We start from the raw sequence: 144179 nt of genomic DNA, 5'->3' as shown, positions 1-144179 counted from the left end.
TACCACTTATATCTGAGAAGATGTCCCACAAGTTGAAGCTGAAATCTACCGGCAGATATACAAACATTTCTGTTGCGGACGGTAGAGAATCATCCTGCCGCAATGTGGTGTTCTATCTGAAGGACAGGGATGGTAACTTGAGAGAATTTGAGGCAGCTGTTATGCCTAACCTCGGAGGTGGCAACGAGATGCGCTCGGTCCATCCGGAAACCGCCGCCGAAATATTTAAGATGCCGCCAGAAAGATTTACATATATTAGTGGAGGCTTAGATATCATCATTGGAAATACACATCCTGACGTGTTTCCATCAACCTACCAGAAAGTGGGCCAGTCTATGTTGTGGCGAACCATTTTTGGTAGTGGTTTTATCTGTACAAGTGCTGACTATGGAGCTGGTCAGCAGAAATCTGCGTTTAAAGCTGCCGTAGCTGTTGATAATGAACCGGTTGGTACTACCATAGCTGTTGATAATGAGCTGGTTGGTACTGCCGTAGCTGTTGATAATGAACCGGTTGGATCTGCCGTAGCTGCTATTATTGAACCTGTTGGTTCTGCTTGTAACGCTGCTGATGAACTTTTTGGTTCTGCTAGTGCCGCAACCGTTGACAACATGGCTATGGCGGGTGTTGCCGTGGCTAATATTGATAATGATGTTAGTTGTGCTGCAGTTATTCCTGATGATATTGGTAACGATACTGTAGCCGTTGAGAATATTGTTACGGCGGGTATTGAGCCGCTGAATGATTCGGTTCCAGCCGGACAAGAGCCGACGGGAGTTTCGGTTCCGGCTGGACAAGAGCCGATCAGAGTTTTGGTTCCAGCTGGACAAGAGCCGACGGGAGTTTCGGTTCCAGCTGGGCAAGAGCCAATAAGAAATTCGGTTCTGGCCGGACAAGAGCCGACGGGAGTTTCGGTTCCGGCCGGACAAAAGCCGGTAGATGATTCTAAATTTTATGACAGTCACACTTTTATTACTTGCCCTGGTGCTGTCATGAATCAAGAATCGACTGGGCTGCTGCCAACCTTGCCGCCCGACACAGGGTAAGAGGCCTGCAAATGGCGGGTGGAAATATGGCGGGTGTTGCCGCCAGAAAGTCATTGAAAAATTTCAAACCACACATATCTAATCTACAACATAAACTATTTATGTGAAAATGATCTTTAAAGAAAAAATATTACAAGTTATATATTAAGCTTGTGAAGGGAACCTAAAAAGGTTCTGCAAAGAATAAGTATTCATTATTCAACTAATTTTATTGTTCATATTTAAGCACAAAAATTCTACAAAATTGTTTAGACTTTTAAAGCAGATTTTAAAAGATTTTGTTTCTTTAAGTATGATTTTGAAAAGCAAAAGTCTGTGTGTATTAACTACAAAGTGATTTTTGCAGATTTTTTTAGATTGAGAAAAATAGATTTTTTAAAAGTATTTTTCGAGGTATTTTTTTCATGGTTCACGGTTGCTTAAATATGTTATTCTCAGAGTCTCATATGAGATAATGCATTAAAGTAAAGAACACAACATGTAAAATTATTATGATAATGTTTAAAAATAATTTCTTATTATTATTTTTAAAAGATTATCGCAAAAAATCAAGATATTTGTTTTAAATTGTAAGCAAATAAAGGTTTTTCTTTCACTCCGGAGGCAAGGATTCCTAATAATCCACGCGTAAAGATTTTTCTTCATTCCGAGAGCAGAGATTCGTAGTAGATATGTACCTAGCGACTTCGGACAATTTTAAACCTTGAGAAGTATTTATAGCAATTATTTTCCTAGGTACATATATTTTCGTTCATGTTTAAATATAAACTCTATTTTCTATGAGATAAGCATTTATAATAATGAACACGATGTATGATATTATTAAATTATTGATTATTATTTATATGAATATCACAGAATTAATTTAAGATAAACTATGCATATTTTAAATTAACCTTTCCTTCATTTTTATCGCAGATATTAAGATAAAAGCGGTTATTAAAAATTATGATTAATAATTGATTCTTATTTTATGGAAATTGAGATTTTTTTTAGTAAAATAGCCACATTTTTCATATGCCTATTTTTATGCCTAAAATAAGAATCAAATGAAATGCGACTAATTTTTATTCTATTTCATATGCTCAAATTTAATTTTATTGAGTTTAATTTCTTTTCAAAAGTACAATTCATTATAAAACTTACCTGAAAAGTTTAACAAAAAGGAATAAATGTGTCGAGGTTGCGTGATTCGATATTTATTCCAAGAAAAAATCAAGTATTTTTTTAGCAGATTTTTTTAAAATATATATGAATTTCAATCAAGTAAAACATTTTTTATTCAGATCAAGGAATGATTGAAAATTCATATTTAAAGTCTCATATTTTTTACAAAGAAAAATTGGTTTTTTTTTATAATTCCGATGAAAATTCTAACGAAGATATTATTATTTTGCTATTCTTTAAGTATTAAAAAGTTTTATTGTTGATTAAGATATTACAGTTCTTATTCATTAGGTTTGAAAAACTTTCTGCCCAAGGATTTTGAAAAATTTTTTCTTACTACTCTTTTGATGCTTAACAAATTTAGTTTTAAGTACCTATAAATCTTAATTTTCTTGTCTAAGATTTATTTCGTTTTATTTTACCATTATTGTTTACATTTCAACCTGATTTCGTAGGTACTTATTGATTTATAATGATTTATTACCTATTGATTATGAAATGATTATTATTTAGTATAGTTGTTATATTTACAACATCATGATTAATAGGATTATCTATTTTAGGATTTGTGTATGTGATCTTGTGATTGTCATGTGCATGGAATGTTGTATGGTACAAACCAATCCCCATCCTTCTATCCTAAAATGTGAGGTATTATGAGTCCTAGTGAGGAGTATAATATTGTGTATGCATTTCACGGGGTTTCATTTAGTTAGGAGCAAAATTGTCACGTTTTCGGGATGTGGCCATTCTCATGTGATTATGGTGAGTTGAGTTTAGTGAGAAATGTTGCTAGTGCTCAGCGCAAAAAAACCTTGAATCTCGTTAAGGAAGTTAATTTGACTTTCAAACGGGGGGTGTGTCTTAACCTCTTTTCGAGGAAGCTTTGTGTTTATCAAGTACGAAATTAATTCCTTATCATTAATCCTAAAACTAAGCGCAAATGTCGTCTTTTTTGACTTTCCCTTCATAAAGTGACGCAGCATGGATTGTTTATATGCGCCCACGTTTTCACTTTTGAATGAGATATGAGAGTGTGAAGATTTCGGAGAACAAAATTGGGCCTATCATTGGTCTCATTGTGTGTGAACGACCCTAGTATATCAGGGATTTGAAACCATAAGAGCTTCAGGTAGAATTTGTTATTTTTATTAAGAAGTATGGTGTATAGGACGATTATATGTAGTTTTAAAAAGGCTTTAGCCAGCTAAGCATGAAACTTAATTATGATTAATATATGTTTTAGTAATTTTTATGTGCCTTATTGTTGCATTTATCAATGATTTATTAAACCAAATAATTTTCCTTTAAAGCCAAAGTTTCCAAAGATTTTTTACCGTAGAGAAAAATGATTTTTAAAAAGCAAATAAGATTACGTGGTTATAAATAACTGGAATTATGAACTAATTGATATTGTAATTTCAGGTCTTTGAAATAATTTCATCAATAAATCTATATTCAAACCTGCTGTTGAAACTTGATGGTTCCTGGTATTGGGGGTTTGTATGTTCGCCAACTGATCTCGTGAACTATAAAAATAGCTTAAACCTTTCCCTAGACAGGATAGAGCTTTTTTCCAAATAAAAAACGAACATTATAACATCATACTACTTCTAATTTTATGTAGGAAAGAGACGCCACTCCTGTTTGGATATACAATAAGAAGTCAGTTTATCCATTCTTACTTTCACTCAGGTATTTATTAGATAAATGTCTTGTATAGGGGCGATTTCTTTTAAGAGGGTTGTGGTACCCTCCCCCAAGAAAGATGTCAACCTTCTTTCTCTTTCGACCTATGGAAAGCTACATTGTAAAGGAGAACCATGTCAGTTCAGTTCAGCAGTCCGTAAGATCTTTCAGTACAGACAGTCAGACATCCTGTTACTTTTTTTTAAGGAATTAGACGCGAACCTACTCTATATGTCCTGATAGGCAGTCCTATCGTTTGTTTGTCTTTAAATCTGACCAAATTCCTTGATGCATCGCTTAAGTTAAGTGTCCAAACGTTTCAACCAATTATCATAATCTACAAAAGGATGAATTTTGTACAGCATCATTGGGGATGTACATCAATTTATCGGTTATTTTCTTATCCATATAGTTCCCTCGACTAAAATTGAAGAAAAAAAAGTTTATAAAAGAAATATTGATCAATAAAAATGCGTCTTAATTTTAAAGTTGTTACAATTATTTAGTAATGTACTTAAAATAATTTAAGAAGAAAATATTTCTTTACTTGACAAGGACAATTATGTTCAAAATAATAAATCTATAAATATATACATTTATGTATAACCAGACAAATTGCTGGATCCCCCTGTTGGGGACCTTTTTCGTCTGCTAGCAAATTGATTTTTTCTCTTATGTAGCGACATAGCTGTGTTAATAATCCCGACGTTATTGGATGACTTTCAAGGACCCAATTGAAAGTCGGCACAGGGTCCTCGGAAAGAAGACATACAGTTATTTAACCCTTACCCCCTCTATTGTTTTACTTTAATGGTAGAACTAATGGAAGAAAAATCTTATTTTATCCTGTCTATTTTATCTTGTCAAAACCTGAAAATATTATAAGGACACAATATATTATTTCCGATCATTTGACATGACAGTCAATAAAGTTGCCTTTTCGTAATTTTGTATTATGATTAACTAGCGACTGTGCCCCTTGCATAAAAAATAGCTTGAAACCAGATGTAAAATTAACTTTCTAAATAAGATATCCTAAAACCACCCCTGGACATATGTGAAGGTTCCCTTAAATGAAGAACTCAATCGGTTGGGTAGTTAATGAATTCTTAATCTACAGACAAAAAAGCTTATTTGAAGAAAATTAGTTAAGTTTACGTATGAACGAACATATTATAATTACAGAGAAGCTGCACGTACTAATAAAAACATAATATAATCATTATTTTGATAAATAATTTTACGTAAATAAGAGTTTCTTTTTTCTTTTTTAAACTATATTATTAAAATTAAATTCAAAATTATATTTTTAACAAAACGTTTCATTGGAAATTTTTTAAAAAAGGATTACAATGAATTAAAACAAATTAAACTATTATTATGACATATGTCTTTAAAAACACAGGGATCTAAAGGGATAAGACAATGACCGATATATATTGATGTGAATTCCTAATGATGATGCACAAAATTTCCCCTTCGGTAGATTAAAATTAGTGGTTGAAACGTTTTGACACTCAACTTAATGAACTAACAAATCAATTTCAGCCCAAAGTCCCCAAAGTTATTTTTTAAAAAAAACTTTGGTGACTAGTACGTGTCATGAAGAGCCAATTGTCCCTTCCATCCTGTAAAAAAAAGATCATATCGAAGGGGACAATAGGCTGTTTACTACACTAGTCCCCAAATTTTTATAATAACGTTTTCTTATTCGTTGGCTTAACATTTTTGGCGACTGTTAATGAATTTTGATTGGTTGGTTCGTTAAGTTGAGTGTTCAAACGTTCCAACCGCTAATTTTAATCTACAGAAGGGGTAGTTTTGTGTTTCATCATTGGGAATGTACATCAATTTAACGACCATAGTCTTATCCCTTTAGATTTATGGGGATTGTCTCATTTACAGGGAACTATGGAATGTAATGTTTCTTGTTTTAGGACCAAAGATGGAGAACCACTTTTCTTAGAGGTAAACTAGAATCTTATAATACACAATGAAAGATGTATAGACATACAGACATACGGACAGTTATACCCTAGTTGTAGAGTAGCTGCACTACAAATAATCTATTTTATTTAGGAAAATCTAGACAAACTGACATGCGGACAGTTATGCCTGAGCTGTAGAGTAGCTGCGCTACAAATAATCTGTCTGATTTAGAAAGCTCTGGACAAACTGACAGACAGAAAGATGTAGCTAAACAGTTCAAGACAGACAGCCATACAAACAGATATGCCCTAGTTGTAGAGTAGCTGCGCTACAAATAATCTACTTTATTTAGGAAGATCTAGACAAACTGACATGCGGACAGTTATGCCCTAGTTGTAGAGTAGCTGCACTACAAATAATCTGTCTGATTTAGAAAGATCTAGACAGACGGACATACGGACAGACATGCCTGAGTTGTAGAGTAGCTGCACTACAAATAATTTGTCTTATTTAGAAAGATCTAGACAAGCTGACAGACGGACATACGGACAGACATCCCTTAGCTGTAGAGTAGCTGCACTACAAATAATCTGTCTGATTTAGAAAGATCTAGACAAACTGACAGATGGACATACGGAAGGACATGCCCTAGTTGTACAGTAGCTGCACTACAAATAATCTGTCTTATTTAGCAAGATCTAGACAGACTGACATACGGAGAGCTAGCCCTAGTTGTAGAGAAGCTGCACTACAAATAATCTGTCTGATTTAGGAAGATCTAGACGGACATACGGACAGTTATGCCCTAGTTGTAGAGTAGCTGCGCTACAAATAATTTGTCTTATTTAGGAAGATCTAGACAGACTGACATGCGGACAGTTATGCCCTAGTTGTAGAGTAGCTGCACTACAAATAATCTGTCTGATTTAGAAAGATCTAGACAAGCTGACAGACGGACATACGGACAGACATCCCTTAGCTGTAGAGTAGCTGCACTACAAATAATCTGTCTGATTTAGAAAGATCTAGATAAACTGACAGACGGACATACGGACAGACATGCCTGAGCTGTAGAGTAGCTGCACTACAAATAATTTGTCTGATTTAGGAAGATCTAGACAAGCTGACAGACGGACAGTTATGCCCTAGTTGTAGAGTAGTTGCACTACAAATAATCTGTCTTATTTAGGAAGATCTAGACAAACTGACGGGGGCACTAGATACAAACAGTTTTAAAATACAGGTAAAACAATACATTACAGCAATACAGGATTAGCTCCAATGGATGGGTTTATATGTATATATATATTAGGGTGGGTCGATTTTGGACATTTTTTTTCTGAGGCCAAAGCGGGGATCTGCAAATGATTTGTATGAGTATAATACACCTCTGGATGATTTAAAATTTATCCTAAGTCTTAAAACCGCTGACGACCAGACATTCAATTGTATAGCTATTTGCGAATGGGAGTCAAATTTTTTTGGAATCAGAACTATGGCTTCATGGTGCTCTCAGGAAAGGCATTAAGGAGTAGAATCAGGAACTTTTGACCGTTTCAAAAAATCTCGTTCCTAGCCTGAGAAATTACAAAAAAAAACACATTTTTTTAAGGTTTATTGAGAATTGTCTAATTTGTAGAGGTTTTTTAGATTTTCTCAGGCTAGGAACGAGATTTTTTGAAACGGTCAAAAGTTCCTGATTCTACTCCTCAATGCCTTTCCTGGGAGCACCATGAAGCCATAGTTCTGAATCAAAAAAAATTTGACTCCCATTTACAAATAGCTATACAATTGAATGTCTGGTCGTCAGCGGTTTTAAGACTTAGGATAAATTTTAAATCATCCAGAGGTGTATTATACTCATACAAATCATTTGCAGATCCCCGCTTTGGCCTTAGAAAAAAAAGGTCCAAAATCGACCCACCCTAGTAAACATTGTTGTAACTTCTTATTATTAGTAGGCGAATCTATTATTAATAACTTTACATATCCGCGTAAAATGGATATATTATTAATTAAATATTACATCAGATTTTCATGTTCTGTAATGAAGTAAAACTCGCAGCGGGCTAAAATAACGATACCGCACATTCACCCCCTTTACCCAATACCCTCCCCTCCTACAGACCAATAGATAGCATTGTTAACAACCTAAATTGACGACAATTTTCCCCCATCATAATATCCACGTATATTCTACATCCATGTGACATTTAAAAAGAGGCCAAAATGATATTTCATTGATAAAATTGTATTGTAAAGCCACGGGAAAAGAATTTCCACTATGGCTTCGAAACCGATTAATAGCTTCCAGATTAAAACCAATTTTAAGCCATACTAAAAAATCATGTATCGATCGTATTATATCCAGTTTACTACGAAAATAGAAATGTACAATTATAAGATTAAAACCAGTTTTGTTACCCCGTGCCTTCAACATCTCAGGGCTATCAAAACTGGATTTTTACATTTTTATATCCGCTGAAAGCTTTTTATAATACAATGCGATAATAGTTATTTCTCGTACATTTTTTTATTCGTAGAAAACTGAATATAATACAATGCTGTACATATTTTTTCAGTATAGCTGAGAACCCGTTCTAATCCACTGGATATTAATCGGTTTCTAAGCGATACTAGAAATAATATAGCTTATATTTTTCTCTAAATCCCTTGTTAAAAGCTAAGCTTTTCTATAATTAGGATCGGTCCGTCCGTACGTTCGTCCGGAACGGATAGTTCTTTTCGTTAATTTAGGCATGTTAGAATTCTCCTATCGATTTCAAACTTTGCATGATAATTCCTATTCCTAGGAGTTAGGTACGAGTCAGAAAACGAAGCAACTCTATAATCGTTACAAGAAAGTCCGTACGTCCATTTTAAACTCGTTGCTTTTTAACTTTTTTAATAAAAAATTTTTATGTGATAAAATTATCAGATTTGTATGATTTTTGGAATACTGATTTCTAGGACAACAAAGTACATTGTTATAAGCGAAACAACTCTATAATCAAGTCCTATATATGTAAGTATGTCCTTATATAATATCCTGTACTAATAAGCAGTTTTTCAACATATTTACTAACAATTTTGTTTCGTTAGACTTTTATACGTTTTTATTCTGCAAGTGTTAATGTTCGTTTGTACTCCGTTTCAGGGCTTCGCTTTTATGGATGTTGTCATCCTTGTTTTCATCATTAATCATGTAGAAAGTGTTATATTTCTTGTTAATTTACTTAATATATACATGATATTTATAGCTAGAATCAGAAAAGGTTAAACATTATAGAAGAATATTTTTTTACGTAATGTAGAAATTAAAATTGATCTCCTTGCTTGGTAAAATAACTAAAATTTAAAGAAATCGTAATGGAGACAAGGATGACAACATCCATAAAAGCGAAGCACTGAAACGGTAGGACAAACAGACATTAACACTTGTATAGTGTCAGAACTGAATAATCGTAATATAAATGTATAAAAGTCAAAGCAAAATTGTAAGTAAATTTGTTGAAAAACAGCTTGATTCAGGATAATGTTTATAGACATACTTACATTTTTAGGGCTTGATTTTAGAGTAGCTTCGCTTATTACATTATACTTTGTTGTTTCAGGAATCAATATACCAAAAATCAGATCAATCGGATGATTAGGTCACATAAAAATTTGTTGTTAAAAAAGTAAAAAAATCAACATGTTTAAAATGGACGTACGGACATTTTGGTGATGATTATAGAGTTGCTACGCTTTCTAAATCGTACCTAACTATTAAAGGAATCACCATGCAAAATTTGAAATCGATAGGACAATTCTAACATGCCTAAATTAACGAAAAAAGCTATCCGTTACGGACGTACGGACGGACCGACCCTAATTATAAAAAAGCTTCTCTTTTAAAAAACGATGGCCGATAATTTATATATTTCCCCAGTGCAGATGATATTCAAAATAACACCTTCTGTAGATTTAAAATAGTGGTTGAAACGTTTGGACACTCATTTTTATGAACCAACCAATTAAACATCGATAAAGTCCCCAAAGTTGTTATGTTAATCAATAAGAAAACAATACTGTATAACTTTAGGGACTAGTGTAATAAACAGCCCATTAACAGTTCTTACGTAACGATGAATTGACAGATTGACGTACAGACCTATATTAAGAAAAATCTTTAAAAATACACTATTCCTTCTAGGTAGTATATGTCCAATAATTTTCTGTAAAATGGAACCAAAAAACATATAAATTGCAATATATCTTCATAAAACACCCCCGGCGGCCCCCCCCCCCCCCCCCCTCCTAAAGGCTTACATGGGGCTGAGGGCTTTGTTATTTCTTTGAAGCCATAAAAGAGGACGGGGTTAAGTAAAGCTTGATTGGAAATTGCCCATAAATTTAGCTGAAAGTAATTTGTTAAAGAGAAAAAGGGCAAGTCATTATCCTATTAAATAACTTTTATCTGTAACCAACTGTCAGGGGCGCGGCGTGACCACAAGTTTTGAGGGGGTTTAAATTACCCCCTCACCCCCACGCTTTTTTTCTTTGACAGGGAATGGGGAGGGATGGTAGATTAAAGAGCGGCATAGAATATGGTTTTGACCAGTCTTAAACAAATTCAATCCTTTTTAAGAAAGTCAAATATAAAGCATGAGAACAAATATATTTAATACCTCTTTTTCCCAAACATTACCCTGCGGGATTTAACCTTACCTACGCCTATATGGCTAACCTAACCTGACCCTTTGTTTAATAACTAATTTTTCCATTCCTTAACCCTGCGGGGATTAACCTAACCTATTTGTGTGTAGGGCTAACCTAGCCTTACCCTCTCTTTAATATCAAATTATTACCTTCCATAACCCTGCGGGGATTAACCTAACCTATGTGTGTGTAGGGCTAACCTAGCCATACCCTCTCTTTAATATTAAATTATTACCTTCCATAACCCTGCGGGGATTAACCTAACCTATGTGTGTGTAGGGACAGCCTAACCTGACCCTTTGTTTAGGAAGAAAATATAGAAATCACTGCTTATGTTCATTACAGTTTCTTTTTTTAATAAATCATTTTTTCCTGCCATAACCCTGCCGGGAATACCCTAACTAAACCCTGCGAGGTAATTCTAGCCTAACCTTATGTTCAGGAAGACATGATAGAAAGCAGAGCAGTGTTCATGACGGCATCAATGTTTAACAACTCGTGTGTACCAAACTGTCAAAGGTAAGCAACTGTCGGTCTGTCTGTCTGTAATGCTGTGTGACAGGTTGTAATTCTATATAATTTAAGGAGGAGAAATTGCCTTTCCTCTACTCCCCAACTCCAAAAAATTTAAGTTTGGAATTTTCTTTGGAGGGTGGAGGCGGGGGTTAAACGTTTTTGAGATTCCCCCAGCTAACCTCCCCCCCCCCCCCCAAAAAAAAAGTAGATTGGCTCTAAAATTTATATTGCCTGGTTTTAGTCAATTTTATCTATCCATTCTCTTAATAAAAGTATTATGTAACTTATTTGAAAGAAGATTAAAATTCTGAAGTTTTTACATTCTCTTTAAATTACATTTTTCATGTATTCAAGTTTTTAGGATACATAAATTATGAAATTGAAGTAAACGTGTTTTTAAAAGAAATCTAACAGGATTTTATTTCTTAACAAAGACGGTTGCATGCAAAGCTTCAGATAAGCACTAAAATTACTCCGAAAATTTAATAAAATTTAAGGGGCGTGAGGGAAACCATCGTAAATCAAATTAATATTCAACTGGAAAAGGACAAAGAAAATAAGCTTGCTATTGTATCAAATGCTTTAGATATATTATAATTAATTTCTATATACGTGTTCATGAATCGTTTCTTGTTTTATTCCTTATGATCCATGAAAAGGATCACATGATCTTTCCCCTTCCCCCCCCCCCCCCCACAGAAAAAAATAATTTAAAAAAGTAAAATTAAGGGGGGTGAAAAGAAGAACGAAAAGTTCTGAAGAGTCTGAAGTTGGTAATGTAAAAGGCAGGATAAGCCTAGCCCATGCGGGGAGTCACAATCTTGCGGGGCTCTATCCATGCTATGCCATAGCCCTTCATGCCTACCCTGTACCTAACTTAGCCCATCCTAACATAGGCTAAACTCAGCTTATACCAACAACGAAATTAATTCGGAATAAATCACGAAACCTATACTTATTTTCAGCTGTCGTTGGGGGCACACTTACTTAAATTGACGACCTTTCATCTGCCCCCAAAATATTATTTTAGATTTATTTCGCTTGTTGGTTTATACCTTACTAGCGGCTACGCCCCTAGAGGCCTCTAGGGGCACTTGAGGAGGAGAGAGTCGAATTTGATAATTCAATTTCTTATTTTAAATTTTAAAAGAAAAAGTTAAACAATTTTTACGTTTGACGTTTATTTTCGTTGAACTCTCTTTCTAAAATTGGGAAATTTTTTAAAAATTTAATTTCTCTAGGGAGGGTGGTGGTACCCTCCCCCAAAATAGTTATAAACCTTCCCGGGACATATGAGAATCTACTTTTTTATAAGGATACATGGGCTAAACTACTAAAATGATTATTTTCACTTTGAACAAGTCGATTGTTTTGGAGGTTTGTGTGCCTTTTCACTGACCTATTACAATTAAATGATATACAGTAATATGCAATTAAAGAGTAGCCACGCTAAGAAAAATCTGAGAATCCTTCTTTCTAACTAGTGATTAAATTATTATACAATAGTATTCTCTTTGTAATTTTTAAATATAATTTTTATAAGCGAAGCTTTTCTATTATTAGCGTAGGTCCGTCCGTTTAAACGTAACGATATGCTCTTTTTGTTAATTTTGAATCTTCTCGATTTCAAACATGGCACTTGATGCTTCTTGTAACGATTAGTAATAATTTTTAAGTGTAGCAACTCTACAATCAATACCAGAAAGCATTTAAAAAAATATTGCCTATTAAGAATGGTATGTTATATGATAAATTAACTAATTAACTTAATTTTTAGAATGTAAGTATGAAAATATAAAGCATCTTGTACTGTATGAATTTATAGCTTTGTTTTTATGGATGATGCCATCCTTGTATAAAAAGAAATCATAATTTCAAAAATGAACAAAAATATAATATAATTAAAATTAATTTCCCCGAAAATTCTAAGGAAACGTGCTTTTTAACAAAACAGGATTTTAGTAAATTAAGAATTATTCTATCTTTATAACTAAAGATTCTATCCAAGTAATTAACGGTATAGCCTGAAAATTTATATAGCCATACAAATTTTAAAACCATCCCGGAAAGCTAACCTAAAGTGAAGGTTTCTGAAAATCTTGAACTTTATTCAGTTCAGTAATAGACTAAATCTTTGGCTTTAGACAAAAAATAATATATGATTAAAAATATATGAAATATTAAATCCCTAGTGGCATAAAAAATAACCTCCCCTTAGTCCATACTACTTGATAGATACAATTCGCCAAGAACGAAGTACAGTTAAGGGGTTCTAAATAGATAGACTAGATCACCCCAAGCCTCTGGGGGAGGGCGAGGGAGGACAGAAAAATAGCCTAGTATCACCCAAAGATATTTATAAAGCTTCTCTAAAAAAAACAATAAATTCGGAACTGTAGATTCTGAGGTATTTCGCTTTAGATTAAAAATACTTTTTACTTTATATTGGTAGGATAGGTTAAATTTTTGTTCGATATTCATTTTTTGGAAAATTTAGAAGCAGTGACAGAAAATATACCATTATGTAATAGTATCTTGTTATCTTTAGAATTAAAAATTATGTATCTTTAAACGTGAAGATTTTCTATAATTTGAGTAGGTATATCCATTATGAGCAGATACTATCAGATTCGGTTTTGGACATTATTATTATAGTCTGATCATTATGAAACTTAGCCTAGTTGTTTTGGATCTATGTTTTTTAATAAATTAAATGTTTTTAGTTCTGTCGCTTATATATTTCATCACATTTTTAAAATACTACAACTTAATGATGAATTATGCTATGTCCTATTTGACTATTATAGATATTAAGATATATAAGTTTGAAAGAATTTTAATGTTAGAGGGAGATTTGAAATCTGCTCCTTTTAAGGATTTTTTATAAAATTCGTTTTTTGTATAATTATTTATCTAAAAGCGCAAATACAATTTATGTTAATTAATTTTGACATCCGTGATAGGTGGATTGAAAACTACCTGCGCTCTAATTGGTTGAATGATGTACGACACTTAAACTTCTCCAATCAGAGCACAGATAGTTTTCAATCGACTAATCACAAATGTCAAAATTAATTAACTTAAATTTTATTTCCGCTTTTAGATAAAGAATTATACAAAAAACGAATTTCATAAAAAATCTTTATAATTTGATGCAGATTTCAAATCTCCCTCTAGGCTCTAACATTAAAATCCTTTCCAACTTGTATATCTTAATAGATATATATAATCACCTGGTTTAAGCGTTCAAAAATTTGTGCAAAGGGATAGTTGCATGGAGTGCATTTCAGAAAAATGATATCAAAAATAAGTTACAAGTATACAATCAAAAATATATAATTTTGTATTACAATAAATAACAAACAATTAGACATCACTAAATAAGTCATCATACTGTTTTTGTGAAAATAGCTAGCTATAAAAATTGCATAAATCACAAAATGACAATGTTCAAGTTTTGATATTTTTAAAACTACATGGTAGAAAATTGAAATTCTTTCACATATACAGATACAGCATTTTACGCCAAAAAAGGGAATCATATACAACTTTAGTATGATAAAGATGATGCAAAAATTTTTGTTGTGTTTAAAATATAAAGCTATTTGGACTTATAAATGAGCTAAAAAATTATTGCCCAATGTTTGAGCTCGCCTTTAAGAATGTTGTCATTCTTGTTTTAAAAACCTTCTGTTATTAGTATTACATCACTGATCTGAAACTTCATTAAAATAATTAATTCTTTTAAAGATATAATGTTAGCTACTTTTCTTAATTAAACTAATTAATATAAAATATAGAGGATATACATTAAAATTCCTTTTCAATGATTTTTACTTTTTTTCAATACTATAATAGAATACATATTTCCTATTGTCTAAATAAAAATGTATTTTAAACAATTTATATTATATAATAATAAATTTACATATTATAATATGTAACACGAAAAAGTTTCTTACGTAAAAAAAAAATATAAAGGTGATAGCATCCATAAATGCAAAGATGAATAAAAAGACAATTACAAAAGAAATAAATTGTTAAAATATCTACCTATTTTTTAAAAAGTCATAACCTCTTTTAGAAGCAGTTAAGCTTAATGCCTCGTAGGCAAATAGATATTAAGCCAGAAGGGTATTTAGTTTCTAGCGAACACAGGACCGCCCCCTCGCCTTCACCCGCCTCCTTCTTATTTTAAAATAAATTGTAAATAGAGAGGGGGGCAGCGTGCCGTGGTAATTTTTTTGTGTTTACGTTGTTAAGTTATGTTACAGTGTAGCCCCTCAGGTGTAAGGTCCGCATAATTAAATTTATGCGCCGTACAAACGGTCGGACAAACACAAATGTAGAACAGTCTCATAATATTGGCACTTGTGATGTTTTAAGTACTTGAGGAAAATTTATGAAGAGGGTATTAAGAGTTAAATCTTGTCTTTTAAGAACTTTTGAGTATAACCAGGGAGGAAGGGGACATTGCATTGAAAACTATACCTGAGCTGGATCTTTAAATCATTTTAGTGGTGAGCCAGATCGGGGTGAGCCGAATTTCAGCCAATCACAGCGCGGCATTTCATAAAATGCTGTGCTCTCATTGGTGGAAAGTTGGCTCACCCCGATTTGACTCACCATTAAAATGATTTAAAGATCCAGCTCTGTATCTAAAGTTTGATCAAACGTTGGGTACCTTTCATAAATTGATTGGAACAACTTTTAATGAACCGAATAATTTTGGATGTACATTAGGATATATAAGTTGGAAGGAATTTTAATGTCAGGAGGAGATTTGAAATCTGCATCAAATTTTAAGGATTTTTTATAAAATTAGTTTTTTGTATAATTCTTTATCTAAAAGCAGAACTACAATTTAAGTTAATTAATTTTGACCAATAGGATAGGTGGATTAGAAACTGCCTGCGCTCTAATTGGCTGAATGATGTACGACACTTAAGCTTCTCCAATCATAGCGCAGATAGTTTTCATTCCACCAATCACAGATGTCAAAATTAATTAACCTAAATTGTATTTCCGCTTTTAGATAAAGAATTATACCAAAAACAAATTTTTAAAAAAATTTTTAAAATTTGACGCAGTTTTCAAATCTCCCCCTAACATTAAAAATTCCTTCCAACTTATATATCCTAATGTACATCCAATATTATTCGGTTAATTAATGTACATATCTATTTATTTCCTTTGTCTTATCACAGAAATCCCTCTGAGTATAACGTTGAAAGTTTATACTATATGCATGTAATATCGGCTATGCCCCTAGAGGCCTCTAGGGGTACTTAAAGAGGGGAGAGTCGAATTTGATAACCCAATCTATTATTTTAGATTTTTTTTTGGGGGAAAGGGGGGGTGCTCCCATGTTCTTAATTTTAGTTTTAAAATTTTTTTTGGGGGGGGTAATTTTTTTCTAGGGGCGATTTCTCTTGGGAGTGTGGTGGTACCCTCCCTAAAAATAGTTATAAACCTTTCCGGGACATATGAGAAGCTACCCTGTTAAGGAGAACCCGATCGGTTCAGCGGTTAGCGAGATCCTTCGGTACAGACAGACACACAGTTACTTTATTATAAGGATATTGTTAAAAACAAAAACTAAAATGTTCATTAGTAGCGCAACGATAACAAGTTACAAGCTACCAATGAAAAGAATGAAAAGACAGACCAACAATCATCAACTATAAATGAAATTTGCACCAAAAAATGCATTTCTTGTGTATTTTTTCAAGCAGTCCAAATGTTGCAGTTTGCTAAAAAAGCTAAACCCTTTTTAGAATTTCCCGTTAGTGCAAATATCAGGGACCTAAAGGGATAAGATAATGGTTAATAAATTCGACCTATATTAGTACAGAAAATCACCTATAGTAATGTAAATCTAAATTATTGATGGAAAAGTTTGAACACAGAAGGTTTGTGCAAACCAATCAACATTAAGTCCCCAAAGTTCTATTTTTAACAGATCTAAATTCTAAAACTGGGGACCAATTTTATTTTCAGTCCAATGTTCCCCTCCCTCCCTGAATAAGATATATGATTGTTAATTGTGTTTGTTCCCAACTTCTGCAGTTAAATAAAGTATTCCATCTCAGGGAGTAAGGGAGGGAACAATGGGCAATTAATTCAATTTAAAAGTTTTCGCTGAAAGGCGATGAAAACCAGATTTATCCAGAAAATTTGAAGAAAAAAATTGAAAATTGTTTAAGTTATCTAATCTAGAAAACTGCAATATTATAAAAAGTTCAAAGAAAAAACAGCATTTACTTAGGTAAATTAGGTTACTGGTAAATCACAATGAAGTAAATATTCAGTAATTAATCACTAGAAAAATCGCCTTTAGAACTTGCTTGCCCCTTGTTATTATAGTATAACTTCTACCAAAATTCAAGTAACAATAAGTTTAAGTATTAGGGCTTTTAAATTGTTTATTTCACAAGTATCAAAGTAGAGTTTCTTAGTATGAAATGATATTTTCTTGAGAATAAAAAATAAGAGAGAACCAGCCGAAATAAATCTATTCAATACAAATTTTTGTCTGCTAGAAATTGTGTTCATTAATTTTATTGATTTATGTCTGCTAGGAGCATAACAAATTCAGCGGCAAATGCGCGCAAGTCCCCAAAGTCTTGCTAAGTCCTTCACGAACACTTTATTTAGGTCCCCAAGGTTTAAGACCCCAAAATATTGAATATTCGATCCATTGTCAACTCCGTTACTCCCTGAGTCTCTCTCCAGCTAAAAAAATAAGTTAACATCAGTGGTGTGCTCAGAGTTTTGCCAAAATTTTCCCCATTGACCAAAATTGAGGTGGATGTAGGAGAGTGTGAGCTTTATGGGGGTGCAATACAGACAACAAGCCAGTGTAATTTTATTATCATGGGGTTGGACAACACCCCCCCCCCCTTAGGTGTCCAAAAGTCAAACAAGAGTCCTGTTATTGGTAAATTTGTGCGCAAATTTAAACCCTTAAAATTTAAGTAGTGGGTTACTTTTTTTTGACTTGATAACCCCCTTGGCTGTCTTATGGGGGCTTATCAGGGTGGTGTATATCTGTACCAAGGTGGGTGTAGAGGGGTGTAACAGGTAGACACTAAAAGGTGTGTGTACACACCCATTAATTTTACCAGGGGGTGGATACAACCCCATACACCCCTCCCTCCCCCACCTTATGCACACCTCTGCTTAACATTCTTCAATTTTTGTTTGTACTGTCACTTTTGTTGTGTTTGCTTTTATGGTTGTTGTTATTCTTGTTTCTATAGAAAAAGACTCAATGATCAGGAAGAAAGGAGACAATGGGCTGTTCTCAAATTTTCTTCGTTGGCTTAATAACTTTGGGAATTTTGATTCACTTATTTGAGTGTCCAAACGTTTCAACCGATAATTGTAATCTACAGAATAGGAAATTTTGTGTATCATCACATCAATTAATCTGCCATTGTCTTATCCCTTGTGATCCATGAAGAAAATCCTCAATAATACTTTCAATTTCCCTTGTTATATTCGTGATACCATCATTTCCCCAAGATTTATATCATGATTGTTATGCCATCAATTCAGTTGGGTGTCTGGAATAGTCCCTTTCGTGGCAACACCCCTTAAGGGGCGATTCGTCGTATTTTTAAAATGTCTTTTGATAGGTTATTTATGCTATACTGGGTTAGGTGATTGTCCCACAGGGTTAGGTAATTGGCCCCGCAGGGTTAGTGCCACCCGCAGGGGCTATAAATAGGAAAAAAGCTACTGTGAAAGAAAAAAAACGAAGAATCGCCCCTTAAGGAGTGTTGCCACGAAAGGAACAATACCCAAATTATCTTATTGAGTCAAAGTATTCTTAGTTATAACAAAATGTATATATATGTGAAATGGTCCATAGTTTAAAACATTTTGACTTAATACAAGCTTTTGACTACAATCAAACAACCAACTATACGGAATTAAGCGAAAAAATTACCCTTTATCTCTCTCTTACCAGAAAACATACCTTCAATTAATGTACTAGTTTGTCTTTTTGTTCAAATATAAAACGATTTTCTCTATCAGTAACAACTTGTGGCTGCGCCCCTAGAGGCCTGTAGTTGCACTAGAAAGGGGGGGGGAGGGAATGTCAACCCTCCATCCTTTTTTCTATCTTAATTTACAAAAGAAAAAGTAATACTATTTGTCTTTAAGGGGGGGGGGTCACTTTTCTCTAGGGGCGTTTTCTCTTGGGAGGGTTGTAGTACCCTCCCCCAAAAGATAAGCTACGTTGAAAAGGAGAATCTAATCGGCTCAGCGGTTAGCAAGATTCGGTAAAAACAGACAGATAGACTATCAGACACCCTGTTACTTTTATGTAAGGATATGTGGAAGTGTCTCAAAAGATCCGCCGTGTTACGTCATAAAAATGAGGGATGAGAGGAGAAGTGGGAAAGGAAACCCCTTAAAAATATATGGATTTTTATGACGTCACGCGGCTGATCTTTTGAGACATTTTTTACAGTGTTCGGAAGTGTTAGCACACTCTTATTTTCACCACAGTCGCACATAACAATGTAGGAGCTGCACTGTAAAAATTAAGAAAGAAAAAGATAACTTTTCAAGATTATAATCGAAAATAGAAAAGTCTTTTTTTTACATAATTGCCAAAAACTGAAATAATGCAAAATCAAATAATTTAATATTGGATGTTTCATTAAAATTAAATATAAAGTAATAAGTCTGTAGCAAAGGTTCTCGCTAACTGCTGAACCGTTAAGGTTCTACTTTACAATGTAGTTTTTTATGGGTCCTGGGAAGGTTTATAATTATTTTTTTGGGGAGGGTACAACTGTCTTCCCAGTAGAAATCACCCCTAAAAAAGAATAAACCCCCAAATTTTTTTTAAATTTTTACACAAAAAAAATTAAATTGGGGGTGGGGATGGGTATACAAATTTTTAAAATTGTAAAAATGTTTCTAAGAGGATATTACCCAATCTTTTTCTGTTCTGATAGAGTATAACCAGGTTTTCAGAATAATAAGTAAGTATATATCTTTTTCAGTGTACACAATCTTTTTTTAAAAACAAGTTATTTATACAAATCTTTGCTACAGCTAAGAAAATATTTGTCATCCTTTTAGAGAAATAGGAAACATACTTTTACATTTAATTTTGCATTTTCTGCATTCTTTCACGCAGATGAGGTGCTACTCTTTAATTACGGCACTTTCGTCTGTCCGTCTGATGATTCCTGTAGCAGTAAGGTATAATTTATAAAGCGTAGACACTATAGAATCATTCGCAAAAAGTCTGTATGTCTTTTTGAATATTGTTGATCTAAAAAAATTAACAAAAATTTTTTATATGTTATTGTTTTTTAATCATCTTTTTAAAATGTTGTTTCTTGGGACAACAAGGTACAATGTTTAAGCGAAACAACTCTATAATTAAGTTCTAAAAAGTAAGTATGTCTTGTATTTATGCAATTTTGAAACACATTACAATCGTCAATGTTCTTTTCTTCTACCTTCTGATTTTGAAGCTTTGCTTTAATGTTTGTTTTTATCCTAGTTTTGCTTATTAAAGATAATATTTTTACATAACATACTATTCTTCTGAAAATTAATTATAAATACGCGTAACGCGAAATTTTCCTCCATTCCAAATTGCTAATTATTAGTTTGTTATTGGATTCTAACCTCCAGTTAAGTCCAGTTTGATCTTATAAACGACACACCGTAATTTTCAGACAACCTGTAGTATTATTGGAATCAGGATTAGTTTTTCTTTTTTTGTAGTCAAACGCTATTAACTAGTCAAGAATACACAAGTTTAGTCATCAATACTATAATAACGGGATTATACGGAAAGCTTTCTATAGTACTGGGCAGTGATTATACGGAAAGCTTTCTATAGTACTGGGCAGTTTACCTTTTTTTTGGAAGGGGGGGGGGGTGCCTAGTCGAGCCATTCCCTCTCCTTTTAAAAGCGAAGCTTTTATATAATTAGGGTCGGTCCTTCCATTATTGCTAGCTTTTTATGATAATTTAGATTAGGACATTTTAGTATCAATTTCAAACTTTGCATGATGCTTCCTATAACAGTTATGTACGATTTGGGAAGCGTAGCAACTCTATTATCGTTACAAGAAAGTTTGTATTTCTCTGGTCGTTAGTTACTTTGTGAAAAAGCACCAAATATTTATTTTTTAATTTTAGGGAAGTGACAAGAAAAGGGATCACGATAATAACTACAAGAGCCGTGAAAAAGGTAAAAATATATAGATTCCTCTTGATATTTATATTTTTAAAATATAACTAGTGAAAAAATAATGTATATTTATTTAAAAAGTATTTAAATTAAGGAACATCTTTTTAAATTTAGGGAGAAGAATTAACAATTTGCTATACAGGTCTTTTAACTCCAAACCATATCAGGTAAATTAAATAAATATAGTAAATATAGATAACTAATCACTATATTATATCAATAAGAACACATCGAATGAACAATCTGGCTATATTATTGTGTTTACACATTTTGTCACGAAATGGCAGTTATTTTTACATTTAATCCTTAATAAGTCCGCTACAAATAGTTGGATTTATTAGAATAAAACTTAAGCCTTTGGGAAATTATATCGTCATGTGAGTCGTGACTATATATAAACACTATTTGACGCTATTTTAAAATACTTGACAAGCCATATACAGGTTTATACTATTTGATACAATTTGACAATATTTGACGCTATTTAAACTTTTTGACAAGGTTGACAATATTTGGAACTATTTAATACTATTTAACATATTGTTTTTTTAGAAGTGCCATCTATAAGCAGACCAAATATTTTACCTGTTGCTGTGTCCGCTGTCAGGATCCTACGGAACTGCAGACCTATCCAGATTCTGTGGCCTGTCCGGACTGTTCTGGACCTGTCCTTAATTCCAGGTATGCATGTCAGGCAGTAAGGCCTTTTGAGTACTGAAAATTCACCTATTACTTTATAAAAATAAGGCAGGGGTATATTTTTATATGCCTTACCACTGCACTGCAATTGGCCCTAAAAATGCAGGGATGCCCTAAAAAATTAGTCAAAGAAAACAAAAAACGAAAAACTACCCCGTCCCATTTTCTTCTTTTTAATTTAATTATGTGGGGAGGGGGAGGGGGGGGTCTGTGCTCGACTAGGCACTTTAAGGTATATCGCCATATTAATATATCTTTTAATTTTCCAGAAGCTAAAAATTCTGATTTACAAATTTTTTGTATAAAAATAAAATTTTACCGTAATTTATTTATGTTCTAATCCCAAGGGAACTATTATACATAAAATGACAATGTTGCAAGCATAAATCTTCATAAACTTTGTTGTCTGGTATTTTATTTAATTTTATTGTTTAGACGAGGACAATTATGTTAGCTGTTCTTTTAGGAACAGCGTAAAGTGGCACCAAAGAAATGACGTCATATGATAAAATAACCAATGAGAGGCCAGTATAAATTTTACCATTGGTCAATTACAGTGTGTACTGGCCTCTCATTGGTCAACTTTATTGTATGAGGTAATTTTTTTTGTGCCTCTTTACTCCTTTTTTTATAATTAACATGTAGTTTTCGTAGATTTTACATGTATTTAGGTTTAGGTAATAAATATTTTTCATATTTTCCTTCACCCTTTTATTTAACAACCTTTGTTTTTAGGTCCTTTTTTACTTAAAAATTTCAAACGGCTGTAATTTTCTTATTTTGAAGCTAGAAGAAATTTTTTTGGAAGAAAATGTTTATCTTTATGTCAATTTTATATTAGAAATATCAAAATATAAATTACAGCGGCCGCAGCTGTACTTGGCTGCTGCAAGCCGCCGCAATCGGTGATCGGCGGATCCTTATGAAATTTTAATACGTTAGGTAGACATGTAAGAAAATCTTAAGTTTAAAATTTGAAGTCTCTAAGTCAAAAATTGCGGCCACAGGAGCCTTTTAAAGATTTCTGGAGACTTGGAGGATCAGGACCTGCAGGATCATACCTGGAACCTGAAATTGACTTGAACACCTGTATTTAATATAAGGATATACTACTAGAGGATATTTATTATTTTGGTAAGATAAAATGCTTTGTTTAAATCAAAAAAATATTTTTGCTCTTTACCTGGATGACCCTGCCAGGTTTGCTGGCATCCTGTGTCCGCCAGGATGGAGATATTCAAAAAAAATCCAACTCTCAGTTATGTGTCATACCCATACTTAAAAAGTCACACAGTTTGAGCTCTTTATCTTTCACACACAGAAAATGAGATAGATAAAAACGGAGGAAGGGGGGGGGGGTGCTTTCAACGCCCCTCCCTCCGACCGTTAAGGGTAAATATCTATGAAAAATGATTGTTTTGCTGTTAAAATTAACAAATGATTTGAATAATTTAGTTGTGTTGATTGTGGGGAAAAGATTGACTCAATGCGAGAAAACCAGGTAAACTATTTACTAATAGACCCGACAAAAAAATGACGTCATACAATACAAATGTTCCCCTTTTACAAAATCTCTGAAGCAGCTTGTAGTGCCTCTACAAAAATGACGTCATACAATACAAATGACCAATGATAGGCCAGCATACCATTATATACCAGTATATTTTACCATTGGTCAATTAAAATTATACTGGCCTAGCATTGGTCATTTGTATTGTATGACGTCATTTTTGTAAACGCACTATAAGCTGCTTCAGATATTTTGTTAAAGGGGAACACTCCCCCCCCCCCTGTATGAAGCCTATGGTGGGTTGAACCTAGTAAAAGTGTCTGATTCTGATTATGACGTAAAAAAAATAGCCAATTAGAGGCCAGTACACACTGTAATTGACCAATGGTAAAATCTATAGTGGCCTCTCATTGGCTATTTTTTTACGTCATAATCAGGTTCCAACTTGTCTATAATACAAAGTAGAACGATATATGTTAAAATGTTCATCCGTCCGTTCATTCTGGGAGGTAGAACAATCCCCTCCCAAAAAAATAACCTCTCCCCACCCCCTATAAAAATTGGCAGTAAAGTAAAGGAAATGTAGATAATTTTTTTAAAATAAACAATTTGGACAAAGGAAGCTTTTTATAGTGACTATAAAAATTATATCATACTGGCCTACCATTGGTCAATTTTAAAGAATACTGGCCTGCCATTGGTAATAAAGTCTGAGTATTTGTTTATCATTCGTTATTCGCTTATCGTATGACGTAATTTTTATAGGCACTATAACAGCTTCATTAATAAAACATAAAATACGAAAAACATTTCCCAACAATTTTTCTCTCTAACACACCTACACTCTGAAATGTACATTTTCACATTTTAATATTTTAAACAAATAAACTTTAAATTTTACTTTGGAAAGTTTTCATTCATAAAGTGACACCCACCTGCAAGTTTCTTAAGGGACCTTATATAAAAGTAGCATGATTTCTGTCTGTAACGAAGGATCTCGCTAATTCTCTTACTGATATGGATCCCCTTTACAATGTAGCTTCAAACAAGTTCAGAAAAGTTGTATGACTGTTTTGGGGGAGGGTACCACCTCCTCAAAAGAGAAATTGTCCCTAGAAAATTTTTACTTTTCTTTTTTTAAACTAAAACAGAAATTGGGGGAGGGTCGAATTACAATTTTAAACAAATAAACTTTAGACTTTACTCTGGAAAGAACACAGTAATAGTGTCTAACAAAAAAAATTAGCCAATGAGAGGACGTTATTGACCAATGGTAAAATTTATAGTGGCCTCTCATTGGCTAATTTTTTTGTTACGTCATAATCAGTCAGACACTATTACTGTGTTCCTCTGGAAAGTTTTCATTTATAAAGTAACACCCACCTACATGTTTTATAAGTTTCTTTGCATAATCTCAGTGATCTTAAGGGATAAGACAATTACCAATAAATTGTTATTTAACCTAATAATGATGAACAAAATAACTGTTAGTTGTCAGGGAGTAAGGGAGGGTACATTGAATTGAATATTCAATTTTTAGGAGTCTTAGACTTTGGGTACTGGCTTTAAGGGAATGTGCAAGAATTTAGCAGTTTCTGATTGACTTTGGGTACTAGCGTAGAGAATGCTGCTAACTCGTTTGTTAATTTTGAATATTGCAGACAAGTATCAATAAACTAAATTTGTTATGATGTGGCTGGTTTTAACAATTTTTTTCTCTCCAGAAAATATCATTTAATAGATAAAAACTTTATTGTGATATTTGTTTAATAAACAATCTCAGAATCCAATTAAATTTTGGGTTATGGGGCTATGGGTTGAATGGGTTCCAGGGAGATTTTTCTAGTTATTAACTATTAACTCTCCTTTTAAAATTACTTCCATATTTTCTGGATTAATCTGGATTTCAAGGTCTTTCAGCAAATACTCTTAAATTGAATTAATTGCTCATTGTCCCCTCCCTTACTCCCTATCGGGGTTATAAAACTTTGGGTACCATTGTAATGTGTCCCTTCTCCCCTTGCATAATCTTTAAGAAATATCCAAATTTCTGATTAATTTTTAATTTTTAAATCAAAGCTTTTGTTCATTTTGTGACGTACCGTTTGCAGATCAGCTCGAAAACGGTTAGCCCTGGCTTTTAATTCATGCTGTAATCGCTTTTTTTATTTCAAACTTTTCATGGTGATTCTAGTTGCATTTAGGTACACTTAAGAAAAGTCGGTACATCCGTTTCATTACGATAGCTACTTTGAAACCAACTTTTCACATGATATAGTTTCCATAATTTTGATTCCCATGACAATATTGAGAAAGACTAAACTACATAACTTTTGTGTCACTTTTGAGGAAGACGATTCCCTTTTCTCCCATCTCTTTTAAAGAGATTTTCTTCCCCACTTTTCCTTTATATGACGTCATATAGGAATCGTCTTCCTCAAAAGTGACACAAAAGTTATGTAGTTTAGTTTTTCTCGACAATATTGTAAGCGAACCATTTATATTGTCAAGTTTTAAAAATCAAATAATAAACAATTTGGCAACAGAACTACATCAAACTGTTATTCAAACTTCCCAATAAAATTTAAAAGGTGTTAATGTTCGTTTTCCCGGCTGTCCGATTTATCGAGGTTTGTCATATTTTGATAGCTGCTATCAGGGATCTAAAGGGATCAGACAATGGCTGATAAATTGATGTACAGCCCAATTTATGATTTTCCCTTCTGTAGATTACAATTAGTGGTTTAAATGTAACATAACTTAATGCAACAACCAATAAAAATAAAAAAAAATAAAAAAGTCCCCATAGATGTTAAACCAACGAATAGGAAAACGTTATAATAAAACCATGGGGACTAGTGTAATAAACAGCTTAATGTCTCCTCCCTCCCTGACTGCTATTGAGTGTTTGTATTGCAGGTTCGCACCCTGTGTGACACACTTGTAAACAGGCTCATGAAAGAACAGGACTGTGACATGCTAAAGAATGGTAAGCATAAAGAATTTTCTAGTTTTAGTATCAGCTACTTTAGGGTTTAGGGTTGTCACTAGGCTGGCTTGTAGATTAATATCCGGTGGATAAGAAATGGTTCTCAGCCATATTGAAAAATTATGCATAGCATTATTAGCAAGTTTTCTACGAATATAAGAATGTATTTATTTATTCAGTTTTTATATCCGCGGAAAACTGTTTATAATACGATGTGATAACTATTGTCGAATCGAATTTTAGACAGGTTGACTAAAGCTGGACGTATTGGTCATCCAGTGTGATAAATCTATTTATTTTAGGTTTTATGAAATTAGAACGAATGGTATGGAAATTTAACTACCTTCTAGTCAAGCTCAAAATACATGTTCTACAACATAAAGGTAATAGTTATTTCTCGCATCGTATTATAAACAGCTTTCCGTGGATATAGAATGTACAATTATAAGATTAAAACCAGTTTTTTTTAACCCCAATCTTATAATTGTACATTTTATATTCGTAGAAAGCTGGATATCATACGATGCTAGACATAGTTTTTTCGTATGGATGAGAACCGGTTTCTCTCCACCGGATTAGAATGCATACGAGAATAGTTTCTCGCATCGTATTATAAAAGGCTTTCCGCGGATATAGAATGTTCGGCACCTCGGGGCTAAAAAAAACTGGTTTTAATCTTGTAATTGTACATTTTTATATTCGTAGAAAGCTGGATATCATACGATGCTAGACATAGTTTTTTCGTATGGATGAGAACCGGTTTCTCTCCACCGGATTCGAATGAATACGAGAATAATTTCTTGCATCGTATTACAAAAGGCTTTCCGCGGATATAGAATGTTTGGCACCTCGGGGCTAAAAAAATGGTTTTAATCTTGTAATTGTACATTTTAATATTCGTAGAAAGCTGGATATCATACGATGCTAGACATAGTTTTTTCGTATGGATGAGAACCGGTTTCTCTCCACCGGATTTGAATGAATACGAGAATAGTTATTTCTCGCATCGTATTATAAACGGCTTTCCGCGGATATAGAATGTACAATTATGAGATTAAGACTAGTTTTTTTAGCCCCGAGGTGACGAAGTCACCGGCTAAAAAAACTAGTTTTAATCTTATGATTGTACATTTCTATATTCGTAGAAAGCTGGATATAATACGATGCTAGACATAGTTTTTTCGTATGGATGAGAACCGGTTCCTATCCACCGGATTCGAATGAATACGAGAAAGAATATTATTTAACCAAAAGCTTTTTGTGTCTACCCGTACGTTTGTTTTTCCTAAATCTAGGAGAGTGGTCAGAATTACACTTCAAAGAAGTTGTATCAACTTTTTCACTTTTTATTTAAGATAGCTAGCCGGCTCTTTTAGTAAGTAGTAGATGTAAAATTTTTCATAGAATTCAGATTTGCAATCGGTTTTTTTGTAGACCTCTTATTTTTTAAGTAATTTAAGTTTTTTTAAAAAATAATTAAGTCGGTTTTAAGGTACTAAACACAACAAAATAAAAGAAGAAAATGGCCAGCATGAACAAAAATAGTAAGATCTTTAATTTGACACCTTACTTTTAAAATTCTGTTAAGTAATTATTGAAAAAATCTATTTTGTTAACCTCGGATTAATCAAAACTTTGAAATTAAAAATATCCTCTCACAGGCATAAAAAGTATGTGTTCATATATACTTTTAGAATGAGAAAAATAATACAAATCCAGTCTCAGCAAAATTGAAAAACTTTTATAAAACTAAAATAAAAAATATAAGTTTATTTAAAGAATCATAATTTTTGGCTTTAAAGGGTTAGCTTGAATAAAACCTGAACAAAACCTAAACAAAAGACAATGCAATGTAGCAGATATTTTTTAAACACAAGAAACAATAATGTATTTTTAACTGCATTGTTTTGAAGTTTATAAACAGACTGATGCATATTTGTTCATAATTTTTCATTCTTTACATGTTCTGTAATATCACTATATTTATTGTAGTATCTATTGTATATATTGTATGAACGTTCTCCTTTTTTTTGGCAATTCTATTGGTTAACTTTATAGGTTAAGCTTCGCGATTCGTCAATTTTCGCGATTTGTGATTGGCTAGTTTAGTAGTTACAATTCTTAAAATAAACTTTTTATTTTTTTTATTTTTTATTACAATTTTTTAAAACTTTTTCAATTTCGCTTAGAATGGATTCGTAATATTTTTCTGATTCTAAAGGTATATATGAACCCATATTTTTTATGTCTGTTTAATAAAATATTTATGTTTAGAGTTTTTATTAAACCGAGATTAAAAAAATTGATTTTTTCAATAATTACTCAACAGAATTTTAAAAGTAAGGTGCCAAATTAAAGATCTTACTATTTTTGTTCATACTGGCCATTTACTTCTTTTATTTTGTTGCGTTTTAGTACCTTAAAACCGACTTAATTATTTTTTTTTTAAACTTAAATTACTTTAAAAATAAGAGGTCTACAAAAAAATCGATTGCATATCTGAATTCTATGAAAAATTTTACATCTACTACTTACTAAAAGAGCCGGCTAGCTATCTTAAATAAAAAGTGAAAAAGTTGATACACCTTCTTTCAGTTAATTGGGTAAAGATTATTTTGGAGGGTAATTTCCTTGTTTTTATATACAGAAAAGAATTGAATACAAAATTCTGTACTTATTTGACTTAGAAAATGCACAATTTTCTTTATGTTTTTGTATTTTGTAACTTTTGTATTTATGAATATTTCTTATAACAAAATATTTTATTTTATATTTTTCTTTCATAAGACTCTTTTTAGCTAAGATGTTGCTTTCCTTCATTCCAATAAATGCACCAACAAACCCCTCTCTCCTTAAAAATCTTTAGAAAGAAAAAAAAACTTCTTTCTTTTTGAAAGAAACCACTGCAAACCTTTGAAGATGTCTGAAAATTATGAAAAATTATTTTTCCCCGAAGCTGTCTCTTAATCAAACTCATATAATAAATTGAGATTGCATATGGAAAAGAAATCCATAAATAGTTTTTTTTTGTTTAAGAGCTTTGCTACTTATGAATGTTGTCATCCTATTTATTTGAATATTTGTAAAAAAAACAAGGATGACAACATCCATAAAGCGAAGCACTGAAACGGTAGGACAAACGGACATTAACACTTATATAGTGTCAGAATTGAATAATCAGAATATAAATATAAAGAGTCGAAGCAAAATTGTAAGTAAATTTGTTGAAAAACTGCTTTATACAGGATAATGTTTATGGACATACTTACATTTATAGGACTTGATTATAGAGTTGCTTCGCTTACAACATTATACTTTGTTATCCCAGGAATCAATATACCAAAAATCAGATCAATCGGATGATTAGATCATATAAAAATTTGTTGATAAAAAAGTAAAAAAATCAACATGTTTAAAATGGCCATACGGACATTTTGGTAATGATTATAGAGTTGCTACGCTTTCTAAATCGTACCTAACTACTAAAGGAATCACCATGCAAAATTTGAAATCAATAGGAAAATTCTAAAATGCCTAAATTAACGAAAAAAGCTATCCGTTACGGACGGACGGACGGACGAACCGACCCTAATTATAGAAAAGCTTCGCTTTTAATACTATTTCTATTTCTATACAATTGGGTAACAATATTAAAAGTAGCGCAGCTACTCTTCAACTACAGTTTGTCTGTACGCCAAGTAAGTTGAGAACAGTTATTTCTCGCATCGTATTATAAACAGCTTTCCGCGGATATAGAATATACAATTATGAGATTAAAACTATGTTTTTTAGCCCCGAGGTGCCAAAGGCGCGGGCTAAAAAAAACTGGTTTTAATTTTATGATTGTACATTTTTATATTCGTAGAAGGCTGGATATAATACGATGCTAGACATAGTTTGTTCGTATGGATGAGAACCGGTTCCTATCCACCAGATTCGAATGAGTACGAGAATAGTTATTTCTCGTATCGTATTATAAACGGCTTTCCGCGGATATGGAATGTACAGTTATAAGATTAAAACTAGTTTTTTTTAGCCCCGAGGTGCCGTAGCCGCTAGTTTTATATAAAGTCATAACCAACATTTTTATATTCTTATAGTTTCATGTAAATTTGTTGTTGCTGCACTACTTATGACCAATATTATCCTTGTTTATATTGTCCATCAACATTTTCTACTTTGAAGTTATTGCACCAAATATTATTCTTATATAAAAGTGCTGGGATGTATGTCTGTCTGTTTTACAATGAAGTATTTTTTAGGTGCTGCAATTATTTGGGGGAGGTAATCTTATTCCATCTCCCAGATGAGGTTGAAAAGCTCATTCATATGGAAAAAAAAGTTCCCCCCCTCACTTTTTAAAAGCGAAGCTTTTCTATTATTAGGGTCGGTCCGTCCGTACGTCCGTCCATAACGGATAGCTTTTTTCGTTAATTTAGACATGTTAGAATTGTCCTATCGATTTTAAATGGTGATTCCTTTAGTAGTTAGTAGCTATAGATAAAGGATATATAAAAAAAAGGATATAATTACACTTGTAGAGTGTCAGAACTGAATAAGCAGAATATTAAGTCTAAACAAAATTGTAAGTAAATTTATTGCATAACTTTCTAATTACAGAATTTTGTTTAAGGACATACTTACATTTTTAGTACTTGATTATAGAGATGCTTCGTATATAACACTGTACCTTGTGGTAACTGGAATCAGTATTCCCAAAATCAGATGAATAGACTTGCACTTTGTTCAGATTCTTGTGAAAGTTGTCAGCAGTCTCACGAATTCTCCGGTATCGAGAAAAATATTCAAGATCTGAGAAACTGCTTAGGCATCACAACATATCAGTTACACAATGAACAAGTCAGGTATGTACGTCACCATGTGTAGTGCAGCTGCTACTCTATAATTAGTTAGGTATGTACGTCACCATGTGTAGTGCAGCTGCTACTCTATAATTAGTCAGGTATGTACGTCACCATGTGTAGCGCAGCTGCTACTCTATAATTAGTCAGGTATGTACGTCACCATGTGTAGTGCAGCTGCTACTCTATAATTAGTCAGGTATGTACGTCACCATGTGTAGTGCAGCTGCTACTCTATAATTAGTCAGGTATATACATCACCATGTGTAGTGCAGCTGCTACTCTATAAATAGTCGTTTATGTATGTCCTCATGTTTAGCGCAGCTGCTACTCTATAATTAGTCAGGTACGTACGTCATCATGTGTGCAGCTGCTACTCTATAATTAGTCAGGTATAGATGTCATCATGTGTAGTGCAGCTGCTGCTCTATAATTAGGCAGGTATGTTTGTCATCATGTGTAGCGCAGAAGCTACTTTATAATTAGTCAGGTATGTATGTCATCGTGTGTAGCGCAAAAGCTACTCTATAATTAGTCAGGTATGTACGTCATCATGTGTAGCGCAGCTGCTACTCTATGATTAGTCAGGTATGTTTGTCATCATGTGTAGCGCAGAAGCTACTTTATAATTAGTCAGGTATGTATGTCATCATGTGTAGCGCAAAAGCTACTCTATAATTAGTCAGGTATGTACGTCATCATGTGTAGCGCAGCTGCTACTCTTTGATTAGTCAGGTATGTACGTCATCATGTGTAGTGCAGTAGAAAATCTATAATTAGGGTATATGAGTACAGGTATGTACCGTATATGTCATCATGCGTAGAGCAGCAGCTAATCTATAGGTAATTAGGCTATCCTTAGGCTAGACGAAGAGAAGCTCTTAATTGTGCCTTTAACAAATGACGCCGTACAATGAACCTAGTAATATTGTCTAACTTTTTATCTTTGTGACGTTACAAAAATCGAAGGATAAGAGGGGAGGTGGGAAAGAAAACCCCTAAAAAAGAAAGGGATTTTTGTTACGTCACAAAGATAAAAAGTTAGACACTATTACTAGGTTCCGTACAATTCAAATGACCAATGACAGGTCAATACACAGACTAAATTACCAATGGCAAGCCAGTATACACTTTAATTGACCAATAGAAGGCCAATATGATTTCTTTTTTATATGCACTATAAAAATATATTGATGAAGATATATTTTAAAATCTTAAACTAAGCTACCAACGAGAATATCGAAATCTTTACAGTATGGATTAGAACCGGTTATCAGCCATACTTAGAAATTATATATGGTATCATTTTACAGCTTTTCCACGAATATTAATATAAATAACCATAAAATTAATACCAGTTTTGTCAGCCCGGGCATTGGCCCCTTGGGGCTAACAAAACTGGTTTTAATTTTATAATTGTACATTTTATATCCGCGGAAAGCTATTTATAATACGATGCGAGAAATAACTATTATTTCCCGGCAATATATACCAGCTTTCGGCGGATGAATTTAAGGGAAGATTAGATCCACCAAATTGACTCAGAATTATTATATTAACTTGATTTTTAAATCGTAGATTCTTAAGACAATTAGACAAAATGCTATAGGCGTGTTATCTCCTTAATCAACATACAAACTTGTCCATTTAATATGGCACTAAAAAATCGGAATGTTCGTATGTTTCTTAGTCACCTACGTTTAGGGTCAGACTTTTTATTGTCTGCTGAATTTATTTTGGGCTTTTTATGCTAACTTCCATCCTGTTTATGATTTACGTGGACTGTCTGTCAGCCACAAAAATATTAATATCAAAACAAAAGTAAAAGATTTCGTAGATTTTTATTTTTTAATAGTTATTTCTCGCATCGTATTATAAACAGCTTTCCGCGGATATAGAATGTACAATTACAAGATTAAAACCAGTTATTTTATTCCCGAGGTGCCGAAGGCACGGGCTAAAAAACTGGTTTTAATCTTATGATTGTACATTTTTATATTTGTTGAAAGCTGGATATAATACGATGCTAGACATAGTTTTTTCGTATGGATGAGAAACGGTTCCTCTCACCGGATTCGAATGAATAGGAGAAAATATTTTCTCAATTTTTACTCACAAAACATCTGTTCTTTAAATCACTTTGTCCGTTTGTCCATCCAGGATTTTTGTGTACTTCGCTATTTATCAGAGAGAAAGGTTACAATGGGCTGTTTATTACACTAGTCTCTAAAGTTTTATAATAACTTTTTCTTATTTGTTGACTTAACAACTTTGGGGACCTTCGGTAAATTTTCATTGGTTCGTTCATTAAGTTGAGTGTTTAAACGTTTCAAGTTTATCCACTAATTTTAATCTAAAGAAGGGGTAATTTTGTGTATCATTATTGGGGATGTATATCAATTTATCAGCCATTATCTTATCCCTTTAGATCCCTGGATATTAATAAATAGAATAGAATAATTAGTACCTTTATTATAAATAGTATTTGTCATCCTTGTTTTTATTTAGAGAGCACCAAGAAGCTGCCTCCAAGATGAGCAAAATGATGATTTAAACAAACAAAACCAAAAAATATTACTTTCCCACTAATTACCTATAGAGCAATGGGGTATTCCTAAACAAAAAACTGGATAGGAATATCATTCTCATTTAAACAAAACTTATTTTTATGCTAAAATGTGGTTTAATTTTGGTTTTTAATTTTCATTTTTTTCTCCGAAGTAGTCATTTTTTCCCCGAAGATAATTATGCTTTCTTTTAGTAATTAATAAAAATTCTAAAATCTTCAAAAAAAAACTCAAAAATCTTCTAAAAATATTTTCTCAGATTTTCATTTTAATATGACTGTATAGACATGGGAACTTCAGTCGTGCGAGGCTTGTGGTGCAGAACTGAGATTCTGTTCACCGGTTGCCATGGTCGGGGGAAAAAAATTACTACCTCATCCTCGGGGATAAAAATGTTACCTCAGGGAAAAAAAAAGACACCTCAGGGAAAAAAATAACTACCGCGGGGAAATAAATGACTACCTCGAGGAAAAAAATGACTACCTCAGAGAGAAAAAAAGAATAACCTAACCTGACCTTTATTTTTAATTTATTTTTTAAAAAATAAGTGAGGGTTTATTTCAGTGATTGACATGGAACATTGAGAGAAAGCGCCAAAAAAATATAATAAAGATTCTTTTTGATATTTATTTTATTTTTATTTTAACAATAAACATATTAAAATATTAACATCACAATTTTGTTTATTTTTAATAAAAATATAAAACTTATATTTCAGGTTTATTTGTATTTGTAAACAAGGATGACAACATCCATAAAAGCGAAGCACTGAAACGGTAGGACAAACGGACATTAACATTTGTATAGTGTCAGAACTGAATAATCAGAATATAAATGTATAAGAGTCGAACCAAAATTGTAAGTAAATTTGTTGAAATACTGCTGGATACAGGATAATGTTTATGGACATACTTACATTTTTAGGACTTGATGATAGAGTTACTTCGCTTATAACATTATACTTTGTTGTCCCAGGAATCAATATACCAAAAATTTGATCAATCGGATGATTATATCACATGAAAATTTGTTGATAAAAAAGTAAAATTTTTAAAAAAGGACAATTATATCAATAATAAATAAACATTATTTTAGGTTAGGTTAAGTTTAGGTTGACACTATAAAGGCTGTATGGGGTGAGGGGGTGTTTTTTGTTCATAAGCGAAAGCACAAATTAAATTTTCCTTTAATGGGAGATGTTATTAATATATAAGAAAAAACTGACTGCTGCATTTGCTTTATTAAGGTAGACTTTGTTTGAGTGGCGGCATAAATAGTTTTTCATACTTTTTTTAAATATGTATTTTTGTACATAGTACAGACTTAAAAAGTAATAGATTTTTTATGAAAATAGAAATTTATAATATAGTCCCTTTCATGCCAACGACCCTTAAGGGGCGATTCTTTGTATTTTCATAGTAGCTTTTCTCCTATTATTTCTAGCCTCTGCGGGGGGTTCTAACCCTGTGGGGCCAATTGCCTAACCCTGCGGGGCAATCACCTAACCCAATATAACCTAACCTAACCTAAAATAACCTATAAAAAGCCATTTTAAAAATAAGATGAATGGTCCCTAAGGGGCGTTGCCACGAAAGGGACTGTACCCAAAAATAGTACTGAACTATTTAGACGCACGTAGAACTAAATTTCATATTTAAAATATATATATATATATATTTATTCAAATCGTTATTATTAAAATGTAAACAACATATCAAGGACAATACTATCCATAAGTAGCGGAGCAACAATTATAAGGAATCTCTTTATAGTGTCTATAAACAAATGACGTCATACTATACAAATGACCAATGATAGGCCGATACACGGACTAAATTACCAATGGCAGGCCAGTATACTTTTTAATTGGCCAATGGTTGGCCAGTATGACGCTATTTTTATAGGCACTATAAAAAGCTTCATTATATGACAAAATTGCAGTAAAAAAACATGGGAAACATGATAACAAAAAGTTATATCATATGGAAAATAAAAAAGGAACAGCTGCTGTAAGCGTGTAAGGTTATACAGCTGTGACGTACGTACGGACACACCAAAGTTATTGAGAAGCTTCGCGACTAACGGAATTATAAGGTAACTATGTTTTATTCTATATATTTAACTATTATTCAGGGAGTAAGGGAGGGGACAATGGATCGAATATTCAATTTTTAGGAGTCTCAGACTTTGGGGACTGGCTTAAAGGGAATGTGCAAGAATTTAGCAGTTTCTGGCTGAGTTTGGGGACTTGCGCATGAAATGCCGCTACTCGTTATGTATGTTTTGAATATTGCAGACGGGGAGAAGGGAAATAAACACTCGTTGTGTTAGTTTGGAATGTAGCAGACGGGGAGAAGGGAGAAGGGAGGTGGGGGTAAGGGGCAAGGGAAATAAACAGAATAAAAAGGGGCAGTCATATTCTTGCTAGCAGCTGGCCGGGTCCAATAATCTTTTAATATAAAAATCTCACCAAAAAACCTCAATATATTTCATCAAAAACAAGTTGTGATTTCACTTTACATGACGCTATGGAAATCTATTATTCAATTAACAATCCCTTTATAATTTCCTACAAATTTATTGGATTAAACTGGATTTCATGCCCTTTCTTTGTTAACTCTTATATTGAATTAATTGCCCATTGTCCCCTCCCTTACTCCCTGACTATTATTACTTTTTAAGTTAAAAAACAATAACAAATATCTTTTTTTAAGATTTTTTTATAAATAACACGCACTTGGGGATACTTAACATAAAAACATTTCAAGTACATAATGTATGTATCTTTTTATTCACACGTTTTATATAGTCATATCACTTTTCTTATACAAAGTTTCAAGGTTTTTGGTATTGCTGTTTGAAAGAGATGGGACAATTCCATTGTCTAAACTTGTGAGGTGTTGGAGCTTCTCTTCATGCGACACAAAAATCTAAAATAAATAAATTTTTAATTTTTCGTTACATTTAATCAAGGACTGTTATGTCCAAAGTTGTCAAACCTTTGCTATAAACAAGGATGATTTTGTTTAAGCCAAACAGTTTGAAGTTGAAAGCAAAATGAAGCAGCTTGTATAACAATAGTGCCTATAAAAAAACCCGTCATTTAATACAAATGACCAATTTTAGGCCAGTATATATTTTACATTGGTTAATTTAAATGTATACTGGCCTATCTTTAGTCATTTACATTGTATGATATTATTTTTTATAGGCATTATAAGCTGCTTTAAACATTTGTATTATTACTGTATACTTCTAAAAGCCAAACTGTTTGAAGTTGTAAGCAAGTTCAAATAGGTAGGTGAAATAATGACTGATAAATAAGCTATAAAAAATGGAAAGAATTTTAATGAATATAATAGATTTGAAATCTGCATAAAATTTTAAGGATTTTTTATAAAATTAGTTTTTTATATAATTCATTATTTAAAAGCGCAAATCCAATTTAAGTTAATAAATTTTGACCAATAGGATAGGTGGATTGGAAACTACCTGCGCTATAATTGGTTGAATGATGTACGTCACTTAAGCTTCTCCAATCAGGGCGAAGATAGTTTTCAATCCACCAATCACAGATATCAAAATTATTTAACTTAATTTGTATTTGCGCTTATAGATAAAGAATTATACAAAAAACGAATTTTATAAAAAAAAATCCTTAAAATTTTATGCAGATTTCAAATCTATTATATTCATTAAAATTCTTTCCAATTTTTATAGCTTACTGATAAAGAAGCTTCGCTGATAAGAAATCATTTACATAACACTCGATTCCCCATATCAACCATTTAAATATTTAATATCTTTTTCAATGAAAAGATTTACAAAAAAAAATTCTTGAATAAATCTTTTTTTACCAATTTGAATGGTTTGTACTGACAAAATTGTATCAAAGTAATTAAAACTTTTTAATAGGATTTAAAACATTGAAAATTTAAACCAAATTAAATGTGCTTATAACAAGGATAATCATGTCTAGAAGCAAACAAAGCTCAATAAATTGGAGGAATAAATGAACAGTAAAAAGCAAGAGAAATTAGCAGTATTCGTTGAAATATATAAATGAACAGCTGAAACGTGATTGTACATACATTCCTAATTATAGAGATGCTTCGCTTATTATTTGGTACAAGGACGTTCAACCAGGGAAAAGGGAATGTGATTCTGACGAACAATTATAAAGGAAAGTTTTCCCACAACCCCCTTCCCCTTTTTCTCCCCCTTTTTACCCACCCTTCTTCAGTTACATGGAGAAAAAAAACAAGTTATACTCCAACTTTACTCCAACATGATATTAAATTTCGCGGCAATTTTAATTGTAATTAATTGGCTGAATAGCAGCCCCTGTGTTCAAGTGTGGAGTGGTTAAAGGTGTGGTAATGTGAGTTTATCCAACCCCACACACAAAAAAAATTGGGGTTAGGCAACCTCCATAATTTTTGAAAATACATTAGATTAACCTCCCCCCCCCCAAAAAAAAAAAAAAAAAAAAAAAAAAACTTGGACGTCGTTGTTTGGTACCAAATATACATTATTTAAACTGTTTTTATTATGCAGCAATTTATATATTCTAAAAAACAATTTATAAAATAACTTACCCCATAATCTTTTTGAAACTTTTTCTGTAGCTTTTGGAGAAAAATCCGTAGATAAAAGGGTTTATACAACTAAAAAAAATAATGAATATATTTTTAGGATGTTATATAACAATTTAATTAAAAATATTGGGCAGTTTTCTCTTTCTAATTTTAATTTCATTGTACTTTTGATTTTTATCTATTTCTATAAATTTAATAAAAATAAGAAATATTTTTTTTTTCATGAAGAAAATAAGCAAAAAATATTAGAATAGTAGTAAATTATTAGAAAATAAAGACTTTTTTGGACATAAGTAGAGGTGTTTCAAATCCCTATAATGATAAACAACATTAACCTTTAGTAAACTTATATTATTGGTTTTAAAAAAGTTAGGTTTAGTCCCATTCGTGGCAACGCCTCTTAAGGGACGTTTCGTCGTATTTTAACAATAGCTTTTATAGGTTATTTTAGGTTAGGAATAATAAAAGCTGCTGTTAAAATACAACAAAACACCCCTTAAAAGGCGTTGTCACGAAAGGGACTATACCCAAAATATTTTAAGCCAACCAATAGGTGAACATCTTTATAAAACTTTGGGTACCAGTACCTGTTCCCATAGGCCAGGATGTACATGAAAACCTTGACATGTTTCTTAATTCCAACAGCTTGGACACTGTACACGTCAAAGGCTCCTAAAATAAACAGGGATATAAAGGGATAAGACAATGGATGATAAACTCATTTACATCTCCAATGATAATACATAAAATATGCCCTTATTTAGATTACAATTAGTGGTTGAAACGTTTGGACACTCAACTTATTAAACCAACCAATCAAAATTTAATCAAATTTGGTAAGCCAATGAATAAGAAAACATTATTATAAAACGTTGGGGACTAGTGTAATAAACAGCCCAATGTCCCCTCACACCCTGAGAAATAAAACATAACATTTGTAATTTAAGCAGGTTTGACGTTAATAAACATTTGATAACATGCGTTGATATATCTAGTAAGAGATATAAGTTTTCCGGAATTTTAATGTAGGGAGTAGATTTGAAATCTGCATCAAATTTTAAGAATTTTTTATAAAATTCGTTTTCTGTAAATTTCTTTATCTAAAAGCGAAAATACATTTTAAGTTAATTAATTTTGACCAATAGGATAGGTGGATTTTAAACTACCTGCGCTCTAATTGGTTGAATGATGTACGACATCCAATCAGAGCGCAGATTTTTTAAATCCCCCAATCACAGATGCCAAAATTAATTAACTTAATTTGTATTTCCGCTTTTAGATAAAGAATTATACAAAAAACGAATTTTATAAAAAAAAATCCTTAAAATTTGATGCAGATTTCAAATCTACTCCCTAAATTACAATTCCGGAAAACTTATATCTCATAATATCTAGTTATAATTTGTATCTTTTTTTTGCAAATTCATGTTGTTCGTCATTACAGAGCTGGATTTTTAAATCATTTTAGTGGTGAGCCAGATCGGGGTGAGCCAACTTTCCACCAATGAGAGCACAGCATTTTATGAAATGCCGCGCTGTGATTGGCTGAAATTCGGCTCACCCAGATCTGGGTTACCACTAAAATGATTTAAAGATCCAGCTCAGTTTTAAATTTTTTTTTTAAATTAAAGAAATAAAAACAAAGTTTAAATTCATTCATTTTACTTTTAGTTATTTCAAGAAATTTAAAATATAAATTAGTTTTAACTTTTTATATGTATGAAATACAGAATATAAATAAGATTATGGATAAATTGTAAGAATTATTTGAAGTTTAAAGTTTATGAAAATCGCCACTAGAAAAAAATACGCCCCACCCATCTAAAAAAAATGTTTTTTTTATAACTAAAATAAAAAAAGGAGGAGCTGGATCTTTAAATCATTTTAGTGGTGAGCCAGATCGGGGTGAGCCAACTTTCCACCAATGAGAGCACAGCATTTTATGAAATGCCGCGCTGTGATTGGCTGAAATTCGGCTCACCCCGATCTGGCTCACCACTAAAACGATTTAAAGATCCAGCTAGGGGGAGATTTCAGTGCTCGCAAGGAAATTTGAGGGAAAGCACCGTAATGATTGTTACCTAGAACATTGAATACAAGAAGAGGTGTCCAGCAGATGATGAACAAGGATACAACAAATAGCAGCATGTTCTCAATCTAAAATATGTAAAAAAATTATGAGATGTAGCTGTGTGTGTTTAGTGGGGATAATAGAAATGGGGCCCTAGCCAAAATGGGGATAGATGTGACAGCTTTCGGCCTACCTATTCTATTGGCGTCATAGTAGAGAGGAAGAGAAAGGGAAGGAGGAAAGAAACTACCTAGAAAAGAGATGGAATATGGGGTATTTCCTGACGTCAATAGAATAGGTAGGCCAAAAGTAGTGACATGTATCCCCATTTTGCAACGGCACTATAGAATTCGACAGCTACTTATGAGATGCATATTCTTATGCAGGAATAAGGTATAGCCAACAAGCGAAACAAATCTTAAATAATATTTGGGGTGAAGATAAAAAGGTCGTCAATTCTACTATGAGTTGCCTCTCAACGACATTTGAAAATCACGTATAGGTTTCGTGATTTTTTTCGAATTACTTTCGTTGTTGGTATAAGCTGATTCTAATGCCAATTTTTTTAAATCTTGATATTATTCCAGAGCATTTTATAAGGTACTTTAGCAGAGATAGGGGCATGAGTTTAGGGCATGTTTTGAGCTATTTTAATTTTCATCTTTTTATCAAAAGTTATAAACCAACCTTATCATTCTTCTTTCCACTTCTTATGATTGAAGCCTAAAAAAATTTTCATTAAAATTTTAATAAATACATAATTTTTTAAGGGATTCTAATGTTTGGAAAAGGCGGTATTTTTGCCCAAACGTTTGTGGATGCCTACGGCACAGTGTACATAATTGGAAATACCAATAATACGATGAAAGAAATAACTATTCTTTTCTAGTAGGTTTCTCTCCTTCTTCCCTTTCTTTTTCCTACTACTATGACGTCAATAGAATTGGTAGGCCCAAAAGCTGTGACATCTATCCCCATTTTCCTAGGGCACTAAACACAGCTAGAGAGGAAGACAAAGAAAGTCCCTCAATGACGTCATAAAAATGAGGGATGAGGAGAGGAGGAGTGGGAAAAGAAAACTCCTAAAAAAGAGATGGATAATCTCTCGTTTTTATGAAGTAACATGCTGATTTTTTTTTGAGGGACTTTTTTCGTCTTCCTAGAGAGCTTCGTATGTATTATACCTGACGTCTGGGGAGTATGTCTGAGCAGCTGCTAGTTGTCTGCAGCCGAGATCTAGATGTTGCTCCATTTGTAGGGGTATCACAGCCATTCTAGATAGATAGATAGATAGATAGATAGATAGATAGATAGATAGATAGATAGATAGATAGATAGATAGATAGATAGATAGATAGATAGATAGATAGATAGATAGATAAATAGATAGATAAATAGAGAGATAACTTTGTCTCTTTTTCTCTTTCTCTCTCTGTCTCTCTCTTTCTCTCCCTCTCCCTCCCTCCCTCTCTCTCTCTCTCTCTCTCTCTCTCTCTCTCTCTCTCTCTCTCTCTCTCTATCAAGGCCTTCATTTTCTAAAATATATCTTACCAAATTAGTTGGACGAGTCATCCTATTGAATTGAAACTTTGAGTTGAATAGCGCCACCTGGGTGCTGGCAATCTCTATTGAGTCAGTGCCGCAACTGGTGGTGATGATGATGGAGCTACGACGTACTGTTGTCTCACACATCTCACTAGAAAATAGATTTTATGTCAGTTATGGCCACTTTTTTCAAGTTCTTCTAAAAATTTGCGAAAAATTTGGTGAGCCTTTCCTTTTCCTTTAATCTATTGGACTGTAAATTACACTGGTACCCAAAGTGTTGTTACCTCACTATTTTATCCAATAATGCTAATCTACTGGAGCTGGGTAATTTTGTTTATCTTCAATGAATATAAATTTATCGTCAATTGTCTTATCCCTGAAAATCCCTGAATTACGAATGAAAAATAGTTTTGTCGTATCCATTCGAATCCGGTGGATAGGAACCGGTTCTCATCCATACGAAAAAAAAACTATGTCTAGCATCGTATTATATCCAGCTTTCTACGAATATAAAATGTACTATTATAAGATTAAATTAGCCCCGAGGTGCCGACGGCACGTTGGGGCTAAAAAAAACTAGTTTTAATCTCATAATTGTACATTCTATATCCGCGGAAAGCCGTTTATAATACGATGCGAGAAATATCAATTATTTTGCGCGCCAAATCCATATGCTACTGTATATAGCTACGTCAACAGTAATAAATGTGTCTGAAAATTTTCACAAATTTAGATTTCAGTAAATACATAATTTTTAGCAGAGAGGTGAGGGACAATGAGCTGTTTATTACACTAGTCCTCAAAGTTTTATAATAACGTTTCCTTGTTCGTTAGCTTAACTACTTTGGGGGCTTTAGTGAGTTTTGATTGTTTAGTTCATTAGGTTGGGTGTTCAAACGTTCCAACCACTGATTTTGATCTACAAAAGGGGTAATTTTGTGTATTGGATGTACATCAATTAATCGGCCATTGTCTTATCCCTTTAGATCCCTGGTTTCTAGGCACTAGTCAAACTTTTTTGGTTGTTTAACCGACTGTAAAAAAACATTAGAACTAAAATGAAAATCACATTACTTTCTTATATTTATTAGCCTAAAAAAGTACAAATTCTATAAATCTTATTTGGCTAGCTTAGAATTAAGAGTTTCATAAGCCTGTAAGAAATGTTAGAATTAAAGAATTCCTATATTTTTAAAAGCGAAGCTTTTCTATAATTAGGGCCAGTATGTCCGTCATTACCAGAATGTCCGTACGTCCATTTTTAACATGTTGATTTTTCTACTTTTTTAACAACAAGTTTTTATGTGATCTGATTATCCAATAGATCTGATTTTTGGTATATTGATTCCTGAGACAACAAAGTACAATATTAAAAACGAAGCAACTCTATAATCAAGTCCTAAAAATGTAAGTATGTCCATAAATATTATCCTGTATGAAGCAGTTATTAAACAAATTTACTTACAACTTTGCTTCGACTCTTATACATTTATATTCTGATTATTAAGTTCTGACACTATATAAGTGTTAATGTCCGTTTGTCCTACCGTTTCAGTGCTTTGCTTTTATGGATGTTGTCATCCTTGTTTGCTTACAAATACATTGTACAATTTCCAACACAAAAAAGTCAAGGAACCTAAGACTATGGTTGTGACGGATATTTTTTTGGCCGGATACCGGATATTCGGCTGATTTCTAATTCCGAATATCCGGTTCCGGCCGGATATCTGGCCAACGTTCGATATATATGGCAAATTACCGGATATCCGGCGTCAAAAATCAGCCGGATATCATGTAACCGGATAGTTTTAATATCCGGTATCCGGCCGAATATTGAAAATGACCGGATATCCGGCCCAACTCTACCTAAGACCTCCAGACAACATGATAAATTGTGCTCTGAATACAGGGATCTTAAGGGATAAGACATTGGAGGATAAATTTGTATACATCCACAATTATGATACACACAATCACCCCTCTATAAATTAAATTGTTGGTTTAATAATTTTGATACAAATCAAAATTCAATAAAAGTACCCATAGTTTTTTATCTAACAAATAAGATAAAGTTGTTATAAAACTTTGGGTACCGGTGTAATTTACAGACCAATGTCCCCTCACTCCCTGAATGAACATTTTTTTTTTATTTGTCTCGATTCGAAAAATTTGAATAAAGGGATATAAAAATAGTCTGAATTAAAATAAACAGCATAACTTATACTTAGAAACCCTATAAACAGTATTTTGACTAAAAATATTGTTGCAAAATTATATTAATAAAATAACGACGATACATGTTTTTTAATCACGATTAAGTTTGTTTTTTCGTTTAATTTTACCCCATTACTGAAACAAAGGAATTGGTTCTAAAATAAATTTTTCTTTATTGTCTTAATCCTGCAGATCATAAAGGTTATATACATTTGTAATGATTAAATCCCAATCAGATATTTGTTTGGATAAATTATCTTGGAATCATTTAGCCTCTAATTATCAGGGCTTGCAAGCCGCCCATGTAATACAGCTCAGCTGCTAATTATTGAGAAGAAAAAATAGCCTTTTATGGGAAGCTAGTAAAAGTTGCTGCCTTAGATTATGACGTCAAAAAAATAACCAATGAGAGGCCAGTATACACTGTAATTGACCAATGGTAAAATTTATAGTGGCCTCTCATTGTTTAATTTTTTTTTTCGTCATAATTTGAGTCAGCCACTTTTACTAGCTTCTTTTATGGCTGAGGGAAGGAACATTGAACTATCATCACCTATATCAGTAATCAGTACCAAAAGTTTTGTAAACAAATGAGGAGTGTCCAAACTTTTAACTAATAAAATTTACAGAAGCAGGAACTTCATTATGGATGTACATCAATGTATCATCCATTGTCTTATCCCTTACAATCCCTGAATTAAAATTTAAAAATGAAAACTCCGCAGTGCATAAGAGAAATATGTATGACAAATTATAATAAACAAAATTTGCCATAGTTTATCATTGTTTCAGTACAATGCATCTTTTTACTCATATCAAAGATCATAAGGGTAGGGCAATGAGAGTTACATTAGTGTAGAGATTTAGATTATTGATGGAAAAGTTTTGACATTTTCACATAGCTCAAATTTAATAAAGTTAAAGATGCAATATAATTGTCAATTGTTCCCTCCCTTAATGATTCTTATAGAATATGCAACTATGTAAACTATTTCATAGTAAGACAAGAGCTGGATCTTTAAATGTGTAGCCGTGCCTTAGCCGTAGCCAGAGGTACAGCCACTAACCTATTAGCGATTTTTAAATCAAATATTTAAATTTTAAATATTTAAACAAAAATAATTTTAATTAATAATTATAAATTAATTTAATTTTTAATTAAAATATTTCAAATCAAAATCTTTTATAGTCTATGTTTTATTGGCAGCACTGGCAGTGGCGACGGCTACGACTACGGCCACGGCTACGGCTACAGCAACGGCTACAGCAACGGCTACACATTTAAAGATCCAGCTAAGGCTTTATTTACTTCTAAACGATGTATTAAAATCAACAGTATAAGAGAGATAGACCAATGGAAAACAAACTGGTACATGATCCTATTATATGAAGTAGTAAGTTTTTTTTGTCAGTAGCTTAAGATTTTGATAACTATTGAACCGATAGAGTTTTCCCTTTTAGGAAAGCGTCATATAGGTCCTGGGTTAGTTTTAGGCTATTTCATTTTTAAATTTCATTGGTTTGAAGCTTTTTTTTCTGCCCAACCTTTCCCCTTCGAATAAAGAGCCTCTAGATACTAATGGGGCATCTGCTAGTTAATTTATAAATCAAGAGAAGTACAAAACGTTAAAAAGTATTTTTGTATTTTTTTACTGTCCAAGCTTAGGATCCCTCACACTGTCTGTCTGTAATGTATTTTATTATTACATATAACGCGTGTTTTTTTACCTTTGGATGTTTGTAACTGTCGTTTGGCTGTCCGGCGTTTTATCTCCTCCACTTCCTAAATTGATTAAATTATCATTGAGTCATTTGCCTGATTTAGCAGCAGTATAAAAAACACACAACTTTATGGAAAATACGCGAAAAAAAGACCTTCTTTGTACCTCTCCTCCCCTCCCCCTTAGCCTATTATTAACAAAACATATGTTTTTGTTTGTTAGAAGGGGGGGGGGGGGGGTGAATGGATACCCCGCTAAAATTTCGAGGGATACTGACAAAATCCCAAGAGATGGAACTATTCCCGTGAAGTAACATTAGACATCATTACCTTATTAGCAGTAATTGAACATTAAAACGAAATGGCTTAATTGTTTTTTTTTTCTTTTTGCATTTTGTTTTATTTTCTGTTTACTACAATGGATCTTATGAGTTTTTTTTTCAAGGTTTTAATGCCATTATAAAGTAGTAAGCTTTATGTTTCCCAGTTGAGATCTCGCTTACTACCTTAATGAGTTCTCCCCCTTTAAGGGTTAGTGTAGTTTAGGCGATGTTGTTTTTAAGCTTAGACCTTGGGATGGTTTTAGCCTATTTTTCTGCCCTGCCTTCCCTAGATGCAAGGGGCGCAGCCGCTTGTAATATATAATAGATACCCCATAATCGATCAAGTAAAGAAATTGTGTAAATACTAAAAATGCGCAAAAACAACATTCATGAAAAGTTAAAACCTTACCTGAGTTGAAATTATTGAGCTCGATATTCAGGGATGGCTCAGATTTACCTCTGAAAATAAACAACAGAAAATAATAAACAATTATAAAAAGGATGTATTTACTAGAAAGCGAAACATTTATGACAAACACATGGACACTTGATATATATTTTTTGGCAAACCGTAGTGCCAAGCTTCATAACGACCAGACAATTATTTCATGGCTTTAAAGTGCCCTGACGTATAGCCCTTATTGTAGATGCGCCTCGATGAAATAAAATAATGTAATTCATGTTGGAAATGACTGTTGGATCTAAAGGTATAAAACAATGGCTGATAAATTGATGATGATGCACAAAATCACCCCTTCTATAATAAGTGGTTAAAATGTTTGAACCTGATGAGCTAACCAATCAAATTCACTAAAGTCCTCAAAGTTGTCAAGTCACCGAATAAGAAAACATCCTTATAAAACTTTGGGTACTAGCCTAATAAACTGTCTAATGTCCCCTCACTCAGAAATACAGCCTTATTTTATCTTGTGTGCCATCCGCATATTATCATTTTCTGTAGTTAGTGACACATATTCGCAAAAAGACATAATAGCTAAAAAATTCTAGGCAATGGGCAGCTTGTGCTGTTGTGATAATATTAAGGATTTTTTTGGTGGATATGAAGACACACTTTCTTATTTATCAAATTATTCTGTCTGTATTTTATAAAAGATTAATCAGTAAATCTATTTTTCTAAACACTTTAAAATCTGATTAATTAGGTTTAATGGCAATCAGGCAATTCTATCATGTCTAAATGTCAGTGACGATGTGACGTAGAGACCCTAATTATGGGTAGCTGCGCTACTGAAAAAAAAGAAGAGTAAACTATTATACTCACTCTGGCACGTAAAGATTAATCCCAGCGCCGGTTTGCATTAACTCTCGCTCGTGGGACATTTCCTTAAAAAATATTTAATATAAAATTTTCAAAATAAAAAACTAAAATAATTCCTTTTGATAAAGTAAAAGTCTGTGTACCGAAGGATCCCGCTAACCGATTTGGTTCTCCTTCACAGTGCAGCTCCTGGGAAGGTTTATAACTATTTTGGGGGTTCCTCTATCATCCCAAAAGAAATCGCCCCTATAGAAAAATGCATCTCAAAAACATTTTTTTACTTTTTAAAAAACTAAAATTTAAGTGGAATAGTTCGACTTAACCCCCCCCCCTCTTCAAGTGCCCCTAGAGGTCTCTAGGGGCGTAGCCGCTAGTATTTCATAAAGTATGGACGTTAAAAATAGCTTAGATGAAGAAAAACCGTAAGCTTTAGGTTATGAAGGATTATTCACTTGTTAAATAGTACTTAAAATTATTTTCTCTTTTTCTTAGGTTTTTTTGTTTTGTTCTATTAAAACAATAAATATAATTCTTTTTATTCTTATTTTAAGTTTATGAATATACGTATTTAACATTTTTTTAAAATCTGTTACATGATAATTATTTGGAACCAATTTGATTCTATAAATAACATTTATCTAAATATTCTATTGTTTTATATTTTTTAAAAATATTCTAAATGAATAAAGGGAATTGCAGCCATTTGTAAGTCAGTTAAAATCCGCGAAAGTGAACTTTAAATGATTTGAATTACGCGGCTTGCGCGGGCACTTCCCCGCGGCTGACATTTAATAAGATTTCTCAACTATTAATTAAGATAGACGGCTGATTTTTTGTTGAAGACTCCCTACACCAAAGGTATATATTTTTATTGGCCATTAGTTTGTCAATCGGCCATGCTACAAAAAAAATTATTTATATCTATATATATAGGTTTCGTGGCTTTCTTTATCTATAATAAAAGTATATTTTTTAATGACTACTGTATATCTACACTTGAAATTGTCCTTTTGTCAATTTTTTTGTGCTTTGCTACATATTGTTGTTCTCAAATTTAAAAGAAAAAAACGAACTCTTCAAATAAAATGCATTATTTACCTTTAATTTATTAACTATAGAGGTATAGCTGTATATCATGATGATGCCAGGGAAAACTAACACGAGCATCAGCAGGTACAATTCGTGAAACCTAAAATCGAAAAATTCATTATTATTCATTGTTACAAATGAATGTCTTAGAATAGTACCCAAAATTGTATAACCACGGTTTTTTAATCGTTGGTGAAAAAACATTTGCTGACTTTTTTGCAAACCGATAATTTAAATCTGCAGAAGGGGTAATTTTGTTTATCACCATTGGAGATGTAGATCAATACAACTTCCAATGTATTATCCCAATTTAAAGGGATAAGACAATGAACGATAAATTATTATATCAAAATTCAATAAAAATCTTACAAATATCTGGGGATGAATAGACCAAGCTTGCAAAATAAATTGCACAAAGCTTGCAAAATAAATTGCATAATAAAACCTAAATCTTGGTGAGTTAATTTTAAAGCTAGAAAATGGAAAAAGATTATAAGAAATAACTTTTATAGTCAATATAAAACATATATTTTTATCAGGCAATGAACAATGCTAAAAAGAAGTTAAAATTTAAGTTGTATGAATTTTTTTTAAAATTTGGATCCAAATTCTTGACCGGGATATATAAATTAAGAATAATTTGTTCTACCTCAAAACTGCAAGAAACAAAGACAAATATGTGGTGAGTAGCGCAGCAAAAACAGCATCCAAAGTTTTATAACCACCTAATCTTATTCGTTGGCTGAAAGACTTTAGGTACATTTATCCAATAGGATTGGGTGTCCAAACATTTCAACCTTTAATTTTAATCTACTTAAGGATAGATAATCATTGTGGATGTATATATTTCAATTTATCGTCCATTGTCTTATCCCCTAAGATCCCTGGATGGTCCTATTTTACCTGAACAACAACGGGTTGTTCCAGGACGGGACACACCAGTAACCAACCTTGATCCACTTGAACTCAATCATATCCTAAAACAAAAACAATTATGTCCAAATGTGGAACAGCAAAAAACTGTACAAAAAAGTATAATGATAGAGGTATTGTCAATAAATTCATAAGAAGGGACTTTATACAGAGAAAGAGGGTACAATGGGCTGTTAATTACACTAGTCCCCAAAGTTTTATAATAACGTTTTCTTATTCGTTGCGTAAACAACTTTGGGGACTTTTGATTGGTTGGTTTATCAAGTTGAGTGTTCCAACGTTTTAACCACTATATTTAATCTATAGAAGGGGTAATTTTGTGTATCATCATTTGGGTCGCACATCAATTTATTGGACATTGTCTTATCCCTTTAGATCCCTGATTTTTAAAAAGATTTATGTACTTTTTTGTCAATTTCAAAAATAAATGTTTATTTTATTAATGTATTTAATGTTTTGTAAATGTTCAAAATGCACAAATAGACCATTTAGTAATCAATTAAAAATGAGAAAATAGAAAAATTAGTTTTATATTACAATTAAGTTGAATGTTTTTTTTAACGTTTGGTTTATTTTTATTTATATTATTTGTGTTTTTTTTAAGATTACTCTTGAAAGAGGGTGGTAACTTCCCCAAAAATAGTTATAAACCTTCCCTGGACCTAAGCTTTACTGTAAAGGAGAATATATCGGTCTAGCTACAGACAGATAAAGATATCCTGTTACTTTTTTACATGGGGTATAGTCCCTTTCGTGACAACACTCCTTAAGGGGCGTTTCTTCGTATCTTCACAGTAGCTTTTCTCCTATTTCTAGCCACTGCGGAGCAATCACCTAACCCAATATAATCTAACCTAACCTAAAATAACCTATCAAAAGCCATTTTTAAAATACGACGAATCACCCAATAAGGGGCGATGTCACAAAAGGGACTATACCCGAAATTTTTATAAAGTAATAATATCTCGTACCATAACAAAGATGTTTGGAATAGACAGAATGGCGGCTAACACCCACACAAAGAAAGTAACCTTTGCACAAAAAATAAAAATCAAATTTAATAAAATTGTTATCGTCACTTTATAACAATTATTTTCTTCATTATTGAGATAGAAAATTTTAATTTTAAGTGTTTTGAACTAAATTTCGGGGTTTTTTTTGTTTTAAAGTTATTTAGGTTAAAGGAAAATTTTTAAGGTACTAGTTGAAAAAAGTTATTTTTCTCCATACCTAACAATTTTGATTAAATTTTTTAAATATTTGATTGATTTTTAAAATTTTCCTTTTTCGCCATGTTCTTGGTACACATGGTTCTAGCCTTCAGAGGATGCACAACTGCGTAATACCTAAAAATGTATATATTAGATTTTTTTAACTAGAGTAAAACCCAATTGTAACAAACAACTAAATTGATTCATCCGATTTTTAGTGATTTTTTGGTGGCAACACTTCGTTGTAAAGACGACCTTATTTTAAGACTTATTTCTCTTGTTGGCTATACCTTATTCCTGACTAAAACCGTAGCTGGACAAAGTGCCTAAAAAAATCAGCCTTTTGACCTCATACTTTTCCTCTCATCTCCCTCATTTTTATGACGTCACGTGGCTGAATTTGAGACACTTTGTCCAGCTACTAAAAATTTATTTAAAACACGACCGATATGATTTGGTAATTTCTATCTATCTATCAATGTAAGTACCTCTGTATAGATATAACAGTAAGGTTGATGACCGAGCAGAGCATGGACAGAACCTCCAGGTAATGAACAGCCTTGCAGGAGAATACTCCAAAGTCCCAAGAATACAGGGTCAGCTTCAATATCTAGAACAAACAAGTTATTTAGATAAGTTTAAGTTAGCTTGGTCAGCTAGAAAAAAAACTAGATAACGGCATTCTGTGCTATTACCCAAAGTCTTTAAAAATAGCCAAAATAACAAAAGTTGCGTTGGTTCTTTCACCCAAAGTTTAATATTTATAGGGTAGACACACTATATACGTAGTAGAATACCTGCCGCTATAAGGGAACCCAAGCATAATAATAATATTCACCTTAGAGGGTAGACACACTATTAGTAGTAGAATATCAGCAGCTGCAAGGGAACCCAAGCATAATAATAATATTCACCTTAGAGGGTAGGCACACTATACGTAGTAGAATACCTGCCGCTGCAAGGGAACCCAAGCATAATAATAATAATCACCTTAGAGGGTAGACACACTATACGTAGTAGAATACCTGCCGCTGCAAGGGAACCCAAGCATAATAATAATATTCACCTTAGAGGGTAGACACACTATAAGTAGTAGAATACCTGCCGCTGCAAGGGAACCCAAGCATAATAATATTCACCTTAGAGGGTAGGCACACTATTAGTAGTAGAATATCTGCCGCTATAAGGGAACCCAAGAATAATAATATTCACCTTAGAGGGTAGACACACTATTAGTAGTAGAATACCTGCCGCTATAAGGGAACCCAAGAATAATAATATTCACCTTAGAGGGTAGACACACTATAAGTAGTAGAATATCAGCCGCTGCAAGGGAACCCAAGAATATACAGACAGGACTATCTTCCTCCTTAAAAAAAAAAGATTATATTTTTTTTTATCCAAGAAAAACAAAATAACAAAATAATGGTTAAAGCAGGATATTTGTGACGTTTTTGTTTTGTTGATCAATTTGACTTTTTATGTATCAATAAAAATAGCTTATACATTATGCGACAATGTTAATATTTTTGTGCCTACTTGTTCTTGTAATCACCTGATGTTAGAAGAAATAAGCATTTGAAATATCATAAACGTAGACTCATATTTTAAAATTTGCAATTTAACATTATGGAAATCCATAGAGAGAAGGAACAATGTGCTTTTTATTACACTAGTCCACAAAGTTTTAGAACAACGTTTTTTTATTAGTTGGCTTACATACTTTGGGGCCTAAAGTTAATTTTGATTGGTTGATTCATTAAGTTAAGTGTTAAAATGTTTTAACCACTATTTTCATTAAACAGAAGGACTAATTTGTTTGTTATTATTGGGAATGTACAACAATTTATCGGGCATTGTCTTATCTCTTTAGATCATAATGTAAATCTCTTTTATCTACACATCTTTATCTTAAAGCCTTTTTATTGTGATTTCTAAAATTTATGATTTAGCAAGGATGATAACATCCACCTGCGAAGCAGCTTATAGAGCCTGATAAAAAATGACGTCATACTATACAAATTACCAATGATAAGCCAGTATACATTGTAATTGACCAATGGTAAAATGTATACTGGCCTATCATTTGTCATTTGTATGGTATGACGTCATTTTTACTAGGCACTATAAGCTGCTTCCCATCTGCATAAGACAATGGCCGATAAATTGATCTACATTCTACATCCCCAATGTTGACACATAAAAGTATTCATTCTGTAGCGAAAATTACTGGTTGAAACTTTTGAACACTCAACTAAATTAACAAACTAGTCAAAATTAACTTTTTAACTTCATGACTTGATTCATAGCAGTTAAGTTCCTCCCTTGGACGGACATACAGACAAAGTGAGTTATAGTGTAAATGATTACCTCATGTTTAGTGCAGATAGTTATAAGGAAGAGAACATTACCACACAGACCGAGGACGAATACAATCATGAAGATCACCATTGGAATTATTGTTTCTATAATCAAGATTACTTTGTAATAATCGCGAATTTTCTGTAAAGTTATTTGTTAGCGTTTAGTCAAATGCGCTTATTAAGTCAAACTGTTCTAATTTTGGAAAAATGTATATACATGAAATATTTATAATTAAGAACAGTTTGACTTAATACGCGCATTTGATCAAACACTAAAATGCAACATTACGGAAAAAAATTACCCTCCTTTTAGCATTTTCAAATATATACAGCTTTAAAGGTAATTAAGATCCAACAAATGATAAAAATAGTTTTTAAAATTTAAATTGATAAAAATGGTAAAATATTTTTGTTCTTAGTCACAAATAAGCAAACAATAAAGCTATCATTATTGACACAAAATTGATTATTTTAGATTACCTAATTCAAGTGGGATATCAGAGTATGTAAAGTCACCCTCTATGGTCTCCCAGAATTGGTTCCTGAAAATATAAATCCGAATTAAACAAAATAATATTATTTGAAGTTGAGTTTGTTTTTCTAAATCGTCTGATTATTGATTTTAATTGGTTGGTTTATTAAGTTGATTCTCCAAAATTTTCAACCACTGATTGTAATCTAAAGGGGTAATTTTGTGTATCATCATGGGGGATGTCTTATTCCTTTAGATCCCTTGTTCTTTTAAGTAATGTTAATTCTTCTAATCTCCATTTCGGTAGAAATGTAATAAGGGTTCGATTGCCGCTTAATTGTATCCAAAGACTTGCTAATCGCCAAGGCCGCATTTAGATTTAAATTAAACTAAATCTGCATTTTATATACGACATTTAAGTGATCAGGGGAAGCTTAAGTGATAAGACAATGGACGAAAAACTTCCCCAATTATGATAAACAAAATCACTCCTTTCTGTAGATAATAAGTCTTGACAGTAAAGTTTGGAACCAAACAAACGAATTTAATTAAAAGTAAACAAAGTGTTTAAGCCAATGATTAAGATAACGTGTTTTAAAAAAAACTTTGGTTACCATCGTAAATTATACTCCATTTGTCCCTCCCTTCCTGTTTAAGCACCTGGATGACATTTGATTAGCGGCTGAATCTTGGCTGCTAAGCCCTGAGCAAATTGTGCTCAGATTATAAAAATTATTCAGTGAGGAAGGGAACATTGGTCTGTTTATTACACTAGCCACCAAAGTTTTTAATTACATTTTTTTTTTATTTGCTGGCCTATCAACTTTGGGGACTTTCATAGAATTTTGGTTGGTTGATTTATTTAGTTGAGTGTCCAGACGTTTCAACCACTGATTGTAAGAAGGAATAATTTTGAGTATCCTCATTGGGGATATACAATGTACAACAATTTATCAGCCATTGTCTTAACCTTTGAGATCCCTGAAAATTATTGCATGATGTCTCAATGGTAACCATGGATACACGGATCAGTAAATAATAAAAATCTTAAATATTATTAAAAATAAATAAAACAAAAAGAGAATGGAATACTATTATAAAAAATTTAAGTTTTTTTGTGTTAATTCTATTAAAATTGTTTAATGTTTTCTTACTTTTTTTTATGCCTGTACCATTGTTAATAATATCATATGTTATTGCATGATTTTTTCTCTAGAAAAAAAACTCTTTAACTCACAATGTCTGTCTGATTATGAGTTAAAGGTTCAAAATTCACCCAAGTCCCCAATGTTGTTGAGCCAACTAATAAGAAAACGTTATCATAAAACTTTGGAGACTAGTGAAATAAACAACCAATTGTCCCCTCTCTCTGTATATTAAGTTTTTGAATTTTTTCTTACTTTTTCGAAAAGCATAAAATCAAAAAACTAATTTGTCTTGGGTTTTCAGAAATTCTAAATTAAAATGTGCTTAGCTACTTAAGGACGTTGTCATCCTTGTTTAACCACCTAATCTGATAAAACCTTTATGAAAAGAAGACGTAATCGTGTAAGTTATAAAAATATCCTAAATGTCATATATGAGTTAATATGTTTTTTTTCTATTCAGGTATTTTTAACTTTCCCAGGAAGGATTATTTTAAATTGGTATAATTAGGGGGAAAAAACAATTCACTGTTTTTTAAACAAAATTTCAGTTATATTAGAATAAAGGGGTAGTTGCTCAACAACGGATTGTTTGTAGAGGAGCGATGCTACTAACAAATACTGATAACTCACCAGTCCTCGTCTGTCCAATTATACTTCGTAGTGTTTTCCAGTGAATTCATTCTTAAAGACCTGGCAAAAGAAAAATAGTAATAATTAGTATGGCTCTGATTAATTTTTGTTAAATTAGAACCGATTTTAGCCATGCTGAAATTGTACGTATAGCATCTTATTACAGACAATTTTCTGCGACTATTAAAATGAAATTAATACCAGTTCTGTTAGCCCGAACCTTCGACACCTCTGGGTTAACAAAGCTGGTTTTAATATCATATTTTAATACTCTGCAATAAGTCCCTATTCCAGTTTGGCTCCAATTCCGATTAATTTCCTCTAGATTAAAACCGGTTATTAAACATACGAAAATAAATAATATCTTATCGTTGTCCATGGATAAGAAAAGATAAAATTTTAGGATTTATTTATGAAATTTTTATTTTTTAACTAAAACAAAAACTTATATATTTAGCACAAGAAAAAATTAATGCAATAACAGCATTTGTAATTTCGGCGTCTTCGATATTAAGAAAACTGGAATATAAAACTGCACTATGTCTGAAATTTAAATCCTAACAGGGGTTTGGGGATAAGACAATGTTGGACAAATAATAGTTATTTCTCGCATCGTATTATAAAATGTACAATTACAAGATTAAAACCAGTTTTTTAGCCCCGAGATGCCGAAGGCACGGGTAAAAAAAAAATGGTTTTAATCTTGTGATTGTACATTTTTATATTCGTAGAAAATTGGATATAATACGATGCTAGACATATTTTTTTTTGTATTTATGAGAACCGGCTATTAATCAGTTTCGAATGAATACGAGAAAAAATTCTGCCTTTAGTAGACACCAATTTAGTAAAAATAAATGGTTGTAGATTTTTTAACAACAATCAATATCCCTCTCCCCCACCCTGTGATTTTTTAAATCTAAATTAATTATTGTATGATTTGCACAATATGCCGATTTTGCAACAAAAAAAAATTGTTTTTAAGTGGCACAGCTACTCTGTAATTAAATAAGGTTTGTCCGTCCATATTTCATTGATACATTGAAGAAACGAAGATACAATATCCTATTTATCTAGCAAGGGTTACCGCATGTTAGTTTAAACATTTCATGAATATATCATTATTCAGAGCTGGATCTTTAAATGTGTAGCCGTTGCCTTTGCCGCTGCCAGAGGTACAGCCACTAACCCAATAGCGATCTTTAAATCAAATCGGCTACGCGTGGCCACGGCTTTAAATCTTTAAAGCACAACCACTTTTGGAATTTTCAGTAAAAATATAAAGAAAAAAAATAATAATACGTAAATTCTTCAAACATTTAAAAATCCATGTTTTATTGGCAGTGGATACGGCTACGGCTACACATTTAAAGCTCTGTTATTTTGCAAAAATCTGATGATATGGAACAAGATTGTTCTTGTTATAACTATTATTAATGATTTTAAACTTAATAGGTAATACAAGCTTTTTATTCATAATATAAAGTTTCATAGCATTAAGAATTCTAGTTTATAAAAAAGCCATTTAGGGCATTTGTTGAAAATCTTTAATTTGGTAAATTAATAATATTTTTATGTTTTTAAGTTTTCAAAGTTCAGTGTTAAGATTTTTAAAATATGTTTAAAATTTCAAAAATATATTTAAGAACCGGTTTGTATTCGACGGAAATAAGACCATAAGAAAAAAAGCTTACCTTAACTAAAGTATCTATTAATAACTTATAATAACTATTTTAAATTAATTTCTTAATTATTGATTATATCATAAGCACTTATAATAAGCTCCCTATTAGTTAGAGGATTCGAATAAGACTGATACATTAGATATAAGATATTTTGGTATGTTACTATCCGTTTCTCTCTCTCTCTCTCTCTCTCTCTCTCTCTCTCTCTCTCTCTCTCTCTCTCTCTCTCTCTCTCTCTCTCACTCACTCTCTCACTATCTATCTCCCTCGCTCTCTCTTTTTCTGTGGAACAGACACTTTTTTTTAATCTCTGGAATTGTCTCCGTTAAATCTGCACGGGGATTTGAAAATTTCTCGAAACTTTTTTCATTGGTTCCATCCAGGTTTAGCCACCAATGGCCAGATTGGTAGTTTTACGGACAATCAATTAAAAAACTTAGGGTAATTCTATACGTTTAATCCTTATATAAAAGTAACAGGATGTGTTTGAAGCAAAGGATCGCGCTAACAGCTGAACTAACATAGTTTTTAAAAGCAAAGCTTTTCTATAATTATTAAAAGCGAAGCTTTTCTATAATTAGGGTCGGTCCGTCCGTACGTCCGTAACGGATAGCTTTTTTCCGTTAATTTAGACATGTTAGAATTGTCCTATCGATTTCAAATTTTGCATTGTGATTCCTTTAGTAGTTAGGTACGATTTAGAAAGCGTAGCAACTCTATAATCATTACCAAAATGTCCGTACGTCCATTTTAAACATGTGGATTTTTTTAATTTTTCAAATATCTTTTTTCCGTTAATTTAGGCATGTTAGAATTGTCCTATCAATTTCAAATTTTGCATGGTGATTCCTGTAATAGTTAGGTACGAGTTAGAAAGCGTAGCAACTCTATAATCATTACCAGAATGTCCGTACGTCCATTTTAAACATGTTGATTTTTTTTACATTTTTAACAACAAATTTGTATGTGACCTAATTATCCGATTTGTCTGATTTTTGGTATACTGATTCCTGGGACAACAAAGTACAATATTTTAAGCGAAGCAACTCTATAATCAAGTCCTAAAAATGTAAGTATGTCCATAAACATTATCCTGTATCAAGCAGTTTTTCAACAAATTTACTTACAATTTTGCTTTGACTCTTATACATTCGCATTCTGATTATTCAGTTCTGACATTATACAAGTGTTAATGTCCGTTTGTCCTACCGTTTCAGAGCTTCGCTTTTATGGATGTTGTCATCCTTGTTTTATACAGCGAAGCAACAGCGTCCAATCCATGTCCAAACTGTTCCTCCAATAGTTTATGTAAAAGAAGGGTAATTTTGTGCTTTCCCTCAAAGTTACGATTGAGCACCGAGACCCCTTATTTATTAGATAATTTAAAATTAAAGAGGAACCAATGAAAAACTTCCCTTCCCCCTTTTCCAGTGTTTAATTTATTTCAAAAATAAGAGGGGTAGTTTAAGTGCACTAGGTATTTTTAGGGAAACCGCCGGTAATGGTATTCATCCTAACTAGGCGGGGAGAGATGGAATATTATTTCAACGGCCATTGGCCTATCATGTTTTAAGTTTCTTTATTTCATATACTGCAAACAACCCAGTTTACTTTTCAGTTAATACAATATGATGAACAACTATAAGCTCTATTAAAACATACTTCTTATCTATTTTCTTTATTATTTGACCTAACATCTTGAATTAACAGAATATCAGGTTGAAAAGTTGTAAATATGACTACACCTAGTAAATTTGCTAAGAGATATTTATAAAGATGTTGTGGAATTTTGGATGGGTAAATTTCAAAATACGGTTGTGAAATTTGGGTAGGGTGTAAGTGTGGTAAGACGGCAGTATACGGACAAGCCTTCCACAGAGTTGCTACGCAGCGGCTTATCAAATCACCATCCAGCGCTAATCCTATTATCACCATTTCACCCCTGCCCCTCCGGGGCCTTGCCGAGACCTCACAAGCAGCGGTCAGATTGGACAGGCTAATAGTGGGAGGGACGCAACCACTTTACAACCCCAAGCCCCAGTCAACTATCCTACCGGGAGATGCTTGCCTTCCCCTGACTGCAGCTTACCCCACAAATATCTACCGCAGCAGGGCTCCGCCCTCATCTCCCCACACCCCCTTCTACCTAACCTATTGTTATCATCTATTTTTGTATATATAGTAATAATCCTATTGTAAATGTATTCAGTTTTAAATATATCCTTGTAGTAGTAACTACTGCTAGTTCTTTATTGGTAGAATCTTTAAGGCTAGGGGCTCGTTTGGATTCGAACTCGCGACGGTAAGCTGAAACGCTTCAACTTACCACATAAGAAAGTGATAAACAGTTTGGAAAACACAAAATTTTGTTCTAGTTTTTATTATGCTTAAAAGAAATTTTAGATTCGTGTTATATAATTATTAACATACACAAATAATATACAAAATATTTATTGAGTATGATATGCTTTAAACTCAATTATATTGTTCCTCAAAATAAAATAAATTGTTTAGAATAATTATTATAAATCATAAAAAAATTTAACATTTTCTATGTAACTATTTAACTTTCCATATTTGATGAATTTGGGGGTTTATTAACTGGTTGATTTAGTAACTGTTTATTTGTGTTTTAAGTAAGAGATCATTAATGACAAGTATTGTATTATTCTATTGAATACTGTTTATAAATTAGGCTTTATTTTTTAAAAATGTAGTGGGCATTTTATGAAAAAGGCGTTTTTTGAGATATACGTTTTCTGAGATAGGCGTTTTTTAAGATGACCCCTATCTAAGCATCCCTGAGATGAATTACAAAGTTAGAATTTATTAGACTTGATATTAAGTTTATTTAATTTAATCACTTGATAATTATTCAAGTTGAGATGCTTAGATAATTTCATAGAGAAAGGGAGAAGGGGTAAGATAATGGGCGATAAAATTATGTTCATCCCTGAAAAAGACACAAGATTCCCTCTTCTGTAGATTAATATTATTGGTTGAAACGTTTTTTCCATCTCATTTTCTGTGTGTGAAAGAAAGAGCTATAACTGAGTGACTTTTAAAAATGGGTATGACACATAACTGAGAGTTGGAATTAATGCGAATTAGTAAATTTTCCCTTATATAGTGTATTACCATTCCAACAAGTAGAACGATGTCTGTCTGTTTGTAGCGAAGGATCTCGCTAACCGCTGAACCTATCGGGTTCTCCTTTACAGGGTAGCTTCTCATAGGTCCGGGAAGGTTTATAACTATTTTCTTGGGGGGGGGGGGGGGGGTGAGACACCACAATCCCCCCCCCAATAAAAAAAACTCCCCCCCCAAAGTTATTTTTTAAAAATTTTCCTTTAAATCTAAAATACGCAAAATTGGTATGATCAAACCTCTTGGGGCAACGCCCCTAGAGGCTAGGTGCCAAGCCGCTTGTGACCAATAATAGGCTTTTCTAAAGTTAAGGACTTAAAGGTTCAACCGCATAATCAAATGCATTATTTGATTCCAAGAAGGAATTGGACAATGGGCTGTTTATTACACTAGTCCCCAAAGTTTTCAAATAAGGTTTTCTTATTGGTTGGATTAACAAATTTGTGGAATTTCATTGAATTCTAATCGGTTGGTTCATCAAGTTGGATGTTAAAACTTTTCAACCACTAATTTTAATGTACAAAAGAATGTAATTTTGTGTATCATCATCGGGGATATATGTACATCAATTTATCGGCCATATTGTCTTATCCCTTTAAATCCCTGACTTTCTCTTGAGAAATCTTAGTCAAACCCAAGGAAAATATCTTAATTAATTAAATGAAGACTAGACACTCTATTTTCATTAAGCTTACAAGAATAAAGGTACTAAGAAAGAGAGGTAATGTCTGATTGAGCCAATAGGAGAATCGCATCAGTACATACATTTAATTTCAATGGTTGAAACAGTGTAAACATTTTGTTACAAACGCATGTTTTTTTTCATTTCATACATAGATAAAAGTCAGCTGTAAACAGTATATTTTCTTAGTAGAAAGCTTTGCGGAATCAGAATTAATTGCCCAAAAATTTCGTCTTCAATTTGGAAGCCTCAAACAGAGGTGGATTCTTTTAACCCTTACAGATCGGGGGGGGGGGGCTCCAAGAGCCCCCCCCCTCTAGTTTTTTCATTCTCATTTTTTTTGTAGGTAAGATGGAGTGCTGTGACTTCATGACTTTTTAAGTTTAGTAATTATACGTCGGCAAGAGTTGATTTTATTAGGATATCTGGTCTGTGTCGGTCGTGGTGTCCGGTCAAAGTCGGTTGGGTAGCACCAAAATTAGAAAAAAATTATAAAAAAATCTTAATTTCTACATTATGACTTTTGTGTATAAGGTAGAAACCTAAATTTTTTTTGGTGAATACTTAGATATCAATGACCTTCTGAGAAAAAATGTGTTATGACCGTTTGACCGCTCCCTGACCGACTTTATGACCGATTTTTGTCCGGCTTTTACTACAGATATATATCATGAATATCGTGGCTTCTATTACAGCTAGAGTCCTATAAATTTTTTTGGTAAACCCTTGAGCAACATCAAACAGATAAAAATATTAATCGCCGCCGCCAACCGCCGTTTTACCGACATAACCGCCGAAAATGGCAGTTTCCGTTATTTGCCGTTTTTTGGCGATGATCAGAAAAATTAATTTTTTTGTTATGAAAAATAAAAGTTCGTCCTAAAATTTGGTCATCCTAGCTGCAAAATTGGCCGCTCTACAGCTGTTTTAAAATTTAGCGGCTGGCCGCTAAAAAGCGGCTAAGGAGCGGCCTGGCTGCTATGACTAGAAAAAGTAATTTTCTCTAAAAATACACATGAACCACCAGAAAAAAATTTTACGTCTTTATCTGTAACAGGAGCCGAGATAGAGGGGGGGGCTCTTGGAGCCCCCCCCCCGATCTATTAAGGTGGGAATTGGGGCCCGAGCTGTAAGGGTTAAAAAAAAGTTAGGGTGGCTACTCGCTGGTGAGGCAAAATTATTTTTGAGAAAAATTCTCCAAATTCGAATAAAAAAATTTACAAAAACAAAATAAAATCTTAATAGGGTTATTAACATATGATTTTGTTTAATTTTTATTGTGCTATTGGATGATTTTTCACAAAAATAATTTTGCCTCACTATCGAGTCTATCATTTTTTAAGAATCCACGTCAGCTTGAGTCGAAAGAAGGGTTCAGAATGTGCTTCTATTCTTACAAGAGAACATCCAAGGATCTTAAGGGATAAGACAGTGGACGATAATTTTTTTATATATCCTCAATGATCAGAAACAAATTTACAATTTTTATAGATGAGATTATTTGTTGACAAGTTAGGACAATCCTAATTTAGAAACAATCAAATTCAAATATAAGTACCCAAAGTTTTGAGCCAACATAAAAACTGAACCCTAGAGACTATTGGTGAAGCACTCCTTTAATTGTCGTACCTCTTTTGGGCGTAAAAAACATTCCACCTTATTAGATGGACGTAAGTAGTCAAGACTTAATTTAAAGGATAACAACCTTATTTCCATAATTATTTGGGATTTTATGTTATTGTTCAATCCAACACTGGGTATTTACCCAGCATTTATATTAATTCCTTCTCAAAGAAAAAATCCCAGCGTTTCGGAGCCGTTTAATTATGGTGCGGCTCCGGCCTAAAATTAAGAAAAACTCGACATATTTTTTTCCCCCATAAAAAAATATTTTTTATTTTTGACTTTTGAAGGTTTTAAAAGTTCAATTTTTGATAAAAATGGACTTGAAAAACTTAAAAAGGGCATTTGCACATGACAAAACAGAGTTACTAAATTATAATTTGTAAAAAATCTCTTTATTTATCTAGTCCGGAGCCGTTTTTAACGAAAATTACGGCTCCGGCAAAATATGGCGGCTCTACGGCTCCGAAACACTGAAAAAAACAATAAGAGTTCAGAAAATAAAGGGATATTCAATTATCTTGGTAGCACAGCTATTCCACGATCAATCTAGGACTGTCTGTGTGTAGTACGAAGGGATATTGAGGGATAAGACAATGGTCAATAAATTTATGTACATATTGCGGATATTCTTGTTATGATTATAGAGTTGCTACGCTTCCTAAATCGTACCTAACTACTAAAGGAATCACCATGCAAAGTTTGAAATCGATAGGACAATTATAACATGCCTAAATTAACGAAAAAAGCTATACGTTTGTGACGGACGGACCGACCCTAATTATAGAAAAGCTTCGCTTTTAAAAATTGTAATTAAAATTACCTAGTACAACCACCGACAACAAAAATTGTAGAAGATTTTATTAAAGAGAAACTATTTAATAACATATATATTCAATAACACATATTGGAATCTGTATTTTAATTAATTCAATTTATTTTAGAACATCAAAATAATATTTTAAACATGAATTATTTAATCACATACCTAGCATTTATAATATATAGTATAATTAAATAAAAATGCAGTATTGGCATAATTGATTATTGACATCAATACAAAAAATTAAAAATTACTTATTGAATTTTAAACTAAAAATAAAGGTACTTTTCCTCAAAATGCCTATCGAGCATATAAGATCAATCCTAGCCCCTTTCGGTATTATGATAAATTGGGGGGTTATTTTTTTCCCTATGCCTAGCCTAAGTAATAAACAAAAATACCTCAATTTTAAAATAAAGAGAGGGGGGCCGGGAGGGGGGGGGGGGTCTGCGCCCAACAAAAATTTTAGAGGGAAATTATTTAAAATATTACATTTTTTGAATTAAGAAAATCAATGTCAGATTTGAATTTGTTAGAATGCAACGTTTACAATAGCAAAAGTACGTATTGATCAAAATATTTGGTATTAGAAAATATTTTTTCTTACATATTTATAGAGACAATAGAAAAAGAAAAACTGGATCAGATATAAATACTACGGAAAGTCATTTATTCCATGTAGTTCAAAAGCTGCTAACGGCTAGGCAGAGCTGGATCTTTAAATCGTTTAGTGGTGCGCTAAATCGGGGCGATCCTGTTCGGCGCACCTAGATATTATTAGATTTCAATCTTTAAATCAAAATGGAATGGGCGAACCAGCGCGCCCAGTGGCGCGGTACTAGCGCAACAATGGCACTCAACGAGTGTCATTGCCGCGCCAAACCGGGGTGAACTGGATCGCCCTGATTTAGCGCACCACTAAATGATTTAAAGATCCAGCTCAGTTCGCCGATGTTCTTACATCATGAGCAACGGTACAAGTCCTACAAATAGTCACAAGTGTCAAACCAAAAGGAAATAACTGAGTATAAATAAAATTTGATGAACTAAATAACCCCCTAAATTATTGGTGTAAATGTTTAGACATTAGTACTTTGTTAAGATCAACAATAAATCAAGCCAAAGCCTTAAAGCTTTGAGCCAACCAATAGCAGAAGGTGTTGAGATTGAGAAACTTTCAGTATAATTTACAGTCCAATTTACTACGGTTTGGTCGGATATTCGGCCATTTTCAATATCCGGATGATCGTCTGATTTTTAATGCCGGATATCCAGTAATTTGCCGGATATCGAACGTTGGCCAGATATCCGGCCGAAACTGGTTATCCGGCATTATAAATCAGCCGGATATCCGGTATCCGGCCAAAAAAGTATCCAGCCTCCCGTTTAAGTCATAGTGAGCCTTATAAATGATTACAAAAGACCTCCCATTGTATTTTCTTTTAGATCCAGAAAACTTTCCTTTGAGAATAATTGAATGAATAATAAGTTATCTCTCGCATCGTATTGTAAACATCTTTCCGCGGATCTATAATGTACAATTACATGATTAAAACAAATTTTTTTAGCCCCAAGATGCCGAAGGCACGGGCTAAAAAACTGGTTTTAATCTAATGATTGTACATTTTTATATTCATAGAAAACAGGATGTAATACGGTGCTAGACATAGCTTTTGTGTATGGATGAGAACCGGTTCTAATCCACCAGGTATTAATCGGTTTGGAATGAATACGAGAAAATATTTTTATTGTTTTACGCTGTCCACTTCAAACATCTTGTATCCTGATGGGTTTCTAAGCACCTGAAACAAAAATATTTTTATATAGTTGGGATTATGAAACTACGTCCTACTGCATTGATACTATTTACTCCCTTAAAATTAAAAAGTATGCTAAATATTCAATGAAAAAAATCATTCTATATAATAGGTTTGATGTCTGTGTCTGTCTGTCTGACTGTACCGAAAGTAACTGCTAGACTAATTTGATGAAAGTGAAGCGTCATATGGGTTCCGAGAAAGTTTTCAACTGTTTTGGGGTAACGAAGTTCAATAATATTTTTTTATCAACTGTTAGAACCAGTTTGATTTTAGAGTAAGAAAATAAAATTCTACCCAAACCATGAAGGAAAAAAGGAATAATATTTTTTTGATTTCTAAGGTTTCTTGCACTTATAAAAATAAATATTATCCTTGTATAAAAATGAAAGGATGTCTGTCGTAGTCGAAGGGATTTGCTAACCGCTGAACCGATGTAATTCTACTTTACAATCTTTCTTTACAAAGTCCTGGGAACTATTTGGGGTAAGAGTACCAAGTAAAAATTGCTCCTCCAAACTTTTTTTCTAATTCTCATTGCTAAGATTTTCATAAATAAAAATCTTATTTGCATGAGTTTCATTGTCCCAACTATTTAATTGTTATTCAAATCTTATTTGTTTATGATGTCATTGTATTCAGGGATCTTAAGGGATAAGGCAATGACGATAAATTGATTAACATACAAACCATTAACATAGTTTGGAACCAACCAAAAAAATCAATTAAAGCACCCAAAATTTTTGAGTTAACAAGAGGGGGGAGAAGTTTTGACACATTTGCGTAAACAGTGAGTATAGGCGCTATCTTTGGACTGAGAGGATAGGATATTAAAGATAAAATAATTCTAAAATGATGAATTTTCCCAAGTTTTAGGATTTTTGCATAGGCCTCCGGGTTCAGGAGCTGTAGGCCTCCATTTGGTGGTCTCTACAGTTAAAAATAAAAAATATTTTTTTTTAGAGATAGAGGTCAACTTATTAAACAAAATATGCATCTTTTTTGTTCAAATATGTAAATAATATTAAAAATATGCATATTTTGTTATATAAAATGACCTCTAACTATAAAAAAATTTGATTTCGGTTTTTACCTATCCAGAGACCACCTGGAGGCCTGCAGCTCCTGAACCTGGAGGCCTATCCCAAAAATCTTAAAACTTATAAAAACTTATAAAACGAGGGGGTACTAGTGTAATTTACAGTCCAATGTCCCTCTTCTCCCAGGGGTACACCGTTAATTTGAAACTTTGGAAGCTTGTGATTATTTAGTTAGATATCTTCTAACCTGATGCAGCAGTATCTAGTACCGCAAACAGAACAGTTATAATTGGAAGTAAATCCGCAAACAGCGCAGAGTGATCTTGGAGCTTTAGAGGAGGGTGGCACCTGAAATAGAAAGGGGATGGTGATTACCTATTGTAATCAAGGATTTTTTTTTGTAAAAGTAACAAGATGTTTGGGTGTGTTGCGAAGCGTTATGGTTCTTATTTACAGTGAAGCTCTTCATAGGTCAAAAAAGATTATTAACTATTTTTGGGGGGAAGGTAAAAAAAACCTTTGAACTTAAAACGCCCCTAATAAATACCCCACCCCCAAACTGAAATAAAAACTATAAGTTAACTTTGTTCGTCAGGCAGTATGTGTACCTGAGCAGCCAGGTATCCAACTTGTACCTGGCCGGTACTGTACCTGAGCAGCCAGGTATCCAACTTGTACCTGACCAGTACTGTACCTGAGCAGTCAGGTATCCAACTTGTACCTGGCCTGTACTGTACCTGAGCAGCCAGGTATCTAACTTGCACCTGGCCAGTACTGTACCTGAGCAGCCAGGTATCCAACTTGTACCTGGCCAGTACTGTACCTGAGCAGCCAGGTATCCAACTTGTACCTGACCAGTACTGTACCTGAGCAGTCAGGTATCCAACTTGTACCTGGCCTGTACTGTACCTGAGCAGCCAGGTATCTAACTTGCACCTGACCAGTACTGTACCTGAGCAGCCAGGTATCCAACTTGTTCCTCTGCGGGATCCCCTTCTTCCATGTAGCTGGTCTCTTCGTCCAGCAACTGGTCCAGATTTTTCCTGAAAAAGGTTCAGGGATCTAAAGAGATAAAACAATGACCTATAAATTGATGCACATCCTCAAAGATTGTTCTGCTATGCAAATGCTTTTTGTAACCTATGTTCTTAGTTTTTCTTAGTATTTTATCTTAGTTTGTAAGTCTATATTATGCATTTATTATAATATGTTGCCTCTGCTAACCTTTGAATTTTGCCACACTCAACAAGCTGGGAGGTCATGTGATGTTTATATTCATGATAGTAAAGTTTCCCCTCCCTTTCTCCCTCTCTCTTTTACATCCTAGGTCATGTTGTCAGCCAATAAGGGCTCTTCCACACGGGGCCACCTCGTGTTTACTTCAATGAAAGGAGATAGATTTTCTCCCTTTTGGTAATAGGTGATTCCCCCCAAAAGCTAATTATGGCAGAGTGCCAAGTACTTATTCATGATTTCGCGCCTAATAGTTTTTGTGCTCATATTTAATTGTTTTGTGCATGGCTTAGAAAATTGATTCTTTTTTTTGCTTCACTTCACTTCTTGATTTAAAGATGAGAACTTCTATTTAAGTCAAATGCCCTGTTTTGAAAGAAGAGGTAATTTTTCTTCATTTGTAAAGTAGCAGATTGATTCTTGCATTAAAAAGTTCAGAAAAGATTTATTTAATTCTTTTAACTTTCTTTTAGTTGATATAATTCTATGCCGTTCCTTTTAAATATACACGTAGTGAAGCGGCTTTATAATACATAATTTCTTTTTCAAATATCAACATTGTCGCTTTTAAAAGGGGTAGTTTCACGAAATGCATTTGAACTTAATTTAGTGAACCGCATATTTTTTGCTAGTTAATGGGTTAAACTATATTTTTATATGGCATATATTTGAAAGAATTTCAATTTTCTACCACGTTGTTTTGAAAATATCAAGACTTGATAATCGTATTTTTGTGATATAGGCAATTTAAAAAGACGATTTTCAAGTCTTGATATTTTGAAAACTACGTAGTAAAAAATTGAAATTCTTTCAATTGTAAGCCATATAAATGCAGTTTAACCAATAAACCAGGAAAAAAATATGCGGTTCACTAAATTAAGTTCAAATGCATTTCGTGAAACTACCCCTTACTCTCTTAGCAGATGAATTTTTATTTCTTTGCAAATATTATGTGTTTTTATGTATTGATTTTTTATTTGATTGTTAATGTTTTTTTTAGCCTGATAATTTTATGAGTTGAGATAATAAAACTGATGCAAATTATGGGCCGCACTTTTTGTTTTTCTTATTTGATTTAACAAATAGAAGTTACTCTACAAGTGTAGTCACGTCTTCTTCTTTTAGTCCTGACCCTTCTATCCGTGATCATCAACATCTGTTGCCAGATTCAGAAATCTGGCAGTTTTCACCGGGTTTTTCCACAAATCCTTGGCTGTGAGGCTGGTTGGGTTTTGTCGACAGTTGAATAAATGTGTTGTTGTGTGGGAACTGTCACAGTTGGGGCATTTATCCACTGTGGAACCAGTCTTATCTATGCGGGCCTTGTAACTAGTCACGTCGTTTATCAGCACGCAGCTGACAATGATGATGCACAAAATTATCCTTACTCGAGATTAAAATTAGTACCTAATTGAAACGTTTGAATACTCAACTTAATTAACCTTCCAATCAAAATTCACTCAGTCCCCAAAGTTGTTAAGCCAACAAATTAGAAAACTTTATTATAAAACATTGGGAACTAGTGTAATAAACAGCCCATTATCTCCTCTCTGATAAGTTTACTATCCTAAGGCGTAGTTTTTATTACATTTATTTTTAAAATCCAGGGATGGAGAGGACATTTCAATAAACAAAAAAAGTCTTATAGCATTATATTTGTTTGTTTATGTGGTAGACCAACAGTTGACTGATCCCAGAATAGCTACGCTCCTACCCTGTTTTATTTGCCTTTTGTTATCACGAGAAGCGGTTTTAAATAGAATCTAGATAAAGGCATTGTCCTGTGTTATTGTTATTGAAGCCCCCTTGAGGAAAAATTACTAGAGGATAGGAGGGAAGCCACTAGAATAATATATACTAGCGGCTTCGCCTCTAGCCTCTATAGGCTTTGCCCCAAGAGGTTTGATCAACCTAATTTTTCGTATTTTAGATTTAGAAGTTAAAAAAAATTTTGTATTATAGATTGAACAGAAAAATCTGGATTAAACCTATATACCTACATATTGTATTTTCTATAGGTAAGAATTAGGGTTGGGCCGGATATCCGGTGTGGCCGGATATCCGGCCATTTTCAATATCCGGCCGGATACCGGATATTGAAACTATCCGGCCGGATAACCGGCTATAACTTTTTATATATTTTACACCAAAAATCTCTGCTTTTTAAAATTTTATATGGCTATAATTTTCTTATTATTGAAGCTAGAAGAACATTTTTTGAATATGTTTATCTTTATGTAAATTTTATATATGAAATCTCAAAAGTTTATTAATAAATTTTTTTTGCTACTTTAATATCTGGTAATTTAGCCGGTTATCCGGCCGGATATCCGGTAATTTGGCCGGATAACCGGATATTTGCCGGATATCCGGCGTTGGCCGGATATCCGGCCGGATACCGGATAGCCGGCATTTGAAATCAGCCGGATATCCGGTATCCGGTATCCGGCCAAAAAAGTATCCGGCCCAACCCTAGTAAGAATCCATATATTTGCATCTTTTATATTTTAATTACCAGGCAGAGCCATACGCGTCAATAAAATAATCCTCAACTACCAGAGTTCTTGGATAAGACCATTGGTAAATTGATGTACATAAACCACCAATTATGATGGACAATATAACCCCTTTAATAGAATAAAATTATTACTAAAGTTTGGACATTATTAGTTTGTACCTAAAAGTACCAAAAGTTTTTGAACTAACGAATGAGAAAAAGTGTTTTTAAACTTTGGGTACTTATATAATATAATGACCAATGTTCCCTCCCTCCCTGTTTATCAATCATAAAATATTTTCATAGAACAATAGGATAATTTATTTGTAATATTTGGTTATCTTATTTTCTTAACATTTTGGCTAAAACAAGAAAAATCTTGAAAAACTTCTCAGGATTGTTATTAGTGTATATAACAAATTCCCCTGAAAAAAAGAATCGGGAGGAAGAGAACATGGTACTAAAAATTTCACTGGTACCCAAAGCTTTAAAACCATGGTATCTTTTTTATTGAACTAAAAACTTTGGGTACTTTTCAGTGTTTCGGAGCCGGAGCCGGGAGCTGCCACATTTTTGGTGGAGCCGGATCCGGAGCCGTATTTTTCGTTAAAAACGGCTCCGGCTCCAGATAAGCTAAAAATGATTTTTTAAAAGTAATATTATAATTTGGCAACGGTCTATTTCCATATAATAAACTGAAAAACTATTGTTACTTAACAAATAGACACACATCCTTCTACTTTTATACAGCTTTAATCAAATAAAAGCAAAATATTTTATATTATTAATTTTATTTTATCAAATTCAATAATGAACAAAAATTGATATATTAATTCTAAGGTAGGAGCCGGAGCCGCATCAAAATTATACGGCTCCGACACCCTGGTACTTTTTATAATTTTTTATTGATTAATAGTAGTATACTGACTTTTCCATCAATGATAGTAATCCATAGGAGTAATTTTGTGATATACAACAGGATATATATACAATTTCTTGTCTATTGTCCTATCCCTTTGAAACCCTTGTATACCACACAATATAAGAGGGCCATACAGACAGGGCTGAGGGACACCTTTCAAAACAAAACATAAATCACAAAGGAACTGAACCAAAAATAAAGGGTTACCATTAGACTTTGGACTTGGCATTGGCAGTTGCATTATTAGGAACAATGTCAAACTATGAATGAATTGGAGACCGGTTTTAGTTATTTGTTTCCCTAACCCCCACACGGTTGTCATATGTCCAATTTAAACTGCCAAAATACAGACAATGACAAAATCCCCCCTTCCTTTAGAAAAGTTTGAAGGAGATGTGTTTTTTTAGCTAATCGAAAGTTGTAGTAAAAAATCTATTTATTGCTGAATAGTTTTAATTACCAGAAACATGATCAACATTTTATACCTAATTAAAATTAATTAGATGTTCATTTAAAACTGGAATTATAAAAATGTGTCTAGTTTTACGTCATAAATTCAATTTAAATTACCTATTTCTAGAAAAGAAAATGTATCTTTCGATAAAAATCTTGAAAAAGTTGGATTTTATTTGATGAACTTTTTTAACAAATAAAAAGGAAAAAGATACAATAGAAGCTTTAACCAAAATATATGTAATTCAGAGCCTTCCAGAAATAAGGTTCAAATAAAATGCATGGTTAGGGTACGTCCGTTATAGGATCTGCAGGGTTAGGATTAGGAACAAAAAAAACTACCCCACTTTTATATACAAATTCCAAAAGAAGGGGGGGGGGGGGGTTCAGTGCTCGATGGACTCTATGAGGGAGAGCCTCAACTTACCTGAATCGTTGTTTATAATATTCAGCAGTTCTAACTTTTCTTTTTGGTCTCTGCTTTTCTGGCGAGTCTTCCTATAATATCATTCTTATTATTAACTTCTTTATGGATGCACCCAGGTATAAGGTATAACAAACAAGGGAAATAAATCAAAAATAATATTTGGGGGGCAAATGGAGAGGTCGTCAATTTTACGATGTGTTGCCCCCCAACGACAGCTGAAACCCACGTAAAGGTTTTGTGATTTTTTTCGAATTTATTTCGTTATTGGTATAAGCTGGGATGCACCCCCTAAAAGAGGACTATGCACGAACGAAAGCAAGTGATTTTAAGCACCTTACAGCAGTGAACCTGGGCATTTTTTTGTCAATACACTTGGTTTATGTTTAATATAGCTATATCAATTTAAAAAATTAAGTTTTATAATGGTTTTATATGAAAAAAATTTAAATGCTAAGCATTTTTGGCGCAATATCATCAAATGTTTTGTAGAGTTTAAAAGACTAAATAAAATTACACGTCAAAATCATCAAATAATGTAAATTGCAAAAGTACATTAATTAAACTGTTGACAATATTTTAAGTTACCTAATCCCGTTAACTTTAATTTTATATATCAAAGAAGTAATTCTGACTTAAAATAATTCGGGGAGCAAAATTGATTTATCCTACAATTATCTTGGTTGAAATTACAATTATTGTACCTGGAACAGACTGAGGGCTTTCTTGCTCATGACCAGGTCAGCGTGAGGGTCGTCATGACTGTTGTCCTAAATGAGAAAGAACCTAAACTTTATTTGTTGAATATATTGCTTCGATTTTAGCCTCTAAGTGAGGAGGGTTAAAAAATGTATCTCAAAACTATTCGAAAACTTAATTTACCAAATATTAAAATAACATAAAGCTATCTATCTAATATCTATGACCATACGAAGCTCTCATAAAATGAAGAATTGAATAACACTAAATAAAAAAATAATTACTTTACTTAAATGATATGTAATCAAATGTTATCATGGTTGATAAGAATAAAAACAAGGATGACAACATCCATAAATAGCGAAGCACAAACAATTAAAAAAGAATTTCTCGTATTCATTCAAATCCGGTGGATAGGAACCGGTTCTCATCCATACGAAAAAACTATGTCTAGCATCGTATTATATCCAGCTTTCTACGAATATAGAAATGTACAATCATAAGATTAAAACCAGTTTTTTTAGCCGTTGCCTTCGGCACCTCGGGGCTAAAAAAACTAGTTTTAATCTCATAATTGTACTTTCCTTATCCGCGGAAAGCCGTTTATAATACGATGCGAGAAATAACTATTATATATTAGTTGTCAAAACCATGTATATTAGGAAAAAAATCACGAAACCTTTTCAACATTTGTTTTTAATTTCTTAATATTTATATTTCAGTACTATGACTAACAGACTGACGGTCAAAGTAAATTACATGGATGCTCAAAACAATTTAATTTTTTTATTTATACCTACAAAAATTTTAAAAACGGACCATAAACACCAAAGATATGAGGAAAAATGTGAAAAATATAATAGCCAAAAACCTGCAAAAAGGCAGTCTGACCGCCATAAATGTTTTCTTGAAACAACAGGAAATTTAATTTTGATATCTATAACTGAAAATCTTTGGAAATCGGGCCATAAACACCAAAGATATGGAGAAAAATGTGAAAAATACAAAATTAGCCTAAAACCTGCTTAAAGGCAGTCTGACCGTGATAGTTGTTTTCTTGAAACGACAGGAAATTTAATTTTGATACTATAATTGAAAAAATTTTGGAAATCGGACCATAAACACCAAAGATATGGAGAAAAATGTGAAAAATACAAAAATAGCCTAAAACCTGCTAAAAAGCGGTCCTACCGCCATTGATGTTTTATAGTTAATTGTGCTCCTTAATAATGGGAATGTTGTCAAAAAATTTCAGCCTTTTATCTTTTACAGGAGCCGAGAAAATCACATTTCAAATTATAGAGTAGCTTCGCTACTAAAAATACCCATGAAAAAATTACAGCTTTTCCAGTATGGCTTCGAAACCGATAAATATCCGCTCACACTTTTCCTCAACAGTTTAGCGGATTTAAAACCAACACGCAACAAGCGGTCAATGGATCCTATAAATAGACATATTTGCTGAATCAAAACTGGTTTTACCTAAATTGTATCTGTTCCTTCTTCAGGATTATAGATTTTCAAAGATTTTAACCAAAAATGTGCGATGATTTGACTTTAAAATAGCATTTAATATTAATGTTCATGGCTTGTTAATATAAGTTTGTCATATTTGTTGAGGTTTTAAAACAATATTTCTATAGACAATTCAACACTGCATATTTAGGATTTATAACAATGGTTATTTTATGCATTATGAGTGATATAAAAAGTCATATCAAAAGTACTTTTTATAAATTAATTCTAATTGTTTAGATACTTTGCCGTTTATTACACAAAAGTAAATATTTTTGTTCTAAACCATATTGAATTTTATATGGATAAAATAATTGATATAATGAACAAGGATGACAACATCCATAAAAGCGAAACAATGAAACGGTAGGACAAACGTACATTAACACTTGTATAGTGTCAGAACTCAATAATCAGTATATAAAAGTACAAGAGTCGAAGCAAAATTGTAAGTAAATTTGTTTTAAAAAACTGCTTGATACAGGATAATGTTTATGGACATACTTACATTTTTAGGACTTGATTATAGAGTTGCTTCGCTTATAATATTGTACTTTGTTGTCCCAGGAATCTATATACCAAAAATCAGATCAAACGGATAATTAGATCACATAAAAATTTGTTGTTAAAAAAGTTGTTAAGTTATCAACATGTTTTAAATGAACGTACGGACATTCTGGTAATGATTATAGAGTTGCTACGCTTTATAATCGTACCAAACTACTACAGGAATGACCATGCAAAGTTTGAAATCGATAGGCACAATCGCTATTTTTATATTGAGCTAGTATATCTTAATTAAACACCAAATTATTGTCTTGTGTATTTAAGATTATTTAGCAATTGAAAACAATTATTATTTAATTTTGTATCTTATTTAAGACATGGCAAAACCTTTTTCAAAATGTGATCATAATCTAAATAGGTCAAAGATTTTGGTCCTTGTTGATCTATAATTATAATTTTTTTTAAACAAGACTCTTTCAAGATAAAGAATAAAGGATAGAAGCATATACATACAACAAGTATCTTTAATAATGCAGGATTTTACGTTAACAAACTAATAAAGGTTAGTCTTTAGGTTAGATAAGAAAACCTTTACATCTCATTTCTGCTGCTTGATTTTAATTTCTTTTAAAATCAAGCAGCAGAAATGAGATGTAAAGGTTTTCTATATTTATTGTTCGTCTGTCTGGCCATAAAGGATAGATCTTATCGTTAAGTTAGGCATTTTATAATTGTCCTATTGATTTTATACTTTTACAAAAAGTTGATTTGAAACATTTTTTATATTCCTACTACAAAAAGGTAGAATGTTATAAACAAAGCATATCAAAAATGTAGGAATGTCCTTAAACAGTATCCTATATTTTGCAACAAATTTACTTACATTTTTTTTAGACATATACATATATGTATATTTGCTTATTCAGTTATGACACTCTACAATTGTTAATGTTTTTTTGTCCTACCCTTTCATAGATTCACTTTTATGGATATTGTCATCCTTGTTATTTAATGTATAATCAACTATTAAGTTGTTAACTAATTTGACTAGGTATACTTATTAATAACAGTCCTTTGATATAATCAATTAAAGGCCTAATGTCTTCAACAATCTATTGTTTATGTGGTTGATAACTTAATACTATCGTGTCTTTTTTACATACAAAATTCGAGTGTCAATGCTAATTGTTTTTATATAAACAAGGATGACAACATCTATAAAAGCGAAGCTATGAAACCGTAGGACAAACTGACATTATCATTGTGCAGTTTAAGAAGTGAATAATCAGAATATAAAGTTATAAAAGTCGGAACAAATGTGTAAGTAAATTTGTTTAATTGTTTGTAATTAAAAAAACTGTTTAAATACAGGATAATGTTAAAGGACATAATAACATTTTAGGACTTGATTATAAAGATTCTTTAGATTTAAACATTGAACTTTGTTGTCCTAGGAATCAGTATTCCAAAAATCAGATCAATTAGATAATTTTTACACATAAAAATTTGTTGTTAAAAAAAAGTTAAAATCAACATATTAAAAATGGGCGTATGGACATTCTGGTAATGGTTATAGAATTGATACGCTTTCTAAACCGTATCTAATTAGTACAGGAATAACCTTGCAAAGTTTGAAATCGATAGGAAAATTCTAACATGTCCAAGTTAATGAAAAAGGTAATTGTTCCACCTAAAAAGCTAACTGTTACTGACGGACGGACAGACTAACCGACCCCAATTGTAGAAAAGCTCCAATTTAAAAAAAAGTATATGTTGTAAATCAATTGTGCCAGTATTTTTAGTTAAATGATATGTTTATTTTTTATAACTGTTTTTACTTTCTAAGTTTAAAATTTCAAGGTAATTTGAAGAAAAACAAGCATTAATTAAAGTCAGAAGTTACCCCCGTCGACAATTTTATAAGTTAAAATTAATCTACAAAAAAAGGTTTTTAAAACAACTACTGCTTTCATGTGTTAAGGGTAATATACAGCATATATATTTTACATCAAAGGCCATTTTTAAGTCAAACCATCACACATTTTTTGTTAAAATCTTTGAAATTCTATAATCGCGAAGAAGGAACAGATACAATTTAGGTAAAACCAGTTTTGATTCAGCAAATGTGTCTATTTATAGGATCCAATGGCCGCTTGTTGCGTGTCGGTTATAAATCCACTAAACTGTTGAGGAAAAGCGTGCGCTGGATTAGGAGCGGTTTCAGCCACACTGAAAAATCATGTAACGTATCGTACAATATCAGACTATATCTAGTTTTTTTTTACGAATATAAAAATGTACAATCATAATATTAGTAACAGTTTTGTTAGCCGTGCCTTAGGCATCTCGAGGATACAAAAAACTGTCTTTAATCATATAACTGTACAATGGACATTTTTCTATCCACGGAAAGCTAACTATAAATAACTATTACCTGCTCCAGATTTTCCAGAGCTTTCCTGGCCCTTCTCTGCCTGGCGGCTGAGTCGAGGACCCTGCGGGCTTGCTGCTCCTTCACTCGGGCAGACCCAAAGCCCCCTCTCCCCGCCATGATTCTGTTAGGCTCTTTGTACCTGAACCTGCAATAAAATATGTTTTTAAAAGATTATTTTCTGTATTACACCCCAAGAGGTGATGAGAAATGCTCCCATAGAATCATATTTTTTTGGGAGGGACATAGCTTAAAACCAAAATGTCCAACTATGTCAGAGCTTTGCTTTTATGGATGTTGTCATCCTTGTTTTTTGTACATTAAAAAACAAACTAATAAATTCATAATGTGCCTACAAGTAATAGGATTGTATGGTCAGTTAGAATTAACACAAAATAATCTTAAAAAGTTTTTTTTTGTCTTATTTTATATGACTTTGCACAGCGTTTAATGTCAACAAATGTAAAAAATGTTAATAAAAAGCGATGAAATGCGCTATTTCAACGGACAAAAATGAGATTTTGATAGGTATAGATTTTAATTTAGCTTCATAATACCTATTAAAAAATACTAAACATGAATTTTTAGCTTTCTGAGATACTTCCAAATGTACAAAACATCTTTTGTAATATGTAATACCAGTGTTTCGGAGCCGGAGCCAGGAGCAGCAACATTTTTGTTGGAGCCGGATCCGGAGCCGTATTTTTCGTTAAAAACGGCTCCGGCTCCAGATTAGCTAAAAATGATTTTTTAAAGTAATATTATAATTTGGCAACGGTCTATTTCCTTATAATAAACTGAAAAACTATTGTTACTTAACAAATAGACACACATCCTTCTACTTTTATATAGCTTTAATCAAATAAAAGCAAAATATTTTATATTATTTATTTTATTTTATCAAATTCAATAATGAACAAAAATTGATATATTAATTTTAAGGTAGGAGCCGGAGCCGCATCAAAATTAAACGGCTCCGACACCCTGTGTAATACATGTCATTAAGTACTCAACCAAAAAAAATGCAAGAAAAAGTTTTGGGTAAGGTTTCCAAAAGTTTCAGAACTTTCATAATTCATTACTTTAGTTTCATTGCAGTGACGTAAAACCAATTCATAGAAAGACCAAGGAAAGTACAACAAAAAATAATTCTGACGATTTCCCGCCTATTCTATCCCAGAAATTCCACCCCCTCATTATTTTATAATAAACTAGCGGCTTCGCCCATAACCTCTAGGGGCTGTGCCCCAAGAGGTAATTTAAAAAAAATCATGTACGTGCCTATCGTGGGAATCATTACATCTTCTATTACCTACCAAACTAAAAATGGGCGAATGGGTCGTAAGGTGTAAGGTTTGGGGGAGAGGTAGGAAGTTTCTCGAGTTTTTAATTGTAGGTCAGGTTATATTGGATACAGGGTTAGGGCAACACATGCATAGGCCCCACAGGGGTTAGGCATTGGAACAATCCTCTCCTTTCCTTATTTAAAATTTATTATAAAAATTGGAAATGGGGGGGGGGGGTTCCAATGCTGGCTTAACACTTTGCGGAAAAGCACCCAATATTCTTTAATGTAATGCTAATGATCTGAATCATGTTCTTTAATTCTTCATTAGTAAAAAAAAAGTTGAAATTGTACAAAATTATGTATTAATATAAATTCTAACACATACAACTGAAATCATTTAATAATTTATGTATGTAACTTGCAGCTTGCCTCTAGGGACACTTAAGGTGGAAGGAGAAAAATTTGACTCCACACCATTGTAAACTTCAGTTTTAAAAAGAGAAAGTAATAAAATATTTTGGTTTTTTTTTTTGGGGGGGGGGGGATTTTTTAATGGAAGTGTGGAGATACCCTCTTCCTAAATATTTAAAACATTCCTTAGACCTATTAAAAGCTTCACTGGAAAAGGAAAACCATATCAGTTCAGCGGATAGCAAGATCCTTCACTACAGATAAAAATGCTTACTACTCTATATAATAAGATTAGCGGCTACGCCCCTGGAGTTCCGACACCTCCATGACAGCAAACAGACACGCTATCAATCACGCTTATGCGTTATTATACCTGGAACTTGCAGGCTGGCAGTGATGTAATCTCCGCGGTTACGACAGCGCTGACTCCAAGGTTAGCCAAACTGCCGCGCACCAGACCACAGGTCAAGCTTACAAACTAAAATATTCAGAAGGCTAGGACAATAAATGATAAATAAATCTTCTTTTTTTGTGATTCACTTTAATGATTCAATGGACATCCCCAATGATAATCAACTAAATTACCCCATCTGTAATCAAAATTATTGGTATAAAAGTGTAAACACTACTAGTTTTGCAAGAACATATTAAGATTTATTAAAAGTACCCAAAGTTTTTAAGCACTCACCTTGGGACTGGCCTCCAGGTATTGGCGGTCACCAGAAACTCGGTTCAGGAAGCGGAAGGAATTGTCTTGGAGTACGTAAACCCCTAGAAAGAAAAATCAAGTTTTGAAATCTCGAGTTAATATGGAGGGAGGGAAAATTGGACTGTTTATTACACTAGTCCCAAAAGATTTATAAGCACATTTTCTTATTCGTTGGCTTTCAACTTTGGGGATTTTTATTGAATTTTGATGGGTTGGTTCATAAAGCTGGATGTCCAAACTTTTCAACCACTAAATGTAATCTACAGCAAGAGTAATTTGTGTATCATCACTGGCGATGAACATGAAATTAACGGCCATTGTCTTATCCCTTTAGATCCCTGTGAGTTATATGATTAGAACGCACAGTTGTATTCTTCTCATAGTTTTAATTACTTTGTTTAATATAAAATGCGTAAATCTTAAATTACAAAATCAATTCTGTACGTATAAAGGTATGAAAACATGAAAACTCTAGTTTTGCTAAAATTTCAAATGTTTACTTTTAGAAAATATAAAATGCTTTGCCTCTTGGTCCCTTGAGGCTAGAGGGGCGCAGAATAGTTATGTTTCGCATCGTATTATAGACAGTATTCCGCGAATATTAAAATGAAAAATTTATAAGATTAAAACCAGTTTTTTTAGCCCCGAGGTGCCGAAGGCACGGGCTAAAAAACTAGTTTTAATCTTATGATTGTACATTTTTATATTCGTTGAAAGCTGGATATAATACGATGCTAGACATAGTTTTTTTGTATGGATGAGAACCGGTTCCTATCCACCGGTTTCGAAGCCATACAGGAAATGATGTTGCACAATTCACCTTGGTGGTTAGTTCTGAGGTTATCAATTTGTTTTCTAAAGATTGCTCCCCAGAAATCTTTGCAGATAAACTTTAACAGGTCAAGCTCGTCCTAGAAAAATACACATTTTTTAAAATCGTGGCTTTCTTCATTAAGGTTATCTGTAAGTCCGTCAGTAACATATAGCTCTAATCGATTATATAAACTACTAGCGGCTACGCCCCTAGAGGCCTCTAGGGGCACTTGAGGAGGAGAGAGTCGAATTTGATAACCCAACTTCTTATTTTAGATTTAGAAAAAGCAAAAACAAATTTTGGAGGGGGGGGGGGGAACGAATTTTTTTTCAAATTTTAGTAAAAAAATTTGATAAAGAAAATTTTTTTTGGGGGGGGGGGGATTTTTAATTTTTTGGGGGGGGTTGGGGGTGTCCCACCCCCCAAGAAAAAAGTTATAAACCTTCCCGGGACCAATGAGAAGCTACCCCTACCCTCTTAAGGAGAACCCGATTGGTTCAGCGGTTAGCGAAATCCTTCGGTACAAACATACAGACAAACACACAGACAAACAAACATCCTGTTGCTTTATTATAAGGATTAGGTTTTTTGTTTAGAGCTTAAAATCTCTTCAACAACTGAACCAAATTGGGTTCTCTCTTTTAGGTAAGTTTCACAAATATGTCATGTGATGGTTTTATGCAATTTAAGTTTTCTTGCACATCTCTGTACCTTTGACTGTAATGCCTGTAGATGCTAGGGGCGTAGCTACTTGTCAAATATACGATTATTATAATATATAATTTCAATTTTCATTAATCATTAAGATTCTTAAATGGTGCTATGAGGCAACATACACATTTTGATTTTGACAATCATCCAATTGATATAAAATGTAATAAGAATCAGGCACGACGTTTAAGGCGTAACATCTATATAACTACGACTTAATGGATATATAATACGTGGATATTGTGATGAGATTCTCGCATACCCTGATAAAATGTTTCTCCTAGCTGACTATATATTGGCAACCTAAATTGACGACAAAAATTCCTGTTACAGTATATACGTATTCTATATTCTTTATAGTAAATATGTACTTTATCAATAAATGAATTTTTACCAATAAAACTATCAATTAAAATTAGCTATTTTATTGATAGCCATCCTTCAAATTATCTCTAAAATCCAGATAGTTAAAAGGGTTATTTGCTGGGCGCGGCAGCCGTGCATCTGTCACCAAAAATCAGTATGGATAAACAGCTGGATAACATTTCAGTAGGCAAAAAAAAACTTCCAAACGGGATAAAATTAGCAGCCCAAGCGCGGCTGCCGAGCCCCGTTTATTACCTTAAATTTTGGACCTTCTCTTGCCAATTTCTCAACAATCCTATAACCTAAAAAACCAAGAATATCAACATCTAAGAGTAGCAAAGCACTTCATTCAGAAATAAATTAAGGCGAACATGTGTCCTATTTCATAATAAACTAGTGGATTCATCCCTAGCTTCTAGGGAAGGGAAGTGAGGTCAGAATAATAGCCTAAAACCCAATATGACATTTCAAAAGTTTCCATGAAGAATCCAACACATTTGATTGAACCTGCTTCATACAAAATAAACTTAGTACTTTATATTATAAGATAGAGTAGAGTAGTCTAACTGGACAGAAAAGGACAATCTATTTTAAAATTGCAAAAATATCCGCAGGGCGGCGTTTTTTTTATTTTATCGATTTCTCTGGGGAGGTTGGTGGTACCCTCCCCCAAAATAGTTATAAACCTTCCCAGGACCATTGAGAAGTTACATTGTAATTGGGAACCATATCGGTTCAGTGGTTCAGACAAACACACATCCTATTACTTTATTATAAGGATTGATTGAATTGTTCTTCGATTCTACAGAAATTAATTGTTTCAAAGTTATACGGATACGGGATAACGCAGGGAGGGAGAGGACATTGGGCTGTTTATAACAATAGTTCCCGAAGTCTTATAATAGCGTTTCCTTATTCAATTCTTAACAAAATTTGGGACTTTGGTAAATTTTGATTGGTTGGTTCATTTAGTTCAGTGTCCAAAAGTTTCAACCATTAATCGTAATTTACAGAAGGGGTAATTCTGTGTATCATTATTGGAGATTGTATTATCCCTTTAGATCCCTGCGAACAACGTTTTGAATAATAAGGAAAAACAAACAAAAGATTTTCAACGAATTTATATTTCCACCGAGTTAAAGTCAGTTAATACCACCACTATCTCTATGACACATTGACCTTTTTAGTGAAATCAAAGTGGATAGAAATATTTTATTTAAGTTTAAAAAATGCATTTGACCGAACTCAGATAAAAAGACAAGGATGATAACATCCTTAAGTAGCGAAGCAAAAAAAAGAGAGGGGTAGGTTTCTGGTAGAATCCGTAAAAGTGTGTGTTTTAAGGATTAAAAATAGTAGTAGAACAATAATATTCACTAAATAATTGTATTTCTTATTGAAAAGAACTATAGACAAATTTTTTAAAAAAAAGTTAACATAAATTTTTATCGTTCTACTAGGTACTGTTTTTACTTATAACATATAACCATTACGGATTTTACCAGAAACCTACCCCTCTCTTTAATGGATGTAAATACGAACAAAGAAATTAAAAAAGTATATGTTCAGTTGTTATAAACCAAGAATTACAAATACTTTTTAAATGTGTTTATTTAATGGTTATAATATTCACATTTTTGTAGCATAACAAGCATAAAATATCATCACCAAAAAAATTTAGTCGTCTATCTCGGATACCAGCCGAAAAAAATCACATTTCCACGCATTGCGTTACAAACTTACTGACAGACCAAACGAATTATAAAACAAGGATGACAACATCCATAAAAGCGAAGCACTGAAACGGTAGGACAAATGGACGTTAACACTTGTATAGTGTCAGAACTGAATAATCCTAATATAAATGTATAAGAGTCAAAGCAAAATTGTGAGTAAATTTGTTAAAAAACTGCTTGATACAGGATAATGTTTATGGACATACTTACATTTTTAGGACTTGATTATAGAGTTGCTTCGTTTTTTACATTATACTTTGTTGTCCCAGGAATCAATATACCAAAAATGAGATCACTCGGATAATTAGATCACATAAAAATTTGATGTTAAAAAAGTATTAAAAAATCATGTTTAAAATGAACGTACGGACATTTTGGTAATGATTATAGAGTTGCTACGCTTTCTAAATCGTACCTAACTGCTAAAGGAATCACCATGCAAAATTTGAAATCGATAGGACAATTCTAACATGCCTAAATTAACGAAAAAAGCTATCCGTTACGGACGGACGGACCGACCTTAATTATAGAAAAGCTTCGCTTTTAAAAAGATTTGCTACTATGACGAGTTTCAGAATGCTCTTGCAAACCTACGAACTTATCTTTATAGAGGTTTATTCTTGATTTATTACACTTTTTGCAATGCTTAATCCCTATTCCCTACCAGAATTTTGTGATATTACAAAACCATAATAACTCGTATGTACATTTATTGACAATATTACTTGCTTGGGGCTACGGCCCTAGACCCCTCTTTTGAGAAAAAAAATCAAGCGCGATTTATCTTTGAAGGATGGAGGAACCCTCCCCTTTAAAAATTACTTGATCTTCCCTGAACAAGAAAACCATATCAGTTCAGCTGTTAACACACAAACATACAACTAGTTAATTCAATATTAGGTTATTTATCGCATCATATTATAGTCAGTTATCCACAGATAATAAAAAATTAAGATCAAAACCTTGTTAGCCCCGAGGGGCCGAAGGCCCAAGCTAACAAAAATAGTATTAATTCTATGATTTTTATTTTACTTTTCGAGAAAAATTGTATGTAATGCTAAACATGACTTTTCAGCAGGGATGCGGAGCCGTCTGCTATTTGGTGCGGCTCTTTTTTTCAGATATTTTTTTATCCCTCCCCGGAGCCGCTCTGAAAATATGATTGCTACGGTGGTACCGGCTCCGGATACCTGCTTTTCAGTAGGATTGGGCCGGATACCGGATATCCGGCCGGATAACCGGATACCCGGCGTCAAAAATCAGCCGAATATCATGTAACCGGATAGTTTTGATATCCGGTATCCGGCCGGATATTGAAAATGTCCGGATATCCGGCCGGATAACCGGATATCCGGCCCAACCCTACTTTTCAGTATGGCTAAAAATATTACCTGCACTATAACCAATACTCTCCAGTTTCTCTATATCCAAATATGTATCATTCAATGCCTAAATAGTTTAAACTTTCTTTTAGCTTTTAAAAATTACTAACTGACTTTTTGAGGATATTTGGGTACAGGGGGAAATCGTTATTTTAACCCGCTGCAGGTTTCAATATATAGAGAACTTAAAATCTTGTGTTTGATCCAAGTAGTAATATATCCATTGCTTTTATCAAAATATAAAATACCTGTGCAACTAACTCAAGGTGTAGTAGTTCAAATGGAACAATCTCAGAACCAGCATTCATCTTCAGACCATGTTATAATATCTATTATTTCAAGTCTCTCTGTAAATTCATAAATAATATCCATATTAATTCAAATTCAAAGTGCATGCCTATCTATCTATCTAAATAGTTAGTTCCAACAAATTGAAAATGATTAGTGATTACACATAGCAGTATTGGAAAGAGGGTGGAAATGTTGGTATAAAAAGACCATGGTATAATATTTTAGTTTCTTGGCCCTGTTTCTAAAACTATAGATAAGTAAATGTGAAGACGTTTTATGTACTTATAGCAGTTTTTCATAGTCATAACTGGATTTTTTTTATATAAAACAGGATTTATCCATTTCAATTGAAACTATATTTTTTTCTTGTTTCAAAGAATATTGGAAGAAAACATTAAAAAGAATTAATACCTACATTTACTCAAAGCAAAAACAAAAAATATGAAGGAAACATTTAATAAAATACTAGTTGAAAAGTTTGCTTTAAATACAATTTTTGGGAATAGTCCCTTTCGTGGCAACGCCGCTTAAGGGGCGATTCTTCGTATTTTTAACAAGGCTTTTGATAGGATATTTTAGGTTAGGTTAGGTTATATTGAGTTAGGTGAATGCTTCACAGGGTTTGGCAATGAATTGGCCCCTCAGGGTTAGAGCCCCCCACAGGGGCTAGAAATAGGAGAAAAACTACTGTAAAAAAAGGAAGAATCGCCCCTTAAGGAGCGTTGCCACTAAAAGGATTATACCCCAATTTTTAATTTATCACATAAGGAGGTTAACATTAAACTAAAAAGCATTAAATATTTTAGTAAATACATGTAAATTTTTATCTGAAAATTCATTATTTCAACTATTAATTAAAATCAAAATATAAATTCTAATGACAGAAATTGTAAACTTTAAAGATTAAAAAGATTTAAAATTAGGGATAGGATAATGAATATGAAATTAATCTACCCTTAATTTCTTTAGCTTGAAAATATTGGAGGAAAGAACGTGTTGTAGATTAATATATCTGCTATCGTCATCTACATATCTGGATTAGTTTAATTATCTTCCATATTTTGCATCTTACACATGCGCGTGCGAATGGGGCTTTAGAGGGGTATCAACATCCCCCTTAATATTGAAATTTGGTAGCCCTACCCTACCCTTTTCATCACCCCACACGTTTCACAACCCCTGGCAAAATGCTGTGCACGCCACTAATCTTAAATTTTCATCCAATCTTCAACCCTTTCTTTTCCACAATATATACTTGCTACACATGTAAATTTTAGGGGGAGAAAGGGATAAATGGGATCATTTTTTCATTTATTTCCCGTAAAATTGTGTGTACCTTTTAGCCAAATGCGCTATTAAGTAACACAGTTCTTATTTATGACCAAATGTATGAATATGAGATGGTTAGGTATAATTAAGAACAGTTTAACTTAATAAGCGCATTTGACTAAACAGTTACACACAACTTTATGGAAAATAAGCAACAAAATACCCCTTTTGCCATCATTGTCCTATCCCTGTTTTCCTGACTTTCATATCCATCTATTTTTTGCCCCTGAACTGTTGTCAGAAAATTCCACAGGTTTTCTGATTCTGGCGGACACTGTGGTTGCTGTTAGACCTGAACAAATAATTCATTTAAATTCCTTCGAGAAATCACTTTAAACCTTTGGGTACTTGAATAGAAATATGATTAGTTGGTTTAAACTATTAAGTATTAAATCTTTTCCACCAATGATTTTATTCTAAAACCTCATATCCAAATGACATACCTATTTATTTTGAATAGCATGAAACAATTCCTTAAAATTTAAACAGTTTACAAAACAACCTTGATAGATCTGGGGAGAGAAGAGAGTAGCTTGTATCTGCCCGGGTAACTGTAGACCTGCGACTGGATCTAAATATAAATTTTAAAAATTACCCAGCTCTTTGTAATATTCAAATTTATTGATGGGACTCTTTGTAATATTTATATTAAATAAAGAGGCTCTTTACAAATTATATTTTGATAAGTGTCTCTTATAACATTTATACCTAGTGATGTGACACTTTGTTTTATTATATTAAAGTAAAGGAACTCTTTGCGTTATTTATATGCAATGATGAGGCTCTTTGTAATGTTTATATTTTGTGATTGGACTCTTTGTATCATCTATGAAGGTTTTCTTTGTTAATATTTAAATTAAGTCAATAAAATAAGTGATGGTGCATTATTTTAAATGAGTGATAGAACTCTTTGTAATAATATATTTATTGCTGAGACTCGTCGTAATATTTAAGCTAAAGGGACTCTTTTTCAAAAGCAAAACATTTCAGTTCTACCTAGGTCTAAAAATTAACTTAAGAAAAAAATATAAAATTCATCAAAACTTTGCCACAAGAATACATAATCATAACTCATATTCTAAAACAATATAAAAAAGATAGGTAATAATAACAAATATGAAAAAGGAGAAAAAAAAGAGGAAACCCTTACCTAGAAGTTCTTGAACAAAAAGAATCAGATAAACCACCAACTAAATAAAAACAAAATATTTACAAAATTAAGTGAATATTTATCAAAGCCCAAAATTTCCAAACCATTTAATGATTGGCAACTTTTATATAGTTTTTTTTGTTCTTTTAAACAACAAAAACTACCTATTCTTTTATACTTGCCAATTGTTGATAAGTGAACCGTTACAAATATGAAATAAGGGTTTATAAAGAAAATATTTACAATGCCTACATAATTTTCGTGGATAATCTGAAAAGCATTATTTAAACTTTACAGAAAAAGTTTGCCCGAGTAAGTTTCTTTTGTGAAATCCATATTATGTTATATTAATAACTAAAAGAAGAAAAGACTTTACAATATAATATATTGTTTCAGATAAGAATGGATTAAAACAAGGATATTAAAATAAAAAAGTAGCGAAGCACAAAATAACATGGATATACAAACGGGTGTAGTGGTCAATGTTATTGTTCAGTGGTCAATGGTCATAAAAATAGTGTTAGGAAAAGATAAATAACGAAAAAACACGAAGGGTTTTATGTATTTGTATTAAAATGTCTTTCGTAGCATGACCCTCAAACTGACGAAACATGTAAATTATAAATTAGATTCGCTACCCACTAAAAATTATCATGAACACGCAAATCAAGTTCTTTACCCAAATAATTTATCTTTCAACATTTTTTTCGTAACCATTCATACAAGTTGTATACGTATAATATACACTTGTAAATGAAAATCCTCATAAAAAAGGAAATCAAAAAGGGGTAGGTTAGAGATCTTGAGAAAAGATGTTCAAGAGAGAAATGCATAACACTAGAAAATACACGTCATTTTTAAAAGCGAAGCTTTTCTATAATTAGGGTCGGTCCGTACGTCCGTCCGTCCGAGATAGATAGCTTTTATTCATTAATTTAGGCATGTTAGAATTGTCCTATCGATTTTAAACTTTGCATTGGGATTCCTGTAGTAGTTAGGTACGATTTAGAAAGCGTAGCAACTCTATAATCATTACCAGAATGTCCGTACGTCCATTTTAAACATGTTGATTTTTCTACTTTTTTCAAAAACAAATTTTTATGTGATCTAATTATCCGTTTGATCTGATTTTTGGTATATTGATTCCTGGGACAACAAAGAACAATATTTAAGCGAAGCCACTCTATAATCAAGTCCTAAAAATGTAAGTATGTCCATAAACATTATCCTGTATCAAGCAGTTTTTCAACAAATTTATTTACAATTTTGCTTTGACTCTTATACTTTTATATTCTGATTATTCAGTTTAGACACTATACAAGTGTTTATGTCCGTTTGTCCTACCGTTTCAGTGCTTCGCTTTTATGGATGTTGTCATCCTTGTTTTATATTGGTTTCGTACCCATGAAATACACTTTCTGTACATTTTTAGTATTCTACTATTTCTGAATTGCATGCATTTTAATTCAGGGGGTATACTGGTGCACCAATAAAGACTGAGCTGCCAGCCGTTTGGCAACTAGCTACTGCCAATGCAATTTTATTACTTGTACTTTAATTTCGATTAATTTATATTTGAATAAACATTTACATTGGGAAAAACAAGTTTTTAAGGAATAGTTTGCTAAAAATCATAATGATTAACTTCCGTCAAAGGTTAGTGGGTTAGATTTAGCAATACTTTTGATTAAATAAGAAAAAAATGTTGATGTTCGGGCAGATGGAATTCCCTTAGTTATAGAGAAGCTGTGCTACTAAAAAAGTGGTCACAAATTTTTTCACCTGAATTCTGTCTTTCATCTAAATGCAGTAAGGATTCACGAACATATCTGAAACAAACATCTCCAATGACCCTTTTCGTCTGCTAGAAAATTGTTTTTTGCTAATTGGCTGTGTTAATACTCACGACACCATATTGGTTGATTTTCAAAGAACCAATTGAGAGTCGGAACAAGGTCATTGCGATTGGGTAATACAGTTATTTAACCCTTTCTCCCCCTAGTGTTTTACTCTAATGTTGTAGGGAATAATTATATAAATTCTAGTTGAATAATCCATTATTTGATCAAAAGCAACACCACACACTCAAAACGCGTCGGTCAACAATATTCTTACAAGTAACTTTGGCCTAGCTCTAAGGGTTCACTCTAACTTTTATGGGAATTATCATGCAAAGATTGGAATCATTAAGACAAATCTAACATGTCTAAATTAATTTAAGAGCTAACCTCTACAGATCTACCTACCCTAATTATAGAAAAGAATCACTTTTAAAAAGTAGAAAGTTTTTAAAAAATATGCTTTCATCTTATATTCGTTACCAAGAAATCGTCAAGCAAAATATTTTTCTACAGAATTATAAAACAAGGATGACAACAATCATAAATAGAAGGCGTGTAGCACAAAAAAGACTATAGGTAAAAGGGAAAACGGACGTTTAGACTATAGACTAGCTGCTCAATGATCTTAACATTTACATCTATAATACAAAGTAGAACGATGTCAGTCTGTTTGTCTGTTTGTTTGTAGCGAAGAATCTCGCTAACCACTGAACCGATCGGGTTCTCTTTTACAGGGTAGCTTCTCATAGGTCCCGGGAAGGTTTAAAACTATTTTCTTGGGGGGTGGGACACCCCGAACTCCCCCCAAAAAATCAAAATACCCCCCCCCCTCAAATTTTTTTAAAAACTAAATTTAAAATAGTGGGGTCGACTACCCCCCCCCCCCAAAAAAAAAAATTTCTCCTCCCCCAAAAAATTTTTATTTTATGTTTTCTTTCAAATCTAAAATATGATAAAATGATTTGATTGAACCCTTTTGGGGCAAAGCCCCTAGAGGCTAGGGACGAAGCCGCAAGTAATATATATATTACAAAGACTACAAAAATAAGCAAGATTTGCGTAACTCTAATATTCCAAAATTGTATACAACATACCAAATCCATTTTATATAACTTGACAAGAATTTTTTCTGTATAATATTTTTAAAAACGAAGCTTTTCTATAATTAGGGTCGGTCCGTACGTCTGTAACGGATAGCTTTTTTCATTAATTTAGGCATGTTAGAATTGTCCTATCGATTTCAAAATTGCATGATGATTCCTATAGGAGTTAGGTACGAGTTAGAAAGCGAAGCAACTCTATAATCGTTACCAGAAAGTCCGTACGTTCATTTTAAACATGTTGCTTGTAAACTTTTTTAACAGTATATTCCAGTGTTCTGGAGCCGGAGCCGGGAGCCGGGAGCAGCAACATTTTTGGTGGAGCCGGAGCCGGATCCGGAGCCGTATTTTTCGTTAAAAACGGCTCCGGCTCCGGACTAGCTAAAAATTATTTTTTAAAGTAATATTATAATTTGGCAACGGTCTATTTCCATATAATAAACTGAAAAACTATTGTTACTTAACAAATAGACACACATCCTTCTACTTTTATATAGCTTTAATCAAATAAAAGCAAAATATTTTATATTATTTATTTTATTTTATCAAATTCAATAATGAAAAAAAATTGATATATTAATTTTAAGGTAGGAGCCGGAGCCGGAGCCGGGAGCCGTATTTCCAAATACGGCTCCGCGGAGCCGGAGCCGGAGCCGCATCAAAATTATACGGCTCCGGCACCCTGGTATATTCATAAAAAGGACGCGCACCAACTAATCTATTCCCCAACAAGGAAAAATCAACACATCAGGTACCGAATATTTTCGTTTATTGGGGGAAAATTAGTTTGATAACAATACAGGCGGTCAAAATATTCAAATTTTAACATCAAATTTTATGTGATAAAATTATCCGATTGGTCTGATTTTTAGAATACTGATTCCTAGGACAACAAAGTACAATGTTATAAGCGAAGCATCTCTATAATCAAGTCCTAAAATGTAAGTATGTTCTTGAACAATACCCTGTATTTAAGCAGTTTTTCAGCAGATTTACTTACAATTTTGCTGCGTTCGACATTTATATTCTGATTATTCAGTACTGACACTATACAAGTGTTAATGTTCGTTTGTCCTACCATTTCAGAGCTTCGCTTTTATGGATGTTGTCATCCTTATTTGCCTTCAGCTTTATATCATTCACAAGAAACGGATATGAACTGGTTGTCACATAAAGTATCTAAAAAATCAATTGTATACACAGAAAAATTAACCGGAACGCCCACACACACACACACACACACACACAATTACACAGACAGGTACACACTCGCACATAAACACAGTTTATTACACTAGTCCTCAAGGTTTGAAATAACGTTTTCTTATTTGTTAGCATAACAATTTTGGGGACTTTTATAGAATTTTTATTGGTTGGTTTGTCAGATTGAGTGTCCAAACGTTTTAACCATCTGTTGTGATCAACAAAAGGAGTAATTTTGTGTATTATCATTAGAGATGTACATCAATTTATCCGAGATTGTCTTATAACTTTAGATCTCCGGTAACAAACGCTTAATAAAGTACAGGAAAATATTGTCAAAATCGATTCTAATTATTACTTTTTTCTCTTCATTTTTATTGCTAAAGTCACTGCTTTTGGCCATAATTATTGTCCTACAGTTATCATTCCAGCTTATACTAATAACGAAATTAGTTGAGAAAAAAATTCACGAAACCTATAAGTGTTTTTAAGCTGTCGTTTGGGTCCTGGTCCTTTCCAATTGCCCCCCAATTTTTATTTTAGATTACTTTGACTTATAGGTTATACCTTATTCTTGGTACTATTCCCAAGAATTGGATTTGTATAACATCAATATGAATAGAAAATATACTTTCTTTGAATTGTACATTTTACAATTTTTTTATTGATGAAATTGGATAGGACGATGGAAAACAATATTGAATAGAGAAAATATGTCAAGTAGCACAAACACATAGGTAGTAACACTATTTTGGCTTTGTCTCTTATTAATATTTAAATTTTTTTAAAGCAGCTTTAGCAAGAAGAAAGTTACCCCGACCCCACCCCCCAACGACCTTTGTCTGAGAAGTCCTAACTGTGCATGGTAATAAGTTGCACCTGTTTATGGGCCAAGGCATTCCCCTATTCTAACTATTTATGTCGTGCACCTATCACCTCCTCGACGACGAGCGGATGCGCTACGTGTTGAGCCACGGTCGTGGGTCTAAAAAAAGTGTCACTTACTCTTGGTACTCCTCCTCCTGTTGTCTGGCTGACATGAGCTGGTGTATCCTGGCGGGCACCTCAATGGCCTGGGCACAGTGTGCGCTGCAGGCAGTGTGCTGGAAGGGGACACAGGTATTGCCCAGGTACGGGTTCTGGAGCACGTTACAATTTTGTTACCAATTATTTAAAAGCGTATTTTTTTTTATAATTATGCCTGTCAGTGCGAACATAACAGATAGCTCTTTTCGTATTTTTTTTGTAAAATCTAATATCATTTGCTCTCATATTTAAACAAAACTTCTTATAATTATGCTTTGGTAATAATAATTGCTGTGCTCTGAATCTGATGATTCCATAACGCGAAGTTTGTGGAAGTGAACTCAAACTAAAGTAATGGGATTATCTTATTCGTTGGCTAGAAAACTTTAGGTATCCTTTTTTAAATTATGATCGGTTGCTTCCAAACTATTCACGTCAAAACTTTTTCACTACAATTTTAATCTAAGTAAGCAATTTTGTTTACACAAATTGGATCTAATGCAGCTCACAGTAAAATATTGCTAGCTGCCAAACTTTTGAACGTAAAGATCATGCCCTCACACTGTTTTAAGCGGCATAAGAAGGCCTACAAATAATCTGGAATAGCAATAAATCAATAATGCATAATTGGATCTTGGGTATGATCTGTCATTCATCCGTTTGGCAGCTAGTAGCTTTTAAGATTAATAGATTTTAGGAAATATTCGTTACTAGGAATATTTTTTTCCGTGAACCCACAAATTTTCATCTATTGTCTTATCTCTTAAGATCTCTGGTGTAAAAATGTGGAAGTGAATGCCCACTGGCAACAAAATGTTGATGTTCCTTGAATGTGAATACTTTGTAGTGGGTCTCTGGGCTGTACATCACTTCACTACAGTGATCACATAACTGAAAATAATTTTATAATTACCTAACAAGAATGCCAACATTCATAAAGACGTAGCTCAATAATTACGAATTTGCATTTTTGCACAATAGCATTATTTTCAAATTTCATCTCACATATAAAAAATTGCAGACATAATCATAGATAAAAAAGAAAATGGAATTAATAACTTATTAGGTATTCTTATTTCGTGGCAATACACCTTTAATATTCAAAACATAGAATCCAAACTTGTAAGTAATATGTTGTAGAACGTTTAAAGAAAGCTAATTATAGAGATGCTGCGCTTCCAACATTGTTCCTTAAGTCTTAGGACTCATCTTAAAAAAATAAAGTTGACTGTTCTAAAAAAATCGAAATGTTGCAACTGACGTACGAACATTATATAAATGATTGCAAGTATTAAGTAGCTTCGCTACAAAATAGAACTTACTTCAACTTTACTGTTTAAGATACCTACCTAGTTTTACTCTGGTAGAAAATATAACCAAAAAAATAAAATAATAAAATAACAACAAACAGACAGACAAACATAACACCATATAAGTAAAGAAACTTTGCTATAAAAGGGGACTATCCACTAACGAGCGCAAGTGATTCAATGCTTACCATTTCAAATTTTATTTTTAATACAAATCATGGTGAAACTTAATTGTTTTGGACGATAAACCAATATTAAACAAAACCTCGTATTTTTACCATAAAAATACTCAGGTTCAATGCTGGAAATTGCTTAGAATAACTTGCTCTCGTTCGTGCATAGTCCCTTTAAATTACCTCAACTTCACTAGTTAGCTGTGTAAGATATTGTTTTAATCTTGTTGGGACAACAGCTGAGAAATAATTCTGTCTGGACCGCAAAACGCTCAAACCAGCCAACTCCTAAATGATGACAGGCAAATTCAGGGTTAGATTTCGTACAGTACATATTTTGTACCTACATATTGGGATTTATCGAGTTTTATCAATAATGATTAGGTAAAAGGTTTATTTAATTAAATATATAAAACAAAGATACTCTAAAAAATATAATTCTAACTTTTTGTAGCAGTATTTTAGTGGTTATTTGTCTATGTACTTTTTAATTTTGTGTACATTTTCGGTCTATTGGGCCTTCTGAATATTAAGGGATTAAGGAATAGGACAATGGAAGAAATCCCTACTTTAGTAGAAAGTATATTTCAATGGTTTTGGGGGGAAATCGATATTTAAAAGCTGCCAAAGTGTTTCGGTTGCTTGTAACTTAAGGTCAAGTAATATTGGTTACTAGGTAGCCTCGCAAGGTTAGGGACCCTCTTAGAAAATCCCCCCCCCCCCATTTATTCCCAAACGGGAGAGGGATTCAGTGCTTGATAGGCACTTTGAGGGAAAGCACCCTTTTCCCTGCAACCTTAACTACTCCTAACCTGCAAGGATTTCATCTTTGTGTTGGTTCTTTGTGCACCAGGGACCTCCAATATTCTGTCATAATGGATAGTGAAAACGTGGATATTGTGTCGTCAATTTAAGTTGCTTATATAGTCCTCAGATATTGGTCAATACGTTCATTCATTATCAGGGGAGTGGGTGGGGTAAAGTCATAAGAAGAGGGGGTGGGGGTTCACCGTCATCAGGGTATGCGAGAATATTTCACGGTATCCACTTATTCTATATCCATTCCTGTCATTGATGTCTGTGTGGTAGAACATAAATGTATCCTGAACATCAAATTTACATTATTAACAAGGATGACAACATCCATAAAAGCGAAGCACTGAAACGGTAGGACAAACAGACATTAACACTTGTATAATGTCAGAACTGAATAAACATAATATAAATATATAAGAGTGAAAGCAAAATTGTTAGTAAATTTATTTAAAAACTGCTTGATTCAGGATAATGTTTATGGACATACTTACATTTTTATGACTTGATTATAGAGTTGCTTCGCTTATTATATTATACGTTGTTGTCCCAGGAATCAATATACCAAAAATCAGATCAATCGGATAATTAGATCACATAAAAATTTGTTGTTAAAAAAGTTAAAAAATCAACATGTTTAAAATGGACGTACGGACGCTTGCTAAATCGTACCTAACTATTGAGGGAATCACCATGCAAAATTTGTAATTGATAGGACAATTCTAACATGCCTAAATTAACAAAAAAAAGCTATCCGTTACGGACGGACCAACCGACCCTAATTATAGAAAAGCTTCGCTTTTAAAAATTGAAAGTTTATATAGCAAGGGTAGGTCCGTGCGTATTTTTATAACTGAAATAGTTATGATTCTGAGTCTGTAATTGATTTTAAAATCCTACACAAAACAAGATAGTTGCGTAAATTTTACGTTAGTGTCCTTCACAAACTGTAAGCCCTGACTATAAAATAACTACGCTCAGCTGTAACCAACAGCTGAATTAATTTGAAAAAAATATTTAGTAATTTCGGCTGATTTATTGGTGTTTTTTGGGAGGCAACTCATCCGAGTAAAGACTGTCCCCCAAATATTATTTTAGATTTATTTCACTTATTGGCTTTAACTTATTCCTGAGCTACTCTGGCTATAAAATTACCTTGAAATAATTATGATTGCCATGTCTATGCACCCTCTGTAGAGATCTAATCCTGAGAAGTAGGCAGGGCAGCGCGTTGAACAGATTGTTGTCGAAAAATGCTTCTTTCAGTTTTCTACACAAATAAAACAAGGATGACAACTGACAACTTACATGCAGTGTTGCGGATCCGGATCCGCAAAAAAAATGCGGATCCGGATCCTGGGGTATAAATTTATGGAAAAATCTACCTAAATTTATATAATATAGTCACTTACAAATTTTGAAATATCTGGTAACCTTGTTAAGATCAGCTGATTCACTCCCACACTCTTTTCTCGTCGAGAATAAATATTTTTTGAAAAATTGGTTATTTTATTTTTATTGTCAAGGATCCGGATCTGCATACAATCAATGCGGATCCGCATACAATCAATGCGGATCTGCAACACTGCTTACATGAGTAGCGAAGTACAGAAGTAATAACTATTATTAAGTACATTAAATCAGAGTTAGGAACATAGCAGAGAGAGAGAGACAGTGGATAATGGGCTGTATACTACACTAGTCCCTAAAGTTTTAGCAGAGTTGTGGATCCGGATACGCAAGGATCCGCATTTTTTTGAGTCCAAGGATCTGGATCCGCATTTTTTTGCAGATCCGGATCTGGATCCTTGGACTCAAAAAATGCGGAAAAAATGGAAAAATCTACCTAAAATTTAAAAATAGCCACATACAAAGACATTCTCGTGGTGAGAGCCAATCTTTAAGGTTTAGGTTCAGACTTAAAAATTAAAAGTATTTTTGACTTCGAGATTAAGGAACAAATTAAATATTTTTTGAAAAATTTGGTGATTTTATTTTTATTGTCAAGGATCCGGATCCGGATCCGCACTGACCAAATTTGAAGGATCCGGATCCGCATACAATCAATGCGGATCCGCAACCCTGAGTTTTAGAATAACGTTTTCTTATTCATTGGCGTAACAAATTTGGGAACTTTTAAATTTTGAATTAGTTGGCTCATTTAGTTGAGTGTTCCAACGTTTCAACAGCTAATTTCAATCTATAGAAGGGTATTGTGTATCATCATTGGGGATTTACATTAATTTATCTACCATTGACTTATCCCTCCCTGGGAATATAGACTAGATGTTCATTGGCCAGAAGAATATTCGGATCATGTTAATTAAAGGTTAAGCGCTTAACCTACAAGTAACATGTTTAAACTTTGCTTAACCTACAAATAACATGTTAAAGGGAGATAAAAAAAAGGGGGATAGGCAGACAATGTTAGTTATATTTTTATAGAAAATAAGCTTTTTTGTCATTTCTAAAGAACTTCAAAACCCAAAACAACTTCCTTTATCTTGAACCAAATAAACTAGGAAAACTCCTCCCACTCTTTTTCTCCTGAGAAATTTTCACCTACAAAGTTATTTGGATGAATATATGTGGAGAGATCGCTATAATTATAATGCATTTTACAATTTCTGCAACCAGATTGCTATTCAATATCAATTGGTTTACTAATCTTTCATGAAATTCTAGATGACGAGAAGGTCTTTTAATTATATCCTATTATATAAAGTAGTAAGCGTTTTTTGTCTGTCCCGAAGGATCTCGCTAACCGCTAAACCGATATTGTTCTCCTTTACAGTGAAGCTTCTTAAAAGTCCTGGGAAGGTTTAAAACTATTTTAGGGGAGGGTGTTTTCACCTCCCCCCCCCAAAAAAAAATTTTTTTTTACTCTTTTGAAACTCAAATTTAAAATGGGATGATGTCGACTTTTCCCCCTCCAACCTTAAGTACCACTAGAGGCTTCTAGGGCGTAGCCGCTAGTAATTATATACTTCAGAACATTTAGAACAAACAAATAAATATTTCCCTTAATGTGCCTATCGGCCCATCGGGCACTCCCTCCCCTATTTTGAAATAAATAAAGGGGGATGTAGTTTATGTCCTATGCCTACCCCTTTGGGGCTAAGAACACCAAATATAATCTTACCTGAACTAAAGAAACGGGTATAGTCCTTCTCGTGGCAACGCACCTTAAGGGGCGATTCTTCGTATTTTCAAAGTAGCTTTTCTCCTATTTCTAGCCACTGCGGGGGGGGGGGGGGGGCTCTAACCCTGCGGGGCAAATTGCCTAACCCTGTGGGGTAATCATCTATCCCCATATAACCTAAAATAACCTTTAAAAAGCCATTTTAAAAATACGACGAATGCCCCCTTAAGGGGCGTTGCCACGAATGGGACTATTCCCAAAGTAACAAACAAACAAAGGAAAATCTCCCCCCCCCCACCCATTTTTTCAAATAATTTACAAATAAGTGAAGGGGGGAGGGGTTGTTCTGTGCTTTAAAATGAAATTTGAGGGCAAGTGCCGAATTCCTAATATATCTAATTTCATAACGAGCTTCTGAGAAAATAAAATTACACAACAAATAAAAGAGTTAATAAAAACTCACAAGCTAACTCTTAATATCTTTTAAAAGAATGCAAGAAAACGTGGGTTGTTTAACCCTCGAACCGACAAGAAGACAAAACACCCACCCCTGCTAGTGGTTTAATTAAAATAGTTAGTTACTATCCGCCAGGGTTGGCTGGAAAAGTCCAGGGCAGTTAAAACCACATGGTTTTGACCGGTTTTAACCACCAATAAAAGTCAACAAATATCTTTAACAAAAGTCCACATTGAAAAAAAATGCTGTTTTCGCCTCCAAAAAGTCCCTATATTACTACTTTTTCTTAAAATGCCTGTACATTGAAAATGTGGAAGAATGGATTAATGTGAGTATAAGTTTTACATTCGGTAGGTTAATGTACCATTAAAAGGCCCGGTTGGTTTTAGACGTCAAGATAAAATAATAACCCATCATATTCAATATTCATTTTTATAATGAGGGGAACGGGGGGGGGGGGGGGCGGAAGTGTTATGCTGTTCACTTTCAGGGAATGCGGCAAAGTTTGTCTATGGTCCATATTTAGTTGGTGGGAAATTGCCAGAAAATTCATTTCTTCTTAGCATTTAGATAATTTCAGCAGAAAATCAACTTAAAAACTAGGGATGGCAATTCGTTAAATTTTTGGACCGGATTCGGATTCTTACAAGAATCCGTCAAAAAAATGGCGGATTCCCGCGGATTCCGGATTCGGATTCCATATTCTAGCAATATTTTAAAAGGCTTTTTTGAAGTGCTACATATGTCCTATAAATTAATGTTTTTGGAGAATCGAACTAGATTTTAAGATTTTTATACAATATAATGATGATAATCTTTGCCTTCAAAAAAGGGGAAGTTTGAAGAAAAAACTCAAGACGCTAATTTAAGCCTACCAATTAAGAATCCGAATCTGCTATCAAAAACGGATTCCGGATTCGGATTCCAAAATTGACTACAAATTGGGCGGATTCAAGATCCCGGATGCGGATACGGATTGCCAACCCTGTTAAAAACACATTTCTTTAGAAAAAATAAAGGATTACCAAAGAGAGAGGTCATTTTCTAGTAAATCCCGTAAAGGTGTGTGTTATAAGGCCTAAAAATAGTAGTAGAACGATAAGGTGCTCTATATATTTGTATTCCCTATTGAATAGAACAATAGGGAAATTTTTTTTTTTTTTTTGATAACCGTACCTGGAATATCTTTGAAAAATACGAAATTTTTATCAAACGCTTTGTTTGGCTCAAACTGACAAAAATTAAAAAAAAATATAATTATAATAATAATGTTTTCTATAGGTACAAGGTAAAGGTTAAGAACAATCTATACCATTAACCCTTTACAGTCGGGCCCCTAGCCGCACCTTAATTGGTCGGGGGGGGGGGGGGGCGTTCAACGCCCCCCCTTATTATCTCAGTTCCTATTAAAGTTAGAGGGCTAAATTTTTTTGTGCAAGTCCCTTGTTTGATAATGAATTTCCGACCTTTTCTAAGTCTAAGTCAATTTTCGCTTCCCTCACCCTTTTATTTAACAACCTTTGTTTTTAGGTCTTTTTTTACTTAAAAATTTCAAACGGCTGTAATTTTCTTATTTTTGAAGCTAGAAGAAAATTTTTTTTCCAGAAAATGTTTAACTTTATGTAAATTTTACATTTGAAATATCAAAATATAAATTTCAGCGGCCGCAGCTGTACTTGGCAGCTGCAAGCCGCCGCAGTCGGCGGTCGGCGGGAAAACGGCGGCGGATCTTCATGAAATTTTAATACGTTATGTAGACATGTCAGAAAAGCTTAAGTTTAAAATTTGAAGTCTCTAAGTCAAAAATTGCGGCCACAGGAGACTTTTAAAGATTTCTGGAGACCTGGAGGATCAGGACCTACAGGATCATACCTGGAACCTGAAAGTGACTTGAACACCTGTATTTCATATAAGGATGTACTACTAGAGGATTTTTTAGTATTCTGGTATAATAAAATGCTTTGTTTTAGTCAAAAAAATATTTTTGCTCTTTACCTGGATGACCCTGCCAGGTTTGCTGGCATCCTGTGCCCGCCAGGATGGAGATATTCAAAAAATTCCAACTCTCAGTTATGTGTCATACCCATACTTAAAAAGTCAAGCAGTTTGGGCTCTTTATCTTTCACACACAGAAAATGAGATAGAAAAAAACGGATGGGGGGGCGTTCAACGCCCCCCCCCCCCAACCGTTAAGGGTTAAACAAAGGAAGAAGTCATTCTTTACAGGTTGATTTATTATAATTATATTTTTTTTATTTGAGTCAGTTTGAGCCAAACAAAGCGTTTGATAGAAATTTCAAGATATTCCAGGTACGGTTATCAAAAAAAAAAAAAAAATTTCTTCCCTATTGTTCTATTCAATAGGAAATACAAATATATAGAGCACCTTATCGTTCTACTACTATTTTTAGGCCTTATAACACACACCTTTACGGGATTTACTAGAAAATGACCTCTCTCTTATTTATGTAATATATAAAATTCGTTGGAAAAAAAGTAGAAGTGCATGCATAATATTAAACAAGATTAGTTTTTATCAGGGATCTAAAGGGATAAGACAAGGCCGATAAATTGATGTATATCTGCTTCTGTAGATTGAAATTAGTGGTTGAAACGTTTGAACAAACAACTTAATGAGCCGACCAAACAAAATTCATTAAAGTACCCAAAGATGTTAAGCCAACGAATGAGAAAACGTTGTTACAAAACTTTGAGGACTAGTGTAACAAAGCGCTCTCTCTTTCTGGTTATCATAAAAACTGATGCCTTTTTCAAATGAAAAGTACAGACATAGAAATCCCATAGAAATTCAAGAAAGGGGGGGGGGGGGGTAATGCAACCATCTCGTAATCAATGATTAAATGGCACATAGAATTCGAATTTCGATCTGAAATTTTTCATGAGTAATCCTTGGTAGGTCTATTTTCCCTAAATCGAACAAAAAGTTGGAAACGTAACGGCTGGCGGCTCAGCCGTTTAACCGTTTTTTGCCTATTTTCAGGGCAAATTCATCATTAATTACGTAGGAATCAACTTTTTAAAACATATTTTTGATTTAATTCATGTTAAATGATAGCAATAACCATTTTTTAAATTTCTAGTACCAACAGCTACCGGGTAGAACCGTTTGATAAGGTTTTTGAGCGACCAAAAATATTATGTGGATTTAGGTTTCGTGACTAATATGCTCTTAAGATTGGCAAAAATTGGCAAAACGGCTGAGCAGCCAGCCGTTAACCGTTATTTTTCCAACTATTTAGGGAAAATAGACCTACCAAGGATTATTCATGCAAAATTTCAGATCGAAATTCGAATTCTAAGTGCCATTTAATCACTGATTACGAGATGGTTGCATTAACCACCCGCCCCCCTTATTCAGAGTGACCACTCAAAAATTACAAATATATAGTACATATATAGTACATACATATTTTCATATAGTACCATATAGTACACAAAATTTTAACTAATATAGTACCATATAGTACCAAAATTTTAACCAATAAATGTAGTAATACCATATAGTACCAAATATCCTTAAACTAAATTTTTTAAACTAAAATTAAAAATGATAGGGGTGACACCCCCCCAAAAAAAAAAAAATTTTTAACACCCCCAAAAAATATTTTTTTAAAATTTTTCTTTTAAAATACAAAAAAATAAATTGGGTTATCAAATTCGACTCCCCCATCCTCAAGTGCCCCTAGAGGCCTCTAGGGGCGAAAAAAGTTAGTTAGAAAAATAGTACCTGTATATCTTATTAAATAAAGTAGTAAGGGTTTATGTCTGATGCTTAAGATCTCATTATCTACTGAACCAATTGGGTTACAAATTTTAGGTAAGCTTCACTGAGGTCGTATGATGGTTTTAGGCTATTTAATTTTCAGAATTATGTCCTAGATGCATATTAATGCAAATGTCTATACAAAATTATAAGTAAATTTGTTGCAAAACTGATTACCTAATTTTTTTGTCAAAAAAGGAAAAAAACAGCATATTTTAAATGGACGCAGACTTTCTGGTAACGGTTATAGAGTTGCTGTTCTTTCAATTTAATTACCTAACTGTTAAAGAAATCATCATGCAAAGTTGGAAATCTTTAGGACAATTATAACCTGTTTTAAATTAACGAAAAAAGCTAACTGTGACGGACGGACGGACGGACTGACCCTAATTATAAAAAATCTTTGCTTTTAAAAAGGTGATAGAGATGATGAGGGAGCATTAAACACTTTTTTTAAATTGATGGAAGAACCGAACACTTTTTTTCAAAAAAGTCCTAAAAATGGACATTTTTTGCGTAATTAAAGATGTCGCACATAATGGCATTAATTCAAATTTACAGTGAGGATCTAAACCTATACATTTCACCGACTCAGAATTACCAATTTTTTTATAATTCAATGGACGTGCTGTTCCAACCAATTCCTTTTATGATAAAATGACCATTGATACCCAAAAAAAAGTGTTCTGGTAGCTTTTCTCAGCAATATGTCAGTTTTGATTTTCATAAAAAGGGGAAGGGTTCCCTCTGGAGAAGAAATTTTTTTCTTCTTTCAAATTATGACTTTATTTACCTTCCTGAAGAGATTAAGAATCAAAAAACGGTTTATAAAAATATTGACCATTTAAAAGTTATCCTTAAATAACTGTCAAAATCACCTGAGCTGGATCTTTAAATCGTTTATAGGTGATTTAAACCGGGGCGATTCATTCAGCGCGCCATCAAATTATTAAATACCAATCTTTAAATTGAAATGGCATGGGCGATTCAGCGCGGTCAGTTGCGCCGAACCGGCGCGGCAATGGTACTCAACTAGTGGCATTGCCGCGCTAAATCGGGGTGATTCATATTTAATAAATAAATATTTTTTTAAAATTAGTTTAATATTTTATTGCAAAACTATCGTGAAAACATTTTATAGTTATTTTTAAAATAAATTTTATATTTTTTTTATATAAAACACCGTACTGACCCAGTTTAAGTTAAAAAATTGTATCGGCACGTATCGATATTTTAGTGAGTGCGCAGGCGATTTAACAACACTGCGCCGAAAATCTTATAAAAATCCATGTTTTATAGGCGCGCTGTGGCTAACCACCAGCGCACCTACGGTTCACCTCTGAATCGCCCCGATTCAGCGCACTATAAAAACGATTTAAATATCCAGCTCTGAATTTGCTAAAACGTCCAAAATTGTCAGTCTTTTGAGGGTATGATCAAAATCTTTAAAATCGGTTTTTTTTTAATTCTTTAATCTACTCTTCAAAGCGAATTTAGGAAGTTATATAAAGCCATAGTTTTTTTTATGAAAATCGAAATTGACATATTGCTGAAAAAAACTACCAGAACACTTTTTTTGATGTCAATTGTCATAAAAGAAATGGGTTAAAATAATGCACCAAAATTTTTTTACATTTTGAGTCGGTCTACTATACATACACCTCCAAGGTCCTACCCTAACCCAGCAGAACATTCTTTCTTAACCCTTAAAGGGCGAATATAGTTTCAATATGATATGAGCTTATATAAAAGGTGCCATTACATACTTTTAAAATATCTATGTTAAATTTAAAAAATCAAAAAAATCCTTAAGTAGATTTTGCAATTTTTGCTTTTACTTCAACATATAATAAATGAGAAAGTCAACAAAATCGTTTATTTTACCCCTTTACAAGACTTTTTTTGACTAGTTTTCTTAAGTTTAATTGATTATTACATTGGCATGCATCTTAATTGATAATTAAAGTGTTTATTTTTTTATATTATATACTATTTTATTGATTTTTTAAAAAGCATAAAATAATTTGCGTCAATTTGCGTCCGGAGTAATTACTAGGGTAAATAATACGTTTTAAAGTTTTTTTTTCTGTATGAAGATCAATGATTAATTCTTGATGATATAATTACCCTAGTACGCATTTTTCAACACACACACACAAACGACCGATCGCCAGATTTTCTCCAGAAAAAAATATAAGAAAAAAAACACTATTCACCTATTATTTTTGTCCTCTTTAAATTAATTATAACAATTACAACATAATTTTCATACTTACATGAAATAAAATTTCTCCTGTAAAGGTTTTTTTTAAAAAATAAAATTCATATACTTTACACTTTGTTGGGGAATATTGTCAAGGAAGAAACAATCCACAATACAAAAAAAATAGATTGATAACTGGTTTCCACTTTTATTATGACTATCATTTAACGAAAGCTTTTTAATTCAACCTTAAACCGAAGCCTTGTGTGATGCTAGGGTGTTTGGAGTTCTTAGGGAACCACACTTATTACATAAATTTATCCTGAGAATGTTCAGGTTTTAAGCTATAACAGACATATACATTTGGATATGTCAATATCTTAAAGTTACTTATAATCTATGGAATTGCACGGTTTTTTTGAGCCCATATTATATTCAACCTATATTCGCCCTTTAACGGTTGGGGGGGGGGGGGGGGCGTTGAACGCCCCCCCATCCGGTTTTTCCTATCTCATTTTCTGTGTGTGAAAGATAAAGAGCCCAAACTGCTTGGCTTTTTAAGTATGGGTATGACACATAACTGAGAGTTGGAATTTTTTGAATATCTCCATCCTGGCGGGCACTGGATGCCAGCAAACCTGGCAGGGTCATCCAGGTAAAGAACAAAATTTTTTTTTTGATTTAAACAAAGCATTTTATCTTACCAAAATACTAAAATATCCTCTAGTAGTACATCCTCATATTAAATACAGGTGTTCAAGTCAATTTCAGGTTCCAGGTATGATCCTGCAGGTCCTGATCCTCCAGGTCTCTAGAAATCTTTAAAATGCTCCTGTGGCCGCAATTTTTGACTTAGAGACTTCAAATTTTAAACTTAAGCTTTTCTTACATGTCTACATAATGTATTAAAATTTCATAAAGATCCGCCGCCGTTTTCCCGCCGACCGCCGACTGTGGCGGCTGGCAGCTGCCAAGTACAGCTGCGGCCGCTGAAACTTATGTTTTGATATTTCAAATATAAAATTTTAATAAAATAAACATTTTCTGCAAAAAAAAATTTCTTCTAGCTTTAAAAATAAAAAAATTACAGCCGTTTGAAATTTTTAAGTAAAAAAGGACCTAAAAACAAAGGTTGTTAAATAAAAGGGTGAAGGAAGCGGAAATTGACCTTGACTTAATTAAGGTTGGAAATTCACCATAACACAGGGGACTTGCACAAAAAATTTTAGCCCTCTAGCTCTAATAGAAACTGAGATAATGAGGGGGGCGCCCCCCCCCCCCGACTGATTAAGGTGCGGCAAGGGGCCCGACTGTTAAGGGTTAACCAAACTTGGTCATCTAGCAATATACAGAAAAAGCACTAATTAAAATTTTAAAGGTTAAAAATTTAGCCTATGTATTTAACAGCTTCAGCACTCATAAAAATATGAAGAACAAGAAGAGTTTTATATCTTATAAGAAATAATAAAAATCATTGAAGCAAAAATATGTATGATCAAGGTGATTTTAAGTCATTGCATATCTCAGAGCTGCAGTGATTTTAGAAACAAAATTTAAAAGCGTTTTTGTAATATAAAATAAATACTCAATAATGATTTTTATATGAATGTGGATGAATTTTTATCCTGAGCTATTTCTACAAATTTTATTTTGTATTTTAATATTGTAACAAACAATATTATCATACTTATTAATTTTTAAAATAATATTTAAAAAATTTTCATATAGTACCAAAATTTCAACTCATATAGTACATATAGTACCTAATTTGTCATATAGTACCATATAGTACAAAAATTTGACTATATAGTACATATAGTACACAGTGGTCACCCTGCTTATTAAAGGAGGCTTTAAGGGTTACAGTACTGGAATGGAAAAGTTGGAATTATTTGAGAATAATTTTTTTTCTATGTTCCAATTCCAAAATAAGAGGAATTTTAAGAGAAAACTATACGTGAAAATTATCTATATCAGCGAAAAATAGGTCGAGACATTTTTAATTAATGTACATTAGACTTTACTAAAGCATTTGATGGGGTAAGAATTAGTGATGGCAATCCGTCGAATTTTTGGAGCGGATTCGGATTCCGGATTTTTAAAAGAATCCGTCAAAATAAGTGGCGGATTCCGGATTTTTATTTTTGGCGGATTCGGATTCCGGATTCTAGCAGTATTTTAAAAGGATTTTTAAAAAAAAATAAAAAATAAAGTGCTCCATATGACCTAAAAATTAATGTTCTTGGTGTTCTTCCAAGAATCGAACCAGATTTTAAAAGATTTTATATATAATGATGATAATCTTTGCCTTCAAAGAGGAGGAGTTGAAAGAAAAAACTCAAGACGCTAATTTTAGCATACCAATTAAGAATCCGGAATCCGCTATTAAAAAACGGATTCCGGATCCGGATTCCAAAATTTGCCAAAAATTAGGCGGATTCCGGATCCGGATTTCCAACCCTAGTAAGAATAATATTCTTGATTATTAAGGCAAAACTGATATTTCCAGTTGTAAGAAACCAAAGAAAAACCGTTCGTTTTGTGGGGAGAGTGGAACGAACACAGAGGTTGTGATTTTGCTAGTAAGCCGTACGAGTTTCAGACCTACAACAGGTGACGGTATTATCCTCTTATAAATTTTTTTTTCAAATGTGTTTACCTAACTGTTTTCATTATAACATCTTAGCATTTATTTTGCTAAGTAGTTATACCTTAACACTGAATAGGTAGATATTTATAATAGTTTTACGTCTAGTTTGGTTCTGACTAGGGTTGGGTCGGATACTTTTTGGCCGGATATCCGGCTGATTTCTAATGCTGGATATCCGGTTCCGGCCAGGTATCTGGCCAACGTTCGATATCCGGCAATTTACCGGATATCCGCCCGGATAACCGGATATCCGGCGTCAAAAATCAGCCGGATATCATGTAACCGGATAGTTCTAATATCCGGTATCCGGCCGGATATTGAAAATGACCGAATATCCGGCCGGATAACCGGCCAGACCGTATATCCGGCCCTACCCTAGTACTGACATAACCTGGCTTGGCCGTTGCAATAACTGAACATTTACGGACCAACGTATTATTACCATACGTAGTGTCTTGGCTCCAAAAAAAACGGACCTACCTGCAAAACGTGAGAGTGTACGGGATGGATTTAATCTGGAGCTGATTGTGGGTGAGGAAAAGTTTCTCCAATTTTACCAGATTTCCTACAAACAAATAGAGATAAATACATTAGATATACAATCAATGCAGGGAGCTGTTTATTACACTAGTCTCCAAAGTTTTATAATAACGTTTTCTTATTTTTTGGTGAGGCTTTACAAGTGGGGGGACTTTTATTGAATTTTAATTGGTTGGTTCATTTAGTTGAGTGTTTTAACCAAATGTTGTGATCAACAGGAGGGGTAGTTTTGTGTCTCATCATTGGGGATGTACATCAATTTATTGTCCATTGTCTTATCTCTGTAGTAGAGCCTAGCACTAGCAATCAGTGAGTAGCGTAGCACCAAAAAGTTTATGGGAAAGTCTAAAGCAGGGATGTATATTCTGCACAAGATTAATTTTTCCCCCTGCTTAAAAATACCCCTCCCCCCCCCTAGTTTTTTATTCAAGGAGGGGGAAAATGAAATAATCCCTTCCCTTCATGCTTTTCATTTTCTCCAACCCCAACCTATTTTTCATTTATTAAGTACAAAAAAACAATCTAAAAAACAATATCTATTTCTAAATGATTTAATTAAATTCGTAAGTTGGAATTAGTCTGCAAGGAAAATATTGAATTAAACGTCAATCTAAAAAGAACATTTCACTTTTTTATAATGGATGTAGAAAAAATAGAGTAAAACACTAGAGGGAGAAAGGGTTAGATAACTGTATCTCCCCATCGCAACCACCTTGTGCAACCTTTCTATTGGGTCATTGAAAATCAACCAATGGTGTCGCTTATATTATTATCACAGGCAAGTAGCAGAAAATAAATTAGAAGCAGACGAAAGAGGTCTTTGAAAAATGAAGGGAGTTGTCTATATACATCTATACTATAGGTAGATCTGTAGTAGAAAATACGTATATTATGACAGGGGAAAAATTGTAGTCAATTTAGCTTGCTAACATGGAACTCATTTAAATTATTGTCCAGTTCGTTCATCATGTAGGAGGGGAGGTGATGGGGTATAAGGAGTTGAAGAGGGAAATCGTTATTTTAGCCAGCCACAAGTTGCAGTTGACAATGACAATGCTGTCTATTGGTTCCGCAGTGCAACACAATAAATACAGACTTCATCATCTTGGGGCTAAAAAAACTGGTTTTAATCTTATAATTGTACATTTTATGTCCCCAGAAAGCTGTTTAAAATACAATGCGAGAAATAACTATTCCTATTCTGTCTGTGAGTGTGTTTTTAGCGAAGATTCTCGCTAACCGCTGAACCGTTCTCCTCTATAATGAAGCTCTGAATATTCCCAGGCAAGGTTTTAAAAAATATTGAAGTTTGAAGGAACGAGAATCTATCATTTTTTTACATAGAAGAAAAAGATGCTTTTAATTACATCTATTTCTTGACCAACAGTTTTGAGAAATTATTTTGCGGGGGTCGGAACACTTTTCCGAGGCCTTATTCCTGCCCTATTAGAAGCTACATTGTAAAGCAAATTCATATCGGTTCAGCGGTTAGCAAGATCCATAAAAAAACAGACATCCTGTTACTTTTATAATAGTTATTTCTCGTATCGTATTATAAACGGCTTTCCGCGGATATAGAATGTACAATTATAAGATTAAAACTAGTTTTTTTTAGCCCCGTGGTGCCGAAGGCACTGACTAAAAAAACTGGTTTTAATCTTATGATTGTACATTTCTATATTCGTAGTAAACTGGATATAATACGATGCTAGACATAGTTTTTTCGTATGGATGAGAACAGGTTCCTATCCACCGGATTCGAATAAATACGAGAAAAGAATTTACCTATTTCTGGTGATATTTTCTGTAAGAAATTATTCTTGAGTGAGAGAATCTTGACATTTCTGCACTGGTAGATACAGGCGGACAGCTCACAACCAAACTCCAAAATGCTGTCTGAAATAAGCACGTAATTTAAAAATCCATGTTTTTCTATTTTAGGTTTGTTACCTATTGCAACTATTTTTTATTTTTATTTTTTTTTGGGGGGGAGGTGGCTAATTCTTTTGATGGCGATTTCTTTTAGGAGGTTTTTCACGTCCCGAAAATAGTTACAAACCTTTAAAGCACGGTTCTTTACTATAAATAGTGAATTAAAACTTTAAAAGGACCTATGGCAAGCTTTGCTCTAAAGGAGAATCATTGCGGTTCATCGGTTAGCAGATCCTGTTACTTTTCAGGGGTGTATATTCTACATGGGATCCCCGGCTCAGGGGGGGGGGGGGAATAAAATATTAGTGGTTGGAGGGGAAAAAAATGTAAAAATTAAGAAAACTGAAAACATTTTTTCCATTTCCCCCCCCCCCTCCTTGGTAAAAAAAAAACTAAAAGAATGTGTGGTAGGAGAGATAAAATAAATAAAATATATATAGAGTTCTTTAAATATTTTTCCATTTTCCCCCCTACTTGGTGAGAAAAAACTAGGGGGGGGAAAAAATAAAGAAATTTGTAGCCGGGGAAAAAAAATAAATCTTGTGCAGAATATACACCCCTGTTACTTTTATAAAAGGATTAAACCATATGATTTTAATTTTAACAAAGGGAAAATAGGATAGATATTACATGGAAAAAAAAGAATCCTTTCAAAATCAAGAAAAACGTCATTTAAAGCAAAATTGATGAATTATACCTAGTTAATATACAATTCACGTATGTTGTCGAAAGCAAAGCTTTCTACATTTATGGTCGGTCTGGTCTGTCCGTTCATCCGTCAGTAACACACAGCTCTGGTAGTTAAACTATACATGTTAGAATTTCCCTATTGATTTCAAACCTTCAACTATAGCTTCTATAACAGTATGGATATATTATAAGGAAAAGTCGTAAGTAAATTTAAGATTGTTTATATCAAGAAAGGTTTCTAGGACAAACGCAGGAGTCCCAAACGTCGGAGTGGACAAACGCAGGAGTGTTAAAATAATAATTTAAGTAAGTATTTCTAAACAGGTTAGGTTAGGTTAAGTTATGAATATACAAATAAGCCCCCCGCAGGGGTTAGGCATTTAAAAAACCCAAAAACATGGTTTAAATTGGTTAGGTTAAGTGTCCACTCCTCCTGCGTTTGTCCACTCCGACGTTTGGGACTCCTGCGTTTGTCCTAGGACCCAAGAAAGTATACAGTATTAATTTTACACTTGACTAAAATCTTTTCTATTTCTATAATTCAAAATGGCTGTCAATCTTTTATGGCTTATCCGCCTTTAAAAGGATATTGTCATACTTGTTATATAAATCCTTTGGCTATATGTTATTAAAAACAATTCAATACTGACATCAGTAGAATTTTTTAGTAAATTTGATAATATGAAACAGGTAGGTTAACAATGTGTGTTTTCTACTTTTCAACTGATTCCCTGGACCAACCGCGTCATATAACAGACGTTAAAAATTGTTCCTACTACTGCTAAGTCAGGCAGTTTACATAAATAGTAAGTGTATGGTGAATGTAATGGCCCTAAAACAGAGTTAGGACTCTCATACAAGGGTCACAGAATCATAGTACCCCCCACCCCAAAAATAAAATCTCAGGCGGAATTACAAAAAACAAGAATGAGAACTATGATTTATTTATTCTCAATTATCCTTGTCTTGGCGAAAAATCAGGGATCTTAAGGGATAAGACAATAAAGATAAAGGATGCACTGCAATCCATAATGTTAATATTGATAACAAAATTATGCTTTCTTTCTGTAGATTAAAATTGTTGGTTGAAATGTTTAAGACACTTCTAGTTTGAACCAACCAATCATGATTTAATAAAAGTACCCAAAATTTTTAAGCCTACAATAAAATGGGTATGGTGTTTTTAAAACTATGGGTACTCGTAAAATTAATAGCCCTCTCACTATGTGCCCAGCCAATGCAAAAACTCCAAGATCCCCAAAAATGCATTTTTGAATATTGCCCAATTTTAAAGTTTTAGGTTAATCTTTGTCATATTTGAGAAGGATTCCCAAAGCTAGAGGTGAAAATATCAATTACTTATAATTTTACAGCTTCGAGAAGTAGCCTACCTAGATATTTAGGATTTTGTAAAAAAGACTGACTATTGAAATTACATTTTATATGCAAACTTTAAATTATCGTCAAACTACCAAAAATTGAACTACAGTAATATGTTATACCTTTTTTGAAAGCTTATTGAATATACTATACGATTTTAAATTAGTTTTTATACGTTTACTTATAAAACTTATGGAAAAATTTATGTCAAAGCATTCCCCCTTAAAGAATCAGGAATCATAATATTTTGTAATGATACTCTCAACTTCAAATAGTTTGATCTTTTTTCAGCTAACGATGCCGCATATCAGACCTTTACACATGTTTAACCAAGGCACTCAGTGAATGAATCCTGTTGGTTTCAATGGCGGCATCGTTAGCTGAAATTTTTTTCTTGCAGTTTTGTAGGAGCGGTCGGACCCATTTTATAGCAATTTTTACACAAAAAAGACAAATTAAAATATTTGTTTTTACAAATCATTTTATCGTGATATTTATAGTTCTCGGTGCAATTTTTTGATACAATCCCTTATTCTTATTGCTTAAAGTCTTTAAAGGATATCCTCGCCCCCCCCCCCCCCGGAGTATGGGGGGAGGCCCCCCATGCACACGCCTAGTAATATTCATTTCAGCTATGTAATCGAACCTGTTGCTTCTAATCCATTACCATTCTTTTAAAATCAAATGAATAATATCTTAAATGTTTTAATTTGATAAAACTAAAACCTATTCCACTCCATATGCACGCCCTAAGAATTAAAAGAGTTCAGCAAACTTGTAAAGGAACTAAAAGATTTAAGCAAATTTGTTAATAAATGTATGAAGGCTTAGGGATCTAAAGGGATAAGAGAATGGCAGATAAATTGATGTACATTACCAATAATGATACACAAACTTACCCATCTGTAGATTACAATTATTGGTTGAAAAGTTATGACACTCAACTTAATAAACAAACAAGAAAATGTTATTATAAAACTTTGGGGACTAGATTGATAAACAGCCTAATGTCCCCTTCCTTCCAGCTTATACCAATAACGAAATTAATTCGGAAAAAAAATCACGAAACCTATACGTGTTTTTCAGCTGTCGTTGGGGGGCAACACATCGTAAAATTGACGACCTCTCCATTTGCCCCCCAAATATTATTTAATTTAGATTTATTTCACTTGTTGGTTATACCTTATACCTGCCTTCCTTCCTGATAAAGGCCCTATTGCAGACAACAAATCCTTTGATTGCAAGGCCTTTGGATTAAAGTTTTTAGTGCTTTTAGGGTGATTTGTGATATATTTGCTTTTATTTTATAGAAAATTATTTTACAAAATGTTATTAACATGTTTCCTTGTTTATAGTTATTAATGTCAACAAATCCAGGAATCTAAAGGGATAAGTTAATTGCCGATAAATTGATGAACTTATCCAACAATGATACACAAAATTACCCCTTCTGTAGATTACAATTAGTGGTTTAAAAGTTTGTACACTCGTGACTCAACATTTAAAAAAAACAATTAAAATTCAGTAAAAGCCCCTAAAGTTGCTAAACCAATGGATAATAAAATGTTAATATAAAGCTTTGGGGACTAGTGTAATAAACAGCCCAATGTCCCCTCCCTCCCTGATACAAATCAATTGATATACCTATAAGTATTTCATTGATAATTTATTTAAGGGGGGGGGGGGGGGGTAACATTTGGTGACTTGAAACACGACATACCAGCAATATTATTTTGGGCGCTACTCTCTTAGTTTTAAAGATAATTGGGTAAAATCTTTTGGGTTGTGTCACACATCACCCAAAGTTTTGGTATATTTAAAAAAAAAACTGCGGCGGAACCGCCATTCACGGCCGTTTTCCGCCACCACCTAATTTTTTTTATTGCATTTCTCACTGAATTAGGCAATTTGGAATCATTTGAGACCGTGTTATTTTTTTCAAAAATTTTCCCCTCAACCAATCCTGTGGGGGACTTCATTTTCAAATTCTCATTTATCAAGGTATATCTTAAACTCAGTGCTTCTTCTGTGCTTTTAAGATATTGTATCCAAATCGTTTTAGGGTTTCACTAATCACCCCAATTTTTTGTATGTTTAGAAAAAACGGCGGCGGGCACGCCACTCCCGCCGTTTTAGCCGCCGCCGCCAAATTTTTTTTGCATTTCTCGCAAAATTAGGCAATTTGGAATCATTCAAGATAATGTTTTTTTTTTTGGCGGCGGAAAATGGCGGTTAACGGCGGGAGCGGCGATGCCGCCGCCGTTTTTATTAAAGATACCAAAAATTGGGGTAATTAGTGACCCAACCCAAAAGATTTTACCCAATTTGAAGCAAAATTGACAGAACTATGAGTTTTTGTTTTATATTGGAATTCTGGGCACATAGTGCCTCTGTTCCAGAGAGGGAACAATGGGCTGTTTAATTTTATTACACTAGTCCCCAAAGTTTTAAAATAACTTTTGGGACTTCTTGAATTTTGATTGATTGATTCAATAAGTTGAGTGTTCAAACGTTTCAACCACTTATTTTAATGTAAGAAGGGGTAATTTTGAGCATCATCTTTGAGGATGTACATCAACTTATTGGCTATTGCCTTATCCCTTTGATTCCTGACTCTGTTCCACCAAGGAAGTCCAAGATTTTTTTTATTCGGGGGAAGGGGTGTGTCCCACCTGGTTCCCACCCTCTTTGGGAAACACTCACCTAGTATGAGCTCTACAAAATTAAATGTGTTGAGATATGAGGATAGAAAGCTCTGTTGTTGTTGTGGAAACGCGCCAAATCTTGCCATGTCCGAGTTTAAACTTGGTCGACGCGGCATCTCGCTTCGGATAAAGTGGATCAGTTTATCCTTGGAAAAATAAAACAAATTAATGAATAATTCTAAAAATGAAGAAAGCTTACTGTCCCCTCCTTATGAATATGCGAACAAATAGCATATTGCAACATTAGACAAAAGGGAGTATGCACGAACAAGAGCACTAAGCACCTTCCAGCCGTGATTCTAAATGTTTTTGGTGAATATACTGGGGTTATGTGTAATATCATTATATCAATTATAAAAAAAGTATGTTTTACCATGGTTTTATATGAAAATAACTTTCAAATGTTAGGCTTTTTTGACTATATATCATCAAATGTTTTGTTGAGTTCAAACTGCTGTGACACAAATTAAACTTTTTCCAATAAAAATGGTTAATTTAAAAAAAGGATGGTAACTTGTAATAGTTTTATTAGTGTATTTTCGTAACTTAGAGCATTTGATTTTGTTTAGGCGTGTTATTTTATTAAAACTTTTGAACTCAACAAAACATTTGATGACATTTCGTCAAAAAATGCTTAACATTTCAAAGTTTTTTTCATAGAAAACCATAGTGAAACTAATTTTTAAATCGATATAATGATACCTACCTATTACACATAACCCTAGCATATTCACAAAAAAAATTTAATTAAAAGCTGAAAGGTGCTCAGAATCACTTGCTCTTTAAAAATAAATTGCATAGGTAATCGATATTCATCGGCAATATCATAAAAAAGGATATTTTAAATAAAAAAAAGACAGTTTTGTCCATATGTGGTGAGGCATGTATTTAAGTAGAAATTTGTTCATACTTAGTGGTGTTCAAATGTAAATAAAACACGTTTTTTGGGAAGCTGTTTAGAAAAACTGTGTTCTTTATTTGTAGCACCATTTAGTAAAAATCATAATTATGATACTTTTACAGAATGACGGATGGAACCAACCCAAGTTTAGAGAAGCTGCGCTATAAATAATGCTGATTGATCAATATTGAGTTTGCATAAAGTTTTATTTTTACCTTCGACTCTTTGAGAGTGACGGCTAGAAACCATAAGTCAGGATTCATTGCGACTCCACGGAATATCTCCTAAAATATTTTTTTAAAATAAAATGGTAAAGGGACAATGGACGAAAAATTAATTATCCAATCAATAATGTGTTGTGTGAAAATCTTTCATATGTTTATTTCAGGATCAATCGAGGATAAAAGAGTTGTAGATAATTTTTTTTATCCTCTGAGGGCGTTTTTATTATTAATTTATTAGAGAAAAGAAAATATTACTGTGGGGATACTGGCGCACAAAGCGTTGCGAAAAACTTTTTATTACTTCGCAATATTTTTTACTCCCACTTAGTGACAAAACATCTTACCCTATGTATTTGTTGAGTATGATGTCCACCACCACTTGTATGGCCGTTATTTGAACCAGCGGATGCTGAAGCTGCTTGACCGCTTGCGGCTGCAGCTGGATGACTGTTGGATGCACATGAGCTTGTTGTATCCTTGGAAGCTCGGCATTCGTCACAATATCCGAATCTAAAAAAATCATTGACAATCCCCATAAAATAGAAAAAAATCAACCAATAACAGGCTGTAATTAAAGCTAAGCTAGAAGTCAAGATTTCATTTATAACTAGCGGGGCTAAGCCCCTAGAGGCCTCTATTTGAACACCCCCCCCCCATTATCGATTTTAGTTTTAAAAAGCAAGCATGATAATAATTTTTCTGGGGGAAGGAGGCATTTTTTTTTGTAGAGGCGATTTCTTAAGTGAGTGTGTGATGGTACCCTCCCCCAAAAGAGTTATAAAAGAACTTATAAGATGCATCATTGTAAACGAAAATCATACAGGTTCAACGGTTGGCCAGATCATTCGGCACAGACATACATACATACTTTTATATAGGGATAAATTATGAAAGAAAATACCTAGTCTAATATTTGTACATGTGTTCCAACACAGCTTTTATCAACAACAAAATTAATTCAAAAAAAAAAATCACGAAACCTACACTATTTTCTGCTGACGTTGGGGGGGGGGGGGGCAGAACTTATTAGAATAGACGACCTTTTCCCGGTTTCGGAGATATTACTAAACAATAAATTCTTACCTGTCACATAGTTTCTGCCAGAGTTCTTGGTCCTGGTCCAGCCTGAGCATAAGCTGGAACTCGTAGCAGTGTAGGATGTGGTCGCGACGCCGCATAGCGCGGGATAAATGCAGCGGCTCAACCCGTCCAACTAATACCTGAACATGAGGCTATAGTTGTAGCAAAAGAATTCGAATTTCCATCTGAAATTTTACATGAGTAATCCTTGATAGGTCTATTTTCCCTAAATCGGACAAAAAGTTGGAAAAGTAACGGCTAACAGCTGGCGGCTCAGCCGTTTTGCCATTTTTTTTTATATCTATATTGCAAATTAGTCACGAAACCTATCTCCACATAGTACTCTTTTCCACTCCAAAACGCTATCAAACGGTTATAGACGGTAGCTGTTGGTACTAGAAGTTTTAAAAATGGTTATTGCTATCATTTAACATGAATTAAACCAAATATATGTTATAAAAAGTTGATTCCTACGTAATTGATGATGAATTTACCCTGAAAATAGGCAAAAAAAACGGCTAAACGGCTGAGCCGCCAGCCGTTACTTTACCAACTTTTTGTTCGATTTAGGGAAAATAGACCTACCAAGGATTACTCATGCAAAATTTCAGATCGAAATTCGAATTCCAAGTGCCATTTGCTCTCTGATTACGAGATGGTTGCATTAACCCCCCCCCCCCTTACAATAGTACCCAAATTTTTCTAACTTCTTTATCTAATTCAATAGTTGAAAAACTTTGAGTACCTTTATTAAATTTCACATTGAGTTAAATCAACTTATAATTCATTGTCTTTTCACTTTAAGAGTATGATCATTCAACTGTTCTTGTAGAATAAGATATAAAGTTGGCTATAAACTAACTTTTACTACGCGTTTATTGAGTGAACCCAAACAAGAGGGGGGTAAGTTTTGACACATTTGCGGAAACAGTGAGTATAGGCTTTATCTTTGGACTGAGAGGATAGGTTATTAGGGATAAAATCATTCTTATATGATAAATTTTCTTAAGATTTAAGATTTTTTGGCCTACAAGTTCAGGAGCTGCAGGCCTCCAGGTGGTCTCTGGACAGGTAATAATAAAAATTTCATTTATTTTGAAGAGCTAGAGGTCAATTTATAAAACAAAATATGCATCTTTTTTCTTCAAATATGTAAATAACATTAAAAAATATGCATATTTTGTTTTATAAATTGACCTCTAACTCTTCAAAAAAAAATTATTTTTATTTTTGCCTGTCCAGAGATCACCTTGAGGCCTGCAGCCCCTGAACCTGGAGACCTATCCAAAATATCTTAAAACTTGGGAAAATTTATCATATTAGAATGATTTTATCCAAAATAACCTATACCTACTCTCTGTCCAAATGTGTCAAAACCTTCCCCCCTCTTCATAGCTGTGATAGCACGTTCGCATTTTACATAAACAGGATATCTATCTGTAGGTCGGTCGGTCTGTCTGTATCTTAAGTTCTCGCTAACTGCTGGACTGATATGGTTCTCCTTTAGCGAAGCTTCTTGTAGGTTGAGGGAAGGTCTATAATATTTTGGGGGAGGTTACTTCTACCCTCCCAAGAGAAATCATCCTGGAAAACCCCTCCCCCCCTTTTTTATACTTTTAAAACAACTAAACTTAGATATATCTATTCCAGAGGGGTAAAAATGTTCTACCTGTTTATTATCTACTGATTGTATAAAAGGCATAGATCTGTGCCACTCTTCATCCCCCTCTCCTCTTAGCGGCCTGGAGGTTCCAGCTCGAGACCTGGCGGTACCGCCACCTTTGTGCTGCTGACTGCCGCCGGCTATTGCCAATCCCCGCCTGGGGTTGACTCCCGCCAAAACCGGAGGTTTGGGGCGGACTAGAGTACATTCAAGAATATCATCCACAAAGTCTGATCTTCTCCTGGAATAAAATTGTAAAATTAGAGTAAAATATTCCATAAACTTGTATTGGAAGAAAGTTGGTTGAAAAAATGTTTTAATCCTATAATATAAAAGCAATAAGGGTTTTGCTTAACCCCTTACAGTTGTTGTTTGTAGCCAGGTCAGGAAGCAGATAAATTTAGTTACAATATTCCAAGAAATTCTGCGCTCTTTTTGGGCTGCGTCCAGAGGTCAGTTGGTGATAAAATAGTGGGTTTGAAAGTACAGTTAAAAAGATGCTCAGTTGTGTGGTCCGCTATGTTGCAATCTGGGCATCGTATGCTTTTTGAAGTGTCGAATCTTGAAATTGTTGACTGCAGAAAAGTGCTGTATCCTGATCTTAATTGGGCTAGTGTGCTCCTCGTCTGTCTTGAAAGTGTTTTTTCTTCCTGAATATTAATTGCAGGGGGTCGTGTATTTAAAACTTTATTTACAGGATACTTATTTCTGCAGTCTCTGTGAGCATCGTCATGGATTTTCTTTAGTCTCTTCTTGTAGTTCTGTTCGACCGGTGGACCATCTCTGAGGTAGGGTTCCACATGAGGGAGGTGGTTGATGATGGTGTTCCTCATGTTCCTGGGCATGGATGGTTTATGCAGCAGGTGGTGATTGGGATGAATTGGGCGGTGCATGGAGAGTAGGTACTGGTTGGTAAGCATTTCATTGTGTTCCTTCACCGGGAGAAGGTTAGTTTCTTGGTGAAGGTGGCTGACCTGAGTCAGCTTGATGCAACCAGTTGCTACTCTCAGAGCGTTGTTCTGTGCTCTTTGCAACTCGCTCCAATTCGTTGCGCTCAGAGATGGTGTCCAAACCGGTGCCCCATAGTTTAGAACTGATCTTCCTATGGCCTTGTAAGTGTTTACAATCGTCTCCTTTGACTTTCCCCAGTCAGTCCCTGACAAGCACTTCAGCACGTTGTTGCGCTGGGTCACGTTCTTCTTGGTGGCGATGGCGTGCTGCCCGAAGTTGAGCATCGGGTCGAAGGTGACTCCAAGGATCTTAGGGTGCTTGACAGTCGGCACATCTTTGCCCTTGATGATGATGGGTAGGGTCGTGCTTACTTCATTGCTGAAGGTTGTGAAGATGGTTGCCGTGGATTTCTCTGGCGAGATTTCCAGACTGCGTTCCTTGAACCAGTTGACTAGTTGGTCAAGGTAGGGGTTGATTTCATGACAAATTTTGTCAATAGTCGGCCCCGAGTTGAGTACCTGGCAGTCATCAGCATAGGATATTAGTTTGATGTTACCGGGTGGTGCTGGTAGGGTTCTCATGTAGAGGTTGAAAAGGAGTGGTGACAGTACTCCTCCCTGAGGTACTCCTTGTCTGACAACCCTGTATTTACTCTTGCAGTTGCGGAAGACAGTATATTGCTGTCTGCCTCGGAGGTAGCTGCAGAGAAACTTGATGAGGGTGTCGGACAACTCGAGGTGCAGGATATCTTTCAGAAGAAGCTCGTGATCAACAGTGTCAAATGCTTTGGAGAGGTCAATGGCAACAAGGATGGTGCGATGACAGGGTTTCTTCCTGTTGAGGTTGCTTGCAATGTGATGGTTAACTTCCTGAAGAGCGCTCACTGTTGATCTGTGCTTTCTGAAGCCATGTTGATGATCCTGCAGGTCTACAGCTGCTGAGACTTCTGGGAGGATGAGTTTTTCCAGAATTTTAGCAGCTGGAGACAGGAGAGAGATCGGCCGATAGGATTTACCTTCATCAATCGACTTTCCCGGTTTGAGAAGCGGGATGATCTTGCCTACTTTCCAGATGGATGGAATGATGGATGTGTTGATGGCGATGTTAATGAGTGTGGCAAGATATTCTATACCCTTGTCTCCAAGGTGTTTGAGCATGATGGGAGAAATACCATCAGGTCCACTTGCCTTGGAGTTCTTAGAGGTTTTAATTGCCTCTTTGACCTGTTGGGGGGTATAGTTGTACACCTTGTCAGCCTTCTTCCGTTTTATGTGTCTGATGGTCTGACGGAATTGTTTTGATGGTCTTTTGGGGGCTGATGGTGTGTATTGTCGATTGAGAAGGTTTACAATCTTCCCATTTGCTGAGATGATCCTACCATTGAATTTGATGGCAGTATTGGTAGGCGTTTTTTGAGGTTGACAGATGCCTTTTATTGTTTTCCAGTACTTCTGAGATCCTGCTTCACATTTTTCGAGATGTTCTTGCCATTGTGATTTTCGGTGTTCGTTGATCTCATTTCTTATTTCCTTGTTGAGAAGTTGGTAACGTTCACTATCAGGTTGTTGCACCCGGAGCCTGTCTCGTTCATTGATTTTATTGACGGTGCTTGAGGGGATGTTGTGGTGAACGTTAACAATACGACCTTTTGGAATGAACTTTTTGGCCGCAGCATTCATGATTTTCCTGAATGCCTTCTCTCCCCTGATGGATGAGGTGGGGGTTGGGAGTCTGGAAAACTTTTTCTCAGCAAAAGAGGTGAAACCAGTCCAATCAGCTTTGGCAAAGTTAATGTAAACTTTGTCGGCAGACTTGGAGGTGTTTATGTCTGCCTTTAGCTTGATTATTAATGGTAGATGGTCAGAATTTAGACTGGATTTCACTGTCCAGGATGTATATGGCAGTATTGATGGTGTTGCCAATGTGATGTCAGGGGAGCTTTGATTCTGGCTGGTGACTCTCGTGTCTAGGTCTTCATTCAGAATACCTAGGTCTGAGTCAGAGATCTCGTCAGCCAGTTTTCTTCCTCTGGCATCCTCCTCTCCTTTGGAGAACCAGTTGGCATGGTGGGCGTTGAAGTCGCCGCCTGTGATGGTGTGTTTGTTGCCTGCAGTAAAGGAGAGGATATCCTGGAGTGGAAGATTGGGACCATTTTGACAGCCCCTTGCCGCACCTTAATCAGTCGGGGGGGGGGGGGGGCGTTCAACGCCCCCCCTTATTATCTCAGTTCCTATTAGAGCTAGAGGGCTAAAAATTTTTGTGCAAGTCCCCTGTGTTATGATTAATTTCCGACCTTAATTAAGTCAAGGTCAATTTTCGCTTCCTTCACCCTTTTATTTAACAACCTTTGTTTTTAGGTTCTTTTTTACTTATAAATTTCAAACAGCTGTAATTTTTTAATTTTTGAAGCTAGAATAAAATTTTTTTGCAGAAAATGTTTATCTTTATGTAAATTTTATATTTGAAATATCAAAATATAATTTCAGCGGCCGCAGCTGTACTTGGCAGCTGCCAGCCGCCGCAGTCGGCGGTCGGCGGGAAAACGGCGGCGGATCTTTATGAAATTTTAATACATTATGTAGACATGTAAGATAAGCTTAAGTTTGAAATTTGAAGTCTCTAAGACAAAAATTGCGGCCACAGGAGCCTTTTAAAGATTTCTGGAGACCTGGAGGATCAGGACCTGCAAGATCATACCTGGAACCTAAAATTGACTTGAACACCTGTATTTAATATGAGGATGTACTACTAGAGGATATTTTAGTATTTTGGTAAGATAAAATGCTTTGTTTAAGTCAAAAAAATATTTTTGCTCTTTACCTGGATGACCCTACCAGGTTTGCTGGCATCCTGTGCCCGCCAGGATGGAGATATTCAAAAAATTTCAACTCTCAGTTATGTCTCATACCCACACTTAAAAAGTTAAGCAGTTTGGGCTCTTTATCTTTCACACACAGAAAATGAGATAGAAAAACCGGATGGGGGGGCGTTCAACGCCCCCCCCCCCCCCCGACCGTTAAGGGTTAAAGCTGATAATCTCGGAAATTTTTCAGAAAGCTGAATAAATATTTAGGGATGGTTTTAGGTTACTTCCCTAAATTTTCCGGCCCTCTTCATGAGAGAAGACTGGGGAAAAGGTAATTTTTTAAATTAATAGCGCAGCAATAAGAAACTGAAATATTTCTAAATGTACTGCATTTCAAATCAGAGTTTCGGATCCGGATCCGCAAGGATCTGCATATTTTTGAATCCAAGGATCCGGATCTGGAAAAAATGCGGATCCGGATCCTTGGACTCAAAAAAATGCGGGAAAAATCTACCTAAATTTATATAAAATCGGATCCGGATCCGCACTGACCAAATTTTGAGGATCCGGATCCGCATACAATCAATGCGGATCCGAAACTCTGTTTTAAATAAATGACGTAATTTCTCATTGTTAATTTATTCAGATACCTAAAACTTTATGCAATCTTTATTTTTTAATAAATTACCTAAACTCGTCAATATAGTTAAATTTTAAACGGACCCAAAAACTCGACATACGGACAGACCCTAAATATAGAGTAGCTGAGCTAATAAAAAAAATGTACTGACAATTCTTACCCTTGGTTGGAAGCTTGTAATTCATGTATGTTGCCAATACCTTCATCTAAATAAAAATAACAATAATATGTTTAATTTAGATGATTTTCAACAAAACAGGTAGTTATTAAACAAAAACTTGTTTTTATTTATTCTTTACTAAATGACGCATTACCTAGTAAACAGCTGATCAAAAGCTTCTAAAATTGAAAAGAAAACATTTTATGTGAATCCAGAGGCCTCTAGGGGCGTATCCTCTAGTAACTAACTACAATAATACCTGGCTCGCTATCAGCAAATGTTATTTGGTCCAGCCCGAGAAAAATATCTGCAGCACTATCAAACTCATCCTATTATAGTATTTTATCGCATCGTATTATAGACAGCTTTCCGCGGATATTGAAATGAAAATTTATAAGACTAAAACCAGTATTGTTAGACACGAGAGGCCTAGGGCCCAGGCTAACAAAACTGGTATTAGTCTTATGATTTTTATTTTAATATTTATGGAAAGTTGTCTATTCACGATTTTTCAGTATTCCGGAGAACCGGTTCTAATCAAGTGGATATTAATCGGTTTCGGAGCAATACTGGAAAAAAGTATCTTACAAAAAAACATGTTCTACCAACTGATTCGAATAAAGTAAATGTTCGAATGAAAGGTTAATCTAAAATAACATAAGGGATAGGTAAGTCTTTTTATTCCCAAGTAGGGGAAAACCCAGAATAGAGTTTTAGTGCTCTTTAACGTATTCATTTATTTTACCCTTTTCACATATATTTTTTTATTTTTCCCCCAAGGAGGAAAAAAATGGAAAAAAAGTTTCCACGACTCCTTATTTTATTATTTCCCCCCTCCCACATATCCACCCCCCCTCCTTAGTAGGGGACCCCATGCAGAATATACACCCCTGAATTAAAACAAATCTAAATTGACTTATGAGAAGAAATCATTGCAATTTAATGAGGAGCAGTGTACACTGTACAGTTAATTTTTACCTGTAAATTTAATTTTGACTTTTTTCTAATTTTTGGTTCTGTATCTGACATTAGATTTAGCCAGGAAAGCACTCCTCTAGTTCTAACCCTGTATTAATATTAATCTTTACATACAAGTATTAGGCTTTATCCCTGTACCAAAAGATCTCGCTCCCAGCAGGGCCGATCTGACTGTCCTTTTCACTGAAGTTTAGGTCATGACTTATGTCATAGGTAGGTTATTATCTTAACTACATATTTTGGAGAAGGGTACTCTCTCACTTCCGAGATAAATCTCCATTTGAACCAAACACCCAACCCCTTGGGGATATAGTGTTTACTTAATAAAATGTTTTCTTAATCGACATTTATAATTTTAATATGACAATGGTTAGGGCGCTTTCTTAAAGTCCAGATAACAGAATCACTAAAGAAGAAGTGGTAACTCGTATTTCTCATACATGTTACTGTTAGACAAAAAAACATACCTAAAACCAGTGTTGTGGATTCGGATCTGCAAGGATCCGCATTATTTTGAGTCCAAGGATCCGGATCCGGATCCTGGGGTATAAATTTATGGAAAAATCTACCTAAATTTATATAAAATAGTCACTTACAAATTTTGAAATATCTGGTAATCTTGTTAAGATCAGCTGATTCACTCCCACACTCTTTAGGTTCAGACTTGAAAATCAAAAGTATTTTTGACTTTGAGATTAAAGAATAAATATTTTTTGAAAAATTTGGTGATTTTATTTTTATTGTCAAGGATCCGGAACCGGATCCGGATCCGCACTGACCAAATTTGGAGGATCCGGATCCGCATACAATCAATGCGGATCCGCAACACTGCCTAAAATATATGGAAAGCTTTAGATAGGTAGATATAGGTATAAATTGTAGAAGCCTACTACAGACCTTTTTTATATAATTTCTTATTAAAATATGTTAATATCATAAAAATTAAGATTAATTCCTGGTGCTATTATTAGAAGGTGTACAGGAACTGTCACGTGACTGCCGCCATTTTCTTCCACCAGTTCGCGGCAAACTGCGCACGTCCTAAAATAAAAGACTAGGATGAAAATCCTTATAAAAGCGAAGCCAAAGAAATATTTAATTTTGCTTTCTTAACCTTTTAATCAATATTAAAGAATTACAAATCATCAGATTTACATATAAAAACACACGAAAATCTATTAACAATCCCAAAAATTGCAGAAACAAATGTTTCTTTTTTCAGGAAAGCTTCTTTACCATTCTTGTTCATTACCTACCTAGTTCATATATATTGTAAGTAGGTAAGACACCTATTAACATGTTGACGTAAAGACAAAATGGTAATAAAGAAGCTTCGCTCCCCAAAAAAAACTACGTGGGATTTCTAATTAATAGATTTAATACCTAATAAACCCATAAAACTGATTAATTTATATTACTTTTAAGATTTCAATCTTAATTTTCATAATTATTTCTATCAGTCAACAACCTAATCATCGCACCTAAATAACATATATTACAAACAAAGATGACAACATCCATAAGTAGCAAAGCACAAAAAATCGTAGATGGGAATATGTACAAGTAGATTTAAAGTGTATTTATTAAAATCAAGAATAGATTTATCGGAGAAAATAAACACGAAACCTTGTTTTATTTTGTATGATGATGACGGTCAAAGTAAATTACATAAAGGATGCTCAAAACAATGGGATAAATATTTTGATACTGAAATCCCCAAAAAAGTTTGAAAATTGGACCAAAAACACCAAAGATATGGGGAAATATGTAAAACATATTAAAATAACCAAAAACCTGCTAAAGGCAGTCTGACCGCCATGTTTTTTTTCTTAAAACGACAGAAAGTTTAATTTTGATATCTATAATTTAAAAAATTTTGAAAATCGGACCATACCTTAACATCAAAGATATGAAAAAAAATATGAAAAATATAAATATAGCCTAAAACCTTCAAAAAGGCAGTCGGACCGTCATGGTTATTTTCTTTAATTTTGATTTCCCTAACGAAAAATCGAAAATCGGACCATGAAGACAAAAGATATGGAGAAAAATGTGAAAAATATAAAAAATAGCCTAAAACCTGCTAAAAAGCGGTCTGACCGCCATTGATGTTTTTAGTTAATTGTGCTCCTTAATGATGGGAATGTTGTCAAAAGTTTCAGCATTCTATCTTTTATGGAAGCTGAGAAAACCCCATTTCCCCCAAAGCGTTACGAATACGGACTGACTGACGGACAAAATAAATTATAGAGTAGCTTCGCTACCTACTGAAAAGGGTATTTTCTATCAAATTGCCTTGTTGAGCGCAGAAACCACTATCCCTCTTATTTTTGAAATAAATTCAAAAATAGGAGAGGGGTTGGGGTTAACTTGGTTGGTTTATTACTTTAGGTCAATGGGTAGCCCCGCAGGGTTAGGGCACCACAGGTATAGTATAGGCACTGAAAGGGGATAGGCGTATGGATGTAGGAAAAAATACCACACCCCCCCCCCCCCCTCTCCCTTACATGTTTTTAATGATTTTATAAAATGAGGTGAAAGGGGGCGGGGTATTGCTAGACAGGCACTTTGAGGGAAAGCACTAAAATAAGATTTATTTCTACTCCCTCTCTTATCTCTGAGTTAATCCTCTTATATCAAGAACAATTATAATAGGGAGAGGACCTTGCAAGATTATTTCATAAACATCAAACAAAATAACAGCTGAATTAAAACAAAACTATTGCTAGGAAAATTATGACACTGTTACTTTGTACAAACCAATCTCTCAAAGTACATATAAAATCTAACAAATGGTAGATCAAAGTTATGATTTATGGTGGAAGGGTCCTATCACTCTCCTCTCTCTAACAGTTAGACAGACGGGTGGACATGACCTTTGTCTAGAAAGCAGAGCTACTAATAAGAGATCAATGCAAGACTTCCTTTCATAAAAACTGCTAAAGTTTTACTTTCTCAACTAGTACGTTTGATTAATATAATATACTTATATGGCGCAGCTATTTTTCAATACAATGTTAGAATGGTCCTATCAATTTAAAACATATTAGTTCCTTAACAAAAAAAATTACATAATTGATAGCAAAGCAACTTTATAAACATTATTAAAACGTCCGTAAGACCATTTTAAACAAGATTTAATTCTAATTTATTTAGACATAAAATTATTTTCATCCTACAAATTTGATTTTTAAATAGTGAATCCTGCGACAATAAAGTTATTTACCTGCCAGCACAGTCCCCATCTGTCTGTGTTGTCTCTGGAAGCTTTGCATGGCTGGGATTTATGCTTTCTTGTTCTGGTTGTTACTGGTACGTGTCCTGCAGTTAGGGCAGGGATAAATATTCTACAGCATGACATATTTTCATAAAAACTATGGTTTTATATCCAAGGATCTTAAGCGATAAAACAAATTATCAATAGGAGTTAAATTGATGTAAAATCAATCTGTAGATTAAAATTATTGGTTGAAAAGTTCTGACAGTTTAGTTTAAACCAACCATTAATATTTAATCACAATTCTTAAAGTTTTTGAGCCATTCTATGAGAAAGCATGATTATAAAACGTTGGGTACCATTATAGATTACAGTCCAATACGGGAGTCTAAAATTGCATGATAAATAAATATAATGTACCATATTATTTATCTTCTTAAAGGAGGACATACAACTAAATTTTGTAGATTGCCGTTTTAGAAGTTTTAAATACTAAGATATATCAGATTATACAAAAACTAAAATTGCTCGTAAAAAAAACACATCTTTTTACAATGGGGTGAAATACTGTGAAAATATCATAAAATAACATTACTATCTTTGATTTTGATTTCCCCAAATTATTAAACTAAATAGGTTCTAGGGTCGTATGACTAACCCCGCTAGGGGGACCTAACCCTGTAGGGACTACCCAGTACACATTATAACCTAAACTACCATAGAGTAATAAACAAACAAACGTAAAACTATCTTCCATTGTTTTCAATTAATTTCCAAGTAAAGTTGGGAGTTTTGTGTGATAGACTAGACAATTTGAGGTAAACTACCAATGTGTTAAGTTTCTGTTGAGTAGGTATTTATCCCGTGCCTGCAGAAGAATTAAATTGTTGACCAACATCCAGTTGAGAGCTCGACATTCTGATCATAACATTAATTTTTATCATTGACAACAGTGATTCAAAACAACAAGGACAATAATGTCCATAAGAAGCGCAGCTATAAAAAGCTAAAATTGAGGCAGCTTTATTGTCAACATGAATTATAAAAAATACTTTTCTGAAACGTAAGTACCAAGTTCATCTAATATCAGGTAGAAAAAACATACCCTAGTTATAAGGAAGCAGCTAGTTATAAAAATCTTCCAAATGCAGAATGCTAAATCATATTAAATAAAACCTTTTTTGCCTCAAAGCATGTTATAAAACATGAACAATAATACAATCTGTCTCAAAAATGAATTTATTTTACACAAATTTGGGGCAAACTATATTCTTTCTTTTTCATAAAATAAACGTTTTTATCAAAAATAAACCGACCTCAATCAACAAATTACTATTTGAACTAAACTGTCTTAATTTCTTGATATTAGTTATAAATGTACGATTCTATCATTCTAGAGAAAAAATTCTAGTAATAGCATCATAATACTATTATAATACTTAATACTTATAATATAAAAATCAATATTTTCCTCTCATCATCGCTATAGTACATCTGTGAGAATGGTTCTCTTGACAAATCTGTCTCTGAATCAAATATCTTGCTTCGTATTCGAGGCTTCAGGTTGTAGAAACTTTCTGATGCCAGGCGATCTCTGCTTACACCTAAACAAAGGTTTATTTATCTATTGTGTCAAGTAGTAAAGTTGTTGTGTCTGAAGCATAAAACCTCTGAAACCGCTGCTTTTAACAATATAAGTCGATCTAAGGTAGGTCTATGGAATGATATTTAATCGTGCATGAGTAGTGACTACCTCCCTTGTAGAATATTAGTAGGGAGGGATGGAGGGGGTATTGGACTGTAAATTAAAATAGTTTTTATCACTACTTTATCCTATTTGTTGGCTCAAAACCTTTAGGTACTTTATAAGGTTGGTTCCAAACTAGTAGTTAATTTCCAAACTTTTTAACAGTTAATTTAAATCTACATTAGAGGTAATTTGGTTTATCATCATTAAGGTACATTTCCGTTTATTGCTCACTGTCTTATCCCCTTCTAAAAATAAGAATGAATCAAATATTTTGGAGTAGTAACTTTTAAGGTTTTTTACTGATATAAATTTGTGGTGTTTTCCCTCAAAATGCCTATTGAACACTGACTGAACCTTATTGAGCGTTACCCAATTACAAATATAACCTAGCAGAACCTAACCTAGAATATTTAACATAACAACTAACGAAAAACTCCGCTTACCTCATAATTATTTTCAATTTATTTCAATCAAATTAAGGCAGGTATATGTTAACTGATCCAGATGTATAGATGTTTATACAGATAATTAACTACCTACCACCTTTTCCAATGACCTTTTTCGTCTGCTAGCAAATTCTTTTCTGCTACTTGGCAGAGTTAATATTCCCGACACCAATGGTTGATTTTCAACGACCCAATTGAGAGTCGGCACAAGGTCATTGGAATAGGGAAATACAGTTATTTAACCCCTTCCCCACTCTAGTGTTTTACTCTAATTTTCTGTGCTCGGCTAGGTACTTTGAGGGAAACCACCAACTTTGTTCACCTGACTGAGACCAATAGCAGCCAGAGCAGCCTGGTTCTGCCATTATATCTGAAAAGAATGTTTTACAAATATTCTATCAACAAATAAGTGATGATAAGATCTAATAACCTAAGACGTAAGACCAAACAATTTTTAGTTTGTTAGGATGTGTAAATTGTTTAGTATATCCTAATATATAAGTGATGAACTCTAAATATTTACTTTTATTGGTTTTATTCAAAAATAAGTATTTTATCAAAAAAAAATTTCTATTTGTATTAATATGCTAATGTCGTATGGGTGAGTTGCACCTGGACTGAACAGTCAACTTGTCAACTCAAGGCCAGACTCTTGGTCCTTCACCTCATACCCGTGGTACAGTACATTACAGACAACCAACTCTCTGTGATGCACGACCTTTGTCTGAGAAGTCCTAACTGTGCATGGTAACGAGTTGCGCCTGTTTTGGGCCAAGGCATTCCCCCCACTCTAACTATTTACGTCGCGCATCTGACATAGTAGTAGTGGGAACCATTTTTAACGTCTTTAGTTATGACGCGGTGTCGGACCGAGATTCGAACCTAACACCTTCCCGACGACGAGCGGATGCGCTACATGTTGAGCTACGGTCGCGGAATTTGTATTAATAACTTTATGATAATAAATATGAGCCATATTTGGTAAGAATTAGTTTTTCAAACAGGGAATTATAATTTCCTGTGAAATTCAATTTTCCATTAACATTACAACCGAAATATTACTTGCCTCAGAAGCTTAACTTTTATATCAGCCACTTTTTTATCGCCATAAAGTGAGATTTGGTGCTTGTATATGTATATTATAATTACTTAAGATTGCGAATATCTATTAAATCGATCGATTACGTTGTCCTTTTATGGAAGGTAAATATAGATCCCGTGATAGTTTTATGCTATTTTATCCCAGCTAACATTTTCATTAAAATTCATTTAATTTTCATCTTTTTCGCTTACATCTATTCATTTAAAATCATCATGCCAGAAAAATGAAAATCAGGGATATTTCAGAATCAACTCCCTTCTAAAATGGCACCGATTTTGATGATTATAGAAATGAATTTTAAATGACAATCATTTTTGTGGAGACCTGACTTTTAAATGACAGTCATGTTTGTAGAGAAATGAAATTTACATGCCAGGTCATCTTTTAACGGAAATAATATATAATGTTTAGCATCATCCAAGGACTTGCCACATGTACCTAAGTATGATGGCCAAAGATATAACTAAAACATAAATAATGTGTTGTAGTTGACACTGAATTTAGTCGTTTATATGACTAATTGAAATTGTAATTCAAATAAGATTTCTTTATTTTAAATGAATGTTAAAAATTCCTTTCATGTTAAAAAATATTTCCGTTATATTTTCTAATAACATAATAATTACTCAATTTTAATTAAATTTATTTTTACTTAACTTTTCCCACTTTTAAAATTTAAATTTGAGACCTCTAGCGGGATTTTTTCTAACAATGTAATATAGAAAAAAAGAATATCATGAAAATTAAATGAAAGTCATTTAGATGAAAAAAAGATGACAGGAATGTTTTTTTCATGAAAAAAATGAAAAGTAAATGACCAGCATTTATTTTTCATCTCTTAATGATATGAAGATTCTTGGCATAATTTGGAAAAAGTCAAACATGAAAATTTAATGCCAGGTCATTTTTCGGAAAATTACAAAAATGAAAAATAAATGCTGGTCATTCACTTTTCATTTTCAATGAAAAAAACATTCTTTTCATCTTTCTGGCATTTGGGGGAAAATTACAAAAATGAAAAAAAAATGCTGGTCATTTATTTTTCACTTTTAATGAAAAAAAGATTCCTATCATTTCTATGAATTTGAAATTGTCATTTATTTTTTTTGGAGAGATGACGCATGTTTGACTGGGATCCCCTTTCCATATACCTTCGAATAAAAAGCACCTAGATGCAAGTGGTGCAGCGGCAATATATTCATGTAATTAAAGAGAATTAAGTCTTTCATTATATTATTCGATCAAAAAAAATTGATTAAAAGTAGAAATTTTTCCTTAATTTTAGTAAAGGAAAATTATTTCACCTAAAATACATTAATATGACTTTTTTTCATATTTTTTTTGTTTATATAAAAACGGTAATAATTATAAAATTGGTTTATTTAACTGAAATATATAGGAGTGTTTGATAAAACACAAAAACAATGAAAATTATCAATTTGCGCATTTGCCGCGTTTATTATTGCAAATAAAAATAATTGGTATTTGTTATGCAATATGGTGGAATTTCAAAAAATACATTAAACGTGTCTCTAGGAGCATTTTGGCAAGCGGCCCAGGTCGTTCGGAATAAAACGTGGAAAGACAAGGATAAAAAGTCGATATGAGAAGTCTAAAGTGACACAGTTTGAGAGATCTTAAGCGAATTATGTGAAAAAATTCGCTCGTAGTATTGAATAAAAAGTAAAAGGGCTGATATAGAAAGCCTGGAGAGTTAGCAGACAGAAAAAATTAAATTAACCTTAGTTGTCAGCTACGGCCGTTAGATGGCAGTAGAGAGACGTAATATAGAGGGAGTACCTCTTGCGGCGTATTCGTGCATTATAAATGATATACAGGCTATATGAAGCGGCAGGGGCCGACAATGATGTACAGGCACGTTTATATACTCTTAACTGAGTGGTAGTAGAGGAGGACTCTACGTATGGCGGTACAGGCCAGATAAGTTTCTCAATTGCGGTAGGCAGATTGTGAAACGGAACGGTACAAGTTTAGATTAAAACCACGAGGGGTGGTTGTTGTCAAGCTGAGCGCGAAAGCAAGTAGTCATACACACACACACGCACACACACACTTACACTCGGACTACAGGGGCCGAGAGAAAGCTCGCTGTTTTACTTCATTCTTTATCTGACCATTGAACGAACAACATCTAAATACAAAAGTGAAAGAATAAAGAATAAAGGATAGTTGAAACATAGATTTATGCTACAAAGTCGCTTGTGATATTAATCGTTTAAGTTTTTTCTAAAAATTTATTTTTTGTAGCATTAGTTTCGCAATCCTTTATGAAACGATAATATTAATTGTATATGTAAAGTGAATTAATCTTTTTAAATGAGAAAGTAGATTTAAGTTTCGAGAATGGTTTTTTATAAGGATAAAATATTTCAGTTTAGATAGTGGTATGTAAATCAGAATTACCTAAGATTCAAAATTAAGCACGTTTTCGTAAAAAATCGACAAACGAACGTTTCAATTGTACGAATAAGCGTTCAACTGTGAATTTTTATCGAAAATTTTCTATCGAAAATGTGCTTATTTAAGATTGATGAACGAAAATTTGTTAAACGATTCGAATGAAGCACATAAGACAAAGAACTTATTCTGTTCCTATAAATCCTTTAAATTTACCATTCTCGAAACTTCTGGGTTACTTTAGATGGAACAGATTTACTCGTTCCGAGTCTTTCCGCGTTTTATTTCGATCGAGCTTCGGACAATATGACAAAATTGAGTAGGTACACGTTCCAAACGGATTTTTCTGGAATTCAAGCTATGAAATAATAATGTGAGGTTTTCATTGAAGTATTTAAAACGAAAAAGAAAATTGGTATTTGTTATGCAATATGGTGGAATTTCAAAAAATACATTAAACGTGTCTCTAGGAGCATTTTGGCAAGCGGCCCAGGTCGTTCGGAATAAAACGTGGAAAGACAAGGATAAAAAGTCGATATGAGAAGTCTAAAGTGACACAGTTTGAGAGATCTTAAGCGAATTATGTGAAAAAATTCGCTCGTAGTATTGAATAAAAAGTAAAAGGGCTGATATAGAAAGCCTGGAGAGTTAGCAGACAGAAAAAATTAAATTAACCTTAGTTGTCAGCTACGGCCGTTAGATGGCAGTAGAGAGACGTAATATAGAGGGAGTACCTCTTGCGGCGTATTCGTGCATTATAAATGATATACAGGCTATATGAAGCGGCAGGGGCCGACAATGATGTACAGGCACGTTTATATACTCTTAACTGAGTGGTAGTAGAGGAGGACTCTACGTATGGCGGTACAGGCCAGATAAGTTTCTCAATTGCGGTAGGCAGATTGTGAAACGGAACGGTACAAGTTTAGATTAAAACCACGAGGGGTGGTTGTTGTCAAGCTGAGCGCGAAAGCAAGTAGTCATACACACACACACGCACACACACACTTACACTCGGACTACAGGGGCCGAGAGAAAGCTCGCTGTTTTACTTCATTCTTTATCTGACCATTGAACGAACAACATCTAAATACAAAAGTGAAAGAATAAAGAATAAAGGATAGTTGAAACATAGATTTATGCTACAAAGTCGCTTGTGATATTAATCGTTTAAGTTTTTTCTAAAAATTTATTTTTCCCTCCCTCCCACTCCCTTAAATTTTTTCATCAGTATGTTTTAATTTTATAGCATTTTCTTTATATATTTTTTCTTTTCATAAATCGTCGGTTTTTTATGCACGTGGTTTTTGATAGGGCAATAATAGATAGTTTTATGATTCAAATTTCAAATTTTATATTATAAGATTTAATCTAAAAAATTTTTATAGGGGTCAATTTTAATGTCGATTCGATTTATTTCCTTTAAACAATAGTTTCTCATTTATAATGCTTTGTTTAATTTTATATGAGTTCATTCTAGATTTTTTGACTTATATTATATATAATTTTTCAGATTTTTTATCATAAGCCTTTGTTTCTATCTCGTACGGCGCATATTCACACATAAGATGGCCGACGGTGAGGACGAAATGCAGCTGCCACATTTGGGTGACATAGCCCAAGAATTGCCGGCATTTGAGGATGAAAACGGTTTCGAACCTGTATCTCCAGGTATTATTTTAATTAACAGATTATTGGCTATTAAGTATAGAGTTTTTCTTGTAACCACGTATCTTGATATAGACCTATGGTTATATACGTTACATCAATGCTTGTTTTTAAAAAAAAAAAAAAAAAAATTCATTCGACTCGTGCATACACTTGTTTAAGACACAGTAATATATAAATTTACTTTAGCTGAATTACAAATCTGTCGACTACATTCATGGTTTTTTCATTTTGGACATGTTTTGTTTAGTTTTAACCGTTCAAAATAGCCTTTTTGCAATGTATAAATGAAAATCGATAATGGAAATAGCTTTTTAATTTTTAGCAGCGGACGTAGATGATGATCCTGCCGTTGACAGTGACGAAAGTGTCCATGATCAAGAGGATCAGATTGACGCTGCTCATGCGCAGTTCCATGAATCTCAACCAGCTCCTATGATGGATGAAATTGCGGAGGCGGATCGAATGAATGATGGAAACGGAAGAGATCCAGCGGAATTGTTGGCCATGCTAGGTGATGATGCACCAATGGGTGCCAGACCGTTTCGTGCTTCCACACCTCTCATTCCAGCACCTCAATCGTACATTCAACAAGAAAGGGCCAGATATGGTCAACATGATCATGTTAATAGAGTAGCACAGCATCACCCTCAGCATCTACCACAGTGTCGGCCTGGCCCAGTTCATTATCCATCTCAGAATCAGGCAATGAATTTTAGTAACGTTAACATAAATGCGGCACCATACATGGCAGGAGGCGCAGCAGCTAGGCCACAACCGCAGCAAAACGGCGAACGCATACGCCATAGGTCGGAGGAACTACCCAGAGTGCCGACAAAATCAGCTCAGTCTGTCATGCCTCCACGCGGTACATGTCATGACCGAGGATCAGCAGCTGACAGGCCCTTGTCTGTCGATAATTCGGGTCAGGTACCAAACAGTGCTCTTATTGACGTGATTCGCATGCTAGTCAGCGACAGAAATCAGAAAAACCAGCAGAGCACCAGTGCTTCCCAACCATCGACCAGCAATGGTGTTGGCGGTGTCCAGCAACAGCAAGTTCAACAGCAGCAGAGGGCTGGCATGCAAGCGCCTCAAGCAGCCAATTTTCAACAGGCTACGCCGTTTCCCCAAGGTTGGCAGATGGTCGCGTTACCAAGCAGAAGACTTGTCGCAGGCGTGCCTACAAAAACGAAGCCGCCCGGTTTCTGCCTAGTACATTATGCTGTTACGCAACAAACCAGACTGGGAAAAATAACTGAGGTCAATGCGCAGAATTGCCGTGACTCCAGTTATTTGAGGTTGATGCAGAAGACTGGCCTCGATCTATTGTCTGTTCAGAATTATATCGAGGTAACATTATTACAACTATTCGACAAAGAGTATCGTTCACAGTCTTAGTCTTCTCTCCTTTTTTACAGTTTTTTCGAATAATTTTTTAATTTCACAAGTTATGTGGTAGTGGGACTTGTGGTTATCTTTAATACTATAGATCTTAATAAGCACTAGAGCAGTTTATCTAAACATAAGTAATAATTGAGGTTGTTGTGGTATACCACCATATTTGATTTAAGTACCGTTTAAGTGTTATAAGAATTTGTTACGATTTTAAACTATAATTTAGGATGCAGTTCGCGAGCTTTACAATTTGTATTTGCCCCCTGAGGCCCACGCCACCGTCCATCGCAGTATGGAGTTTTCGCTTATGGCCATCGAGCTGCTCAAGTTCATGAGTCTCTACATGAGCTTGACGTTTACAAACAGCCCCTCGGTGGTTGTCAAGTTTGCCTGCAACGATAATCGTGAAGTTCTGCAGGGTGAGAGGCTCACCAGATTAAATACTTTGCGCAAGGAGCATGAAGAAAGTGAGAAGCGCAGACGGGACAGAGAGCGAGAGGCCAGGCCATCTGCGAAACGCTTCACTGGCACGTGCCACAATTGGTAAGCGTTTAAATTTTTTAACATATTTTTTCTTTTCTGCTGCCAGTTTGAATGAGTTGTAATGATAATTCTCGATTTTGCGCGGGCAATCAATGGATATGCCAATAGATAATCAAAGAAGTTTTTCTTTTCGAAAAATACATAGTTTAGTTTTTTAAAAAATATATATATATTCGCAATTTAACTTACTATTTAGCACAGAGTTTTTTAGTTGTTAAACTCAGCCGGTTTAATGATAATTATATTTTCAGCCAGAAACAAGGCCATAGAGCCTCCCAGTGCACAGCTCCTAAGAAGAAGGATTGAAGCGAGGCTTCGAGTTCCCCGGCCATAGCGGTACTTCCATCTACCAAAGCCGAGGAGCTCCTCATTGACGATGTTATCGCTCCACTCGATAACGATAATTTACCTGACACAAAAACTATTGACTTTAACTCCAATGGTAACATTGAAATCGACGACAATACTTCTGTTAAAATTGTTACCAGTGACTTAGTCGCAAGTTCTTTAAGTGACATATCTGACCAAGAATTTGCGGCTTTTATTGACAAAGAAATTGACCGGTTGCAAGATCTGGGTTTCGGTCCAGTTGCAGGAGGGATCCATGATCCAAAGGCCCAGTTATTTTATAAACAAATTTTAAACGCCAGTGATTCCGTTTTAGAATTATTAAAAGACGGTTATAAACCGGACATAGTTACTCCTCTTCCTGAGGCGACAGACCTTAGGAACAACATGAGCGCGTTGCAAAACATGCAATTCGTTCAGGCAAAGACAGACAAATGGGTTAAGGAGAACATTGTTAGGAAAGTCGATTATAAACCATATTTTGTCAACCCTTTGACGGTGGCGTCAAAGTTGGATAGTGAGGGTAACGTGAAATTACGTCAGTGTTTAGATTTGTCACGTACACTGAACGACTGTTTAAGAAAAGTTTCTATGAAAATGGAGGATATTTCCATGGTTCTTCCCAGAGTCACGTCCGGCTGCTGGATGTCCGTGTTGGACATCTCAGCGATGTATTGCCATTTGGCATTACATCCAGATTTCCGTGGTTTATTCGGCTTTGCGGTTGTCAACGCCTCTGGCACGCGGGAGTTCTATGAGTTTTTAACACTGCCATTCGGCACAGGTTAGTTTTTGTTTTATTTCCTAATTCAATCAATGGTATTATTTCGATGCGCAAGCGTTAAAACGCCTAAGGATAGCGATGTCTATTGTCCTAATCAGTACAATATGAAATGTATTTGACAACCTTATGCATACCAAAAACCAAAAAACGAGTGTATAGTTTGTGTTTTTTACGTTTTGGTAGTGTTTTTCTTAAGAAATGATCGAGCGTCGAATTTAAATTGTACATATTTTTTAAAATTTGATCCATAAGAATGCAATATTTTTTGTCAGGACCAGCCACATACATAATGAATTCTCTGATAGTCCCCATACGAAGATTCTGCCACGCTCGAGGCATAGACTTGTCAACATTTGTTGATGACTCGTTCAATTCAGCCCTGTCTAAAATTAAAGGATTGGCTAGCCTTAAGTTCATAAAATTTGTGTTCGAGAGTACAGGCTGGACATTAAACTTATCGAAATGTGTCGGGCCTACTACTTCTTTGTGTTACCTGGGCTTTAATTTAGACTCAATTTCTATGAGAATCAGTGCTCCCCTAATGAAGATAATAATTCTCACAAATGACATTAACGCTGCCGTTTCAAAGGCTGACAAGGTTGGCGTAATATACGCCAAAGAATTAGCGCATATCCTTGGCGTATGTTGTCACCTTCTCCATTCTCATGGGAGTATAATGAGAGTGGTGACTAGAGCATGCCAGCAGACACTCGGATTGACTGTTCAGGAGCATGGGTGGTCCGGGTCTTTAGCTATAAACGATAGAATGTTACAAGAATTCGAAATGTTGAAGGTTTATCTAATAAGGTGTGTACATTCGAGTTTTTAGTTTTCGAAACATTTTTTAAAAAAATTTTTATGTCTTATTTTTCCTCTGGCATTTTACGAATGTTTTGTTTAATTTCGGTTGCATTTTGACGTCTAGTTAAATATGAATATACACTTAAATATTCTTGTTTTTATTTCAGTTTCAACGGACAACCTGTCAACAAGTGTAATGTTGTCATCAACATTATCCAACCTGCGAAGCAGGCAGTTTTGCTGGAAGCTGTAGATCCTTTAGACATCTCTCAGATAGAATCCATCATGGTCTCTGATTCAAGCGAATCCAGAGCTTATGTATTTGAAGCGGAGCAACTTCGTTTCATTAAAGAGTTTCCATTTGAATACGACGAAATGCAGCAGTCTAGTACACTGCGAGAGTTGTTGGCAGTTGTGAAAATGTTTGAACAGGAATCATTTCTCCAGCAAAACAGACACAAAACAGTGGTTTGGTGTACGGACAATCGCGGTTTAGTTAGTATTTTGAACCGCGGCTCTAGAGTAGAAATTCTGCAGCGTCATGTGATAAATATCAAGTTAGTCCAGCTACAATTTGACATTATCCTTTTGCCAGTATGGCAAAGGAGGAGCACGTTGTTGCTAAAAATCGCTGACGAGGGATCTAAAGTAAGTAACACCGACGAGTGGTCGGTAGCCCTCGAGGATTATAATCTAATATGTGAAAAATTTATGGTTATGCCGGAAATCGATCTCATGGCCAGCGCGGCCAATACAAAATGTTCGGCGTTTTATTCAAAGTTGCCGGATAAAACGGCATTAGGCACTGACTTTTTTATACAAGAATTGGATAATAGGCGTGTCATGTACATATGTCCTCCAGTTAAAGTTATAGTTCCAGCATTACATAAGATCTTGAGTATACCGTCCGCCACTATCATGTTTGTTATTCCCTTTTGGCAGTCTGCTTGTTTTTGGTCGCAGTTTATTGAAGCTGGAAAATTTAAGTCTTTCATAAAAAGAATTTTTGTGTTTAAGACCTTTTTTACATCAGAAGCAGCAGATTGTATGTTTAAAGGGAATTGTAATTTTTCTATGATAGCTTTATTAATTAAGACCTGAGTTGTGTATTTTCAGCTAATAGAAATGTTTCATTTATTGGGCCACGATATTTCATTGAAAAAATTTGAGTAAATATACAGATAAGACTGTATTAGATCATAAGGGGAGGTTAATTTTTATTTTTTCGTCATGACGGAAAGATGTAGTAGGACTCAAAGATATTTTTCATTCGTACCCAATAAAATGATATCATTTCTTTGCAGATATAATTATTTTAATTTATGTATTAATCTGACTTGTAAATCTAGAGTTCTGTAATAACCATACAAGTCCAAAAAAGCGTAGGAACATGAAAAGCATTTTTATTTTATTTTAGACACATTATTCTAAATTCAGCTAGTTTGTTTGAGCAGATTAGATTATGTATACCTATTAGAGAAATCCTGCTTGTTTTGGGCTTTTTGGTTTGTTATAAATATTTTTATATTCATCCCTATCTTGTTAACGTTCGGTCTTTCCATGAAAGTGCAATCTGAAAATTATTCTAGTCTGTGATACGCTTTGAAAATTTAATATATATTTGTGGCTGTTTCAAGAAATGGGTTTACAATTTTAATATTTGGCCTTTTTTAGTAGATTCCGAATGGATTCATATTTGTGTATATTGAAATTTTACAAATTAAACTAGTCTTTCGGAGATTTGTTATTTGATTTCTCATATTTGTATACCCATTTCAGACTTTTTATTAGAGGAATCTGCGGCAATCAGTTTAAAATGGGTCGCGTCGGATTTGATCCAGCTTATCGGGCCAGAGGGCAACAGAGACCTATGAGAGGCAAGTATATTTGTTCATATGATACAAAATCGGGTAGCAAGACAGGAATCAAATGTTTTTTCGGCTTTAGGATTGATAGCTTTTAATCTCAGATCTATGATACAACGAACAAAAAGTTTTTTGTTAACGTACAATGATCGGTTTCGACGCAGGTTTTTCTTTGCATCCAATTGGATGAATAACGTTTTCCATAAGAGGTGTTTAACGTGTAAGAAGTCCGTTTTTTACTTAGATTTATAGTTAATTTAATCTATATTTTTAGTCGGAGAGGGTCTTCCTGCTCGGATTTCACAAAGGCCAGCTCTGAGAATCATGAGGGCAGCACGAGGCCTGAACTTATCGCCGACAAAGAGCCGAGATGCCAAACTATACACGTCGTCCCGCGCCCAGTCTACCACGAGTGTACATTCACAGGTAGTGGAGGTGTTTCTCGCCTACCTACGCAAGAGGAATCTACCGGCAACCACGTTCCAGGAAAGGGTGTTGCAGGACTTCATCCATTATCTGGAGGATATAAGGAAGCCTTACTCTTTTCTCAAACAAGTTTGTGGAAGTTTGAAGGCATGGTCATATATAATAGATCAGCCTGTTTCGGAGTTTTCACAACGTGTGTCGCGGCTATTGGAAGGAGCAGTGAGAAGAGCAGCAACGGAACGCGCCCCCGTCAGAAAAGCCACGCCCATTCCTAAGGGTGTTCTCACAGCAATCATGCGCAAGATAGTTTACGACTATGACTCCATCTGGGACATTCCTCTGCCTTTTTTCCGAGCGACGGTGGCAATAATTTTACAGTTCCACACATTTACTCGCCTCGCCGATCTTGATCAAGTGAGGGCTTGTCATATAAGCCAAGATCAAATAGGCGGGGTGGAAGTTCTGCGAGTGATCTACCCAAAGAGGAAGAATGATCAAGAGCATGAAGGATGTACAAACCTGTTGGCTTCAGAGGGCGGAGATTTGTGTCCCGTGGTACTGATTAAGAAGTATTACCGCAGATGTGGATTCCAGTTTATGGGAGAAGGGATCCTGGATGAAAATTTCTTGTTCTGTAGAACTTCTACCATGTGGCTGCCAGGTGGTAGACAAATTGTGGCTGACGGCAGGTATCAACTTTCGCCACAGACTCTTTTGAACGATATTACGCAATTGTGCCGTCAAGTAGGATATTTCGGCCCTGTGGGCCGAAAATCCTGCAAAATGTCTGGGGTTTCCGCAGCGTGCGAGGCCGGCTTGTCGGACGAGGCGTTGAGGGATAAGGGGAAGTGGCGGTCGATTGAAATGTCCCGTATGTACCGACAAATGACGGAGCCATATCAAATGGCTTTGTCGCGGTGCATTACAATGCAGGACGATCCACAAATAACGGATTTTGCGCGGAACTCCGGTCAACCAATTTATCGCGGGGCGCAAAATTCTAGGTCGGCTTCCCATCCCCAAGTCTCGCGGCGCCCGTCCCCAAGCAGGCACGAGGACATTATAACACAGCGGCCCCAAGACATGCCTACGTCGGCAGCACAAAGATTATTCCCATGCCAGCCGGTGATAAACGGCCACACAAATAGAGCTGGGCTTTTTCACAATATTGTGATAAATTCTCCGTTCACAGGAGGACAGCGAACGGCGAGATTCGTCGACGACGGAATCGTCAACACACGTTTCACAAGAAACACCGACGCTTTTCGTTCTTGGTTTTAGCCAAATCAATGATTTTTCCGTTGAGTTTTAATTATTATTTTATGTAAATATTCGACCTTATAGGTTAAGTCCTTTGTGTTTTATCATGACTTTTCAAGGTTAGAATAGTAAGTTTGTTTTTAAAAAAAAAAAAAAAAATTTTTTCGGCGGCAGATAATGATATAATTCCGTTTTGAATGACATATTTCGACCCATTCGAATCACGACATGTATCGACGGATATTTTCGTCGACAAGTTGTCGGTTTTTTCTATTTTAAATTAATGACATTACCATGAAAGAAACAAAGGACCTTAGCCATTGAAAATTCATACTGTGTTAAATCTAGTACCTGTTTTATCAGTTATGTCAGAAATCTGGAAACTTATTATATTCAAATCATGTACATTTTGGATCTTTGTTAATAATCTATATCTTAATGATAAAGGTTTTTTACGAAAATTTCTTGTGATATAACGTACAATTCAGTATAAAAGCATTATTTTCAATCAGTAAGCGTTTTTTAAACAAGTTTTTATACCAGTGCAAAAACAATACAGTCATCACAGCCTTTTTATATATGTCATAGTCATCCCAATACTTGTAATAACTTATTATGTTCAAGAAAATTAATATAAGTGAAACAACAAGAATGAGTTAGTCATTTATTTTATGAAATTTTTTCATAGTAAAATTTATAGAATTTTTCGAGAAATAATTCGATGTTTTTTCATGGCCAGTTTTCCGCGGGTTTCGGTATCAATTTCAGCAATATTTGGAAAGTACATTCTGGAAGTGAAGTGTTGTCTTAGACTAGCTACTTCAGCAGCAACCTTGATATGTTTCTCGTTCGTAAACGACTGTGGGGTGATCCGTTCACACATCCAACGACACATCCTAAAAATTCATGTTATAACGGCAGTTTTTTAAATCATTACATTTATATTTCATCAGATTAATTAAGATATTACTTCTTTCCCGGCCGTTATAGTTTCTGTTCAGATAATTTATTTATCTCTTTTTTCCTGTAACTAAACGTGGTCTTTAGAAGATAATTATATGGTTGAATAGTTAAGCCGTGTTTGCCCGTGTGGCTTGACTGTTTGTTCGCCACACCTAGTTGAGGAAACTAGTTTTACCTGCCGAGTAGGGAGTTAGATATACACTGCTCACTAGTACACAGTTAAAATGTCATTCACCGCTAACGAGGAGTTATACAATGCCTTGCAAAGTCGTTTGGATCTTATAAAGGAGGAAATGATCAGTAGGGCTACAAATACTGACAATATCGAGTTAAAGAGGGCACTGACCAGGTGCTTATACCACCATGGTTGGGTGGAGGGTAACCTGCGTCACTGTCGCCCCGTTGCTGAAAGGCCAGCTGCCGCACAGGCTGCCGAGCTGTCCACCATGCTTCAAGATATCAATCGACATGAGGAGGATTATCGTGCCATCTAGACGTGGCACTACGCGAATTATTAACTAGTATCAAAAAAATATTTGATTACATTTCTAGTTTAATAAAGTTATGAACCAGCCTACCTAAATAAATTGTTTATTTCTGTATTCAGAGTAGTTGAATGTGTGTCTGAAGATCTTAAAATTATAATGTTTGTAGCCGTGTGTGATTTTCTAAAGAGTATTTTTTCATTTCAATTCGGAGATTTGTTCACATAGGCAAATAAAATATATTAGTTTTTGTCACTCGGTTTTACACCAAGCAAGGTGATGATGTTTGGTTATTCAAGATCAAAATAATTCGACGTCTGCATATAAGTTGCGTTTTTTCGTATGATTGTTAAAATCCATGAAAAACAAGACATCTTGAAGGTTGGTGGTCTCGTTTGAACACTCTGTTGTAAAGGTTGCGATACGATTCAGCCATTTTTCCGAAGTTTAAAGTTAGCAAATTTTACGAATTTCTAGAATCAGAATGGAAAAGACAATATAGAATATAAGAACTCGTCCGGTATGTAAATCAGAATTACCTAAGATTCAAAATTAAGCACGTTTTCGTAAAAAATCGACAAACGAACGTTTCAATTGTACGAATAAGCGTTCAACTGTGAATTTTTATCGAAAATTTTCTATCGAAAATGTGCTTATTTAAGATTGATGAACGAAAATTTGTTAAACGATTCGAATGAAGCACATAAGACAAAGAACTTATTCTGTTCCTATAAATCCTTTAAATTTACCATTCTCGAAACTTCTGGGTTACTTTAGATGGAACAGATTTACTCGTTCCGAGTCTTTCCGCGTTTTATTTCGATCGAGCTTCGGACAATATGACAAAATTGAGTAGGTACACGTTCCAAACGGATTTTTCTGGAATTCAAGCTATGAAATAATAATGTGAGGTTTTCATTGAAGTATTTAAAACGAAAAAGAAAACGCGGCAAATGCGCGCAACAGAGTAAACAACTTTTATTTTTATAATTTTATAAACAATTTCTTTACTTTTTATATAGTTAAAAAGCACAATTATTATATACAAGTATCAAAAAAGCATCAAAACATTAATTCTAAATATATATTTGTCTATATTACGAACGGAATTAGTACATTCAAAACTTGTTGAAAAAGTTTTGACAACTCTAAGTTGGATTCTT

At 33.8% G+C, this 144179-nt stretch overlaps 6 protein-coding genes across 14 annotated transcripts in view; 3 read left to right on the top strand and 3 right to left on the bottom strand.

The window, feature by feature from the left end:
- LOC145319785 (SET domain-containing protein SmydA-8-like) overlaps positions 1-34005 on the top strand; it is a 36857-nt gene extending 2852 nt beyond the window's left edge. The window contains exons 2-13 of the mRNA XM_080162141.1: positions 3841-3908; positions 5840-5870; positions 7021-7074; positions 10975-11051; positions 21228-21279; positions 21394-21446; positions 21832-21960; positions 23434-23479; positions 26408-26477; positions 26780-26860; positions 31228-31342; positions 33848-34005. Of these exons, the coding sequence (XP_080018267.1) occupies positions 10981-11051; positions 21228-21279; positions 21394-21446; positions 21832-21960; positions 23434-23479; positions 26408-26477; positions 26780-26860; positions 31228-31342; positions 33848-33893 (663 nt within the window). The 5' untranslated portion in view covers positions 3841-3908; positions 5840-5870; positions 7021-7074; positions 10975-10980 and the 3' untranslated portion in view covers positions 33894-34005. The remainder of the gene's footprint in view (positions 1-3840; positions 3909-5839; positions 5871-7020; positions 7075-10974; positions 11052-21227; positions 21280-21393; positions 21447-21831; positions 21961-23433; positions 23480-26407; positions 26478-26779; positions 26861-31227; positions 31343-33847) is intronic.
- A 2567-nt stretch (positions 34006-36572) lies between these two features.
- On the bottom strand, positions 36573-55656 carry LOC145319784 (cholecystokinin receptor-like). Its single transcript, XM_080162140.1, has 19 exons — positions 55506-55656; positions 53736-53797; positions 53263-53357; positions 52178-52261; positions 51381-51502; positions 50968-51027; positions 50653-50716; positions 49652-49725; positions 48758-48848; positions 47663-47724; positions 46790-46839; positions 46066-46120; positions 42127-42271; positions 41760-41849; positions 41263-41298; positions 40586-40661; positions 39092-39176; positions 38505-38573; positions 36573-36836 (listed from the first exon to the last, which is right to left on the bottom strand). The coding sequence occupies exons 1-19, from the start codon at positions 55637-55639 to the stop codon at positions 36791-36793; spliced, it is 1500 nt and encodes a 499-aa protein (XP_080018266.1). The 5' UTR covers positions 55640-55656; the 3' UTR covers positions 36573-36790.
- A 7905-nt stretch (positions 55657-63561) lies between these two features.
- LOC145319779 (trafficking protein particle complex subunit 6b-like) lies at positions 63562-84792 on the bottom strand. 6 transcript variants are annotated; one of them, XM_080162130.1, is made up of 9 exons: positions 79076-79183; positions 77007-77151; positions 72556-72621; positions 71855-71925; positions 67275-67365; positions 66570-66670; positions 65089-65267; positions 64427-64981; positions 63562-64165 (listed from the first exon to the last, which is right to left on the bottom strand). In XM_080162130.1, exons 2-7 carry the CDS (start codon positions 77121-77123, stop codon positions 65219-65221), a joined length of 495 nt encoding a protein of 164 aa, XP_080018256.1. In that variant the 5' UTR covers positions 77124-77151; positions 79076-79183; the 3' UTR covers positions 63562-64165; positions 64427-64981; positions 65089-65218. The 6 variants fall into 6 exon arrangements, with proteins under 6 accessions (XP_080018256.1, XP_080018253.1, XP_080018252.1 ...); XM_080162127.1 differs by having other exon boundaries at positions 63562-64993; XM_080162126.1 differs by having other exon boundaries at positions 63562-64981.
- Positions 84767-129332, bottom strand: LOC145319777 (uncharacterized). 4 transcript variants are annotated; one of them, XR_013880024.1, is made up of 26 exons: positions 129278-129332; positions 128233-128363; positions 127628-127679; positions 126769-126863; positions 124501-124583; positions 123543-123633; positions 122824-122893; positions 122565-122610; positions 118014-118248; positions 116348-116484; positions 115609-115774; positions 115256-115324; positions 114138-114285; positions 109218-109328; positions 107373-107457; positions 95812-95926; positions 94916-94946; positions 94656-94717; positions 94027-94131; positions 93188-93251; positions 92340-92475; positions 88973-89019; positions 87191-87230; positions 86543-86611; positions 85455-86332; positions 84767-85237 (listed from the first exon to the last, which is right to left on the bottom strand). XR_013880024.1 is itself a non-coding variant. In XM_080162124.1 (25 exons), the coding sequence occupies exons 1-25, from the start codon at positions 129318-129320 to the stop codon at positions 86278-86280; spliced, it is 2286 nt and encodes a 761-aa protein (XP_080018250.1). In that variant the 5' UTR covers positions 129321-129332; the 3' UTR covers positions 84767-86277. The 4 variants fall into 4 exon arrangements, 1 of the variants encoding a protein (XP_080018250.1); XR_013880025.1 differs by having other exon boundaries at positions 84767-85220; XR_013880027.1 differs by having other exon boundaries at positions 84767-85192.
- Positions 129333-133904: 4572 nt separating this feature from the next.
- Positions 133905-136461, top strand: LOC145320196 (uncharacterized). The gene is made up of 4 exons (XM_080162635.1): positions 133905-134146; positions 134469-135496; positions 135768-136084; positions 136336-136461. The coding sequence occupies exons 1-4, from the start codon at positions 134044-134046 to the stop codon at positions 136388-136390; spliced, it is 1503 nt and encodes a 500-aa protein (XP_080018761.1). The 5' UTR covers positions 133905-134043; the 3' UTR covers positions 136391-136461.
- Positions 136462-136819: 358 nt separating this feature from the next.
- Positions 136820-138925, top strand: LOC145319776 (uncharacterized). The gene is made up of 2 exons (XM_080162123.1): positions 136820-137216; positions 138185-138925. Exons 1-2 carry the CDS (start codon positions 136820-136822, stop codon positions 138268-138270), a joined length of 483 nt encoding a protein of 160 aa, XP_080018249.1. The 3' UTR covers positions 138271-138925.
- The last annotated feature ends 5254 nt before the right edge of the window (positions 138926-144179 follow it).

This window comes from Acartia tonsa, chromosome 5 (genome assembly GCF_053477335.1).
Source record: "Acartia tonsa isolate MP-2025a chromosome 5, ASM5347733v1, whole genome shotgun sequence".
Classification (NCBI taxonomy): domain Eukaryota; kingdom Metazoa; phylum Arthropoda; class Copepoda; order Calanoida; family Acartiidae; genus Acartia; species Acartia tonsa.
The sequence above is the reverse complement of the archived record's forward strand: the minus strand, read 5'-3'. Positions and strand labels throughout refer to the sequence as shown.

Coding starts and splice junctions, on each gene's coding strand:
- LOC145319777 (XM_080162124.1), bottom strand. CDS start 129,320: ATGGCAGAACCAGGCTGCTCTGGCTGCTATTGGTCTCAGTCAG. Junction 123,634..124,500: donor ACACCTTCTAATAATAGCAC/CAGGAATTAATC, acceptor TTAATATTAATA/CAGGGTTAGAACTAGAGGAG. Junction 94,132..94,655: donor CAAAGATGAAATCCTTGCAG/GTTAGGAGTAGT, acceptor GTCATCATTTAG/GAGTTGGCTGGTTTGAGCGT.
- LOC145320196 (XM_080162635.1), top strand. CDS start 134,044: ATGGCCGACGGTGAGGACGAAATGCAGCTGCCACATTTGGGTGACATA. Junction 135,497..135,767: donor CTGTTCAGAATTATATCGAG/GTAACATTATTA, acceptor ACTATAATTTAG/GATGCAGTTCGCGAGCTTTA. Junction 136,085..136,335: donor ACTGGCACGTGCCACAATTG/GTAAGCGTTTAA, acceptor TTATATTTTCAG/CCAGAAACAAGGCCATAGAG.
- LOC145319784 (XM_080162140.1), bottom strand. CDS start 55,639: ATGGCTAAAATCGGTTCTAATTTAACAAAAATTAATCAGAGCCATACT. Junction 52,262..53,262: donor CTATCTGCACTAAACATGAG/GTAATCATTTAC, acceptor TTTTTTTTTAAG/GAGGAAGATAGTCCTGTCTG. Junction 51,503..52,177: donor TAGTGTGTCTACCCTCTAAG/GTGAATATTATT, acceptor TGTTTGTTCTAG/ATATTGAAGCTGACCCTGTA.
- LOC145319776 (XM_080162123.1), top strand. CDS start 136,820: ATGAGCGCGTTGCAAAACATGCAATTCGTTCAGGCAAAGACAGACAAA. Junction 137,217..138,184: donor AACACTGCCATTCGGCACAG/GTTAGTTTTTGT, acceptor TTTTTATTTCAG/TTTCAACGGACAACCTGTCA.
- LOC145319779 (XM_080162127.1), bottom strand. CDS start 77,123: ATGGCGGGGAGAGGGGGCTTTGGGTCTGCCCGAGTGAAGGAGCAGCAA. Junction 71,926..72,555: donor AAGCCCTCAGTCTGTTCCAG/GTACAATAATTG, acceptor ATGATATTATAG/GAAGACTCGCCAGAAAAGCA. Junction 65,268..66,569: donor ACTAGATACTGCTGCATCAG/GTTAGAAGATAT, acceptor TTTTTGTTTCAG/GTGCTTAGAAACCCATCAGG.